This window comes from Semicossyphus pulcher, unplaced genomic scaffold (genome assembly GCF_022749685.1).
Source record: "Semicossyphus pulcher isolate SPU_LCO1_2020_fin unplaced genomic scaffold, fSemPul1.0.p SCAF_19, whole genome shotgun sequence".
Lineage (NCBI taxonomy): Eukaryota > Metazoa > Chordata > Actinopteri > Labriformes > Labridae > Semicossyphus > Semicossyphus pulcher.
The window spans coordinates 11245035-11381298 of record NW_027211692.1 but is presented as its reverse complement, the minus strand read 5'-3'; the positions used below and the strand labels follow the sequence as shown (position 1 = coordinate 11381298).

The 136264-nt window shown below is 43.0% G+C and overlaps 4 protein-coding genes across 4 annotated transcripts; 2 read left to right on the top strand and 2 right to left on the bottom strand.

Annotated features, from left to right (window-relative positions):
* Positions 1 to 7806: 7806 nt before the first annotated feature.
* Positions 7807 to 10409, top strand: LOC138596967 (ras-related protein Rap-2b). Its single transcript, XM_069668459.1, has 2 exons — positions 7807 to 8697; positions 9286 to 10409. The coding sequence occupies exon 1, from the start codon at positions 8093 to 8095 to the stop codon at positions 8642 to 8644; it is 552 nt and encodes a 183-aa protein (XP_069524560.1). The 5' UTR covers positions 7807 to 8092; the 3' UTR covers positions 8645 to 8697; positions 9286 to 10409.
* A 32888-nt stretch (positions 10410 to 43297) lies between these two features.
* LOC138597432 (rho guanine nucleotide exchange factor 26-like) lies at positions 43298 to 70945 on the top strand. Its single transcript, XM_069669031.1, has 15 exons — positions 43298 to 43471; positions 43899 to 45517; positions 46465 to 46516; positions 46646 to 46788; positions 48830 to 48886; positions 49442 to 49602; positions 52285 to 52437; positions 52554 to 52683; positions 53224 to 53298; positions 53468 to 53557; positions 54434 to 54588; positions 60588 to 60797; positions 68649 to 68719; positions 68910 to 69014; positions 69331 to 70945. Exons 2-15 carry the CDS (start codon positions 43973 to 43975, stop codon positions 69471 to 69473), a joined length of 3090 nt encoding a protein of 1029 aa, XP_069525132.1. The 5' UTR covers positions 43298 to 43471; positions 43899 to 43972; the 3' UTR covers positions 69474 to 70945.
* Positions 70946 to 71121: 176 nt separating this feature from the next.
* dhx36 (DEAH (Asp-Glu-Ala-His) box polypeptide 36) lies at positions 71122 to 98426 on the bottom strand. The gene is made up of 26 exons (XM_069668440.1): positions 97906 to 98426; positions 97361 to 97536; positions 97139 to 97252; positions 96773 to 96998; positions 96030 to 96068; positions 95735 to 95905; positions 95040 to 95119; positions 91280 to 91354; positions 89882 to 90048; positions 89704 to 89785; positions 89479 to 89619; positions 86980 to 87085; positions 83236 to 83323; positions 81827 to 81882; positions 81634 to 81698; positions 80971 to 81114; positions 79219 to 79336; positions 78125 to 78223; positions 76462 to 76635; positions 76257 to 76343; positions 76089 to 76172; positions 75839 to 75938; positions 75651 to 75741; positions 73072 to 73192; positions 71710 to 71862; positions 71122 to 71631 (listed from the first exon to the last, which is right to left on the bottom strand). The coding sequence occupies exons 1-26, from the start codon at positions 98173 to 98175 to the stop codon at positions 71398 to 71400; spliced, it is 3261 nt and encodes a 1086-aa protein (XP_069524541.1). The 5' UTR covers positions 98176 to 98426; the 3' UTR covers positions 71122 to 71397.
* Positions 98427 to 102488: 4062 nt separating this feature from the next.
* LOC138597342 (probable G-protein coupled receptor 149) lies at positions 102489 to 113160 on the bottom strand. The gene is made up of 5 exons (XM_069668932.1): positions 112192 to 113160; positions 111047 to 111227; positions 110432 to 110937; positions 105662 to 105805; positions 102489 to 104150 (listed from the first exon to the last, which is right to left on the bottom strand). Exons 1-5 carry the CDS (start codon positions 113158 to 113160, stop codon positions 103632 to 103634), a joined length of 2319 nt encoding a protein of 772 aa, XP_069525033.1. The 3' UTR covers positions 102489 to 103631.
* Between the last annotated feature and the right edge of the window lie 23104 nt (positions 113161 to 136264).

Below are 136264 nucleotides of genomic sequence, written 5' to 3'. Positions count from 1 at the left end.
AAAGAAGACATTAAAGGTAATTGTATTTTGCTGTTACAGATTGAACAGAAAAGAACACTAAGAGTGCTGGTGTGAACAGACCTCCTTCAACACATACATTTCTCTATTAGAGCGGACATGTCTGAAATGTCACCCACGCACTTCCTGCAGTTGCAGACAGTCGTCCAATATGAGGTGAGAAGTCGGCCACTTTCAATGTGTCTATTGGAGTACTTCCTGAAACCCCAGTGGACCTCTGAGCCGGTCCAATTCCAATTCCTATTTAGCACAGAGCGTATGAGCGTGTTTGGAGTGGGCTAGAGGACGCACGCAACTCCTATTTTAATGGATGAATTGCTCCCATTGTGTTAGCAGCAGCGGTAATTACATTTCTGCAGGGATTCTGCTGTTTCTCTTCGGCCACAACACTGAACCGTGGATGTCACGTTCCCCGGAAGGGCGTCTGGTTATGCGGGGAGCGTTCACATCTGCCTGAGGACTTCACAAAAAACTGCTGCAGCCCTTCAGAGGCAAACTCCAAACCACGGAGCACACTCGCTGACAGCATTTCTCTTTATTAGGAACATCCCCCATCACATTCAGAGAGGAAGCGAATGTCAGACTCTCTCTGTGATGATGATGTAACTCTCAACCTCTAAACTTTGACCCCCACAGCAGTCTACTGTACTGAGCTGGATGGAGCTGTATGTATTATTAATGATGGTCAAATTCCACACATGAAAGGCTGGCATTGTGGGCTGGATGAAAGACCCTGTCTCTGTTCTCCCTCTCGTCTTTTTTCTATTTGCTACGTCTTATTTCTACTTCCTGCTTTGTCTTATTTTTACATCATGTATTCTGTCTGTTTTTTGAAACACGCTTTGCTCTGAGTTTGGTTAAAATGTTGCATTTCACAGTGTCCATGACTCTATCATTTTCTCTCCACACTGTTCCAGCTTTGTTGCTGAGTATAATGGCGTTTGACACAAGACAACAGCCTTTTGTCTTCATTCTTTCTGCAGCCTGAACAATACTGAATTCTCATCCAGCAACACGTCAACAGAAAGTCCCCTCCTTCCTGTGTTTGTGCATTTTACTTGCTCTCCTTCAGAATTGTGAAGCTATGTTACATATTTATCCAACGTAACATGATTTAACACCTTCCCATATTAGTGTTTACTTCTTATGCGAGCTTCCACACGTGTAATTCTATACTTTCTGTGTAAAATGACAGGAACACGCTGCACAGATCACAGCACTCTCACTTCAGTGTGGAGTCTCTCTGTCTCTCACCTGAGCTGTAATCAACATCTGAAGAGATCCAGGAAACGCCAGTGCACTTACATGTTGGGATGTAGGTCTGCTGCCCTCCACTGGACCAACAGCCTCACTGCAGAAAAGACAGAATGAACTTGTCCTTTCTTCCAATTGTTAAGCACCTTTTAAGCTAGTTGTGACCCTTTAGCAGTGTTGTGACCAAGTCATTGCTCAAGTCTCGAGGCGTTTGGTCCTAGTCTCAAGCAAGTCTCGAGTCATTTTTTCTTGGGCAAGTCAAGTCGAGTCGAGTCCTTAGTTAAGGCAAGTCAAGTCCCAAGTCAAGTCACTTTTATTCCACCAAAGATACAGCACTCTTACCTGTAGTATCCGGTCTTTATAAAGAGAAAAGACAAGGTGTTAGTAGCTCGTCTAATAATGATATTATTGGCCAATTTATATAACCTGTTCAAAAAGTATGACAAATAATTGTATCTGTATTATCTTGGCACAGATGCAGCCATGATGGTATGGTCTGAGACCGTATTGAGTAGTATCGAGTACGACTGATGAGGCTTCTCTTTCGGGAAGAAACATCAGGTAGCTTGGGGCTTTGCGTGTTGCCATAGCGAGGAGTTGACTGACAGCCAGTCATCCAATCATGACAATCACATACTGGGGAGCTTTTTGAGTCGTCCAATCATTATTCCCAGTTTGCTCTGCACACATACTTGATAGTTAGACAGAAACTTGACAACATTACATTTTATTATTTCATACTGAGCAGCTAAAATTCAAACTTAAGAACACACTAAAGTCATCCGAGTCATCATGCCTCAAGTCGAGTCTCAAGTCATTTATTTTTTGTCAAGTCAAGTTGCAAATCATCAAAACACTGACTCGAGTCGTCTCAAGTCCACATCTCTGCCCTTTAGAGCTGCATTAAGCTTTTTTTCAGTTTAAGCGTTATGTTCCTCTCATATGTTGCTTCATTTGAGCAGTTTGTGTAGTTCAGATGTGAGACAACTCCAGTATTTCACCATAAAATGCAAAGATAAGTCAAAAAAGTCAGGACTGTTTTTTTCAAATTTCCCATCTTGTTAATCCTCTTGATCTTAATCGATCCAGCGTCCTCTTTGACGGTTCTGACCCAAAACGTTATAATGATAGCTGGTTGTGTGTGGTCCATGACAACTGTAACTCATTTCAGTCTGTCCAATTTTTTTCTCTCTTTTGATAATGTGCCCAAAATAATGCCTAAAATTGTTGTTACAAAGTTTAGCCATGGTGCACGGTGGTGCAGTGGTTCGCGCTGTCGCCTCACTGCTAGAGGGTTCCTGGTTCGAATATTCTGATGTAGTGGGGGCCTTTCTGTGCGGAGTGTGCATGTTCTCTCAAAGACATGCTCGTTTGGTTAATTGGTGATTCTAAAATTGGCTGTAAGTGTGAGGATGAAAGTTTGTCTGTCTCTGTGATTGACAGACCTCCGGTCCATGGTGTACCCCGCCTCTCGCCCCATGACACCTGGGATCGGCACAAGCCTCCCTGCGACCCTAAACAGGATAAGCGGTAAATATAATGGATGGAAAGTTCAGTCAATTCAGTTTGCTCAAACTCCATTTAATGTTTTATCATTTTGATGAGGTAAGCATTAACAATCATCTCTTTTAGGCTTGGAGAGTAACAGCAAAACAAAAAAGATAAATGCACAGTGTGTTATACATAAATGTTGAGAGACATAAAGCTTTCCCTGATAGACTATACTGGCAGTAAACTTTTTATTCTGTATTGTTTTGTCCTTTGTATTTTGTCCTTTGTATTTTGTCCTTTGTATTTTGTCTGGCCCAAACAGACGTCACTGTGAGTCTCCAGAACACCAACCAGATAACAAGGCTAAAGATTATTTCGTCAAACTCTGTATTTCTTTCTTTAAAAATATTGCTTCAAACAACAATGGACACACTGGTGGGACCTGTGAGGAAGCCAGGCTAAACAACTCGGGTAACAGTGATCGGGAGGAACCAACCTCTGAAAGAGGAATTGATAAAGAGAGGAAGCAATTAAACAACAATCCTTCATAGGCTTTATTTTAGTCCCTATGTGTAATGAGTAGCATTTGAAAACTTGTATTATATATTGCAGCCACATTCTAGCCACATTTGTGGCTTTAAAGCTGTGAAGTGTAATCACATGCTGGCTTTGCAAAGCACTTTATTTACACTGAGCTTTGATTCTATTGAAAAAAAATGATGAATGTGCATCTCAGACCGTGTGAATAATTCATAAATCAAACACACATACTGCCACAGAGGATGGGGAGAAATACAAACTATGAAAGGAGGGTAATTAATTAAAGGTCAGGAGGTTATAAACATCCAAACTAAATAATACATTTTACCACAGACTTTTCCCTTTGAAATTACAGCCTGAGACGTGTTTTCTGAAAGGCCTTGGAGTCCCTGTGGGATGAAAACATTGGAGGGGACTTATCTCTGTCATTAATTAGCTCAGTGGTCTCAGACATTTTAATTAGTCTACTGTCACTCTCACAGGAGGAGGAGGAAGGGCTAAAGACCTGTCGCTGTACATCTAACTGTGTTGTTGGAGAGTTTCACCTTTTACTGAGTGGATCACACAGGGGCCGTCCTCGGGCTATTTCAGGCTGTTTCAATTAGAGCATGCTGGGGATGATATAAGATGAAAGTGGTATTAAGTGAGGAGCAATGAGCCCAGGCCCCTCGACGGAGGTTATGAGGAGGCATAACAAGGAAAGCTAAGATCTTTGGATTAGGAACATTTAGCAGCTGTGTTATTTAAGCAGCGAAGTTTTCTTTTAATTGGACATCCTGCTTAGATTTTAAGAAAAAGGGTGAAATAAATGTAGTGCAATTTAGTTTCTTACCCACAAAAAACCCTAGAAAATGTCCTCAAACTAACTCACTTCATGCTACAAGCCCTACAGCAAAAACTAAGCAAAGAGAGTTAGCATTTAGTGCACATAGTGTAGCGATTAGCAGCTAAAAACCCAGATATTTCACTCAGGAGGTGGTGGAGACCAAAAACAAAGTTAATAGTAGGGTGAATATTGGTAAGAAATATAACTCCATGTGAATGCTTAGGTTGGCCTTTCTGCTGGGTGTGTAAATAAGCAGCTGTTTGCTAACAAGTTCACCCGATTAGCTTACAAGCCCTGTAGTGTATCATCTCATGCTAACAGCTTGTTTTAACAGCAAAAAAGTAATCTACTGTTCAGCTGAAGTTTATGTAAGTAGTCCTTCATCTGAATTCATCAAATGAGGGGAATACTTCTGCAAATGATAGACTAAAGTTGCATTTTAGTCTTAAAATCCATGCTACCATCTCTACACCAAAAGCCAAGCAATGAGAGTTAGCATTTAGCAGTTGGACATGGTGCAGCAATTAGCAGCTAAAAGCCAGATATTTCCCTCGGGAGGTGGTGGAGACCAAAAACAGTGTTAAAAGAAGAGTGAATATTAGTCCAACTTAAATTCACTAAGTGGCAAGAAATATAACTTCAATGCTAATGTTGCTCCCTATCTGCTGGGTGTGTACTGTAGGCTAAATAAGCTGTTCTTTGCTAACAAGTTCACCAGATTAGTTTACAAGCCCTATAATGTATCATCTCATGTTAACAGCTTGTTTTAACTGCCCCGAATTGGTCAAAAAGTACATCCAGGATATGTTACAGTCTGACAATAACTAGCGTTTTTTATGTTGCTGTAAACATTCCCCTTCCCAAAATGGGCCATTAAGTGTGAGAGATAAAAGGCAAAATCTACAACCCTCACTCCATGGAACAAAGCAATCAACTGTTTAGCTGACGTTTATGTAAGTAGTTCTTCGTCTGAATTAGCCTAATGAGGTGAATATTTTAGAAAATTACTGAAGTTACATTTTAGTCTTAAAATCCATGATAAATACCCGTCAAAAGCAGGGTTTGTCATTAAAAAAGTTCCCAAAATAACCAATTATGTGCTACCAGCCCTACATCAAGTTAAGCTAAGCATTTAGCAGTTTGACATAGTGTCGCAATCAGCGTCTAAAAGCCAGATTTTTGCCTAAGGAGATGGTGGAGATGAGAAAAAGAGTTACAGGAAGAATGAATAGTGGTGCAATTTAAATTCACTAAGTGGCCAGAGATACGACTCTATGAATGCTAATGTTGCTCCCTATCTGCTAGGTGTGTACTGTAGGCTAAATAAGTGGTTGTTTGCTAACAAGTTCACCAGATTAGTTTACAAGCCCTACAATGTATGACCTCTTGTTAACAGCTTGTTAAAACCTCAGTGAATTGGCCAAAGAGTAAATGCAGGATACGTTATGATTAATAAAAACATTAGCAATGACATTAAATAAACTTTTTTAATGTTGCTGTAAACATTCCCCCTCCCAAATCGGGCCATTAAGTATAAGAGATAAAGAACATCTACATTCCTTGCTCCATGTAACAAAGCAATCAGCCAGTATTAATGTAACAAGTCTTCAGTCTGAATTAGCCTAATGAGGTGAATATTTTCAATAAACTGAAGTTATATTTTACTCTTAAAAGCCATGTCAAACTTCAGTGTGGGGATGGTAAGACAAAGTGTATTTCATACAACTTAAAGGAGCTAACACTTTATACATGTGACTTGTGAGTGCTGAGAGACAGAGTAGCTCATTTGTGCACATTGTGACAGACTAGTTAGAGTCAAGCCAGAAGCCCTAAATAGCATGACAACATGCGTGAAAGGTCACACGTCACATTTCTCTTTGTTACTTAGTTGTTGAGAACTCACCTGGGGCTTTGACTTACAATTGACAACGTGAGCACGTCTATCTAATTATCAGCGGTGTGTGAAAATAAACTCTGCTCCTCTCTGACAGTAGGCCCTGGTTTTACATTCAGCATGATCACTCTCACAGATGTGACAATCCACATCACAAGGCTTTAGGTCACATTACCTCCCGCTCCCCATGGGGCCGAGCGCTGATTGTCTTCTCATGGGTTTTTGACTTGTTGTTTCTTAATGGGATTTGGGGAGGGGCTGGCTGCAGGGACCTTTCAAAGCCCACATGAAGGGCCAATCCACATTTTACTTGCTGTCACTTCACACCAAACCTGTGGCAAAGTCTTCACGGTTGTTTTTGCATTTGCATGTGTGTCATCTTATTTGTTTGTGTGAACATTGTGACATATTCTTTGAGCGTCAACAATCACAGTGACGCATTCTGACTCAGATTCACTTCCTTATTCGCAGTGTAACTGCACGGCATGTGTGTGTTGTTTCTCTATCTGTGATTTGTGGGTGAATTAAAATTCTATTGATCAGACAGAGTTTTCCCATCAGTCCCTGGAGGTGATGAGGTCACGACTTTGGTTTAATCATCACCATGCTGTGCTGACAGGCATTGATTGGAAAGACTGTCTTTTCCCCAGAAATTACATAAGGACGTAATGATGAGCATATACATACACGCACATGATATGTTGTAAATAATTGCTTTCATAATCATTTCATCACATGGTTTTCCATTATGATTAAACATTAACCTACGCCCTAAGTGCATAATGACTCACAGATTTACTTAGAAACAAGAACAAACTTCTCATGCTGGTATGTCTGAATGTGGTTTAGATATTGATCTGACTTCAAAAAAGAGGCTTGATGGTGCATTCAGTAAACAATGAAATTACGATTACTGATAGTCGCTTGCATAAAGAAGACAAAATAAGCACAGGAGTGCCGGGACAAGCATGACAGATGCTCTATAATGTGGCATGTGCTTCACAGCATGTCGTGCAGGTTTGCCGAGATTTTTGTAAAGTATTGATCCTAACTCTTTGGTCTCCCCTTAAATTTGAAAATATTTTAGATGAGTTTATATGTTTTATTTATTTATATTATGCTTGCCTTTTTTTTTACTTGGCTATCTCTGTAAATACTAACTCAGTCATAAACCCATTTGATAAATCCAGAGTATAAGGGGTGAGGAAAACTACTTTCCACAATGTGTTTTAAGGTTAAGCAATAAGCTGACATCGCAGTAAATATGCCTTTTCCAGTAAGTTATCAGAAGGTGACTCAAGCAGTAGTAAGCCCATGGATAAGTAATGTCGAAACTAAGGTGTGGCAGGTCTGCGTGGGTACTGAGTGTAGCAGCCGCGCTGACTGTGCGATTATAGCCGCACTGCACCTTTAACTAAACACTGAAGACTTTTTATTGAGTGACGTGGGACGCAGACTGCTGCGTGCTGAGTGTGGGCAGGAAGCACAGAGAGCTCACGGCGTCAAGTTAGCTAGAATTATCAAAGACTCTACCGGAAATTGAATAGCTTGTTTTCTAGAGGGTATACGAATTACAATAAAATAATACATTACCACACAAATACGGAAAGCAAAAACAGTTTTGGATAAATACTTTGACAAATATTTTATCAAAGAAGTAATGAAACCGTATTTCAATTGACTATGGAGGACACATTAGCCCGTTAAACTCTTATTTTGAAAGCCACTACAGGAAGTGGTAGGCTTCCGTAACGGTTGACTTGAGTCTATCAAAGAGAGCAACGGGCGCACGGTAGCTACTTGAACGAAAACGGGGGAAGCTTGCTTAAGAACCGGCTGGACTGTCGTCGGGAGCTCAACATGCCACAATACAAATGCTGAGTGTGGGTCGGAAACAACTGTTTTTACCTTCTCAACGGTGATAATTAACGGCCACGCCCCGTATTCACCGACCGGAGGCTGTACAAAACTGCTGGCGGAGGCGCAACGGTGAACGGTTTGAAACCCAGCAGGGCGGCTAGCGGGCTCACAGCGGAGAGGAAGCAGGAGTGTCGGCTGTTTTGGGAACCATGAGAGAGTACAAAGTAGTGGTTCTCGGGTCCGGAGGGGTCGGTAAATCCGCACTAACCGTCCAGTTCGTGACGGGATCCTTCATAGAGAAATACGACCCTACGATAGAGGATTTCTACAGGAAGGAGATCGAGGTGGACTCCTCTCCGTCCGTCCTGGAGATCCTGGACACGGCGGGGACGGAGCAGTTCGCCTCCATGCGAGACTTATACATCAAAAACGGGCAGGGCTTCATCCTTGTCTACAGCCTGGTCAACCAGCAGAGCTTCCAGGATATCAAACCGATGAGGGATCAGATCATTAGGGTGAAAAGGTACGAGAGAGTGCCGATGATTCTGGTGGGAAACAAAGTGGACCTGGAGGGGGAGAGGGAGGTCTCGTCCGGGGAGGGGAAGGCGCTCGCGGACGAGTGGAACTGCCCGTTCATGGAAACTTCAGCCAAAAATAAAACCTCGGTGGACGAGCTGTTTGCAGAGATAGTCCGACAGATGAACTATGCCTCAACACCGAATGGCGACGACCAGTGCTGTTCGTCTTGTGTCATTCTTTAAGAAAAAGGAAAACCATTACGTTTTATACCTTGCTCGGGTTTAAGTTTGCAATGGTAAGTTGAAACACCATACACTGACAATGTACAGCTGACATTAGTGATAGTTTATTAAGTGACCATTTATAAGCATTATAAACTTGTCATGGAAGTCCTTTGCTAGCACATGTCCATATATAAGTATAGTGTAGGGAGCATAAAAGCACCGGATATATGGTCAACTTAGCTACATTTAAAAGCTTAAACTTGAGGTTCTCTTTCGTAGTGTTGGTATTCACTGGTAACCTACAGTATGGCACTTGCAGTCTATTGTTTTGCTAAGCAGATTGGGGAAGTGTCTGACTCATTTGCAGAACTGGAGGAGCAAGCTATGACTAACTTGAATAGCTTCACAAAGTTAGGGCTTGAATCAGTACACCTACAGTCTTGAGTTATTTAAGCTAACTACTCAAATGGTATTTTCCAGAATGAGGTTAACAGGAGTCGGGAGATTCCAATGTTCTTGCTTGGCCTACATTCAGGGATCAGCAAGTTGTTTTTTCTTGCACTAAGCCCGAAATTAGCATCGGAAGCTCTGTTTTTCTTCTATCTCTTGTCAGAAGTTGTAGTTCATTCATGACCCTTTTTATCTCTTGTTTGTGGCAGTGTGTTGCAGCAAGTGTGTACTGTTGAGCTCTTCTTCGTGTCTCACCCTGGCCTTGGAGAAAAATACAGGGAGGAATGCTGCAGGGGGACGAGTGGAGGAGGAGGAAGAGGAGAAGGAGGAGGGGAGCAACAGAGACAGAGGGAGGGGTCCACTCTTCAGGAATTCTGCTGGGTTGGAGTATCTTTGCTGCACGATCAGTGTCCGCCATTGATGCCAACGCAGTGACGGGGAGTTTCAGCAACACCCTTCTCACCTGTTCCAACTGTACTCACAACTGGAACTAAACTCCAATGGAAAAGAAAGGAGGGCAACACTTAAAAGACACTCATAAATGGATATTTCTGTATAAGAAGAGGACAGAGAGAGTATATTTTGTTAAATAACTGCACAGTCTGGGGCGGGTAAAGATTCGAGTGATATCTCTGCCTGGAGAAATTCTCCGCAACACTCCAAACCCTATGTTTTTTTTTTTGTTCAAAGTCAAAGAGAAATTGACACCACTTTTCTGCTGGTGGAGTAAACGTGACGAGTGCCACTTTTTTCCTTCATCTCCTCCTCAGTGTGCGAGAGGACCTTAACTGAAGTGACACAGGGGACGGTGACCGGATCGCCCTTGTGTCGAGTGCCTTTCCGAAACAAATCAGCTGTTCAGATTTAGTGCCAACCAACATGTCTCACCAAAAGAACCCTTCATCACGGCAATCCAAAATATAGTGAACTGTTCTTCTGCATCATAGTGGTGGAGGCTGGAAAAAAGAAACTACAATAGGCTTTTTGTTAAAGGAATTTCTCTATGTTTTACATCGGCCTTTTTGAAGTCTAAGGTGTTCATTTTGCAATGTCTGCTTAGTCAAAGGCCAAACTTTTATCTTGAAATGCACAGGTACTGGAACACCCTAAAGACGTGACAACAACACCACCAAACGCTTACCTTCCAGTCCACCTTAAATCGAATTCTGTTTGTTATCTTTATTTTGTGGTTTTTAACAGGAAATGTGATGATGTACCGTTGACAAATCTAACCTGATTGTAAGTTGAATTTCAGATCAGCCTTTTAACAGTGGGGCTGTCTGTTTTAAAAGAAAAAAAAAAACAAGACTTTTAATACAAATTGCATTTTTAAAAAAACGAAACCAGGCTGTGTTTTCAATTTGTTGACATCTACTTGTTGCTTCGTATTACCGCGATGGCTGACTGCCAGTTTGCTGAGCCTAAACAAAGTTGTCCTGAGCAGTTTGGACAAGAGTTTATCATTGCTTCAACACCAGCTTAGTATGTTTGGAAACACATAAATAGCTGGATTACTACAAATACCCAATGTGATACAGTAGTTCAAAAAGGAAATGTTCAGTTGTGTGCATAATTTACTCCGACTTCCCCTCAAAACCCAACCTTATATGTGTTTAATAGTTGATGATAGCCCTCAGGCTAACCGTTTGTTTGTTCAGTTCTGTGTCGACAAATTTACAGGGCACCTTCAAGGAAGCTTTATTGAAAGCTCTGTAAGTTGTAGCACAGGACTGCTGCGTAGCCGTGCTCGTTTTATCCCAACTTTCTTTGTGGTATACGCTGGGACCACTTTGATGTGAAAGCTGAAAGAAAACAGACATGGTACGACTAGCTTTACACATAGATGCATAACTCCCCTTTGTCAGCGTGTTGCCGTGTTTAAATGTCGCCGGTAATCGCAGCATGGTTATTTTCAGTGCATTCTGTCTCTGAGCAGCAGGGATTCGTGTATAGATAATTGTAAAATGCCCGATGAGATTTGTCATCCCTGCCTCTCTCATGAACCCCTGTTGTATTCACCACACAGCATGTGATCTAGATAAAAGCACCTCTATCGGCGGATCATCCTCCCATGCATTAATAGACAAGACCGGGCTCTGCAGCTCCTGAGAGATGTCTCTTTTAGCTGTGTGGGTGTAGCACTGTTTGAGCCCAGAGCTTCAGCCTGGGTGCAGCGTGTGTGGGTGTAGTGGTGTGATGTGGAGGGGCCTGTATGACTGAGCAGGGCCCTGCTCCGCTTCTGTTTACCTACAGGGATTACCGAGCCCCGGCTGGCTGGCTGGCTGGCTGGCTGGCTGGCTGGTCGGCCGCTGTATGGCTTCGGGGGGAGAGAGTAAACAAACACAAGACAGGCTTCTCATAGAGCCCGGTGTTTCTGAGAGTGGATGTGTGTCGGTCTTCAAGCTGCACCTTTTTTATATGTGAGTTGTGTTATGGAATGTACTGTATGTGTCTTATGAGTCTCAGCACATGTGTCTGCCTGTCACTGTCCTGCACAGGCTCATACCACTTTGTGTGGCTGTGTAGGCCTGGGTGTCTGTGCCTGCTTGCCAGTGTAAGCAATGATATCATATGTATTCTCTGGCCGTGCCCACACCATGTGACTGTGGGGCATGGGGAGGTCAGGGTATGGGGTTGTGTTAGGGGGCGATTCAGCGGGAATATGTATCCAACAGGTGTGATTGCACGGTGGTGTATGCTAGAGCTGGGCTAAATTGTAGTAGCCATAATATAGTAAATATATGCTAAATCATATATTTAAGAGTCAATATATGGATGTAAAATGTATTCTGCTTTGCATTACATTTGACGAAGCTCATAGGCCCAGTGTCCACGTAACGCCTTTTGCTGGCAGAAGAGTGCAGGTTTTGTTTCTATGACAACAATAATTTTAACTTACTGGAGAGCTAACAACAAGCTTACAACACAAACGGCGATGAAAGCACAACACTTACCAGCAACATTTAGTGTCCGGCCGATCTGCCCCCACAAATGGGCTTTTCCATCTCTGTTGTAATAGTGTTTGTTTGTCACAGCTCCAGGTAGACAGAAACGGCCAGAACAAGTTGCTCCTCCGTAATTGGTGGTAACCAGGGTGACAAGTGGCGCTTGATTAGTTGCTTGAAAAAAAAGTGGCGGTGACGACACCTGCGCCTTTCTGAAATGTTCAGAGATTTTCAACTCGAAGCACTCAGAGCGGCTGCACAAAAAAGGCGGAAGGGTCTGAAAAAAGACGCTTGGAGCAGCGCTTTTTCTCGAGGCGGCCGCACGCAGCCGCATACGCTCTGTCCTCACTGGGAACAATTGAAAAAAGACATTTTTTAGACTGAATGTTGAAAAACAGTAGCTACTATTTCCCAGCTACAGTGCATATATCTATATCTTTACATGCTTGCGCATTGTGTGTGAGTACAAAACTATGTGTAATCCCTCGAGCTGAAAAGGCAGCTTTACTTCTTAATATTTGGTTCCAGTGTTTTGCTCACTGTTTGTCACTGTTGATAGCAGGTCTCAGATCGTCCTTACATCCACTACACGCCGTGGGTAGTTTAGCTATGCTATCTATGTGAAGCCAAGGCTAATAGCATGTTTCCTTGAATGCCTCGATACAGATTGTATGAGTTGAACTCCTCGCGTTTTAATGATATGGTTTAACCGGTAGTGGATGACAGGGAGCAGTTACTACAGCTTTGCCCCAGATACTGTAAATGTACACCCCCATCTTTGACTGCTGCGCAGCTTCAGTCACTTGCTGTGGTGTAAACATCTGATAGCAGAAGAATTTGCCCTTTGGAGAGAAAGGGGCCTGTGGAGTTCCTGTTTCTTTATCTATCTCTTTCTAAGAAGCAAGAAGGTGAAAGTTTCACTTCCTGTTTCTTTCTTTGATTGCCCAACTCAGCACCAGTGTGTGGTCCCCACTTTAATTGGCTTCAGCCTTTTAGTCACTCAGTTCGTTACAGTCACATTTTGACATACTTGAGCTGCAGCCGTGTGAGCTATTTAATTAGGTTATTTTTGAATCTATTGGTTCCAGTCGCAGCCGGCAGGAAATCAGCGGCGTTCAGGTTTACAGATGGCCAGGCTCGTCAGCGGTTGCTGGTCATGGGAGATGGTCATGTGATGTGGTTGCCATGGTTAAGGGGGGTTGGGATGTGGTATGGCTGCTCGGGGTGGCCTCGTGACCTATGGGAGCTCAGTCACTGCTGGAATGGTGACTGTAAGAGAGGAGGGTGTCGGTGTGTTTGATCAGCTTTCTCTCAGTCGTCACAGACATATATCTTCTTCCCTTGCGCTCACGGGAAGCGGGATTATACATCAGCTAATTTCTGTGTTGTAAAGAGAGTTGTCGAAGCAGACTTTACAGCCTCAGATAAATATTTTCCTTCTCTCTGTTGCAGTAAACTAAATATTGATTTCTGACTGATTAAAAGACGGGTGTGTTGTTTGCATGCAAGATCTTTGCTGTGTTTTTTTTTCTTGCTGTTGGGAGCTGCTGCTCTGACAGGAAGTGTTGCGACAGAGCCAGTGAGAGTGGGTGGTGTGTGTTTGCATTTTTTACATGGGACTTAATCACTATATAGACTGCTCTCTGAATTACAGACCTCTCTTTCTCTCCCAGCGTCATCGGGCTATTTTTGAGGCTCTGTTGTGTTCGAGCGTGTGGTTTCTGCCCTTTTTTTCTTGGCAGATGTGCCGTTATGTTCTGTGTCCGTCCAAGGCAGCATGCTCTCTAAAATCCATTAACTCTCTTTTTTTTCTTTCATGACATTTTAAGGTAGCAGGTAGCAGTGCTTGCATTTAGATGTGTGTTTCTTTTAGTACACGGCATTACCATTACAACACAGGAATAACCATTTGCTCCTTGTTTGTCTTCTCAAAGAAGCCTGAATGAGCTTTGTTTTTCTGCTCTTTCACTCGCTCTTAAACACCCACAAACACACACACAATGCAGTTAACCCACGTAGTGCACATTGAAATACACTGCAGTTAAGATTCCTGCAGCATTCCAACACCGGGACTTTGTCCAGACACAAGCAGGAGAGGCATCGCTTACCTCCTCTGTTGTACCAACTTCCCTCTCATAGCTGTGTGCTGTTTGCTCAGTTATCACTTTTTCCATGCAACCTTATCTTATTCTTTGACCACACTGCACCTTGAACTACCAGATGTCGACAAAAGATTGTGTGAGATCTGAAATATGTTGATCTTTCTGGAGAAAGTTACGGTAGATTTGCAGTAGCAGTACCTTTTGGTGGGCTTGATGGTGATATCTCTGTATCATTGTGTTTGTCTACCAGAGTGAGTGAGCACTGATCATCCATTAGTTTCTTCATTCAGCTCTCTCTGTAAATCAGGGAGTGGCCTTCTCACTCTGCGCTGACTGTGCCGAGATGGGAATGCCCCGGAATTCCTCTCATTCCTCCCATTCCTTCAACTGTAATGCCTGGACATGTCTTTAGCCTGAACTGAGAGAGAGCGATTGAACGGTGGCGAAAGTTGTGATAAGAAAAGAAGTGATCTTTCTGTGTCCTTCATTGTTCATTTCAAGGGTTTAGCTTTGCTGTTGCCCTTTATGTCTGAGTGGAACTTACTTTTGTTGTTGTTCCCCGTCTTTTCTTGTTTTCGTATTCCTCATCACGACTCGGATGGAGGCCGAATCGAGATGACTATCGCCAAGAACAAACGCAAAGGTGGAGAGATAGCGAGCAGCTGAGATAAAGGATAAAAGAGAGAGTGCAGAGTTTGTCTAAACAGGCCTCCAGACACCGCCCCACTGTGTCACAAGATGGATCCCACTGGGCACACAGTCAAACTGCTCTTTATTCCATCTTTAGATAATCATAGCACAGTTGCCTCAGTTCGCACCAGAGCTCGAACTGAAGAGGAAAGTAGGCCAAATGAGCCAGTCAGACAGGACTAGTTACTCGCCGCGTCCCCTGTGTGGATTAATAGCTTTTGTTCACTGGTGTCAGTGAGGACGCGGAATGCTTAAGGACCTGATTAGTAATTGAGCTCGGTTACAATCAGTGTTTTAATTATGAAGGGAGGAAATCAGGTCAATGTGTGCGTGGAGGAAAGAGAGACTGCAATTTGATCCTTCTGTAGGTATGATTACATTTCTAATTGAGAGTTTATCAGCTCAAGATACCAAACTTCAAAAACAGCGCTGATATCACTGTGTCACCTTCGGCCCAGAGCGCGTCAGTCACATGGCAGCTTCAGAAGTAGCTCCTGAGGCTTGGGTGTGGTTTCTCACTTGGCTTTCTCTGTCAGAGGACTTACAAGAAGTGAACGGCCTCTTTAATTTCCTTGCAGTTTGTTTGTGTCACAGTTGGATCAAAGGCCTGCATCAGACGTTCAGACGTGATGCATTAGGTCACATTTACAGAAAGAGAAACAACATCATTCGGAGCTGGCCGTGCTATTTGTGTGATTTCAGAGGGTTTGGGTTAAAACCACAAAACAGCAGAGTTAGAAGTTTTAAACTATTGGTTGTGATAATGCGCTGGGAGATTTTTTTATGTGATATAATAATACCCACACACCCTGACCAATGCCACCCTAAACCACAAGCACGTCTCATGCAACAGTTAGCAATAAAAACTGCATCTTTGGCTCTAGATTGGGTTTCACCATCCATCTGTAAATGCAATAAGGAGTATTTTGTTTAGTCTTTGCTAAGTTTCTTAGTGGAAATTAGTTTTTAAATTCAAACAAGTGGTTTACAAAATTTTGTTGCACCATTTAAACTACGCTATTTATAGAATTTAGTGATCTGTAAATCAAAAGTAGTATTTTTATTCAGTCATTGATGCATTAGTTGCTGCGAATAACTTAAAGTATCTTAAACTTCCCCTGTAAACGTTAGCATTCAATAGCATTTTAATCAAGTGTAAAGTCAGGTGTTAGTCTTCAATATAAACATGTCATATATAAGCATGCTAACGTTAGCATCGTCAGTTAGTATGAGTTATCTTTACATCTGTACACATAAAGATGTTTCACTAACGATACCAGTATCTGTATCAACCTCTGATATTGTATTAAATTAGGGTATCGGGTATTGGCGGGTACATCTGTCAATCAATCCGATACCATAATTTATTGGTCCCTGAAAGAGGAACTATTTTAAGGCCAATTATCATGTGATGATAAAAGCAACAACAAATTAAAATGTAGCAAAATCAATCAGTTTATTCCACCAACAATGTACATGTTTTGTTAACACAGGTATCAGACGGGTACTCAATATCGGTTCAAGTCTAGGTGTCAGAAATTTTATCGAGAAGTAAAAGATTCGGAACATCTCAAGTTACACATGCCAGCTAAGGGTGTGTGCACTAACCAATAACTAATCTCTTTGTAGGAACTAGTTTTGTTATTAACTTCCTCCGCCTTACTCTAATAGGCTCAGTCTGAAGAGCTGTTACAGCTGGCTCCTGCTGGGAGTGTGTCAAGCTATGGACACTACAGCAGGACAGGATGCTTGATGTAAGCAGGACGTAAACCTTGACCTCCTGCTGACAGAATCTGTCTTCGCTCTCTACATTACTCTGCTTGCTCAGTCCTCGTGCTGTAAAACAAACTATATGACAGACTCTTCTTCGGTGTTAAACTTTTCCACATATACGTAACTTACAACCAGCTTCATCCTCCTGCCCTCCTTTCCTCTCCATCCCCCCATCTGCTCGATCTGTGGTCAAAGAGGGTTCATGGCATCCTCCTCCGGGGGCCTGACGTGGGGTCACGTGACTTGCCACCCACCACTCTGGCGTTGCCCTCCTCTGTCACCACGGTAACGTCAGCATTCTGACTAACATGCCGTGACATCCGTGACCTTCCTCCCCCCTTCCCGCGCATTTGCAATTCCATTTCTTTTTCTCATTCCATCATCTTTTTCTCCCCCCATCTCTACTGAGTGAGTGACTGTTCTCATCATTACTCTACATCCTGTTTCTGCCACCTCATTCCTCCAATTTAGTTTGTAAGGCCTTTCTAGGAATGTGTCATTTTCTGCTCTCTCAGCTCAGCGTGTGCGTGTTTCCTCGGCGGGGCGAGAAATGCTTGAGAGATACTTTTCAAAATGTTACCATCAAGGGGTGTTTATGTAGTTATTTACTCTTCTTCTGTCTCTATATGTCTGACTCCTTCCCCCGGTTATGAGACAAGATTCATCATCAGACTTTTCTCCTGAGGCGGGGTTATGCAACATCTCTTTTATAACCTGCAGAGCAACCAGGGGCAGCAAAAGAACCTTGTGGGAGAGAAAAGAAAAGCTGAAGTTTTCAAGTACGTGCGTTGTCTCACTGTCTTGTTTTTGAGTTCTGATATGTGGACATGTACGTTTCTATCTTCCTGTGATTTAGTAGGGACTATTAGTAAGGATTTCCCCAGACCATACGCCAAAGTCCATAACTTTCAGAGCCATCACACTACCAAAAGCAACAAACTGGCTTATCCATACAGCTACAGAACCCCACTTATTTCAGGTAGAATTCAAAATGCCGTGAATTTTGTCTGTTTACCAACGAGGACATGAACCAAACTAACATTGTAAAGTGGGAATCTCAAAGATCTCAGTTTCATTCTCTTTGGCGGCACCTTTGCGGGAGCACACTTCCCCGATATCCAAACGGTGTTGCATGTGTGACGTCCACGGTTGGCTCCGGTTGTAACTCTTGATTTTCCTTGCTGACGGTCGCTTTCCTTTTTAGACAGTTTGCCTTCATCTGAGCGTCGAATTTGTTTCTTTTTCTTTGGATTTTCACTTATTTTTGAAGTTGTATCTGTAGTCATCGATCTTTTCTTTGTTTGTTCAGCCATAGTCGATTATTGTTTACTCGCAACACTTGCAGAGACCGGAAAAGCAGCCGCTTAGCTCCGCCTACCCTCTCTGGCAGACCAACTACTGCTGGCTGATGGAAACTGTGTCACTAACTGGGCGCCACTTGTGATTTTGCTCACGAAAGTCGCACCAGAAACCCAGTCTGGAATACTGCAAATGCAAAGGCTTTCATCAGTGGGTCATTGTGTTACCTCATGCGGCTATAGATACTGACTTCATAAGATTCTTTAAGATTATTACTTTAAGCAATTAAAAGACTACCATTTTTTTGTGGGTTTCTAAATGTGATTCTTGCAAACACATTCCCAGCAGACAGTGCGTGTAATAAGATAAACTTTAAGCTAACTAGCTAAAAAACACATTTGTAGGACTGTTTGTAAAGGTTCAAAATCCATAGTTTCAACTTTAACTTTGTAAAAATGTGATTTGCAGAATATGTCGCAACATGTTATTTACCTTTCGGAAGCCTGTTCCTAATATGGTCCTGACAGGAAGTCTTTATGGGCAAATCAGAGTGTCACACAGCTGACTTCTTTTAGTTGACCCTGTGAAATTACACAGGAGCCCCACCCAGAATGTCAGAGTAGCTGTCTCACACACCAGCACACAGCAGCAGGAAGTGAGCTTGACAGCTCAGCAGTCAGAACAAAACATTCTTACCTCTACAGCCAAATCAGCGTTAACACATCACACCAGGTTATTACCACATGAGTCACACTCGTCTCTTTCATTTTCACGGAAACTGCTGTGATATTTTTTTGCTGACAAGGTACTGCGCACCGTACATGTGCAATCATACCTGCGTTACACCATGCAAGAGTACAATACATGAAACTGCCATTATGTGTTATCTTTAAGATGAAGCGATGCCCTAGATGTGACCCTCCATGTATAAGGGATTTCTGGGAATTTTGCAGAGGCTCAGCTCTGAGGAAATTGTTCATATCCTGCGTGGAGCTGTGGAAGAGGAAGTCTCCTGTGACACTGGGAATCTCCAGTCTACTGACCCACATCGCGGGGCTCTGAATCCGGCTGCACTGCTAGCACTGCTGCTGTGCAGTGTTAAAAATACACTATTAGATTTATGTCCATATTTGCAATTATACTTAGTTCCCCTTTGGAGCTTTTATTAGCATTAGTTATGTTCTACAAATAACCTCTTTTGCATGCTTAAGTCTGATAAACACTGTTAATGTGAGGATGCATGTATGTTTTGATACTTGCATTGCTCACACAGGCTTCTGCTTATGCATTTCTACTCTTCTTGGCATTGCCACCATTTTTTGAACACTAAAATAGCTCTTAACTATCCCCAGCACGCTCGTGTACAAACATGCGGGAGCTTGTGTGCATGCTCGCCGAGCCAAACTAACCAAACAACTCGTGTAATCATCACTCCATCATGCCTGTTGTGAAAATACCATCATGATATCTCTAGTTGGTTCTTACTGCAGTCATGCAATGTTGGCACAACTTCCTGTTTGCCACATTAAGGCGCATTAATGAAATAGTCTGAACATTTTCGCACTCGGCTGGATGTAATAACGCTCAATTCAGGTCCCTGCAGTGCCAGAAACTACAGCCAGATATGGTGTAATAGTACAGCAGCGGTAGGGGTTGTGTGCTCTATCACACCCTCCTACCATTGCAATATGAGACCACTAGCTCTTCTGCCATTTTTCCTCCATTACGACAGATCACACTCTTCATGGTGTGATCTAACTTACCCAGTGTCTGCCTGTGAAAATTACATCCAGTCTTTCTTTCAAAGGTGTCAAAATGATATTTGCAGACTGTTTGTTCTCATATGCAAATGTCTAACTGGGCTTCAGGCACAATAAGATAACTGAAAAGCAAGTTAACAGATGGGAGCTGCACATAAATCCAGAACTCAGCTTCTCTCTGCTTTTGGCACCCCGTGCTTGGTTACAAAGTAATTTTCTGATCAATGGGTGTGCTCAAATGTACTGTCTGGCTGCTGAGATTTCAGTGTGTCCTTACTCGTCAGCCTGTGGGCTCTTACCAAAAGAAAACTCCACAAGAGTAGATAAAATACACCCCCCCCTGGAGATCAATTTTTTATCATCACAGGCACTGAAATCAAAAGTAGGAGGTAGTGAAAACCAACTGCTCCCGGAGAAGATTGCACCCTGACTGGGTTCATGTGTACACTCTTAGAATCGATGCAGCGGTTTCACTAAAACAAGTTACTATGAGCAACACATAGCCTTAAGTATAACTCCATTCAAACTGCACTAAGTACAACGCTTGGTACTGTCCTCTGCAATAATTGTCGCATGTCTCATGTGATGTGCGACTGAATGGTGTCCAGTGTTAGTGATCAGGTCGCTGACAGGAAGGAAGGGTGTCTCCATCTAAGACTTCCTGTCCTGCTGTGTGACTCAGTGTCGTTGCTTGTGCTTCTCTTTTCCTTTTCCCTTCACTCCTCTCTTCCTCCCTCCCTCAGGGCATGTCTAAACCTGTCCTCACTTACTTCTCTCAGCTACATTCGTCTTCATTTGCTTTATTAGCTTTCGTTGGACCATCTGTTGGTTTTTATAAGGCATCATGTGATTATCTAGCTGCTTACTGACAGTAATTTTTTATGCCCTGTTTATCTGTTCCTGGAATAGTTCAACATTTTGGAACTATAAAGTGATATTTTTGCCAAGAGTTTTATGAGATGATTGATACCAATCTCATGTCTACACAATTATAAATATAAATCTACTTCCAGCAGCCAATTAGCTTAGCTTAGCTTAGCTTAGCTTAGCACAACGACTTGAAACAGCTAGCTATCTACAACGGGATGTCACATGATAACAAGACTCCAGGAAGTCACTCTGCCCTTCCAGGAAATAGGCTGGCACATAGCCCCCTGTAGAAGCACAAATTAGCATTTGTTTATACTGTTTTTTCTATATACAAAACAAATAAGATATAACCTGTGGATTTGTGAGGTTGAGAGGCCCTGGTAGCCACATTTTGTTAATGTTGGACAGAGCCAGGCAAGCTGTTTATGTCTGTTTCCTGTCTTTATGCTTTAGCTAGCAGTTGGCTAGCTAAAGCCTGTGTAGACCCCTAAAGCGAAACTTAGATGAGACGGTCTTGTCTACGGAGGATTTCCTGTTTGCGTCACCAGCTGCTCTGTCCATTACCTTGCATCACCAAACGCAGCTCCTGTCACCTAGACACAGGCAGCTAGCGGGCTAACTAGCTATCATAACTAACGTCACATAACTTAACTTGTTTCAAGGCCCCCTTCATTTTTTTTATCATTAGTATTGCTAGCAGTTTGATTAAGTTGCAACCAAAGACTTTTTCATTACAAGTGTGCCACTTAAGAGTCCGCCATCTCGTTTGAATTGGCTAACAATGAATCTTGGAATAAAATGAAGGATGCATCTGATGGATCCTTCCTGCCCCGGGAAAAGGAGGCCGCATTTGTCGGACACATCTGAAGGAGCCTTCGACGCACCGCTGTGACGCAGTCGGCCTTCAATGCATCCTCCGAGGATGCAGCCGCTGAATTGGGACACAACTTGTCTAAGCTAGCAAGCTGCTAGCTTAAGCTTGATATTTACCGTACACAGTTTTGTCCCAAATCGAACCTTTGCTTTAATTTGTGCTCTTTCTTAGTTTAATGGGACTCCATGAAACACCAAACAAATCATTAATCTAGTTTTCAAAGATGTTAAAAGAACTTCTGAGGTACTAAGAGACGGACAATTCAAAAACAGCAAAGTCAATCCTCAGGATAATTACTTAAAACCGGCACATCTCATCTTCATTATCTTAATGCGTCCCTTGATCCTCTTTCAATTTGGAACTGTTGACTCCAGTCATTATAATACTGATTGATATCTGGGATGTGCATCACTGAGTGTGTGAATTGTCAGCTGTAATGAGATGTCGTCCAATTAAGAAGGTGGGGAGGCCTAATCATCCCAGCAACAGTCTGTCTCAAACAATCTAAAACAAATCAATAAACAAGAACAAATAAGGAATGAAAGAGAGGGGAAAGTGTTGGAGACGAGCTGGAGATGACAAAGGAGAGGAGGAAGAGAGAGAGGGAGGGGAGAAAACAGGGACATGAGGGACGAGAGGAGGCCACACTGCAGGCCTCTCATTCAAGCTAATGCCATTAGTGTCACCGTGCAGGCGGATCATATGACACACAGTCATTACTGCTCTTTATTTATTTACCCGGACACGCACACACATAAATTCCAGCATGTCACTTAGTTTCCTCGCACACAAAACCCCCTGTAGCCTTGAAACCAGGCAAACGACTATCCAAACACACACACGCACGTTCCATGAAATTATGCCTTTCCTGGAGTGTGTCACACATGAACACACATCTCTGTACGCTGCTAGTCGTCCTTCGCTCCTCCTTGTTCCTGTTTCTTCTTCCCATGTCATCTCAGGGTGGGTAAGCCTCCAGACCATATGGGCTCTGGGAGAGGGGGCTTAGTGGACCTCCAGCCAGCCCCCCCTTGGAGAGCCTGCTGTTTGAGGGGGAGTTCAGGGGCCATATTGTCACCTTTTTTCAGCTGCTTCTGACTTCCTGTCTGGAAGATGACAAAAAAGTCTGTCGTCATTTTGTTATCTCGCTTCTATTCCCCTCTTTTCCACCCACTGCCTGTGATTTTACTGGACCTTTTTGCATAAATGTCAGCAATTATAGTTCATTTCTTGCTTTAGCATAGCGTTAGCCTGTGTAATTATTATTTGGATTGTGATCTCAGCGAATCAGGATGGGCAGTCGGCCCTTCAGTGACTCTCTCTTCCTCTTCTTCACATGTGCTCATGTCTGTGTTCATGTCTCGGCTTACGTTTCTTTGTGTCTGAGTGTGTGTGTTGTTTTAGGAATACTCTGAGGACCATATGGTACAACACTGCCTGCTGGGCAAAGATAAATCCCACATGCAAAGGCAGCAGAGACACCAGTACACACACACACACACACACGCAAACACGCACATGCTCCTCACAATTAGCACAGCCTCAGTCTCATGTACATGTGCATTGTAATTAGTCTGCACCTTCACGGCTGATGTTGTATAACAGCGATACCCGACAGGCCTGTGTTGCGTTCATCTGTCAGTCTCTCTGCACCCCTCACAGTCCTCCTCCTCCTCCTCTTCTCCTGATTTGCTTTTAACCTGCCTGCCTATACTTGTCTACATCTCAAGCTTTCCATCCTTCTCCGAAGCAGCTTGCCCCCAGCCTACCTGAGTCATAAAGCCTTTCTGGAGCCGTAATGCAAGAGTCAACTCATATCTTCTTCCCACACATCCAAATACCCATACGTACGTTTGTCTATCTGCTTTGTCAGATCATAGAGCTGCGTGTTCTCGCTCTGTCGCTCCTTTTTCTCCATCTCCATGCCTGTATATGTTTTGTACATTTCAAGCCTTACATAATCTTGTCAATTTGTAAAACTGTAGCAGGGGTATGTGTAGCGGCCCTTTAAGCTCAACACTGAGGATGCAGGGTAAGAAAACACATGCAAATAGACAGAACAGAGGCAATTTAAGAAAACTACTCAGAACATACACAACATTTTATCAAATACTACAAATTGGGAAACACACCTTCTTACAGAAGCATCGCAAGTACCACAAATGACAACAAAAAAACTGTTTCCAGGGACTTTAAAAAAGGATAAACACAGTCAAAAGATATTTAAACTGATTTTCCAACACTACTTATGGATAGCCAAATTGAATGACTTTCTGAGTCACATGGCAACAACAAGACTGCCCCAGAGGTGATTAAACCATCAGGTTAGCCAAACGTATTTGGTAGAAGGAAAGAAAAAATATTTTATTACCCAAACTATTTGTAACCCTGGTAAATTGTTCGAACATTAGGTTGTCTTCAGTTTTGGGTAATGTTACTTTTGCCCCCTTTGTGACTCGTCATGCATGTGGTTTATATGTATCCTGCTGTACGTCTACCTTTGAATGTATTGTCTCTACTTCCATTTCATAGCCTCGTTTACGGCCCATAATCTGTAACTCTGCAGCCTAATAACAGGAATGACAGACGCAGTATAACCTCTACAGCTCTTTATTACGCTAACAATCTGACATTGAACTGGACAGAGGCATTCAGTATTAGACACAGCTGTTTCAATCAAAACAACACAGGCTCTTAGTCCCACCAATGTTGCGGAGCTGTGTTTAGCTATGTTTGCCATCTCGCTGGTTGAATTAACTAGCTACACATGCACACTGACACAGCTGCAGGTTTACCTTCCGCTGGTACGCAGCTACCTGCCAAGAAGTAGAAAAGAAACAGAATCAATGCTTCGGGTATTTTCCATTTTTGTGGCAACAAATGTGAAATGCGGCAATTTTTTCGAGTGACGGATTAAAAAGTAACTAAATAACGGATTACTCGAATTGCAGAACTAATGTGTTACGTTACTCGTTACAACAAAAAAGTAATCAGAGTACTCTAACGGATTACTTTGTAAGACGTTACCCTCACTGATTGTCTTCACATTATAAACTTCATAGACTGAATTAAATATACCTTCAGGAGGTAAAAGCAAGAGTGTGTCTTGGTACACCTTTAATGTCCGTCTCAACCGTAGGACATCTGAACACTCAAAATTGTGATACATCACTTCAGTGTCTTAAACCAATATCACTCCGCCAATCTTAATGAAAAGTGACATTACAGGCAGAGTGCAATTTAGAAATATATGTCATCATTTAACTGTGCAAAGAAGGCAATCTAAGAAATAAATCTTCACAAAAGTAAGTCTCATCTTACACCAACAACAATCCTATTTACACACCAACTTCCTGGTTCAACGAGGACCCACTGCACTACCTTTTTGTTTACAACAACATAAAGTGGTTTGGATAATCTAACCTGTTGGTTTGTTACCTAGCTGTCTGAACTCTTGTGTTTCCTGCCCTGTCAGACTTTGTTCTTCTCCTTGTGTTTTCAGTTGGCGTCATTTACTTTACTTTAAGATACCATTATCAGTCCCTCTCGGATTTTGCGGGCCTAATAATGCCTGATAATCTGTGTAACACATGACACATCCACTGTGAGCGACTGGGACAAACACTCCAATAAAGCCATGTGAGTGAGCTGTTTGTCTTCTGACATCACTTCCTGTCGCTTCAATGTCAGGACTCCCAAAAAAAAAAAAAAAATACTGAATGACACTAACGTCAGGAGCCATAAAATGAAAATTCAATGCTATCTCGATGTGCAAAGGAGGATGTACAAGTTATTTATCACATTTACGCTACCACTTGAACCAAATTACAAGAAGAACTTAACATTACATTCTACTTATACTTTGGCTGCTGTGGCAGTATAAAAGTGTTGATAAGAGACAAGGGGATTACTGTGTGCAATGACCATTTAACATAAGTGCTGACACAAACACCTGTAACATGTAAGTAATACAATGAAAGATATCCTCAGATGTTCATACAGCATTGTAGACCTAAGGGGATCAATATTTTGAACACCAAAGAAGTTGACTTCCCGCTCGCAGGGAATTAGGAGTATGCGTCAAATGTGCTGGAAAGTTAGGGTTAATCAGTTTGGCAAGAGATGGCCAAAACTGCATGGTGGAGAAAAAGTTGTGGCAATATGTTGCAGAAACGCAACTTTGCAACTTCCTGGAGGGACTGCATTATACTCACCATTATACTGGTGTAAAAACTGCTAGAAACTGTGTCTTAAACTATGGAAATTAAATTAAATTAATACCAAACCATATTTTTTTTAACTGCAATTAATTTTAAAAGTCTGCAGTGCTCTGACAAATGTATGCAGCCTTAATGCTCTCTGTGATCGATTACAAATCTGAAGCAGGTTTTCTGTCCGCTCTTTAATTTCCGCATGGAAATTAGTGGCAAAAAACAATAAATCCAAAACTCTATGATCTACAGCATGACTTTAAAAATAGCAAGAAGAAAAATCTGTGTTGTTAAGAAGCTTAAACTTGCAGAAATATTGCTTTATCCCATAACCTGTTCACTGTTTGTTGTGTGCCTGTCTGTCTGTCTGTGTGTGCTCTCTACCTGCGTAGACTTGCAGCAGAGCCAGACTGCACAAAAAAAAGGGAAGGTCACTGAAATCAAAGCACTCCAAAGCTCCCACGCTTCTCCTCTTTGTCAGCCTCTCTCTCTCAGATTAGACAGATCACATAAAAAGCATTTACCTCTCCGTCAAACACTAAGGTAAACAATGAAACACCGTGTTTTCTTTAAGAGATGCGGGGAGAGACAGATTGTAAAACCCCTGTGGCACAAATCCTTCCCCCCCTCCCCGCTGCATCTTTTTTGCCACAATGTGCACTAACTGTCGAAGGTGGTAACACATGGATGAGGGCACAGCTGGAAGAGAAAGAGGGGGACGTACAAAGAGAGAGAGAGAAGCTGGTTAACTGGGACTGCTTCTGCCAGTCGAACGGGGAAGAAGTAAGAGAGTGACACACGCAGAGGGAGGTTAAGGATAAAGAGAACAAAAGCAAACGACATTTAATATGAAACAGAATTTCAGAGGTAGCCTGCTAGCTTAGTCGCCATGACAACAAGACACTTAAACCAGCATTTAATTGGTGCTGTCTGCACTTGTCTGTTGTATCTCCATCCACTCCCTCTGTGTACAGTATATAATTACACTGTGATTTGTGGGTATCGTGTAGCAGTGCAAGCCTGCCTATGATATGGTATATATTATTGGGTTTGATTTGTAATGTTATACTCTAATATGGTTCGGCTAAGACGCACTACCACTTAATATGAGGCTTGAATTTTTGGATCACTGAGAATTAAGCTCATATGTTTGGAGTCCGGTGTCTCTACTGTGTTTGCTGCAGGGTTTAAGGATTTCGCAGTGCAATGTAAGACACTAATAATAGTCAGATGATGGGTGATTCACTTCAGACAAGGCAGATTAAAAGCAAAGATTTGCAGGTTATGTGTAAGAAAAGGGAGCGTGTATTTACACAGACTTGTTGCTACTTGCGTGTCTGTTTTCTTACCTCATATTTAACCCCTAAAAGCGTTGCTACGATACATAACGTTACTCATTCTGCAGCAAATTAGAATGCAGCTAAAACTGTCTCCTTTAATCCTCGGCCAACGTGCAACCTTTCTGCAGAATTTCCTGTAAATAGCATTTGCATACGGGCGCATCAAGCAATTAAGATCTTAACAATCCAAAAAGGTTTTGTTGTAGCTTTTCACGTCAGGACTCGCTCGTCAAGAAGATGACGCGACGCACGGATTTGGGCCAGGCTTCGTGCACGAAATCCAAGTGTGCTCAGTTTTGACATTTCACTCCAAGCACGTCTACTCTTCGGCCTCTAGTCTAGTCCGCCTCTCTTCAGGTTGCACGGTCAATATCGGCTGCAAAAGCTCTTCATATTTGTGCACGCTCTCTTAAGCGAGAGGGAGAATTAAAAGCAACACGAGGCGACGGTTATGTGGTTGGCAAAATGCAATTTACTGTTTCTCAAGGTGCAGAGCTCTGAGTGTGTGTCTCTGCGGCTCCCCACGGGTTATTTGTCTATTTTCAGAGAACTGTGGGCGGTAAAGAGCAAGTGTTCAAGCTAGGACAGGATGGAGATGTTCTCTTAAGAATGTAGCAGCTGCAGTGACAGAGGAGTGCATGCACGAGGAGAGGACGATAAGCAGATTAGAGCAAATATATATATGTGGAAATATTGGATTAAAGGACAAATGGAGCTCGAGTCGAGCTTAGAGGTAGACATAAGATAAAACTGCAAACCTAGATGGAGAGATGTTTTACACTTGATACTTATTGCCTTAAATATTATTTTTGCTTACGTCCATTAGCTGTAAGCTAGCTGCTAACAGATGCAGGAGCATGTCCGTGGGAGTTTGTCTCCGTGTTTCTGTTAAACTAACAAGAAACCTTTGTTAATATTTCGCAGTCTCTCTCCTTTTTCCTTCCGTCTCCAACACGGATTCTCATTTTTTCCTTCAACTTTTCACACACTTACTCCCACAGGCCCGACTCCCCCAGTCAACGGCAGTTCTTTCTGCAAATATTTGAAGAAAAACGTGGTTGATTTTGCAATTTTAATGATTATTTTGTACGTTTAACCGCTTGATCGGTGGCACCCCAAACAAAAAGGATGTAAGATCAACAAATTATAAGAAAAATAAGGAGAAATTGGCGACCGTTTATCAGAAACATACAGTGTTTTGATGTAAAAACACCCAGACTCAGCTGTGCATTCCTGTGAAGTGAATTCATCCCCCCATGCCTCCTGGGGCACACACACATTCTCTCTCTCTCTCCGACGCACACACACACACACACACACACACACAGCCGAGCATTGTGGCTGTGTCTGAGCCTGCAGTTGATAAGATAGGGTTGGGTTGCACAGCTTGCAGGCAGATACTATTGTGGCCGTTGACAGGAAACTGAAACGGGGTGGGATGGTTGCGGCTCCAAATCTACATGCCTGTTTGCGACCGTGTGTGCGTCTGAACGTTTGCCCTCTCCCCTCCTGTCAAACGCCAGCCAAACGGTTTTTCTCCCCCCAAACGTACTGAATGCGTCTTCTCACTCGTGGACTGAGTGGGCTCTTGTGCTCTGTGTGAATGAGTGTGTCTGCCCCCCCCAAAAAAAGAGTTAAAAAAAAAAAGCGAGCGGAGCCATACTGTAGGTCCGTCTGCATTCTGCCGTGTGGCCACCAGACGGGACAGTGGGGCGACTGTACTGGCTGGCACTATTGTGTCCATGTGAAAGAAGGCCCTGTCGTAGGCGCACAGACACACTGACCCAGCTCTGTTTTCTGCCCACGTCACTGAGTTCAAGTCTTGTGTTGGGGATTATTTGTCTTATAGGCACATTTCAAGTCACAAGAAAAAAAACCCCAACTTCAATTCCTCTCTATATTTTTTTTACTCTTTTTGATGCAGATGCTTTCACGTCATTTTACAGATAAAATATGATATTTCACGACATAAATGTGCCTTTTATGTAAGAAAAAAGCTTCAACATACGTTCAGTCATTGGACGAGAGGCGGGGTACACCCTGGACAGGTCGCCAGTCAATCACAGGCCTGGCCAATAGAGATAGACGACCATTCGCGCTCACAATCACGCCTATGGGCAATTTTAGAGTCACCAGTGAATCTAACGAGCATGTCTTTGGACTGGGGGAGGAAGCCGGAGTATCTGGAGAGAGCCCACATGGGAGAGCATGCAAACTCCACACAGAAAGGCCCACTTTCATCTGAACTGTGATTGGAACCAGGAACCTTCTAGTTCCCCTTTCCCACTGAAATTAGCACATTGATGTGTGTTTTCAGACCCAGGAAGACCCGCTTATAGATGCCGGTTGTCTATTTTCCCATTGCCAGTAAAGTATACTCTTGCCGGTCTCTTTTCTGCTGCGTCACCGTCAAACAATGATACGCACAAAGAACTTACATTATACTCTTTGGTATGCAGCACAGAGGCCAGTGAAGATGTTACGGTGGTTAGGTCTTTATTGTATCTGTTACGCATTCAGTCTGTGTATCAAACTCGGCACAGACAAATATGGAACGATGTTCGAGCGCTGCTTGGATGGAGACGGGCGGAATTTGTAGCTGAGGTGACGAGGAGCAGAAGTTACCGACGGAGCATAGCATCGCGCCAGAAAGGGGGCGGAGATTAGGTTGAGGTTAGGGTTTTGTGTTCCCATCAATGCCAATTGGAGCCGAGGCGATAATTACCCGGGTCAACTGCAGAGTCGTTTGACCCGGGTCAAGCAAAAAAGCCGAGTGTTAGTGGGTTTTTTGACCAGTGTAAAAGTGGCTTAGCTTTTAGTGGCTGCGTTTTTTTTAAGCACAACTACTATTAGTAAGTGTAACAATGGCGACAATGTCGTTGTCGTCATTTTAATTGTCTTCATGACTAATATCAATCAGTGTCACAGCATTATACAGATTTATTTTTCAGCAGTGATTTACTCTACGTGTCGCTCTTAAAGGGGATGGACAAACTACGTATCCTGTGATTAGATTTGGGTGAGTTGTGTGTATTGAATGTGACAGGAGGTTTCTCAGATAACCACTTGTGTAGTTCATAAAGTCCCACAGCGAGTAAAACAATGTGAAGCATCTGAGTGTTGGAAATATTGAGGGGAAGCTTTGGGAATATCTCCGGGATACAAGGTCACATGTTATTCAGAGTATGCCGTGAATGTCTTGCAAAACATCAGACCACAATTATTATGACTCCCAGTTATACAGAGAAATAAGCCCCACCTACGACATGATATTCACATGAACAAACCTTAGAAATATGGAATAACAGTGAGCACTGAGGATTGAATCCATTACCTGCTGCATTCCAGGGGCACCCGCAGGTATAATGAACCCTGCGGCCTGCTTTACATACAGCTTTCTAATTCAGTTTGAGATGTGAAAGGGTGTCACAGTGAAGAGCTCCATTAGTCTGCGGGGGTCACAGTCAAACAGCTCGTCTGGGAGAGGAGAGAGAGAGAGGGAGGGAGAGGGAGAGAAAGCAGAGGTTAGCAGAGTGTGGAGAGATGACTCACAGTGTGTAGGTGCAGGAAAAATAGATTACTCCGGACCCTCCGGCTTTTTACTTTATCTTGTATCGCAAAAGAGTGAAAGAAAGACACACAAATACAGAGGAGAAGGCTGTTGCTCCGAGCAACGTGAATCTAACTGTCTGTGTCTCCCTATCTCTCTATCTATCTCTCTCTCTATCTATCTATCTATCTATCTATCTATCTATCTATCTATCTGTCTCTCTCTGTCTGTCTGTCTGTCTGTCTGTCTATCCATCTATCTATCTATCTATCTATCTGTCTGTGTCTCTCTATCTGTCTATCTATCTATCTATCTATCTATCTATCTATCTGTCTGTCTGTCTGTCTCTCTATATGTCTGTCTGTCTCTCTCTCTCTATCTATCAATCTATCTGTCTGTATCTCTATCTGTCTGTCTCTCTCTCTCTGTCTGTCTCTCTCTCTCTATCTGTCTGTCCGTCTGTCTGTCTGTCTGTTTGTCTCTCTCTCTATCTATCTATCTATCTATCTATCTGTCTATCTATCTATCTATCTGTCTGTCTGTCTGTCTGTCTGTCTGTCTATCTATCTATCTATCTATCTATCTATCTGTCTGTGTCTCTCTATCTGTCTATCTATCTATCTATCTGTCTGTCTGTCTGTCTGTCTGTCTGTCTGTCTCTCTCTCTATATGTCTGTCTGTCTCTCTCTCTCTATCTATCTATCAATCTATCTGTCTGTATCTCTATCTGTCTGTCTCTCTCTCTCTGTCTGTCTCTCTCTCTCTATCTGTCTGTCCGTCTGTCTGTCTGTCTGTTTGTCTCTCTCTCTCTCTCTCTATCTATCTATCTATCTATCTATCTATCTGTCTGTCTGTCTGTCTGTCTCTCTATATGTCTGTCTCTCTCTCTCTATCTATCTATCAATCTATCTGTCTGTATCTCTATCTGTCTGTCTATCTCTATCTGTCTATCTCTATCTGTCTGTCTCTCTGTCTGTCTGTCTGTTTGTCTCTCTATATGTCTATCTATCTATCTGTCTGTCTCTTTATCTGTCTGTCTATCTGTCTGTCTGTCTGTCTGTCTGTCTCTCTATATGTCTATCTGTTTATCTCTATCTGTCTGTCTCTCTGTCTGTCTGTCTCTCTATCTGTCTGTTTGTCTGTCTCTTTATCTGTCTGTCTGTCTCTCTCTCTCCATCTATCAATCTATCTGTCTGTATCTCTATCTGTCTGTCTCTCTATCTGTCTGTCCGTCTGTCTGTCTGTCTGTCGGTTTGTCTCTCTATCTATCTATCTATCTATCTATCTATCTGTCTGTCTGTCTGTCTGTCTGTCTCTCTCTCTATATGTCTGTCTGTCTCTCTCTCTCTATCTATCTATCAATCTATCTGTCTGTATCTCTATCTGTCTGTCTCTCTCTCTCTGTCTGTCTCTCTCTCTCTGTCTGTCTCTCTATCTGTCTGTCCGTCTGTCTGTCTGTCTGTCTGTCTGTCTGTCTGTCTCTCTCTCTCTATCTATCTATCAATCTATCTGTCTGTATCTCTATCTGTCTGTCTCTCTCTCTCTGTCTGTCTCTCTATCTGTCTGTCCGTCTGTCTGTCTGTCTGTTTGTCTCTCTATCTATCTATCTATCTATCTATCTGTCTGTATCTCTATCTGTCTATCTCTATCTGTCTATCTCTATCTGTCTGTCTCTCTGTCTGTCTGTCTGTTTGTCTCTCTATATGTCTATCTATCTATCTGTCTGTCTCTCTGTCTGTCTCTTTATCTGTCTGTCTATCTGTCTGTCTGTCTGTTTGTCTCTCTATATGTCTATCTATCTGTCTGTCTCTCTATCTGTCTATCTCTCTATCTGTCTGTCTCTCTATCTGTCTGTCTCTCTATCTATCTCTCTATCTATCTATCTATCTATCTATCTATCTATCTATCTATCTGTCTGTCTGTATCTCTATCTGTTTATCTCTATCTGTCTGTCTCTCTGTGTGTCTGTCTCTTTATCTGTCTGTCTGTCTCTCTATCTGTCTGTCCATCTGTCTGTCTGTCTGTCTGTCTCTCTCTCTCTATCTATCTATCAATCTATCTGTCCTTATCTCTATCTGTCTGTCTCTCTCTCTCTGTCTGTCTCTCTATCTGTCTGTCCGTCTGTCTGTCTGTCTGTTTGTCTCTCTATCTATCTATCTATCTATCTATCTATCTATCTGTCTGTATCTCTATCTGTCTATCTCTATCTGTCTATCTCTATCTGTCTGTCTCTCTGTCTGTCTGTCTGTCTGTCTGTTTGTCTCTCTATATGTCTATCTATCTATCTGTCTGTCTCTCTGTCTGTCTCTTTATCTGTCTGTCTGTCTGTTTGTCTCTCTATATGTCTATCTATCTATCTGTCTGTCTCTCTGTCTGTCTCTTTATCTGTCTGTCTATCTGTCTGTCTGTCTGTTTGTCTCTCTATCTATCTCTCTATCTATCTATCTATCTATCTATCTATCTATCTATCTGTCTGTCTGTATCTCTATCTGTTTATCTCTATCTGTCTGTCTCTCTGTCTGTCTGTCTCTCTATCTGTCTGTGTGTCTGTCTCTTTATCTGTCTGTCTGTCTCTCTATCTGTCTGTCTCTCTGTCTATATGTCTATCTCTATGTTATATAAGATACAACCCATATTAGAGAGTAAAATTCTGCTTCGTCCATGTTCCTTTTTAAAGTCTCCTAACTGTAATTTGCTGTATTGGAGTATTATTCATTAGAGCTTTACTCCGACATTGTAGCTCTGAAAAGGAAACTCTCACCGAATAATGTACTTCCTGCATGTACCGGACGAACATTGATCAACTGTATGATTTGTATTTTGGAGCTAGCTACTTTAGCCTAGCAGCCCACGGCTGTAACATATGTTTAGTTTCTCTCTCCACTGAAAAACTGTCAATGTTATTCCTGCCTGAGCTGGCTCATTGTCACGTGTAGACTTTCAGGTCAAAGGGAGCATTTGACAATCTTGGGAGTCCTGTAGAGGCATGAAAATCTCGTATTGCAACAGTTCGGGCTTTTATTTTGTCGGAAATAGTGAATCATTGAACAAGAGGGGGTTTTGGGCACAAATAGAATCTAATGGACTAGTGCTTTAACAGTTAAAACATGAGCTCACTTATTTCGCTGATGAGCTCATGCTGCAGTCTTTTCTTCACACATGGCCAAGATTGCTTCTTTGAAAACCCCCTCGACCTGTTCCTCAGCGTGCTGCCTTCCAAATGTTCCCATTCCCCCTCCCTGATATCCCCCTGTAACTTCAGTCACACTGCAGAGAAGGGCAAACATTTATCAGTGATGTCACTCTGTGTGCACTGATGATATCTTTGTTTCTGGGGAGGCAGGCCCCCTTAGATCATTTATGGTGGATGTTTTCAGCAGCCGGCAGACTTTGATTATGTGACAGTGACTTCATACGGCTGCCTCCGTCTCCGAGCGCGCGCTGTGTCAATACATCCCGCAGGGTATTTCCAGAAAATCACATTTAGAGAAGGACGAGGAGAATATTTCCACCACACTGCTCTCATAATGTGTCACAAGTGCTGGGAAGCATTTGCATGGTGGTGAGTGTCATGTCTCTCCTGCAGCTGTTGTTTTTAATCACAAGGTTTAATGTGGCAAAAGATGCATGCACTTTTGCAACAAGGGAACATAGATACAGCAAAGGGGGGGGGAATATGACAGCAATGTTAGAGGTAGAAAAAAACTTGAAGGGATGAAAAACCAGCTGAACAACAGGGACAGGAATTGAGCCCGAGAGGACGACGATTTGAGCAGATGAGAGAGAAAGGAGATGCTGCCAGATTTGACGTGGCATGCTGGGCAGAACTGTCATTCAGCGGTATTCTGGGCCGCTCAGGAACAGCGGATCCACGGCGAGCCGAGAAGTGTGGGAGGGAAGACTGACAAGAGACGGAGCGGAGGGATATGTGCTGTTTTGTAACTGAGTGACAGGACAGTGAGGTGTGTGAGATTGCTGTATATTCAAGTGATTTAGAAGGACAGTTGGTGAGCATGTTGCGCGCCCACATCAAGCAGACGACAAATGTCAAAATGGAGGATTTTTTTTTTCTGCCTCTGTTACAGGAATAAAAGAGCAATTTCACCCGTCCCCTTCGAAATCCACTCACAATGTTGCGCAGCCTTTTCTTCCGCAGCCCGTTTCGTAAGTTCAGATTGGCCCGGTAGCATGTGTCAATTATGATCAGCATCTATTGACTCACAACCTTGTCACGGAGCAGAAAGGGACAGAAAGAGGGGAAAAACATGCTCTGAAGATGGCTGAGGAGGAAACTGGGCTGGAAGAGGACTGAAATAGCCTTTGGCGCAGGATGACTAAGACTTTAATTGCAGAGGGACAGAGATGTGGCCCTCTATTGTGCGTGTGTGTGTGTGTGTGCAATGTGCTTCCTTGTTTATCTGCAATACAAAGATATCGCTTATCATGCAGTTTGGAGAAAATTAGTTTCATGACTGTGTGTTCCCTGGTTTACCTGTCAGCTGCTTTGAGTGTGCGTGTTTGTGTGTGTTTTCGGTCCATTCGCATCCTGTGAGAAAATTAAACAGATTTCTTTTTTTGCTTGCTTTCCTCTGAGGGTGAATAGCTGTCACTGTTTGTCGACCTCTTCCCCCAAACAAACACGCACTTTACAACACACCTGCATCCCTATTCTCTCTCTCTCTTTTCACACTCTCTCCTGCACAAATAAACACTTCCTGATGTCATCAGCACCACAAAAGCATCTTCTTCACCCCCTTAAACTCTCAACATCTGCCCTCTTTGCTTTGCTTCTATTCCTGCACGAGCCCTCCTGCCATAAGATGAGTCAAACTGAAGCTGCAGTGTGTGTTGATGCATTACGTGTGGAAACACACAGAGGTGCGAATCTTGGGACTTATGTCTCGATTGTAGCGAATCCCAAAGGTAAGCAATTAGCCCTAATTGCATCCACCATATTGCTAATGGGTCTCAGTTGTTGCAGCTATTTGCCTAAAATGCGATGATGAATCATTAGCTGCAGGGAGAACTCTACAGAGCAAACACTGCAGAGATTTCAGGATGCATCACTTCTTACATTAAACCAGTGACAGAATATTCAGTCCCTCCAGCAGTGTGAAGAAACTCCGGTGGGAAGTAAACGGGTCGTCACACTCACACCATCACAATGTTTTTCCCATAGTCGCACACTCAGCTGCGGACGCCACTCCATAGTTATCAGGGAGGAAGTGATGCTATCAGCGCTTCCTGTTACAGTTTTAGTTTGTTGGTCCTCCTGGTGTGTGTGTATGCAGAGTGTGTGTGTGTGCTTACATGAGTGTGCGTCAGTGTGACATTTGAATGAAATGCTCTTTATGGTGTGCTGAGATCTTCCTCTTCGTCACCAGAGAGGAAAACATTCAGATACATGCAAGATGATTTATTTTTGCCTATCTTTTATGCCTAACCCCTGAATTATTTAAAGCTGAAGATTAACCAAGATAGAGATGATTGCAAAACATATAACACTGGTTTAAGACAAAATATAAGAATTAAAATTAAGAATTTATAAAGAAGAACACCAGCATTACTTTGTTTTATGACCAAATACCTGCAAAACGGCATCCCCATTGTGTGCTAATTAGAACATATGAGCATGCTAACTTCCTGAGCTAACTAGAAAACTAACCATGCTAAAAAACCTGCTCTGCATTAGCATGTTAGCATTTCCACTTTGTGCACATAGCATGAGCTGCAAGTCCATGACAAACGCTGCTCATCTGCATATAACATTAATTATTTTGACACTTAAAGCTCCTGTGAGGATTTTTTTTTGCGGTTATGAAACAGACTGAAATAAATACTGATGCATCTATATGACCTATAAAAGCAAGCAAGACCAGCAGTGACAATAATTCTTATTTCTTATTTGATTTTTTAATACTTGTAGCTGCTGCCACTACAACAGCCTTTGTTTATATTTTCCATGGCAACGATCTTCAATGAGGGTTATGTTTAAATGTTTAATGAAAGCAGGATGAGATTTTAAAGCAGAAAACACGACTTATTCATGTACATGACAATATCAGCAAAGAGGTATTTCCACAAGGGTCCACAGGGCGCGCCGAAATCAACATAAAGTTCCTCACAGGAGCTTTAAGATAACATCATCCTTTGTTGATCCCCAGAGGGGAAATTCTGGTGTTGCAGCAGAGCAAAGACAAATAGAAAGTCAGTAAATAAATACAGTATAAAAATAAGAATAGATAAAATGAAGTATACTGTTATACAAGTAGGAGTAAGTAACAAGTTAAAGTGACATGTATGGGTTATAGCAGCAACATTTAGCAGTATGGGATAATACAGATAATGTCTGTTTCTTATGAAGTGCTTTCTTGACAGTTTTTCTTACTGAGTTTGATGCAAACCTCCTGAGTTATTGAGATATTTCATATCGATTTTACTCTCAAATGATCACATTAACTGCACTGCCAGTTTGCAACCTAATATAGTCCACAGGTGCTTATAGTGATACCAAGTGTCGATGGTCATCCATTCAATACACTGCAGTCAATGAGCTTAACTTCTGTCTTTTACAGCTGTAGAGCAAAAGCATTCTTTTGTTGATCACAGGAATGGAGCTGATCAGTGAGTACAGTTTATTCAATCTATAAGTAGTTAAATACACAGAATTATTGATAATTGTATGTGATTATTTTATTGTTTGTGTGTATATTTAATAAGTGAAAATGTGTTTAAAATATAATCCTGTGAGAAGAAAACATGCGCTTTAGGAAAACATCTCAATCACAGGGGAAAATGACACTTATGAAACATTATACAGTTCCTACTCTAGTATGTAAATGTATTCTTCTTGTACTTCTCTCTTTCCAAACACGCCCTCTAGTGGTTCCTTCAGGCATTATCACAGCTAGTTGGCTCCAATTTAAAAGCATCTGTTAACATCCTGCACCTTTGGGTCTTACACCGCTCCTGTCAGGAAGCTAACGCTCTGATAAGTTAATCAAACACCTCCAGCTTTGCTTTAATTCTGCTTCCTCCCATCATGCCCTGCAGTGCGCGCCTCAATGCCACATCTACTGCAACATGCCACACATGATGACATCATCATCCCGGGGCAAACAGCCAATGAGAACCCACAGGGGGGGAGTCAATCACGGGTTACCGCAATAACGCCGGCCAATCGGCACGAGCCAAAAGGCCCGTAACCATGGTGATTAGCCTGGGTTCAAACACTTGTATGTGTGGCAGATGCCCCCTGTGTTGGCTCCATATGCACTTGTGTACATGGAAGGGCCCGCTGCATTAATCCCATAGTGTGGGTGTGTGTGCGTGAAGGGGCACAGAGGTGCACTCACACACTTACATGTAGTAAAGAGCTGTTGTCCTACTTTGGTGACATATGGCTAATGCATTCATAATGTGATCCATGCATGCTTTTTTTCTCCGGCTCCTGCATGTACTTCCTGTTTGGTTCGCACTCCCCCCCCCCCACTAGCCCTTGTAACTCATAAGCTATGGTAATTACAGTCGTTAGCTCTCCTCTGTATTGTTCTCCGAGAGGATGGATGAGGAGACGTGTGGGTGGCATTGGAGGGTGAGGGGAGGGGAGGGGAGGCAAGGACAGCGAGCAAACAGCACTGCTGAGTAGGAGAAGTACAATGGGCTGTGAGTCAGAGGAGGAGAGAAAAGATAGGTACGCCGAGAAAAGGTCAGAGTTTGGAGGGCTGTTTTTAAAAATGCCAGAAGAACGCTCAGGAATGTTGCGCTCACACTCTCGGTGTTTCGCCGCTTTAATGTTCTTATTTGGAAAGGTAGGACTGGAGCAGGTGACTCATGATGCACAGAGAGAGAGAAAGGATGCGGATGCAGCTGAGGCTAAATGCAAAAAGTGGATTAAACAACATAAAACATTTCAGCAGCAGCGCTAAGAGAAGTGTTTTTCTGCACGGTTTGACCCCAGCAAAACGCTTTGACCTCATTTCTCTCCCTGATTTTCTCCACCGCACCATCACCATCCTGAAGATTCACTTGACCCCAGCATTCCTGACTCTAAAGGCCGCACACACTGTTGTTTTCCACATTGTCTGCATGCGACTGAATTATCTGAATTATATGCTATGCTACTTTGCACGCCCAGCAACACAACAGACACCACAGTCATCCAAACTATTCATATAAGCAGCACGGACTTCTTTTTTTCAACAACCTTTATTTACAACCTCATCACACGGTCCCGTTTTGCTCTCAGTTTTCATCTCCCATTTGATCAGGCATATTTTTATCTATCAGAGGAGCACATTTGGGACCGGTGGTGTTGCTGAAACAAGGCCTTCAACGCCAGAGCGGACCACAGTCCTGGTCTGAGTCCATCCTGATTAGATACGGTAAGATGCCTGCTTTTAACAAGAGCTTTACTGATGCTCTTGTGGTCCCTGTCACATACTTAGTTGGAAGGAGAAATGGTTTTTCGAGATATTTAACTGACATTTCTTCCTCCAGCCCAATGACTGTATATAAAGATGGATGATGTCTATCTATCTCCTCTTGTACAAAAGTGAAGCCAAAATGTCCCTGCAGCAGCCTTGCACATTTGGAGCCAGAGTCTGCGCAGTAGATCGGCAGGTGGAGCTGCGGTATTGATGTCTCGCCCCTTCCGCTAACCAAAACACACATTTAGCACACTTCAGCTCAGTCTACAGCAGAACAGCTTCTTGGAAAGTAGAGTAGTGATTGTTTTAGTCACCTCTGCTGTTTCTTCTCTACTCTAGCCGTATTTGTCAGTCATGGCATTAGACCCCAGGCTTATAGCATCAAATAACTTCAGAGAAAAATGAACACTTGGACATAAATCAGTATGATAATAACTAACTATAATGACAGAAACCATATTTGATTTTATAGTCTGACTCATGCCCCATCTGTTAACATGGAGGAGGTGGGCTTTATGACCTATACTGCAGTCAGTCTACAGGGGGCAATAGAGATGTTTTGGCTTCACTTTTCAGGAGCTGTCATGTCATCATGGATGGATTACTGCATAGGAGAAGTGGGCACATGTCCAGGGCCCTGAGCCAATGGGAGCCCTTGGCCTTAAGAATGAATATCTTTTTTTTTTATGTGTAAAGTATTTTTGTTTTGAAAATAAATGTTAATTTGATGTTGTTTAAATGAAAATGTTGCAATGTTTTTTTTAATTTAGCAATTCAATTCCACAGACATAACGTAGGTTGCGAGGTTAACTTTCTATTTCACGGTCAAAATAACATTTTGAAAATGGAGAAATGTTTGCTCAGCGGGTCGCCAAAACACAAAATGCAAAAGAAAGAGATGCTAAAGATGCCGCTTTGTTACATTAGATATCCGTGATTTTTTCATTTTTGAACAAAAATCAAGTGGATGGTGATTGTGACACTTTTAGCGGGGGCAGGTGCTACACTGCCGCCTCCAGGGGACCTGGATGCTAATGCAGCCCTGGTTGTGGGTTGCCCCATGCTATTGTACGACCAATATTTTTGTGCTTGGTGAGGGTACATGGGCCTAGGGTTAGTGTTTGTATAGGGCCCATGGTCATGATAATTGGTCCATGCATGTCATCCATCTTTTTATCTGTCTATGCTCCAGCCCAATACAACTGCAATGATAGGATTTAATTTGTGGGCTCTGGACGATGACCTTTAAGAGTTCAACAGCAGCCTGTCTTTTCAGAAACAGTGTCTCTGTTACTTCCTGGAACTACTTTTTTAAATGTTTTCCAATTACGTGTGCGGAGGCAAAAACAGAAATAATGACCATAAACCATCCCTGGATATACAACAGTATGTTTTGGGTGCAAACATCCTTAAACAGCTCTAAAACAAGTGAAACAAATGCACCCGTATATATCCCAGTTAATATATAAATGAAATCAGATGGCAATTACACGACAAATCCTAAAACAAATTGACTGTCTTTAAGACGAACCTTAAGCCTTCCAGACCCGTAATAGATGAGAATAAGATTTAACAGCTTAACACAGCAGAGATGTTGTTCCAGCGAGCTCTGACTGAGTTTAACGCAAATACAGGCACAACAGCAGTGAACACTTTAGGTTAAACCCTGCAGGTTAAGCAGCTTAAATACAAATGCATGGAGGATCAGGCAGTAATCCTCGGCACTTGGTATAATAAGATATTCTTTTCTTGCTGTAATTTAAACTATGTTTAAGTACATTACTAACAATTCAGTGTTTTCTTTGTGTTCTCTTCAGGATGACCTCAATGAACTTAGTGACTATTTACAGACAGCCGGAGTGACTCATTTTAACTTCGATACCTTTTGTGTGCACTTTTGAGTTCGTGGGAGGGACGCAAAATTTCACAATGGTGTTTTCTTCACTCTTTTTCTTCAGAAACAACTCGAAAGACTGGTTCATCTGCTCAAACAACTGAGGTTTCAGAGCAGCTCATCCCGCCAGCCAATGTTTGCTTTGACTTAAAGTGTCGTCTATAAATGTGTAGAAAATGATTTACTTTGTAAGTGCATGCCTGTTTCAAAAAGATATTGAGATTCTTGTGCACATTTTTCCAAACGTACTGACTCTATCTCTTGTTAATGGGCTGCAAACACCAGCGAACACACAAACTCCACTTCATTTCACTGCAATCACAAATTCCCCTCTGTTCTCCTCTTTGTCACATTCATTCATTCATTTTGTGTTCCCGGTCAGGTTGTCCTGTCACTTTCTTTCCTTAGTCTTATTTCCTGCTGTTTCATTTGAAGAAAACTTTGTTCAAACAAGCTAAAGCCCACACAGACAGACAAAGCTAATAGCCTTATCAGTCTTTGATGTGTGGAGGAACTGAGATGGATATCTAAGAGCTTATCCGGCCTGCTCTGTAGTTTGGATGTTTTTCTTGCGTTAATGCTCCACTTGAGATGAAACCAGTGATTGCTCCTTAGAGTTCTACCATGTCTTTCTTTTTAATTGTTCTACTCCTCTGATCCGTGAAAGAAAGTTAGCTTTTTTGATCACCACAAAAAGTCAGGGTCAGTTACAGACAGCGTTCGGCTCTTCATCAGGGCGGATGTTCAGGGGCTCAGGGGGGTGACATTCGGGCCTTCCAGTCGGAGGTGAGTGTCTTGTCTGCTGGAAGAGGAAGTAACGACATGAGGAAACATATAGCTCCTTTAAACAATGCGACAGGATAGGCTGCTGCACTTCCTCTATAGGACATAGGACACACCACACAGTCACATTGAGACACTGTAATGGATACGAGCAATAAAACACTGTTGGAATTAATAATAATAAATATGATAAAGAAGTTAATTTGACTTTTTCTGACAGATGCAATGGTGATGTTTCTGGTGATATTAATTACTGAGGACTTAAAGTATGTGGGACTTAATCGGCAATGTTGTAAACTCAAGAAGAAGGGGAGCCAGGAGGATTATGGGGATTCACTGTTTGTTTTTTTAATCACAATATAAATCAATGATAACCTACAGTAAATAATATGTTCCTGACCTGTCTTTTACTGTATATTCAAGTTGGAAAAAATATATTTCTTGGCCTGTCAATGAGCAGCAACCATAGATAGCAACCTGTCAATCATTTGTATTAAAGATAAACATATAACCTACTTTTTGGGGAGATGTTAGACTTCCAAATGTCTCCTCTGTGCTTTCATGAGTAGAGATGTTTAGCAAACGTGACAAGTGCTCCTCTTAGCGGTCAAATGTGTGATTGCGCACAATAGCCACCCAGTTACGCACAATCCATTCATCACGCAACAGGTCATCCTGATCAATGAGTTGCAGTAAGTACCATGCAGTTAAACCCAGTGTACCTGTATGATAGCCTGTCTTCTTAAGAGTTTTCGTGTGAGCTCATAATCCATGTCTTATATTTGAGCCATTGAAAAAAAAAGGCAATTATATGTGTGGATTTAATGAGAAAATACTTTTGTCACACAACGTTTCGCAATCTCAATTTTCACTGATGCGTGAATGAACCACAACCGCGAGTTGCACAACACAGATTTTTATTGGATCGGGAATTAAAAGCTATAAATCCACCCAGGACCTCTGTTTGCTCAATACTTTTATGGAACATCTGCTAATGTCAGTGCAAAACAACCAGACAACATGGACTAACACTGTTAGTGAGCCTGTGATGAAATATTATAGTACTGCTCTGTACTATACAGCTCTGTCGTTTTTTGTAAAGGTATCCAAAAAATGCTATTATTTCCTGCCATTGCGTTTGTGTCTGTTTACATAAGTTCGTTACTTTGTTTTTTTTTAAATCAAAATATTCACGTGATTTATTTCAAACGCTGAAAAATCCTTTAAAAGTTGAGCAGGTTGCAATTACGCCACAAAACACACGATGGCGCGCAACAGCAACGGCTGAATAGTGAAGCCCAATATTTGAGCTGTTTTTGTGCAGGCGTGAACACAACTTGGATGTTTTGATATGGACTTTTCTGGACACATCTGAATGATTTAAGACCTATAGATTAAATAAGGGAGATAATAACTTTATGTGATGATATAGGCTCATCAAATTGCTACTAACACGATTAGTTTGTTTTCTTACCGTGCAACTACAGTACAAACTAACTGAAAAATAAGTTCGTTCCTCTGTTTTTGCTTCAAGTAGTAGTATTTGGCACTTGTGGAGTGAATTTCTGTGAACCTGTGAGTGCTTTTCTTTCCCCCCTCACTCCTGTTCCCTCCTTCTCCTCCTCCTCCTCCTGCCCTTAGAAACTCCCCTCCACAGTCAGTAGCGCTTCAGACGCGCTCACTCCCGCGAAACCAGTTGATCACCAACTCCACAACAAGTTACTCTGTGGTTCCGACTTTCGTTAACTTTATTTGGTTTCGACACCATGCTGGATTAAACCCACTAACTTTTGTTAATCGACTGAAGAAAGTTTGTTCCACCAAAGGTACCGCAGGTACAATGAGCGCATTCTGCTGCAGATCGACTGATTAGAGGTAAGTTTAGGACAGCAACTCACTGGCACTATTTTTCTCTACAGCTGAGCCTGTTTATGTAGCGAAGTTAGTCCGGATACACACAACCAGAAAGAAACAAATTGTGATTGTAAGTGATAGACAGCAGGAGATACAACTTGGTCCGTCAATCACAGTGTCCCTTTTTACAGTTCTTGCTCACAGCTAACAATATCTCTTCAGTTTTGTGCCTGTATTAGGGGCATTTCACCTCACTGAACATACACAAAAGCATCGTCATCTATTTTCACTGGCTTGGCTTCTGTTTTGTGTAATTCAACATGTGTTTCACAAGTGTAGCAGCTAGTATCTGCTCTGAATCCCTGTTAATGAGTAAACTATGGGAATTTGGACACTGCACTGACCTCTTTGATACTGATAGGTATTCCTGTCTTGTGTTTACCCTCAGGGGTGAGATCAGTTTGCACTGTGACCTGTGGGTCTGGACACTGACACTGAAGAGGACACATTCACTTTGGGAACATGGATATCGGCAATGATGTGGATCTATCCAATGAGAGCATTACCCCGTTGTGGAGACGCCGCACAGACAATTGTAAAAAACCCCAGGACTTAAGCAAACCTAAACCGCGGCCCCTCAGTTACCACATTAATGGGGTCACGACGAAAGACTTCCCTGTGGAGGATAACAAATCTTCTTTCACCTTGAGCCAACCTGCTGAGAGACTAGTGGTGGCGCCTCCGTGTTGGAGCAAGGACACTGCGGTTTTGAAGCATGTTCTGCACAAACCCTCAAAGAAATCCCGAGTTGTTCGAAGCATCAGCATTGGGCATTTCTCCAACGGACTGTTCTCACTGTCAAAATTCCGTTCCGGGGATACTAGATCTGCTTCACTGGATAATAGAGTCAGTAATGGAGACCATGACAAGGGGAAAAGCAGTAATGGATCGACAGTTTGGCCTGAAAAGCGTTCCCAGGACCCCCAGAAACGCATGTCCAGTCCGTTCAGCCTGAGCTCACAGAAAGACCAGATAGCATTCGGGACAAGTTCACCCGATGGTATTCCCCTCAACCGTTCCTCTCCGGTCTTGTCACCACAAACTCTTCACAACAACCACTACAACCACCAAGAACTGTCCTCCCTTTCATCCGCATCCAGCCCTTCTCCTCCAGCTCGGCGAACCCCAACCCCCTCCCACAGCTCCACTTCCAGCATCCCCTCCCTGTGTTCTCTAACTGCGTCAGACCCCCCAACCCCACGCTCCCCGTCTCCAGCAGACCGAGGACAGGCAGTTCTCAGACAGTCCCCATGCACACCTGCCTCCTCACAGGACCCCAGGCATGCCTCTTCCACTTCTTCCCTCTCCTCTACCTCACCCTCTCCTTCACTTTCCCCATCCATCTCTCCCCCTCCTTCCATTGTACTCAGCACCCACAGCCTTGCCGCACAGAAGATGGGCACGCAACAGCTAATTCCCAAGAGTTTAGCATCTGACAGTCGCCAGAACAAGGCGCCTCCCTCTGGGACGCAAGGCCAAGGTTTGGCAGGGCTTCTGGGCTTGGATCATTCCAAACGAGCGTTGAAAGCCCGCAGCATGGTGGAAACAGGAACCTACTTTTCTACAGGAGGGGGCCATGGCGAGGGGATGGATGGGGACAGTGACAGCCCGGGGACACTGAGAAGAGGCTTGAGGAGTACGTCCTACAGGAGGGCTGTTGTGAGTGGAGTAGACTTAGAGGTTCCATCGGTAGATCCAAAGGCTCATCGGTTATCAGAGCCTTTCCTCAAAGGGCTTGATGGGGTTAATCCAGCTTCACCAGTCAGCCCAGCAAGCCCTGAAACTTCAAGCCTCCCTAGCCCTGGAACAGCCAAGCCGTCAAGCCCGGGGACACCCAAACCTGCCAGTCCTGGGACACCCAAACTTTCCAGGCCTGGGACACCAAAACTTGTAAGCCCTGGGACCCCCAAACTTGCTACTCCTTGGACACCAAAAGCTACCAGCCCGGGGATTTCAAAGACGGCTAACCCTGGGACAGTAACACCTACCAGCACTGGGAAGAACAAGGTGGGTAAACAAGTTAGTCCAAAAAACCGATAGTACTGGGTTCAATGGATAAAGTGTTGGCATGTACTGAAGAAACAAATACTAATGCTCTTCTGATACCAATTGCGATCCCTAGACTTCAGGATCAGCCTATACTGAGTACCCCTCTGATACTTAACAACATTACACTCTGCCACACTGTTTGTTATTATCACATGATAATTTACCTGAAGCTAGTTGATTGTGTTGAGGCTAATTAGTTATGATATTGTATTGGTGTATTTATTGGCATACTCGCGAAGGCCTGATATCATATCAAAGGTTGATAACGATACTGGTATCAGTATTGGAACAACTCTATTGTTTGGTCTGACTTTCTGTTCCTTATGTAGACTAAGTATTAACACACCAGATTTGCTCGAGACTACACGTTTTAGAGAAGTAAAGCCAAAAGAAAATAATTAAAGCTTCATCTTGAGCATGGCACTGCACTTTGTTTCTTTGCTGCAGCATATTGAGATTTCTTGACTCAGTTAATCATAATCCATCTGATGGGCTTTTATGTGATTGTGCGCAAAGATTGCTTTGACTTGGGTCTCTGAGTTTTGGGGTCGGGCAAAGTCCAAAGTGTAAAACTGCAACACAAGCTCATTATTGTGGAACAAACTTAGCAGCAGCAACAGCAGCAGGAGCAGCAGCACAATCTCTGACAAGGCCTTACAAGGAAACAATTAATGTGGTTGTTGGGAGACATGACGTAATGTGACACCATGCGCACACGTACAAACTTATACACACAGTGGCTCTGTAATTAGACGGGGGTCAACGAAAGGGGTCACCAGAAAGGGCGCAGACAGGTCATGGACAGGTGGCAGAGGGACATAAAATGGATTCATTAAAAGTTGTGTGCTTGCTTGGTCCCACAGAGTTTTTCCAAGTTAATATTTTCGTGTGGGTTTCTCTTTCAGACTCCAGATAAGAAGAAAGTTTTGACATCTCAGCGGACGTTTGACAGCGAAGGTGAGAAACACCCATCTGGTTTGTTTTCAGCACCCTTTCCCTTTCGTTATCTTCTTTGTGCCTTTCTGTCTCTCTTAAACAAACAACATCCACCTTTTCATATATTGACAAAGAAACGTTGCGTTTCAGAGGAGGAGCTGTACCAGAACTACCAGGAGAAGGCCTTACATAATGACTCAGATGAAGATGCTGATTCCAGAGAGCCCAAACCTGATAACGGCATCGTGGTGCAGTACAGACCTATCCGCACCTCCTGGAGCCAGCTCACCGTGGTCAGACATCTTCTTACATCTTTCTCACCCTTTCCCACCATTGAGTCCTCAAACAAACATTTTACACGCAGCGCTGCAGCTGCGGAGTCTTGGAATGCTAGTGCTGTGAAGAATGCTGTCATATCCAGTTTGGCCACAGTCCATACCCATCCTCCCACTGTTTCTGCCCCCCTCTGCCCCTCGCTCTGTTTATCAGGGAGTACAGAAGCATTTCTTCTAGGAGTCGGGTGGGCAGGGAGGCAGACAGTCAGCCAGACCCACAGGAAGTCTTGGAAGCACTGCTGGGCTCGATGCCAGTGTGTTGGCAAACTCTATGTACTCGTCAGAGTGCAAATATGCTTAAAATGTTGCCCCTACAGAGAAGTGCGGTGGCTCTGCATTGCATAATATAGTTTAGGGACTGAAAAGGAAGGAAAGACGAATACAAGGGAAGAGATTGAGCTAATTTAGTTTTCTACTTAGGCTTCCCCGTCTGTTTGTTTACTCGCTGAGGAGGGAAAGTGTGGGAGCAAAAACAGGCCGAGGGTTTTCATGGATGCAATTAGGATGGGTTGCGGGTAGACAACGATAAGCACACAGACTCTAATAAATGGGAAATTGGATCCAAAGTGGAAAACATTGAGCAAAACACTGAATTGAATTGAGCGTACCAGAACCCTCTGCTTAGTTAACTCTCTCTCATCGCAGCTGCTGTACAGCTGTGGATCTGTTAGTCTGAATGCCCAGACAGAACATGATGTAACACTGAGGGATTATTCCTGAGCTTTCAAATCGCAAAGGAAAATCTGGCATGACGTCTGTGTGATTGGAAATTGAGGATGTTTTGTTCAAGTGAAGCCAAGAACCGGATCTACGAGTTGTCCTCACGTGAGTCTTTGCCTTTGCGACAAGTCTCTTCCCACTCGACTCCTCCCTTGACTTATTGTCCCCGTGGCACCTCTTGACATTTGGGTTCTGATTGAAGGTTACACCCCAGAATCTAAACATTACCAGGAATCAGCGCTTGTGCTTTCAGCAGGTGGAGCTTGCCTGGACAGAATCCTCTCATGTCGCATAAGTGGTTGAAAGTGTTGTTTTTTTGCTGTGCTTTAAACAAGAAAACAAGGATTAAAGCTTCAAAAATTAACTATAGTTGGCAAGTGAGCTAATTGATTCAGTTTCAGTTACGCCCAGCGAAACTGCAAACAGGGTAAAGTTTACTTGGCACGGTAGGGCGCATGTTGTAATGCACTCTATATTGATAGCTGATTTTGCTGATATGTAGTGCTGAAGGTTTGGAACAAGGGGAAAGTAACACCAAGAGGAACAGAGATTTATATGTGAGGGGAACTTAAAGAAGAGCGAGAGATGTTTAATCTGCTGCAGCTTTGTTTGTTCTCAGTGTTTGCTGAAGGCTGCAGGGCAGATACTAGAGAGAAGGAAGCCTCCTGCAGGAGCAGTATCACTTCCTTGTGCCTTTATACCAAAACAGGATGAGAAGCTCGTGGAAGTAAGGAAAGACGACGTTTCAGGATTTCTCCCGGCGTGTGCGATCTGGTGACGTGTGATGTGAAGTTGCCCCGGGTCGGATCGGTTAAATTTGGTGAAACATGACACGAAGGGAAGTTTTTTATTCAACCCTGCCTCCAGTTTGACGAAGCCGCAGGCAGATTAATTCAATAGCACTCCACACCCAGTCCATGCCAAAAGAATGCCTGGTTTCAATCTTATTCAAGTGGAGCGAATCTCACCAACACCCACGTACACTTTAACAGCTTTATTCGGGCAAATGGCGTTTTACCTTAAAAGTGTTTCTTAGAGAGTTCTCTATCTACGCTCTCCCTGTGCCTCTTTATTTTCCCATTTTCTACCACAACTGCCTCCATTAGCTCTCTATTCGCTGTGGTATGCAAAGTGCTCCTTCATTTGTGTGTGAGGAAAATAGTTCAAAATGCAAAGAGCCCCCGACCGAAAACAAGAGCGACTTTGTACATGAAACATTTTCACGCCTTTAGAAACATTTCTAACATTTTTTTGTTCTCACATTTTCTTTCCTCTCCAGGTTAAGAAAAGTGGTCTGTCAGACCGGATGAGTCAGGAGGAACGCAAGAGACAAGAGGTAGGGATTTTACAACCTGATTTTATAGTAAGAATACTACTACTTTTGGCTACATGCACTCTAAGCTAAGATTTACCAAACACAGGGGGAGTACGGCTTTCCATTAATGGTCTAGACCTATAAAAAAGCCATTAGAGGAGCACAACAGGAAAGGTGCATAATGGACTATTGTGTCCTTAAAGGGGAAGCATCATTAAAGGGAGGGGAAGGAGAGGTGTTCCAACACATGTTGACCTGAAATGGTGTCATATTAAGAATGACAAAACTGACGAGTAGAAACTTTGATTAGAACATTGAAAAGAATAGAACATTGATTGACACACTAATGAAAGTGTTGGTATTGTTTAATAGCATACCAAGCATGATTGTGGTGTACAGGTATGTCAGGCACGTTCATGACAGAGCGTGTGTCATAGCGCGGAGAGTGATTCAGGACCTGGGTTTGGTAACCGAAGCACGCAAAGACACAAACTGATGAAACACATAAATTAAAAAGACATAAAAAAAACCCTTTCTAACTATCTCCCTTGTCTTCCTCCCATTCCGCACCATCAGGCCATTTTCGAGGTGATCTCGTCCGAGCACTCCTACCTCCACAGTCTGGAGATCCTGATCCGCATGTTCAAGAACTCCGCGGAGCTCAGCGAGGCCATGACCAAGACCGAACACCACCACCTCTTCTCCAACATCACCGACGTCTGTGAGGCCAGCAAGAAGTACGTGTGATGATTTGAACTATTATCATGTGTCTATTGTTTTGTGTTCTTCCAGGGTTGGTTGTCATGGTAACACAACAGCTGTCGGTCTTTACATGCTGGTCGCTATTTTTAGGCTGCTCATAAATACTCCCCAGCTATGTTTTTGTCTGTGGTTTAGACTAATGAGCTGGATAATTTTCTTATTTAACGGCACTTAACAGTTGGTTGAAAGCTCTCTGTCTGTAAACACTGTTTATTGTATAGTGGGTCGTCCTTTCAGAGTTGTTTTCAGTGTGTAAAGGATTGTGGGTAGTGAGGCTTTAAGTCTGGGAAGAAGAGAGTGGTGAATTAGATCAAACAAAAGAACAATTAAGCTTCATTGTAGCTGCAAAATCAACATTCCTCTCTGGTTGTTTTGCCTGTTTTTCTAGGTAAGTGAAAGAACAATGCGTTAGCTAAACTGTGCTGCTATGACCCCTCTGAGTGTACCCGTCCATCATGATTTACAGTGCATACATGTGCATACGTTTAATGACATTCATGGCTAGGTAACCATGACTTTCCTAGGATCCCATAAACTGATGGAAACACTTATGCACGGGAGGCCATGAAAGTTGAGACGGATGAAAATGGTGCAGCCTCAGCAATTACTGCACTTCGTTGCACCGGGCTCGAAAAATGATTGACATATTACTGAAGCCATGTGTTCTTTGTTAGCTTCACATGTGAGATTACCATTATGATGGCCTCAAGTGCAGCTATGATGTAAATGTTTCTGTGAATCTTCTTCTGTCAGTATTCTTTATGATAACAGCCACCAAAAAACTCCCACCAAGGCAGCGGCCTCGTGTCTTTCTGGGACCAAATACTGCACAATTAACGCATGTTTTACAGTGTTTTCACACTCCCCCTCCATTTGTCCCAACTTTACTGAACCCCGGCTTTGAAACAAGCTTTAACCACGTCTTCCCCGGGCTCCAAATTTAAATTGTGACCCCTCAGCCAGGGGCCTGCTTGGAGCTCTGGGTCAATAAACCTAAGTGTGAACTGAGGTTGGCCTTTCTGTACATTCATTTAGAGAGCTAAAACATGTAAGTGTGAAAAGCCTTTATAAGACCATATGGTGAGTTTTATTTTATAATGGCTGCTCTAGTGAAGATGTGTGCGTGCATGCAGAGCTTCCACTGCTTCCCTTGTGCAACTGTTCCTGACATTTGCTCCGGGATTCCATGTCAGGATTGCAGCCCCCCTGCTCGATTTCACCATTGCATACAGTATACCATCTATATACCTGTAACTGACCTATTAACACAAAGGAAAAACGGCTTCTACAAATATTACGCCTCACTTTACGCAGCACAAAGATTAACATGTGGCCAGTATTAAAACATTTACACCTTATCCCCATTTTGCATGAATGTTGGTATCTGTAAATTCCTCACCAGTTCCTTAGAGTGTTCAGACATGCTGCAGCCCATCTCACTCCCCTCTCCCATTCCTATACACAGGCCACACACACTAATGCAACACGTTATCCTCCGCAAGTAAATAAGTAGACCTGTATAGCTTCAGGGAGGGGGCAGAGAGACGAAGGGACAGCAGCTCTTAAGATAAAAATGTGCCTGAAGCACAGGTTAAACAAGATGTCTTAGCTGGGAGAGACAGTCAGGCTTTGACTTTAACCTCTCGAAAAAACAATTGCAGGAATATCTTTTCATCTGCAGGCTCTTGTGCAGTCTGTGTGTGAGGGGAAAGATGTTAAGTATTTAAAATGCAGGTCTGTGACTTGTCGTATTTCACTTGCAGCCCCGGGATATGACCTGTCATTGCAAAATGTTAGGGAAACTAACAGAAGACTGTTGTACTTGCATTCAGAACGCTTTGATTTTCATTCATGAATCTATGTTAGGAGCCGGAACATGAGCATTGCCTTTATTTCCGTTATCCTGATTTAACTCCCCTCCTTTGACCTCTTCCCTCATGACAACATGCTGTCATCGGGGTCAGTGAGTTTCGCCTCAGGAGGGAGCGCAGCCTGAACTTGTGCAGCCTTGACCTGTGGAAGCCCTGAATGCACCTTAAGGACACAGGCCAGTGGAGGGGGCAAGATGTGTGTTTTTTCTGTCATCCTGTGTGCTCAAGCCCTTATTAGAAAGGGCAGAGTTCAGGGAGTGCAGGGTCAGGCATGGACACAAGGCTACATGGTCACAAGAGGCATTGCATCCCATAGATAGTCATGGTGTGTTTGTGGAGTAGGAATAGGGCTAGAGGTGCTTTTGCAGATGAGCCCAACTAAGTCCAAGCGGTCAAGGTCGGCGTCCTGCCTCTGTGCGACAGCTTCCTGTTTGTCACCTTGGATCCTGCATGTTAAAACACTTCTTCTCTTGTAGCTGGCCATGTGGCGTGCCGTTAAACCGGCCATCTGCTGGTGCTCAGGAAGAGGAAAAGCCTCTGTGTTATGGTTAATGGTAGGCTATGTCTATTTTAAGAGGCGGGGAGTTCCTCTTTTGTGATCTTCCAGCTGGGTTTAGACGAAAGGTGTTGGCGGTTCGTCCTTCCTTCCTGACTTTGTATCTGTCGTTGTATCCTATATTTTTCCCCAGAGCGTGGCGACTCATGATTTCACGCGTCTGACTCAAGCTTTCGACATGTACGGTATGAATCCTTGACACACTAACCCTTATTCATTCCTGTGGTCAGGTTCTTCAAGGAGCTGGAGGAAAGACACCAGCAGAACATAGTGATCGATGACATCAGCGACATTGTTTGCAAGCACGCCCAATCCAACTTTGATCCCTTCGTGACATACTGCTCCAATGAGGTCTACCAGCAGAGAACCCTGCAGAGGCTGGTGTGAGTGACTGGGCAAACACGCACAAACACAAGTTCTTATCTCATGGATTTCATCCAACATCGGCGCCAAGGAAATTCTCTTCTCTTTTTTAACTCCCTCTTTCTTCTCTTACTAGGTCGAAGAATCCTGCTTTCAAGGAGGTGCTGACCAGGATAGAGGGCCACCCAGACTGCAGGAACCTCCCCATGATCTCCTTCCTCATCCTGCCCATGCAGAGGATCACTCGCCTGCCCCTGCTCATGGATGTGAGTGCACAGAAGCATGAGCTTTGGAATTACAAGACTTTGACTCTTACGCAACACTTTGTTTATGCACTCTGCCCTGACTTATACTCCTTGAGATGTTTTCTAACCTCAAAGATGTTTGTGTGAACTTACATCATTCTCTAAACGGATTTACCTTCTCCTCTTTCTTCCTTGGTTTGTTTTTTTTCTTCTTAAGTTTCATGCTTCCTTTGGCACCGCATTATTATATCCCTACTGCGCCTCCTTCTCTTCCTCTCCCTTGCTCTACTTGCTTCCCCTCATTCTCGTCTTCCTTCAGCGTCTCCCAGGGGACTCTGGGGTTTATGCAAGAACACTCAGAGGCTTTTGGATCCTGAGAAAGTTTGGTTTCAATGCTTTACTTCCCACAGCTTTCTTAAGCATCAATATTTTATTAGGCTTTTGATAGACTGCACTGTGTATGGATGCAAATAATAGCTTTTCTGCATGAATGTGTTGAATGAGGTTTTGTACATTTTTAATGTGTCTAACTGATCTGTGCCCTGATTCCTTGTGTTGCAGACAATCTGTCAAAAGACTCCCAAAGACTCGGCACAGTATGAAGAGTGTAAGAAGGCTTTGCAAGCAGTCAGCAAGGTGCGTGACTAATGAGGAGTCGACCAGTAATGTTGAAGTTCACCTTCAAACCCTGCACTTTGGACAAAATAGAGTAGGCTGTAACATGCAGTAATAAATTGATACAAGCAGAAGGAATGTGTACATTATCATTAACAGAAGCTGTGTGGGTTTGTGTGTGACGGCGCAGGTGGTGAGAAAGTGTAATGAAGGAGCTCGCACCATGGAGAGAACAGAGATGATGTACACCATCAACTCTCAGCTGGAGTTCAAGATCAAGGTATGGACAAGCCATGACATTTAACAAATTGTGTAGCATCTTGGACAGCGTTTCTTTTGAAACACCATAATTGTGGGCAACAAAAGCTTAGCTGAGAAAATCAATGCTAAACTCACTTGTCTTTTAAAATATGAAGCTAAAGCCGCCAGCCTGTTAGCTTAGCTTAATGTAACGACTTGAAACAGGGGAAACCAATTGTTAGTTAGCAAAGTCCGCCTACCAGCACATGTAAACAACAGGTGACGTCGTGTGATGAGATAAGCAGCAATGTGCTAGCAAAGCCTTGAAGAAGGCTGCTAGCTAGCACGTTTACAGTGCTTTTAAAAATGGCTATGCTTTTATTGTGAAGATGTTTAAGATTATTTCTTAACCGGGAGTCAAATTGTCAAAAAATATTCTAAAAAAACTTGTACTGCTGCATGAGTTTTGTTACTGTGGACTTTGTGCCCCTGTTTCCTGTTTTAAGCTAAGCTAACTGGCTACTAGCTTACCATATCTGAGCATAAAAAGAAAATAAGTGCATTTTCAAAAAAAGAACTATAATAACTATTTAAATGTGCATTAATGAAATCTATACAGCATGGGACATGTACACATGCAGACAGATTAATACAAAGAGTAGGCCTACACATAACGTCATCCACTGGGTGATTATCTACACACATAATCCACACGATTCTTGGCAGGCTCGAGTGTGTCTAAGTAGAGTGGGAAATAGCTCTTGGCACATTTGGGATTCACAGATGTCTCGCGAACATATTCTCAGTCTGCATAGCCAGCTGTTCTCACATGCACACACAAATTGTGTTCAAGCATCTCCTGACAGCACCAACATTGCAGAGATGTTAATACACATAATTTTTTTTTTTCCTGCAGCCTTTCCCGCTGGTCTCGTCCTCCAGGTGGATGGTGAAGAGAGGGGAGCTGACCGCGTTCGTGGAGGACAACGGCATCTTCCTCAAGCGGAAGTCACGGCAGCAGGTGTATTTCTTCCTCTTCAATGACGTCCTCATCGTCACGAGGAAGAAGAGGTGAGTCTGTCCAAGTTAGCAGAGAAATTATGTAAACGTGGCGACAGTAGCTGGGGTTAGTGTGGCCTCCGCGTGCAGGCTTTGCTCATAACTCACCTGTTCTGACATGTCGAGGGTGAAAGTACCGTTGGTGTGAGAGTATGAATGCATGGAGCCGAGACCCTGAGTGCAGGGCGTGTGATATTGTTTTCTTAAATACTTGTTTTAACTTGTCCTTGGATTTGAGCCTGTTCGGATGAAGAGCGATTAATGTGGTCCAAACTGAACTGAAAGCAAAACAAATGACACTCAGGGAAGACAATAAAAACAACTGCTTCAAAAGATGATGTAATTCTCAGCAGGGTTTGGTTAAAGTTTTTTTTAAAAAGCTTAAAGTGCCACTACACTGATATTCCATGGCCTGCTTAATGGGTGTGTTTACTCAGCCAAACAGGTGCAGTTACCTGAACCTGCTGCGACTTGGCACTATCACCCTCAGCTTGTTTTTCTGAATGTTGTGGCGGTTTCAACATGTCCTGCTGCCGTGAATCATCTGGAGCTCGCAGATCTGCTTATTCTCAGCCTTTCCTGTGTCCCCGCTTTCCCCTCCTCTGTTTCCTCTAGTTTTAGGCAATGCCATGAAGTAAGCCATAAAGAGGACTTCCTCGAAGCGATGTGGTTTTCATTTGCGTGTGTAGTATCGGTGTGCCCGTACAATAGTGTCTGTTTTCGCCAAAAAACGAAAAAATCCCTTCCTGTTCTTCTCCCTCTGTGTCTGGAACTGATTTCACCGCCGCTCGCAGACTGAAGAATTCCTCAGAATCATTTCAAAAAAAGGAAAGAAACATTCCTTATAATATTTTTCTGGGAATCTGATCCGGGACGGCAGACTCCAGCAGTGTGTGGTGTCAGGCCTGTGTTTGGATGAGGGATTTTGGGAAAGGGAGTGCTCCGGAATCAGCGTGTGTGTATTTGTGCGTGTGTGTGTGCGTTTGAACGGGAGAAGCTGTTATAATATTGGTTCGTTCTGCGGGGAGCGCTTGGAGCCCTGCTGTGGCACGCTACTCTACTGCACTCCATCTGTAGTAATGAAAACAAAAACACACCAGGGGTACATGAGGGCCAGCCAGGCACTGTTAGGTCACAAACCCTTCTAGACATAATGCTTTAATAGCTCCGTCCCTGGCCATTATGACTAAGAGCGTGTGTGTTTGTGTGGGTTAGGGGGGGTAGCTTACAAGCGTGCTAAATGCCGCGATCTGCACGGATCCTCTCGGCTTCTTGTCTCATTTATCATCAGCTTACATTTCTAGGAATACCTTACAAGAGAGAAGGGGGGAAAGGTCAAAGCCACAGATCTTACACAGTAGAGAGAAAACATACCTGTGACCTTAGCATGTTTTAAAGCCTATATTTCTTAATATTTAGCAGGAAGAGAGCCCATAATTCTGTTAGCCCATGTGTGTTTATTGGTGTTATGGGTCCTTAAATGTAAGCATGATGTCTGCTGTTTGGGTTCAACAGCATTTCACTGGAAATAAATTTAGTGTAACAGCCGTTTGTAGAATATTACATCTCTTACAAATTTGTATTGGTTCAGCTTTTAACTCTTTAAAGTAAACATTTGAGTTTGAAAAATTAATCTCTTTTTACGTCTGTCTGTAAATCACATATATCGTCTTTGGTTGGACAGAACAAGCCATTAGAAGACTTCTTCTTCGACCCTGGAAATGTTCTGTTATATAAGAACGTCTATATGAGGTACACGGTAGCTCAGTCTGTCGGGGACTTGGCTTAGGAACCGGAGGGTGGCAGGTTCAAGTCCTGGTACAGACCAAGTGTGGAATTGCTCTCCAGCTGCCAGCACCTTTCCTGGGCACTGTCGAGTTGTCCTTGAGCAAGGCACCGTATCCCCCAACTGCTCGGGGCACATGTCCACGTGCAGCCCCCTCATTCTGACATCTCTCCATTAATACATGTCCAGAGGGTTCAGTTTGTGCCTGTGTGTTGTGGAAAAAACAGAGTGAAAAAATTGAATTTCCCCTCAGGGATTAATAAAGTATGATGTCTTCTTCTTCTGCTGCTTAGTCTTCTTCTTCTTCTTCTATACAAAAAAGTCAATATATAATTAGAGAAATTGATTTTGAGATTAATCAGCTATTAGAGTAACTGTTAATTCAGCCCTGTTCGAGTTATTTACCAAGATGATAATCAAAGTCTGACATTCAAAGATCCAGGCAGGTTTTAGTGCTTGTTGAGTATTGTTTTTACCTCTTAATAAAGGAAGATTAGAGTTGCAATAAGAGTATCAATAGACTCTAAAGTTAATATATCTGCTTTATAGCTTTGAGCTTGAATCACATTAGTTTGACTCTTTGAAATCATCCCCATGTCAGAGCGGGCGTTTGTCACGCAGTCCGGAAAGTGTTGATCTGCTGCTCTCTGGCTCGCAGGAACACTTACATAACGCTGAGTCCAAACCAGCTGGCCCCTCTCTCATCTTCACGTCCCGCCTTTTCCTTTGTGATGCTGGGCATCATCTAAACAACGGGTATTGTTGAGGTTTCCATTTCTCTCTGTTTTCTCTCTCCTTCTGTCCTTTCCCTTTTTCTTTTCCATTGTCGTGTGTGTGTGAGCGCAAGTCCCACACTTTCTGTTCAAGTGTTTTCTCTGTGCTTGTGTTTGTTTGAATACACCATAGTCTCAACACTCCTACTTTGCTCGAGAACAGTATGCTCCTACCGTGTGACTGTGTCTACACGCTCTTACTTGGACTCTTATCTGGAGATCTTTCAGGGGATTTAGCTTGTGTGTTGAAGAACTGGTTGTTCACTGGAAGATGGAAGCTGGCACAGCTATGATGACGTGTGGAAGATGTCTGTGTTATCTCTAACGGCAGAGTGATTTTCATTCCAGCCAGCTTATGTTTGTGTTTCTTTGTAAGAAGCTTGTGAGGAGGCCAAACTGTAGATCTGATTTCCTTAAATTCTTTACACCTTTCCACCACATTTCAACATAGGATATTGCAACAATTACCCACCTTCATTCTTCTGTTCCGCAGTAATCCAATACCTTAACCACCCACCTGCACACATGAGAAAACTCACACCACAGTCATGCAGATTCCCCACCCATCCCACTGTGGGTGTCATGTCAATGGAATTACAAGCATTTTACCTGCAGGGCCGTCAGGAGTCAAAATGCTGAAGACCCTAAAAAACAGCTCATGAAAGGATTCTTATTTTACCTCTAAAAGGGGTTTATTTTTTTTATATTTTGCTGACGATCGTCAGGGATTTGATTTTCATGAAGGCCTAAAATTTTACTACAAGGGTAATATATGTATACATATATTATTATATATATATGATTAATGTAATGTAAAGGTGAAAAATGAAAGGATACTGTCCCATAGTGCCACACGGTCGTCAGACAGATGAACCTTCAAGAACTCGTTAGCTGTTAGCTTTTAGCTTTCATACCGTGATAGCCTTCATCTATAGGCTTAAGTTAGTAGAGTAAAAAGAACACAACTACTAATTTTTCACTTTTTAACTGAGAGTTACAGAACTTTCAGTATATAATATAAGCTGTGGCTATAGCTATAGCAAGCGAGATTAGCTAAACTTTGACAGAATGGAGATAAGGGGGAAGCAGCTAGCTTGGCTCAAAGTCCGCCTACCATAACTTCTAAATCACTGACAAACATATTATAACTTGTTTGCTTAATCTGCACTTAACTGATGTGTTAAAATATTATTTTTGGTTTTACAATAAGACACGAGAGCCAGGCTAGCTGCCCCTCTGTCTCTCTGCGAGGCTAAGCTAGCTGTCTCCTGGCTCCGGTACATTTCATAACAGACCAAATGAGAGTGGTATGAATTGTTTCATGAATTGACAAGAAAGTATGCAAGTGTTTTTGAAAATGTTGACCTTTTCTGTTATGTTTCTGGTCAGTCTGGTTAGCATGGAACGGAGAGCAGCTTGTGGTTGCTGTTGGCTTAAGCAGCTCTGGTGGGATCTAGTTATTACTCTGTTTCCTGCCCACACCCTTATCGGATTGTCTCCCTGTACTCTGTGTCTCCACTTCCATGTGGTCTAAGTGGTTGTTGGCAACAGGCTTTAACCTAACAGATTGGTGGACAATAGGGGCCAATGGGTAGCAGTTGAACCTTGTTGAGAGCCTCCCAACCGTGACCGAGGATTCTCCAACAAGTCATGTCCCCTGAGTAAAGAGTAAAGAGTGAGGCGGATACACTGTCACTGCTGTTTGTTGTGCAGTTACCTTTGTCCCTGCACATTTGTGTGTTGAAATTGGACACTAATTGACATGCTGGCTTTTGGGAAGCTGGTTCCTGTCAAGTAGCTTCTTAGCTTGGCTGCTGTTTCAGTCCTGGGTTGATAAAACACATGTTGGCTGGACTTAAGCTCCTGTTCTCCAAGGCACTACGAAAACACACACACACACAAATGTTTTTCTGCAGGTTCAGTACTGCATTAGGGGTACCATGTTACATAATCAGCTCCAGATGTTTCTTACTCACTCTGTGTACTGCTAGACTCAGGGTCATGCTCAGGTAAAGGTACGCATGGGGATAGGTATGCATGAACTTAAGAAACCACAGGGCAGCTGATTTAGTGTAAGTGTATGTGGACTTTTGACTGGCACATAATCTGAGACATAATGTGACAGCTGATTTATTAATCCAGGTGAATTTTATTAGCTACGCAGCCCTCGGCCTCTCAGGGGTGGAAAAAGTGAGGCACCATGAAACTAGATCTTTACTGAAAACAATGAGCTTACATTTGATGTGTGAGCGGGAGTGCATAGATGGTGTAGTGGGTACACAGTAATCAGCATATATTATTTTAAATGACATGTTTTACTGATTTCTGATTATAGAACAAGTTAGATTTTTTTTAATAATTAGATACATGTGCTTTAAACGAACCAGCCAATAAAAATTGGTAATGCCATTCATTCTTCAAAGACTTAAATCTCTAATTAATACATATTTAACAGTTTCATGTAATATAATACTGGAAAAACAAAGCAATAACATATGGTAGTATATTTTTGTTAAAGCTCCAGTAGTGACTGTTGTATGGTGGCCGTATTGGGGTAGAAACAGGAATGCCTTTCCACCAGCTGTGGGTTGGGGCTCTTCCTAGGTAACTTTTTGGAGACAGAAAAGCGCAGTTCAAAATAAGGAATAGTGTCTGTTAAATAAAACTTATGTTTGTCTTGATGCTTGTTAGGGAAGATAAGCAGCTGAAAACACATTTATTGGCAGAAGAGTGCAGACTTTTTGATAACAGTAGGCCTACAATTCACCAAATTCATGAGGCAGCCATTTTCCTCTGGGATAGCTCAATTGCTAATGTTGTACTGCTGTGTAAGAGGTTTGCTAGTTGTACTGTACTGTACAAACATGGACATACTGACATTTTTTTATAATTAATTATAATTGTTATCATTTATAAAGGTCCATATTTTAAGTTGAAACGACAAACTCATTAGCTAGTGTTAGAAAACAGCTAATTTTAGCATTCAACTGCTTCCTAGCTAAATTTGACAGTGTTACACAAGACGATAGGAAAGACTTAATTTCATAGCTAACGGATAGTGGCTAGCTAGTGGATAGCTAGCTAGTGGCAATGTTGGGATACAGCTATGTTAGAAGTCAACGGTCACTTTAGCTAGGAATTAGTTGAATGCTAACATTAGCTGTTTTTGCTGTCTGTAGCTTAGCCTATGGGTTAAATGTGTTCTTTGAACTTGAAATATGGCCCAATGAGTGTGATTTTTGATATCTATTGTGTTTTTATTTGTTGATTAATAAGGAAGGGCTGAAATTAGATAACTATTTATATACTGTACATTTTGTACTACATCTATACAACAGTACTACTGTATTTTAGCTTCCCATTCTGAGCGTGATGTCAAAGAAAAATGGCTGCCGTGCCAATATGGTCAGCAAGTGACATTAAATTATTGTCTCTCTCTCTCTTTCTGTTAGTGACGAGAGTTACACCGTGATCGACTACGCTCTGAGGGACCAGATCTGGGTGGGCTCCTGCCAGCCCGAGGATCTCAACCTGTCGCCCGTCAGAAGCACCGCCAGCATGCTGAGCTCGCGGCAAGCCGGCGCCAACCACCTTTTCCGCCTGTGTTTCCGTAGCAACCACTCGAGTGAAAAGGTGCCCATGATCCTGGGGACGGAGTTGCTGTGAGTGTAACCTTTGTCCCTCTTACTGTTTTTGTTTCACTTGCATTTCAGTTACAGGTTTACTGCTGTGAAGCAACAGGTGAATCATATGATGCATATCATTACCCCCTCATGTTTTGATACGTAGAAGTAGGTCAGGATACTGATAAGGTTTGATATATTGGTTTCCAGCTTTCCTTTATAGCGGAATACTCAGCTTTAAATACATATAATTCAAGTCCTGTAAATCTCCTAGAACCCGATCCCTGCTCTCTTATCTTTTCTTCTTCTGCTCTGATGTGCTTCTGAACTTTTTAAAGTCATTATCTCTCCACTTAGCTCTTATTTCATAGTCTCTTTTTGGACAATGATAGCTCACAGGGATATTTTGTTACGTCTATTCCCAAGACGCTGCCTGAGCCTTACTGCTTTTTGTTTGTTTGACAGAGTAAATGAGGTTCATTAGTCTGTTTCCAGCCTTACTTTCTGCTGCAGTCTTACTGTAACACAGACCGGCTGGACCGGATAATTGTTTTGTTGACTGAGCGTCTTCCAACCAAACCATCTATTCTGGGGAAGTCTGCCTTTGTTTAAAGTCTCCTGGTTGTAGCTGAAATTTATTGCATGTGCGGCTTGAGTGGTTACTCACACATCTGACCTAGAAATAGAGTCAGCTGGTATAAAGTTCCTTGTAACTCGTGCCTTTAGCTGTGTTGGTAAATATCAAACAAACCCCCCTTTTCCTCCCCCTGTCCATCACTCTTTGTACAGCAAACAGAGTGCAAAGCGAGGTTGTTTAGATAGATTATATAACCCGTGCAAACAACGGGGATCTATCATATACTGGGTTTCACACAGGGTATATTTGTTCAAGAACATTTGAGTTTGAAATCGCGGTTCATGCGAACACACGCACACACATTATGTACAAGCGCGCATGCACGTTCGCTCAGATTTCACTGTAATTATTTGCTGTGGTTCAAGGCTTTGTTAAGGAGTGCTTTCATATGCACAGGGCCTGTTCCTCCTCATTCCTGTGCACTCAGAGAGCCTCACTCTGTATTCTCATTATGTAAGGTGTGGTTTTCAGTCTCACTGTACAAAACACGTCCTTAAAATGGTTCTGTTTTCTGCATCAGCCAAAACGTCCACAAGTACAGAGTGTGTTGTGACTACAGGTGTACAGTTAGTTAACATTTTACTACATAACAAGGTACTCCAATAGATTCAGTCAATGATAATTAAACAAAAGTTAATCTCAAACCAAGAAAAGAGTCATTACAAAACCGATACCAGACTCGGTATCAGCCTCCGTCGCTGCCTAAAATGTGGTATGGGGTATCGGCGAGTTTGCCAGTTAAAGTTATAATCTTGAAGATCTCAGTTTCATTCTCTTTGGCGCCACCTTTGCCAATAAACAGAAATTGCAGGAGCACACTTCCCAGTGTCGCATGTGTGACGTCCACCGTCTGCTCTTGATTTTCCTCGCTCCTTTTTAGACTGTTTGTCTTCATCTGATCGTCCAATTTGTTTCTTTTTCTTTGGATTGTCGCTTATTTTTGAAGTTGTATCTGTAGTCATCTTTTCTTTGTTTGTTCAGCCATAGTAGATTACTGTTTACTCGCAACTCTTGCAGAGACCGGAAAAGCAGCCGCTTAGCTCCGCCTACCCTCTCTGGCAGACCAACCACTGCTGGGTGATGGAAGACGAGTCACTAACTGGGCGCTGCTTGTGATTTTTTCCATAATAATACTATATACTGCAAATGCAAAGATCTTGCAGAGAGTGTCAATCAAAGCTAGCCAAATTCCAGCTACCAATAATAGGTATATTTTGGTATCAGTGGGGTACTCATGTGGGCGAATACAGATAAGCTAAGGTAAGCTTTATTGATCCCCCACAGGGGAAATTAACTTCTAACAGCAGTTCACAAAAAAAGAGATAAATAAACAATGAAATAAATACTTTAAGCTAGTTTTGTAATAGGAATCTGGCAGGAAAAAATGGTACTGGTAGACAAATAACATTATTTAAAGGTGTACTTACATATCCACAGGTGGGACCGGTGCATAGAAACAAATCACACACTTTGCTTAGTTTCTCTATGCATCTTGCCACATTGTTACATTCAAATAATTTAGAGGCCTAAATGTGTAAAACTTTCTTATCACAAGAAAATAAATCAAAGATGAAAAAAAAAGTCATAATTTTTATAAATTGGTATGATTCAGAAATTAACTGCGGTAAACCTGAACCTGTGATCCTTGTAGGGGTCTGCTACTCTTGTCAATCCACACTCGTCACAATTTTTCCACTTATCACTACAGAAATTTAAGCTGGTTTTGTGGCTGAATAGCAGTGTGGATATTAGCCCCCATGCTGTCACTAAGTGAAAGACTCAACAAAGCAGCTGCAGTAATACTGTTAAGTGTGACTGCTATGGCTCTGTGTAGGAGGTAATCACAGTGACATGACTTTTCTGTGCTGCCTGCAGAGCTTTATACACTACCATACATGAGGGGGTCTACTCGTCTAACTGCCCCCTCTGTCCCGTGTGTGTCGTTGTGGAAAGCCCCCAGACTCCCTCTTTTTTTGTGGGGTTTGGGGCCCATGGCTTAGCTGTAATATTGTGTGCGTAGGTCGCAGCGATGCACTCACTGTAGCCCTGAATGAGCCGTGGAGAGGACACCCTGGCAGCTTTCCATTGTATAAGCTGTAACCTAGCATCGGGCCATTGTTAAGTGGGCTGTTTCCCACGACTGACCCTCCCCCTCGCCTGTTAATTCTCTCCCCCCGACTTTTCCTCGCGGTCCCGTGTCTCATCTCTCCGACAGCAGCCTGTGTCTGCTCTTTGTTTTTGATGACCGGAGAATAACTTCCTCTTCCTCCGGCCGTTTCATCCCAATTTAGTGATCTAACCCAACATGACACATGGAAGTGCTGTAACATTAGCCAGACTATTTTGGTCTTCTGTCAGAGTTTGATGAATAGCAGGCGCGTCAGAGAGTATTTAGACTTTCTATTTAGATTGAGAGCAGCAACAAGTGATTATTTTATTATCTCTTTAACTTATTAAAATTGTTATGATTATTTGTGAAAAAGATGTTATAAAATTTGAAAAATACTAATCACGCGTCTTGTTTCAATTAAAGCTCCTGTGAGGACTTTTTCACTGGTTATGAAACAGGGTGAAATTAATTCTGATTACTCTATATGAGCTACAAAAGCAAACAGAACAGCAGCGACAAGATTGATTATTTTTATATAGTTATTTTTAATGCCTGAAGCTGCTGGTGGGGGGTAGGTGTCAGACGAAGTGATTAACTGCTCGCTGCCTTTGTTTACATTTTCCAGGGCAAACATTTACAGTGAGTGATACATATGGCTGTTAAAGAAAGCAGGAGGAGATTCTTTGTTAAAAACCACCACGTAAGCATGAACAGGACAAAATCAGCAAAGAGATGAGAGGTACGGCTTTGTCCACAGGGGGCGCTAAAATCAACACAAACCAAAAGTTCCTCACAGGAGCTTTAAGTACCGCTAAGGTACACCGCACCACTTGTGATGTATCATTATATGATTGTCTTGCAATGTATCTATTATCGCAGAATCGTTGTATCGTGATATTATTGTTATCATGGGCCACGTATCGTATCGTATCGTATCGGGGACATATCTACCCAGTTGCATGGCTGTACATGTATTTTAAGCCCTGGAAAAAAACAACTTCCTGTTCATGGCGAACAACGTGTTGCCATGGCAACAGAATGTATGTATGGATATATGAATGTATGTTTCTGAGTTTCAAAATGGAGCATGGCAAAGGTCTCGGGGAAGCTCAACAGTTAGACGCTTCCTCAGCGGAGTCCTCCCAGGGCACCGTCAGTTCTACATCATGAACTATCCGCTGACGCGCAGATCATAACACTGTGTCAGGCCTCGTGAAACCAGGTGATTTATGCGATTCAGTTCCACAAACAACACTTTTAAATTCATTTATTGTACAGCTTCAGTTTATAAACTTTATATGAAGGTACCCAGACGTATTCCAATTTTTACAAAGTGATTTGGAGCATAAACAGGAAGCATTTTTGCATGATTGAGAGCAGATACATGCATGGAAAAAACGCATCTAAAAAGACATCTAAGTGTCTTGCATATGCCTGCCTATATTGTTCACTTTGGCTCTGAATTTAAGTGCAGCTCAAGTCGGGCTCCAATGTGAAATTCCACACATTCTGAGCGAAGGCGGGTCTGTGTGTTTTTCATGTTTTATTTTTGTTGAAACGAAACTGCACAAATGGGCCTTTTCTTAGGTCGGTGAGTGTGGGCGTTTCTGCTTTCACTTCCAATTCTTCTCTACCTGCTGAGCCCTTTAAGCCGACGTCTTTCCTATCGCCGTGTGAGGTCTCACAAGGTGCATACAGTAGACTGATATAACAACAGCGGTGACATAACGCATCAGGAATTCAGCCAGACAGCTGGAATCAGAGACGGCACAAGGACGTCTGTGTGTCTCTCTGGCATCCTTTGCTTCTCTTCTGTCTGTATCCTCTTCCTCTTCACTGTGTCCCTTTTTTGTTTAGAGTGTGCATGCCAGTGCGTCTTCCCCATGACCCTGATGTCGTGTCCTGTCCAGAGCCGGTGAATAGCTCTTCTCTATTAGCGGAACAGAGGAGCTACAGAGTTCAGCAGCAAAACAGTTCTGTTAGGCAGATATGCAGCTATAACACAAAGCAGCACCGGTTACATAACAACTGGAGGAGGGAGTCTGCACTCCTGATGCACACTTTGGCGATGCTTTTTATGATGCTTTTTCCCTCTGTCTGCTTTGGTTTATGTTAGTGTTTTTGATTTTTTACTACGCCTGCTTTCGTTTATACGATAACTTGCTGATGGGATCGGTTCCCTCTTCCTGGGAGTTTCCCTCGCTGGTTGAGGTATCGTGTATTATACCCCAGAACCTCTCTGACCTGTGGTTAGGTGGAAACAAAAGAAGAACTTGGTCGGGAGTAAACAAGCTGATAGGAGTCAGCAGAAATGGTCAGGAGGAGAGGTAGAAATTCAGCATAAAAACAGCGGTCTGGCGATGATTCCGAGCTGGCGGAGGAAGCAAGGTTAGAAAGAGGCTGTCATCGCTCTTTATCTGCTTGTGTGAGAGAGGGTTCGCAGTGCAGCAGCGAGGCCAATCCTCCTTTTCAAATGTGAAACCAGAAACTCCGACAACAGATCTATGATTCTCTTTCACATCGGGGGATGAATGGTTAAAGGCGGGGAGCTTCACTCGCATGATCCTGCACAGACCTGCAGTTATGTAAAGGGTGAAGAGGGCAAGCACCTGCTATTTGTACATATGCATGCATGTAAACACACACGTACACACCCTCTCGCATTCTGACGGCTGTTTCTATTTTACCTGAACCCCTGTCGGTATGCGCCTCGCATTCCTCAGATAACCATTAAGTGCTTCTCAAACACGCAGGGTTGCCTGTTTGCGGTTTAGCAAATGCACGTACGCTCATAGTTTAGATGAATGTATTTCAGCTGTTTCTGCCTGAGAAGGCGACCTGTCATGATGGTGTGCTGTATATGTGCACATGTATCTGACTGTCGGCATGTGTGTCCAGCTGTCAGAAGCGGCGACTAACAGCTGCCTTTCCCACAGGGCAGCTCGGACGTTAGAGGAGCTTACACATGCAGCGCAGAGAAGGGACCAGGCCAAAGTACAGAATTAATATGTGCTTTTTATTAAAGGACTTGAATGTGATTTAAGCAATACTTTAAATATGTGATCTTGAGGACTGTAAGAAATGGAGTTTGAAGCCTGGAGTTCCGCATTTTGGCATTTTGGCATTTTTGCAACCTGAAGTGAAAGTATTTGTACCACAAAAAATCTCGTCTCACTGGTGGTTGGGGGCCTACTCAAGGATGATGTAGCACCTGTTCATACATGCACTCCTTACAGTTTACTGCTGCGTGAAGTAGGGGTGGAAATCACAGGGTAACTCACGATACAATACGCGACATGATACGTGGCCCATGAAAACGATAACATCACAATACAGCGATTCTGCGATAATTTAAATATTGCAAGACAATCACATAATGATGCATCACAATATCTGATAAACTGAAGAACACAAAATGCCCCGAAAAAGGTAAAATGCAGAATAAGTGTATATATTCACTGCTATTTGATGGACGTGTAAATTAAATTTAAAGGACTAAAGAACAATTTAGGACTTTGAATTTGAAAGTGGCTGTAACTTCTTTTCACTGCTGTCCAACGTTATCCTGCTGTGTTCTTCTTCTATCCTGCTGTTAAAGGGCCAGTCGCAGATTTTCAACCTCAGTCCTATCATGCTATTATGGGATGCTAATGCCTTTATGGTAGAAAAAAAATCTGATTTTGCTGTGTGCCTTTGGAGGACGCTATCTGCTTCCCCAATGGGCCCTGGAAAACCTCCGCAAGACTACGTAAAACGCATTTTTTTTAGACAATCCACCGGTATATTCTCGTCGTATTTCAGATTCTGTACCGCTCTAAGCCATTGCCTGCAGTGAAACGTAGTATTTCCTTTCAAAGGGAGGGGTGCAATGCACACTGGGTGTTGTAGGAATGTAGAACAGGCGAAACCGCAAGCTGTTTGTACGACTTTCTCCACAGCTATGGCGCCAATTTCAAATATTATTGCTTCTATTAATTATAGGGAACACCAGCTTTGACTGACAGTGGCTTTTTTTCCAGGGGCAAATTGCTCCTTTAATTTCTTTTCACCGCTGTCCGACATTATCCCGCTGTCTTCTTCTTCTTTTATCCTGCTGCCAGCTTCTTCGGCCGACTCATTTATGTTCACGTTACACTCGTACATATAATAAGCAGTCATGAAGTAGTGACGTTTGCATTCACAAGTGCTGCCAACCCGGACAAAGTCGGGAAATTTTCAGGAGTGCAGTGCCAGTGTATGTGTGGAAGGGGCTTTTGATACGCGGACTGGAGGAGGACTTACTGTACGTCCTGAGCCGCAGGGAGAGCTCAGTCATCATTCGACTCCAAAGGTCACATTTCAGCAGATATAATATTGCCTTATGGGTGAACTTTAATCACGTCTGAGTTTTTATTTTAAGCAATCCTTATAAAAGTTTATGGCGAGTTCACACGGTCCAATTAGCTGTGGAGGGATGACGTGACCGCCCGCTTTACAGCTTATGTGTCCTGAAAGGGATCAAAACAGCATGTGCACAATGGGAACACAGTAATGAGGCCTGACTCATGGGACTTGCCCATTTGAGGTCCATTTCAAGCCAATTTAAAGATTGTCCACACACAAGTGCTGCTCTCAGCCGGATTGTCTGTGCATGCTGTACCCATCTGCATGATGCTGACTCACACAGTGGGGCCTCAAATACCCCCTCTGCTTCATTTCCTGAACCCCCTTTATCTGTTACTCTTTCTAAATCCTCGCCCCCCTCCTGCAGTAGCAGATGAGAGCAGGTGAAATGAGAGATAGGGTTTCTTGGAATCTGACCTGCGCGACACATAAGAGAGAAAGGAAAACCAGGTCTGTGCCCTCCTGAGAATCAGCCTTTGTGCTCGTTCTCCTCACAAATGAAAACACACCTCTGTTCTCTTGATGACGGGGGGCAAAGAGGAGGGAGGGAGGGCAAAGTGATCCATTTTCCTCTTTAGCCTGTTAGCTTGTGTGCTTGTTGCTTTGTTTAGGTTAGCCTGACTGTCCTTTGTAGCTTGGTACGTCCTCAAAAGCAGATGTGACAGCGCTGACATTTCTGAAAATGAAACCCCTTTAACCACGCACAGCTCCGCCACTGTTGGTGCCAAAAGTGCTCATGTTCTGCTGTGTGTGCTTGCAGGAATGAGCGTGCTCGATGGATCAGCGCTCTGGGCCAGAACGTAAACAAGGACAAGAGTCAGGACAGAACCAGTAAGTTCCCACACACACACACACACACACACACACACACACTCCTCCATCTTTCTTAAGCTTACTGCACCACCTTGTGGTCATTTAAAGGAACTGCTTTTTCTCAGATTGATGTGAAAACAATTCAGATAAAAAAAGTCTTACATGTCTGAAGTTATTTAATTTGACTGGTGTGTTTGTGTTGTTTCAGATGCCATGCAGGTGGAGGTGATCAGAACGTACACGGCCAAGCAGCCCGATGAGTTGTCCCTGCAGGTGGCCGATGTGGTGCTGGTCTCGCAGACTGTAGAAGACGGTACGTCGGCTCTAAATGCCTCTCTCGCACTCGTTTTCTCCTCCAGCCTCCCCTCATTTTTCACCTTCCTGTGTAACTGCATCCTTTCATCATTCCCTTTTTATGTATTATGTTCTCTTTGATGTTCACATAATGGAGCTTTATATCCTGTTTGAAGATGTGGTTTTAAACCCAGACAAACACACGCACAGGCCAAAGGTCGCTTCCCTTTTGGTGACCATAGCAACTGGCTTTCATGTTAAAGAACAGACAGCGTTGAGCATCAAAAGACTAAAATAGTTAGAGTTTTCATGTATCGATATGATTCTCCTCTCAGGCTGGTTTGAAGGTGAGCGCCTGCGCGACGGAGAGAGGGGGTGGTTTCTCGCCGAGTGTGCAGAAGCCATCACGTGCCAGGCCACCATCGAGCGCAACATGCAGAGGATGGACCGCCTGCAGGGGCTGGAGACTAATGTGTGAAGTGGCTGTCGAACCACAGAGGGCTCTTCTCAGAATCTCCCGCACCACGAGTGACCTTTTAAGCAGCGGAGGCAGAACAATGAGTTCAATAACGGCATGAGCGACCTGCTGGCGGGGACCGAGCGGGGCCTGGCTTTTTTGGACGCAGGACACGTTACAGCGGGGGGAAAGAGATGACTCCGCTGTCTGAGTTTCAAAGCAAACACTGTTCAGAACAAACACAGTGGAAGAACAGAGACTTCCTTAATTACTGATCGCTCCCCGTGTGGGCGGGCGGGCTCGGCGGTGGGATCTGTCACATTCATTAATCCCCCGGTTGGTTTAAAAAACTTCACACCCACAGCCAGAGTCGCTGCTTTCAGAACCCGGCTGTATAACAAAAGTCGGTGTGAGATGTGTAAATTTTCAAACATATTATCTGAGTGAAAGTGACGTGCAATGTAATAAGTGTGACTACACGACGGCTGTAAGAGTTGAAAATGACAGCGGCCTGATGTGACGGGTAATACGGCTCGGGCCATGTGACTATTAGCTTTGCCTGTAACTATGAAGATGTTAGATGTGAAAGTGATAATAAGGCGGTAGCGTGGGTTTGGCAGCTTCTTTTGTACAGTGTGTGGGATTAGTGTGGAAACGTGTATCAGTGTTTCAGTAGCATCTGTTAGCGAGGGGAACTTTTAAACTGATATTCACAAGAAAACACAATGGGAGTTTTGCAACGGCACTTTGTGTTAGTAGAATAATTAATTGGGTGGTATAATGAGTTACAGTCTGCTGGGAGGTATTAGATAAGGTGTCATCCATGGGCAGCAGGGCCAAGGATCTGTTCTCCACCTGGCTGTTTGTCACCACTTAATGTCAACACCATGAATCAAACTCTACATTTCTGCCATTTTTCTCTCCATCCACTCAATGATTTGGACAGCTTGAAATATCACACTCTCTCCATGCCAGCCAGGATTGTATTTCTAAATATCCCCCTCAGGATTTATATTATCCGCGATGCGACAGAGGCGAGCTGAAACTAATTTGCGCGCCGATGGTGAGACCGGAAGAGACGAGCGAGCGCGGCCCGATTGTCCCCGCGTGAGTCATCTTTTTTTAGCCATGCCCAGCCTAAGGAATATAAATGGCTTGGTCTGAGCGTGGCTGTATGACACCATCATCTGGCCCTTACCCAAGTGTCAAAACCCCACAGCTGCTGAGCTACGTGAAGCGGAGTATGACGGTTAGCCGGCGGGAATAACACCTGACGACGCTTTGCATTCGCACTCAGGGAAAATTAGCGAGGAGCATGAACTGACCTTAATGTCAATCACTTCCTGTATCTTGTAACTATTGTAAATCACCTGTGAACATGTAAATATGTAAAACAGCCTGAATTGTAACATGTATGTTTTTCAAATTACAGATTTATATTGCAGAAACTTTCTTATAGTCGACCTGATATATTTTAATCTGCCATCATAAATAAAAGCGCAATTGCTTTGGGCCTGTCGTGTGTTCCTATTGATCAATGTGACATCCCTTTTCCCTGCAGAGGACCACTGCTACATGCACCAAAGAAAGTGATCCCCTTTATTCCTTCGAGTATGAATTTTTGGAATGTCATCCTAGTAAGGCTGATGAAGCTCTGCAAGGCTTTAGATGGAGCATCCTTTATTTATTGTGCAGTTATTTAATGGAAGTAAACTCTTCTTTTCAAATACGGTCCTTGCAAAATAATGACCAAACAGGCAACTAAAAAAAAACAAACAAAGGAAGTCATTCAAGTGCATAACATTTTCAATAAGTTGTGTCATGGGTTTGGTCTTTAGCAGCACCAGGGGAACGCTCAAATTTAAACCAAGAAGCACCATCGAGGAGGCCGGCTGGTTATCAGAAACATCCCAACTACATGTCTGTGATGTGATCCCGACCACTTCTAATCATCGTCGTCGTCGTCATCGTCATTGAAGTAAGAGTGTTGTCCTCTCGGCGCAGACGCCCACGGCCGGCCGTGCCCTTTGGTGCTGCCTGTCGGCTTCTCCTGCGTGGTGATGAGGTCTATGATGGCTGTGATGACAGCACAGTCTTTGGACTGACGGTTCTCCCAGTCCACAGGAGCAGGGCTGCGGATCTTCTCCTCAAGCAGAGAATCCAGCTCTCTCTTTAAACTCTGTAGTAAAGACAGACATGAGAGATTAGTGAAATGAATCCTATGATTTTGGTGGAGCGATGTTTGTTGGGATCTTACCTTGACGAGGTGGGCGATGCGCGCGGGCGACCTGAAGACGATCCACTGGTCCACGGCGACCGTCTCCTGGCCCTCGTCTTTCTGGATCGTGATGTCGCCTCCGAAGAACAGCAGGGAGAACGGGGACACCTCAGTGCAGTCGTACAGGAAGATCTGAGGACACGGCGGAGGGATTACACACGATGACATGAGTATTACAAATCAAACACATTCGGCGACAGCAAGCAGCATCATTATGACACACAGTGCTCTGACAACTGCTCTGTGGTGTGGGCTGAAAAGTGTCCCATTAGTGGAGAGAGGCTGAAATGCGTTTCAGTGCCTGCAGCGTTAAGAGAAATGTCATCTTGCCCTGTCTGTGCATCTCGCAAATGTGTTACACTCTCACACTCCATCAATTTTGCTCCATGAGTTAAACTGACAGCTGCTGATGAAAGGTGGTCTGACTCGTAAATAAGAAACTCAAATAAGAAAGTAAAGAAATATCTTGAATGAAAAGGTAGCACGCTAATCAGTATGCACACACTCACAAAAACCGCCCGGCTGTAATGTCAAACGGCATAGAGGCTACATTAGCAGCAGACTGAAGTGTTGTAAATTAGCGTCAGAGAGAGGTGGAGAAAGGTGAAGGTGGGAAGAAGACAAGGGGAAAGAAAGAGGCAATGAATCTGCATGTGCCGCATGAATGTGTAATGTAACAGAGCATCAGGGGCGAGTGCGTCAGAGGAGAGAGAGAGAGTTAAACGTCATACCTCGCTTCTTTCTTTCTGCAGCCACTGTTTTCAGCTTCCTGTTCTACCTCAGTAAACAAATGACCTTGAATGCCTCACTATCTCAGAATCCTTATAATACACACACACACACAAATGAACGGCCTCGTCGACAAAATCGCTTCTGTAGAGAAATAAAAAAACTCAAGGTGGAAATAATGATGATGACATCCGGCAAAGATGAAGGCAACAGAATGAGAGACTAACGGCGCAGGCGGTAATCAGGGAGGACATGAAAGGTGTTTTTCCTGCAGAGAGGTAACATTCACAAACACAGACAGAACAAAGACAGACGCATGGGAGAGGAGAGAGGGCGGCAGTCAGGGAGCCGCATTGACCGTCTGCCCCCCTCCCCACCGCCACCGCCACCAGCAGCATCCATCTCTTACACTGTGTTTTAGAAGCTTTGAAGCACAAGAGCCTTTGAGAGAGAGTTGAAAGGCAGCCTTTTATCAAATATTCATTCAGTGTAAAGCTGCTGTGGCACCACTCCCAACCTTTAAACAGCGGTCCTCCTGTCCTCTTCCAGAAATCAGAGGGATACGAAACAAGCACTCAGCGGTAAAAACAGTCATTCCCCTCTGCTACTCACGCTGCTCGTCCTCATCTTCAGGTGGTAGATGAGCCACGTGTAGTTGAATTCAGACTCTTCAGCGTTGACTGATTTGGGGTGGATGCACACCTTTCCATCGGCCTGGGTGTACACCTTAGCCCTGAGTGAGACCACATGTTGGTGTGGAAGAGTGAGTAAGATCAGGAAGACTTGATACAAAATAAAACTTTCTTTATATGGTTAGAAAAGAAAAGAAGTTAATCATAGCTGAAGGTGGAAATAGCAAAACTGCCTAGTGCGAATAGAGTAAAATAAGAGTAGAATAAGTTTATTAAAAGGTGTTAAAAATAAAGCTGAAATTAAATAATTAATTGGTTGACAGTAAATCAAGATTAAACAAAACTCAACAAATATACTTTAATCTGAGCCACACAGAACAAGGGACTTTAAGCTGATGGACATTTTTCGTCTTACATTTTAATGAATAAATAAGTACCGCTAATTGAAGAAAAACAGGACAGATCTATCACTTATGAAAGTTATTATTTGTTGCTTCACTCGTTGAAACCATAAAAAGTAAAGGCAGAATCTCATCAAATTTCAATACCACAGTAATTACACATCTTAAGAAGCACTATTGCACATGTGTAAACTGGATTTAAAGTTGGTAGGGGTTAAAGACTACATGTTAAAGGGGACATATTTCAGCTATGCAATCAATTTACTCTTATTCTAAAGTGTTATTCTAAAAATTGTATACATATTTTTATTTATTTATTTTTCGGAGCCTCTCCTTCCTCCTGAAACGAACAAGCTGTTTTGCCATTCAAAGGTTAGACCGAAGCCACGATTGGCTGACAGTATTTGGAGTGACTGCGTAGCCCCCCCCCCCCGTCACGTGTGTGATCCCACGTGGGGGAGCGGCCGCACTGCACTGTTGCTCCAAAGTTATAGAAAACATGGCTGCTCTAGGATTGGTTATTCTGCCCTGTATGTACGAGCCAGAATCGCCAGGAGGTATCAGAATGGTAAGTTGAAATCTGAGGTGCCGCCTGAGGTGAACGACGATTGGTCGATTTCAGCAAAGGCAAGGTTCTATGTAGAAACCTGCAGCTGTTCGGAACGGTCCATTTCAGAGGCTACATTTTTAAAAATGTAATTCTAGAAAAACACGTGAAAACACGGAATAAACACCCAAAAATGTGAAACCCATGAAAATATGAGAATATCCAAAAGATACGGCCCCTTTCAAAGAAAGAAAAAAAATCCAGGTGCGTGTCCGTTAAAAAGAAGTCACCTCACTAAATTAAGCTAATGGCTCGATGCTACATTAGACACTACTAGCGTTAATTATACAACAGTTGGTTCTGACCAAGTAATCTGATTGGACAAGAGGCATTCCATGAGTGCTGATATAGAAAATCACTGGGACTTTTCACTCTGCGTATCACTCCGCCTCAGCCAGGTGTTCTGAATATTGTTAATTAACATTACAGCAGACCGTGTATGTCTACATTAATCAAGCTGGTACCTCTGAATCACACAGCAGACTCTTATTTCACTGGCTGATGATGACAGGAGAATGTTTGGGTTGCTTGGCAACAAAAGTCCAGTTTTAGTTGAGTTGGTGGAGCAAAAAATAATCTGTTGTTTATTGTTACTTTTAACTTCTATTTGCAGTGTTGTATAAGTCATGTTGCATTGTGGGTAATGTAGGTGCAAAAAAGATGTGTTGCAATATGTGTTGGAAAAGAAGACTTTCTGCTGCATCGATTTTGAGATGGTTTTTAAACTGCAATGCTGAATTAATCAAGTCTTCATTTAGTTTGATTAGTTTGACATGTTCTTTCAGTTATAACAGCAGTGTTGTTTTATGAGATCAAGGGAGTAGTTTTAGAAACAACCAAGCAGGTGCTTTTAGCTTGTTCACATAATACACATTTTGGCACAGAGGATACCAAAGAGAAATCGTGATGCAGTTTGCAAATCTCCAACATGAAAGATACATCATGTTCTAAACCACTGAGTGCCAGCCAAATAGACACAACAGTGAGGCTGCTGGGAAAAAAAGCTGCTTCTATCAGACAGGCGTCTGATGGAAGAGCAAAACAAACAAAAAGTGCTTCATCGAGCAATGAATTACTTAAATACTGCGGAGCTGTGATTCAGACATGTGAAAACTTACAAATGGCTCAGCGTCAGTACTGTTGACTATTACATGAAATGACCCAGAATCTTTACCGTGCGACTGGGTCTAAAAGCTGTCACAGGGACCGACAAAGAGAAGCGACAGCAGCACCGTGAGAGTGTCTGTCTCCCTGCTGCACGCGTCTGGCTTTTGCACACAGGTGCCTGTGACGGCTGCCTGAGGGCAGTTTTATGATGACTGCATTGATCTTTCGGGGCCGTTTCTGACAATTTTCCTAACATTGCCGCCGCACAGCCTCAGGTAATTGTCGCAGCACCCTTACAGAACTGTTAGCTGAGAGGTGTGATGAGATATTCGAGTGTGAAGGCCAATTTCCCTGTCTAAAGATCAATGAGACTGATTCATTCTTTATCTTGTGCTTTGCAGCTCAGTCTTTTTCAATCTCCCCTGTTTGAATTGGCAGACTCACCCGGGCCTCTTCTTGCTGTGTGATGGTCTGATCATGGCCACCTTCGGGTACAGACCGGCTACAATCACCGCCTTGATTAACTTTTCATTATCTGAGGAAGAAACAGAAAGAAAGACAGATAATTTATCTCGGATCTACGATGAAACCAATTTTAAAAGCATGAGTCATAACCAAAAAACTTCTGTTACCTGAGTTGACGTTAGATTTGGGGTCTTTGGGGTCCTTGCTGCTGACGAAGCCTGCATTCACTAGATGCTCAGCAAACTGACCCTTCATGTTCTGCAACATCTGATAAGGGGATAAAACGACTGATGAAAAGGCTGCATGTCCTTATCAGTCCAAAAACCTAAACATGTAATCATGCACCACCTCTGGTGTTGTTTACAAAAGCCTTGAGATGAGAGCCAAGTAGCGCACTTCATAATCAGCCGGGCTCACCTGCAGCGTGTTGGCAGACAGGAAGTTGTCCCAGCAGTACTCCCGCTCATATCTGGCACCGCGCCGTTTGGCTTCCTCCCAGCCCTGGCCAATCAATGCATTATAAATGATCACAGGATGAACTCATACAGCACAGAGATGTCGAAATAAAAGTGACAGATGTGTCACCTGGAAGGCATTGACGATAGTGAGGTGGTCACTCTTGGAGTTCCTGGACAAGACTCTTCTCCTCATGTCTGCCATCTTCTCTTTCCCCTGAGACAAACAGAAGTCTTTAAGACAACGCAATGAAAGAAGTCACGCAGCAATATGTTGAAATGTGCCTGTGTGTCATTGCCCACATAAGCTTTCATGTGTGCACTCTGCGCCCTACCAGGGGTATGAAGAAAGGGTCTTTGAAGCTGAGTGAAGCAGCGATGGTGAGCACGGGGTCGAGGCAGCCCAGCAGAGCTCCGAACAGGATCAGTTTGCCGATGTGAGGCTCCACAGGTAGACGAGCCAGGTGGACGCCCAGCGCGGTCAGATTCTCGGAGCGGTCCAGGGCGTTCTAACACACGACAGACGAAGTGTCGCTTTATGAATATCCACAAGTTTTTTAAAGAAGACCGTTACAGGCTTTTATATTCAGGTAGCTTATATAACAGATTCAAATACAGCTCCCTCCATTTTGATTGTGTTTCATTCGTAAGCATAAAAAAAAGGAAGATTTCTATCATCTTCTAAGTACTAGATTCTCTGCTCGTCCTCACGTTTTGTTTTCATACCTTCCCCACTGCAGGGAGAGACGGCAGCCTTGGAACTAGCAGAGGTGTACATAATACTCCCAGACAGGAGACCTTGAGACTACATGCAACAAGAGACAGAGAGAAGAGTCTCTCTTCTTAAAATGCTACTGTTTGCTGTAATTATAGCTTTTGGTAGTTAAAAATAATACTCAATTTGATTTTAATTTAATCGTTTCAGTCATCTTCCCAGCAATTTCAGTCGTGAGGATTAGCAGTGTGATAATTAACGGTTGTTTTGACAGCAAAAGCTATTTGAAGACACTAAAATAACCGTCTGATTTTTAATATTTGTTAGTTGCAGCCCTACAGATGTTGTTCTTCCTGATTCATTCATTCATTCTTCCTTAATTTAAGCCTCAAAAATCATTGAAGTTTCCCTCATTTGCAATGATGTGGAGATACAGAAAAGTGACACAGTTAAAACACATTCTCTAGGTAAAGTGGTTTGAGATCATCGCCTTCATTTGTCTGAGAGAAATTTGAGTGTCGATCCTGAGAGTGCGTTGTAAGTAATACCACACACAGATTTTCTAAGTTCAGAGTAAACGCGGATGACATGCATAAAGGTCTTTTCAAACAGGGGGGGCGATTGACGCGCCTAGTCATTCGGGCCAGTCAAGCGGGCGCAATCCAGTGATATTGTCGCGGTGGTGCTCGTCTCACACACACGCTCGCCCGCTGCCAGAGTTGAAAGTTCTTGAATTTTTTTATACACGACGTGCAGTAGTAACGGCAAAAATCCCAATGGATGACAGAGTGATCCTTGCTGTATGTGAGCTCCCGGAGATATTTAACCACTTTGTAAACAAATACCGGGACATAAACTGGAGCGCAGTGAGCCCCCGAGATCCAAGCGGGTAAGCAGGCTTAGTGTCGCCCCCCGTCTGAAAGAGCGAGTTTTGTAGGTTTCAGTGTTCCTGTTCAGCATGGATGATATGTAGGGCGGTGAATGTCCAATAAGGGATTTATTGATTAAAGGGTACAAGTGTTTGTCACGCCTCCAACCAACTTAGTTATACAGAATACAGTGATGAGTGTTGTGGGGATCTCTGGGTTATGAAGCTAAGAGCAGAGGGATAAACTGAGTGTAGGGAAGCAGCATCATGTCTGTAGATTATATCACCATAATCTAGGACTCACAAAAAGACTGATTTAATTAGCAAACTTCGACAAAAACTTGGATCCCACTTCCCTATTAACTGTTGAAAAGTTCTGACAAGACAGTCAACATTTGACAGGGATCTTTCTTACCAGGTCTGTGAGGTTCTTGATGGCCAGGTTGACAGCCTTCTCAGTGGGAGGGTCCAGGGCTTTCTCCAGGAATCGAGCTATAGACCCGAGCTTCAATATCTAAATAGCACACATCACATTACATCACATTACATCATGCATTGAGCAGCGTAAGCATTATTTCACCCATCCTTGGTGCTTGTTATTTGTGCCAAACACTGGATGTGCGACATTTTATGTCGACTCATTTGAGCTTTGTGTGTGTGCTCTGCTGGTTTTCTCACATTGCTGTTTAGCAGATGTATGCGTCGAGTTAACCATCTTTCTGTAAGTGCTGGGCTGAGAACAGAGGTAATGTGGCGATAAAAGCTATGAAAATGTACCGTCTCTAAACGTGGATTCACCTCCACATCAAAAAGAGATTTCTAACATCTACCTCTGACACGCTGAAGAGTCGGCCTGACGAACAGCGTGGCGTTGGAGTGTTTGTGCATTAGAGAGCCGGCTCAGGGTTAGCATGTTGTCAGTATTTCTCTCACTTTAAGGACAGGCTGATGCATTAGTCTGCCTCTCACCCACCAGCTCCAAACACCACGTTACACACACTCAAATACATCCAACTGAAGTAGCAGAGCACACACACTCAAATGCATATCCAATAGAGCCACCGGTGAGAACAATCATAGCAAACACTACATCTGAATGAACTTTGGCTTAATGTTCCATTAGCATGGGGTGAAATACGTCTGAGTGGAGTACGAGGATTTAAAAAGTGAAAGCAAAAAGAGGAGAGGAGAAAAAAAAAATTGTAAGCAAAGAAGACAGCGAGCGCTCCCGTAAGAGAACGAGGCCCAGAAGAGGAGCGATTATGTTGTCGGTAATAAAAGAGAGAGAAGGAGCTGGAGAGCAAGGGGCATGAGTCAGCGAGGAACGCTCATCCCTCGCTTTCATTAGGCGGGAGAGGCAAATAAAAAATACAGAACTGTAAAAAAACACTTTTCCTCGTGCCCTCCCCTGCACTCACAAACCTCATTCACAGCAATCATGTCCTCATCTCAACTCCCAAGCTAACAAATATATCTCTCTCTCTCCTTCTGTCTCTGCACAAACACTACCTTGATCTGCAGGCAGAGCTCCTCCAGCGGCGTCCTCATAATTTCAGGTAATTGATAGGCATCCAGCAGGCTCGCCCGGAGACTGTTGTACAGATGATAGCACTTCCCTGGACACACTCTGGACATATGCACAGAAGAGAATAAAAGGTTATGTTAAGTCCTGTAACAAGAGCTTAATTCAAAATCAATGGGATGACACTGCACTCAGTAAGCAGCTTCTGCTAATTGGGCTTCTACTTTGATGTCAGCATTAGCTAACAGGAGAGACGTCTCAAGTCACGGACTGTAAAGGACCAGGGAGTGGCTATGCTTTGCCTCTCTTAGTGTTTACAGATGGTAGGACAGCATAAAGAAAGTAAAATAAGACTCCTGGATTATTCAAGCTCACCCAGAGGTACTAATATAAAGCATGCCGTAAATGACCTAAATAATTTGTTGTTTTTGCCTTTTTTATTTTGAAGTTACCCCTTTCAAGGCTCTGTATACATTTTCTTTTAGTTCCATTAAATACATTGATGCTTTTATTTTGAAAAATATTACCGGTAAGGAGAACGGTAGACACGGCATGCGTGTCTTGCTAGGTAATAAACGACGACGGCACTTTTTATTAACCAGCGCCTGGTTGATAAGGGCACAAGGTACGTTATTATTTCCGTTAATAAGCAGCTCAATAAGTACGCAATTCATAAACTCTCTTTTTAGTTTTCTTAAGTTTAAGGTTCAACGCATGTTAGCAAAGATGCTACATTAGCTACGTGCACTGTGAAACCGCAATAATTCGACACCAAGCACCGTGATCAAGCTGGTACCTCTGAATCACACAGCAGACTCTTAGTGCACTGGGTGATGATAAATTAAAACAAACAGGTAAATGTACATGATAAAAACAGCTGATCTGTGGTCACCTGGAGACACAGAGTGCAGGAGAACGTTTGGGTTGCTTGGCAACAAAAGTCCAGTTTCAGTTCAGTTGTGGAAGTAGTTGAGTCGGAGGAACAGAAAATAATCTGTTGTTGATTGTTACTGTTTGCTACCATTTGCCGCTTCTATAACTACTGTATAAAAGCAATATCACACTCGAGGTCGTGATGTTCTGAATATCATCACGGCTGTGATCATCTGCGGCCGCATCACAGCTGTGATGATATTCAGTACAACATCACGACCTCGAGTGTGATATTGCTTAATTAACGCATGGTTTTAAGACTATAAATGGCTGTTTATGTTATATTTAAGAAATATGAGTCAAAATGTGCTTTAAATAGATGGTTAAATATGCATCTCATGTTAATTTGGGTTAAAATATGGTGACTTATTGTTTCATATTTTATTTGTTGTCGTTTGTTTACATGCAGCCCTCTTTGAGTTTGTCTTCTATTAAAGGAAAATTGAGAATTCATGTTTAAATAAATAGTTAAATTCATGATGATTTAATAAGTAAGGTTAATTAATTTTCAGTGTAAGGTTTAAAATACATACTGTCATGGTTATGATTGAACATAAGTAAACATTTAAAGGGTTAGAGTGACACATTTGTGAGTTTTAAAATGATGTTAATATTTAATTTGTTTTTCTTTAGCTCTTATGATGTGCTCACTCTGTTAATGGACAGAGGAACTACTCTTAATAAAACCCTGTGAACCATCAGTAAAAGAGACAGACCATCATTCAGCCGGGATCGCTATATGTGCCCTCATAATTAAGTATCCACAAAGCCCCGGCGTGTGTGCAGACAAACAAACACAAACACACCTGCCGGCTCGTCCCTTCCTCTGCTTGGCATTTGCCAGGCTAACCCACTCTGCCGTCATGGTGCTGATGTTGTTGTTGGTGTCAAAGTTGGTCTCCTTAATCTTGCCACCATCTATCACATAGACGACGTCATCGATGGTGATGCTGTGAGGAAGAGCGGAGACGGAGAGAGAGAAAAAAATCAGACAAAAACACTTCAAAGCAGTCTGTCAAGAATGCTGAGTTAAGACTCACACACATTACCATTCAGAAGTACAAATTATATTTAGCCCTTTGGTAGGTTTGGAGTCTATATATAGTGGAGTGATGTGATGAGAGTGCAGGCAGCTTCTTAATGTGCTCAGTCTGTGTGTGAGTGTGTGAAACTGTGTGAATGCATATACAAATTGCCTGTCAGTGACTCAGTGAGTTCCATCCGAGCCAATATGACAGTATTCATATCAATCAAAGAAATATATGCTAATTAGCACCCAATCCACTGCTTGTATAAATAACTGGGACGGACTGCATTACAATTGTACGTACACACACACACGCACACACACACACACATATTTCTTTTTCCAAACTTAACAGAAAGTAACAGCCAGGAATATGTTTTCAAAGGGAGTTTGTACAAAGCCTGAAAAACCCAAACAAACACACAAAAACACACACACATACCTGGTCTCAGCTATATTAGTGGCAATCACAATCTTTCTAACTCCAGCAGGAGGTCTTTTGAACACCTGAGAAGAGTGAGAGAGACGGATGAGATTGGACATTTCTGATATTGAAAAGGGAATAAAGCAGGACAAGCGTCAGAGATGGAGACGGTCAGAGAGACGGACAAAGAGAAACACAAAAGAAAGCTGACCTGCGTCTGATTAACGGTCGGCATGAGGGAGTGCAGAGGGATGATAACGAACCGGTCTGAAACACAACGGGACACAAAAGAAAATATCAAACAAAGCACTGTTTGCCAGCATAAGATACTGTTGCTAGTGTCTGAGGCTGCACAGCGATGTCTGTGAATATAACCCTGATTATCCTGGAAAATACTGAGAAAGTAATCATGTATCACCATCATTTATTCATCTTTGGCAGTAACCCCTTTTATATTGTTATCCAGTGTGAACAGAAATATTAAAGAGGGGGTATTATAATTACTAATTAATTAGGGGCTATATAATTTTACAATGTTGGATGCCCACTAAACGATGGTGACGTTTCAAATCTGTAGGTGAAAGTATGTTGGAGTAATCCCCAGGCTTCTCAGCCAGGTTTTACCAAGTTTTTTCTACAGTGATGTCACAAAGTGCAGCCTCAGCAGGCTTCTGAGAGCTGGCCAATCAGAAGGAAGTGGGCTTGTAGGGGCGGGGTTTCTTAAAGGGACAGAGCTGACTTGAGTCGTTTCAGGCAGAGGCCGTATGAGGGCCTGCACAGAGCACCTGTGTGAGAACAATGAGGAGTTTTTTAACTGTTAATTGTGCTAAGCTACTCCGCAGGTATCAAAGAGTGAAATATGAAGCTTGAAATTAGCACAATACCCCCTTTGATAAGGGCCAAAAGGGACCTCTAACTTAACACTTTAATTTTCTTTTATATTCAGTAGATTCACAGATCACCTCCAGTCATGTTTTTTTAATGCCCTTCTTGTAATAATACATATATATATATGTTAATTCTTATGAATTATTTTTCTCTTCAAAGTTTTAACTCATAAATTCACCAATGTCATTTTTATATGTGATATAAATCTATTGCAAGAGTCTCAGTGGAGGTTTTGTAATTATTCACATCGCACTTAGAGGGCTTTAACCTCCACAGATCAAATTATTAATTTGTCAGTTCTTGGTAAAATAAAGGTTACATGTAAATAAATGTTGCAGCAACAACATATGTTGTTGTTGCTGCCACTTTTCGGCCCATCCAGTCGAGGCAGATGGCTGTTCAACATGAGTCTTGTTCTGCTCGAGGTTCCTGCCTGCTACTGCTCATGGTGGATTCATGTTGGGTCTCTCTAAATAATAGAATTAAGAGTACCGTCTGGACCTGCTCTTTTTGTAAAGTGTCTTGAGATAACTTTGGTTATTATTTGCCGCTATATAACCAATTAACATCCAAGTAGTGTAACAATAAACAAAAGACATTTTGGAATAGTTGATGACAATCACAAAACAGCAAAACCCTAAGTGAAAGATGATCTTGTTAACCTAAAAGTCACTGCTATGCACTTCCATGTCATATTATCTGTGTTTTTTTTCTGTGTGTGTGTGTGTGTACCTGATCGGAACATCTGCTGAGCCATGAGCAGGTCATTGAGGCTGCTGATGTTGTCCCAGCCAGGCAGGAAGACCAGGATTGCTCCTTCCTGTCAACACATGGCACAACACTTAGCAGCTGCAACAAACAAAAACCAGCAGGGCAGAAAGTGCCAAAAGAAAAGAAGCGGCCATTAACCAGACGAGTCTCAGCTACAACTGAGCCAAGTGAGCAGGGTGCCCGTGCCCTCTGAGGAGCTGAGGCGAGGCAGACGGAGACGACTTGCCCTGAGCTTCCAACCTCCACCATCAGCCACACAATAAGACCTGACACTGCCTGCCAACATCATTATGACAACACCAGCTTAACACTACAAGACTGACTCTGTGTCCCATTACCACTGGGATAGACCTGATTCTTTAAAAGCAGCAGCAAAAAAAATAGAACCAATTAGTCACCTGGAAAAATACAGAAGCACACAAATGCAAGCTGGGAAAACATCCGCAGGATAACAGATGATGGTGGCTAATACAGTTGGATGTACTCCAGTGTGAGCAAATCAGCTGTATGACAACGCCTGCAAATGGCAGACCCTCTACCATAAAAGCAAAATGACATAAAGCTATAATAAAAAAATAAGATACAGAACTATCTAATAGTTGATGAGGAGCAATTCTGTTATTGGAGCGAATAAGAAGAGGACACAGAGAACAATACGATGAATCTTTTTAGCTGCCAATACACAACCTCCTGCATGGTACCGAGTCTATTTAGAGAGTACTGCTGTTTCGTGCTGCTTTAACAAGAACTCAACAAATACATAATTCGGCAGATATTACTCGGCCAATCACAGATAAAAACCAGTATCAGCGTAGAGCTTTATCAGCTATGCGCTATATGAACAATTCTTTCACAGGAAGTATAACGCAGGACACAATGCTATGCTTGATTTAGAGATGGTGTAATCACACAGATTGTCCAGTAGCTCGAGGATAAGAGCACAGAATCATGAATGAGCATGAATGAGAGCTGAGCAGATGTTGGATGTATAATATGTTACATATTTATTCGTAAAGTTGTATGTTAAAGAAAGCAGCCTTCTGTGTACTATCAGTGCACAATATACATAAAAAAGGTATATCGTCATTCAAGTTCAAAAATTTACTCCATCCACTGCTTTATCTGTAATCTGTACATTTTTCCCTTCTTAAAGGGATAGTTCAGATTTTTTGACGTGGGGGTTGTATGAGATACTTAGTAGTCAGCACGGCCCCAGTTAGGAGTAGCCGTCCAGAGTTCCTACACGGAAGCTAAGCTAAGCTACAGACAGGGTGAGGAGCCCACGTACTTTACCCACTTAAAAGAATCCCACATATACACAAATATTGAGGCTTAATTGTACGCTGTATTGTAGTTTTTTGCCATAGTGCCGAGGGAAAGGGCTGTTTGACGTCAATGTGAAGCTCCGAAAAAAAAAATCCGAACTATCCCTTTAAAACCCCATATGGGTCAGTCTATAGACTTAAACTGATCATCTCAAAGTTCTCAGTTTCGTTCTATTTGGCATCACCTTGTGGCAATAAAAGGTAATTGCAGGCGCATACGTCCAAGATAACCAGACGGCTCCGGTTGTAACTCTTGATTTTCCTCGCTGGCGGTCGCTTTCCTTTTTAGACTGTTTGCCTTCATCTGAGAGTTTTCTTTGGATTTTCACTTATTGTTGAAGTTGTATCTGTAGTCATCGATCTTTTCTTTGTTTGTTCAGCCATAGTAGATTACTGTTTACTCGCAACACTTGCAGAGACCGGAAAAGCAGCCGCTAAGCTCCGCCTACCCTCTCTGGCGAATGTCGCCACAGACACCCAGTCCATAATAATACTACATACTGCAAATGCAAAGCCTTTCATCAGTGGGCTACAGGCTCAATCACCATTGTGTTACCTCGTTCTGCGACAGATAGTGACTTAACACATTTATTTAAAAGAAAATCTTTGAGATTATTACTTTAAAGCAAGCAGCCATTCAATTACTTAACTCAAATAAATACCTGTTTGAAAGGAGCAAACTTTCCTCATTTCCTGCTTAAGGGCAGGAAGTATCTGCTCTACAATTATTCACACCACAGAGTTATTAACAAAAGCAGCAGGATGTAGTGAAAGGTGTGAAGAAATATGTGACTAATCTCAGACACAAATAATGAGGCTGCAAACTGTGACGTACAAATGCGGATCAGATTGCACGAAGCAGTCCCGAGCAGCGTCTTGAGACACTGCTGAATGCACCATGGGGCAAAAAAAGCGAATTATTCAGTGTTATTTTTAGCGAAACAGATATTAGCTAAAGACTAATCATAACTTAAGAAGCTCTAAACTTTGGAAATAGGAGAAAAGTCAACTTAAAATGATATTCCATCACATCAAAGCCCTAAATTTGAACAAAAATGATTCCCTTGATAAAACTAAAATGGGTGTAAAATAACCAGCGCTTTAAAAAGGCTCTGCTAGCTATTCATTTCCTGAGAGAATGAAGCCAAGATGAAGAACACACATTAAAAAGTAGCTTCTGGGCTCTGAGTACCCCTGCCTTTTAATTAAAGCTAATTATTATACCAGTCCTTCAACCAATTCAACCCACATGGGGCCGTGTATGTGTGTGTGTTAATATCTGTGCATATGTGCGTGTGTGAAAGAGAGAGGAGGAGAGACATGCAAAGAAACACGTTCACACACATGCAGTGCGGAAAAAAGGCTCTGATTAATCCCAACTAAAAATCAAGACAGTTCAGTAATAATCTCACACACAGAAGCACACTAACACACCAAACCAGCCATTTAAACACACACACACACACATAAACACACAATTGCATCCAGCAGGCGTTCATTAATGCCTGCCTAGGTGTCTAAGCACAGAGCCCTGCAACATAATTAACCAATCATCACAGCCGAAAGCCTGGCAGACGGCCCGCATCCTCGGTTCTGAATGCCGTCACGCCGAATCAGCCAGCTCCCTCTTGGCCCGTTTGACAATGCCACGCCGAATCAGCTGGTTGACTGGCTCACGGTGGCCGTGACTGAGAGATGCGGCTTCGCAGGGGAAGGAGTAATTATTCTGTCGGTTTGCGTAAGTCACTCACTCCTCATCCCGGGCCTGTCCCCGTCTTCTGCTCATCTCTCGTCAGCGACTTTCAGAAACACGGCAGCAAACTAAAAACTAATAAGTTCAACTAGTTCTGTTTCACTTGGAAAATTAAAGGAAAAGAAAGAACAGTGTGTCTAAATACCCTACGCTGTTCTAACCCTCATTATTCTCCTTGTAATAGTGACATTACCAAAGTCTGAATTGAAGCCTGGAATGATGCAGTCATAAAAACAACATGAACGAGAACTGGAAAGAGAAAAGAGGGATTGGACGTGCATTGGGAGAGCATCTGTTCGATCACTCATTAGCACAGAAGTGCTGCCAGGATCTGTGTTATTTCCTCTGATCTAATGTCGCTTAGAGTTTGGAAGCGAGCCCTCCTGTTCCCTCCATCTGCTCTACCTAGGAATGTACTGTAGTCTCTCCTTTTGTCAGTCCATGTCTGCGTCAAGTACATGATCTGAAAGCATCTTCAGCAGTGACCACTGCCCTGTCGAGTGATCAAAATGACTGTAGTGACTGAAGCACTCCCCTGAATCCCATTTACATCTCTGAGTACAACTCTACTTCATTAAAAATCTCATTGAAGACACCAGAATTTTGTCAACCGAACTCACAACTCACCTCATCATTGATCACAATATGGCGAATCAGCGCCAGGATGAGCTCCAGGTCAATCTTCTCATCATTGTCCAAATTTTCCAGCGCCTCAATGGTGTTGTCAGAGTATCTTTAAAACCAGGAACACGGGGACAAATACGTCAATAAATATGGCGACAAAACTGTGTCAAACTGTCCCCCTTCCTGTTGCTTTGGCTGTCACACCAGGGTTATAACTGCAAGAGATACATTTATTTGCACACAATATTTTCATTCAGATGTTATGTAAAAAGATATGTGGAAAATTCTGTAGGGTGTTTAATATGTGTTTTTTTTACAAAGACAATAAACAGTTTCACTATCTATACCATTTATTCTGTTCAGGGTCACAGGGGCTGGAGCCTGTCCCAGCTGTCATTGGGTGGGAGGCAGGTTACACCCTGGACCGGTCGCCACTCAATCACAGGGCTGACACTAGAGACAACCTTTCACACTCACACCTACGGGCAATTTTAGAGTCGCCAATGAACCTAACGAGCATGTCTTTGAAATGTGGGAAGAAGCCTGAGTACCCGGAGAGAACCCACGCATGCACGGCGAGAACATGCAAACTCCACACAGAAAGACCCACTTCGTCTGAACAGGGATTCAAACTAGGAACCTGCACCACCATGCAGCTAAATTTTAACTTATATTTGTTAAATGCTTTGACTGTCTTAACTGTATTGGATGCTGCTACAATTAAAAGCAATATCTGTTAACTAAATCCTTTGCTTTTTTCCTTAAATGTATCATCTTTTTTTCCTGTCTCAAATTGCGAATTGCACATTGCATTGTTTGGTGTGAGATTGACAGGTCTAAATGAGGTCATCGTAGGTGAGAGAATGACAACTTGTCAACATTTGTGCAGCGTTTAACACAACAAGGACTGTTATGATCCTCCTACTGTTCACCAAAGAAATTCTAGGCAACTCCAAATGATGAAGAAAAAAAGAAGATATTTACATGCTGCAGGAATTTAAGCCAAGATTCAATACAAAATACAGTAAGTGTTTTTCCATCAATCATTTTGGTGCATGTGAACCAAAAAGTGTAATGATGAGTCAAGTCAATGTTCAGCACACACAAACTTATATGCTGGGTTGAATGTATCATGGTTTACTGAAGTCTTATTTTTGGCTGACTGCCGGGGTCAGCCCTACACACGGGTCTGTATGTGACTGACTGGGTAACCGACTGACTGAGTGAATGATTGACGGTACTTTAAGAGCCGTAGAGAGAGAAAGTTGCGACATCGCAATGGCGGATCATGGAGCATATTGGACCTCCACTGACGCGACTCTCTGTCTATACTGTTCTAGATGCTTTTTTTGGGGGGTAGGCGGGGCCGCTCCTCCGCTGCTCCTCCGCTGTCCTCACCTACGTCCGCAGTGCGCACCTGCTTTCAAACACTTCATCGGCCTCATAAGGACAGTCCTTGTAACACATTGCCCACAAAAGCGTACATTGACCTGATGCAGCCACATACTAGGTTTTGACCTAGTCTTGTTTAAATATAATTTGACAGATAGGGGGGCTACACGGTGGTGCAGTGGTTAGCGCTGTAGCCTCACAGGAAGCTGGTCCAAGGACATGAATCCCGGTTCAGATGAAGTGGGTCTTTTCTGAGTTTGCATGTTCTCCCTGTGCATGCGTTGGTTCTCTCCGGGTACTTCGGCTTCTTCCCACAGTCCGAAGACATGCTCGTTAGGTTCGCTGGTGACTCTAAAATGCCCGTGGGTGTGAGTGTGAGCGTGAAAGGTTGTCTGTCTGTGTGTCAGCCCTGTGATTGACTGGCGATCAGCCCAGGGTGTACCCCGCCTCTCGCCCAATGACAGCTGGGACAAGCGGTATAGATAATGGGTGGATGGACAGATACGAAACATGGCAGCATTGTTATCAAAATGCATTAAGCACCCTTGGCCTTTGAAAAGCACCTCAAATGTTAATTAAAGGGAAATAATATGAGGCTAATATGAGGCAGTCCAAGTGAGACAAATGAACTGCGCATATCTTCCTAAGTCTGTTAATTACAATATTCCCTCTTGTCGCTGCTATGCCTCCCTCCACAGCTCAGCAATGAAACAAAAGGAAAAGTTGAAACTAAAATTAGAAACGTAGGAAGACACCCACTTGATTTGTCGAACTTATCGACTGTTGAAACCTCTTCATGAACAGGGCGGATAATCAAAGGGAGACGTTATTTCAGTGCAGATGCATAAATCAGTGTTAACGTGACTAACCTATCAAAGGGCCAGATGTTCCAAAGCACTTACGCTGCTCTGTGTTCAGCTTTTACACCCTCTGGTCTTAACTTGAATTTATAAATCACAAACCAAAGGGGTTTTTTTTTTGTTTGTTTGTTTGTTATGTGAAAGCCACAAAGCACCCTTCTCCCATTTCCCACCCAAAAAACAACAACCCATCTATCAACCTGGCAGCTGTTTGGCCAATTTAACTACACTGCTGTTCTCACTAACTCACCTGCCCTGCAGTGTGCGGGCATAACAAGGCCAGCTCTCTTTGTATTCAGCCTCCTTCTCCTCCTTCTCAGGTCTGGAGTTGCGTCCCTGCCAAAAGCCTCTCTTCCATGCGGGACGGCGGTCCTTATTCTGGGGGCGATACCTGGCAGACACACACCGACAAGTTCACATAGGACCCTGTTTAAACTAATATATTTCTGTACATGTGTATTTGTGCTTCTGTTACCTGGTCATCTCCAAAATGTCCTCAAGTAGGAACTCCTCCACTGGGAACGTCAAACCGGGGATGTGGATCATCGGACAGTTGTCTTAAAGGGAATGGACACAGCAGGACAGGGCAGATGAGATGAAAGAACAGATTTATTCCTAACAAAATATGTTTTGTAATTCTAAGAGCTGCATACCAAAATATCTTGAAAACTTCTCTGCATTGAGAGTGGCACTCATGAGGATGACTTTGAGGTCGTCTCTGGCGCTAAGTAGGTCCTTCACAATAACAAGCAAAACGTCGGATTGCAGGTTTCTCTCGTGAATCTCGTCCAACACCAGGTGGCTGACGCTGGATAACAATCTGACACACAAAGACACAGGGGAATGGTTTAAGTCTGTTGTTGAGTTTAGTTCAAGTGGCTGTATTTTTTTCTCAATAGGGCTGAAAAAAATCATTCCTGTGTCTGTGACATAGGCTGTATAAAAATATGGACGACATGACAGCTCCCTAAAAGTCAAGCAAAAACATCTCTATCACCCCCCGCTGACTGGCTGCAGTATAGGTCATAAAGCCCGCCTCCTCCATGTTAACAGATGGGACATGACTCAAACTACAAAATCAAAATACACACCAAATAAATGTTTCTCAAACATGGTTTCTGTCACATGCTTATTTACGTTCAAGTGTTCACTTTTCTTTCAGTTTAAATTTTTTTTCTGACGCCGTAAAAAAGATGATTGACAGCTCTGTTGACGAATTCAGCTCCTGCAGTCGACATGAGGGATCTTTGCTTGCAGTTAGTTAAATGTGTGTTTTGGTTTGCGGAAGTGGCTACACCCGCCGATCTCTACTGTGCAGCTCTGGCTCCAAAAAACATCAGCGCAAGATGGCAGCGTCCATCAAGGGGGTATTTTGGCTTCAATTTTGGAGCAGATGGAGATGAGTTGTCCTTCTATGTATACATTGGTATCTAAAATAATCTGTGTTCACTGCCTCTCTGTACACCATTAGTCTGTAGCAATTAGTTGAAAGTGTTTGCGGGACTTAAAATGCTAATGTGTCGCTAATGTGGCAGCTGAAGACAACAGCCATACAAGAACTGACAAGTGTAAACATAGCTGCAGTCCATACCGGCTGTCAGCTTGTAAGCCTTGTTAGCTTGTAAGCTGAAGCATTTTGTCAGACAACTGTGGCCCTAAAATGACTCAAAGGAGAGTTGTTGCCAGTTCTCAAAGAGCATGAAGCAAGACAACAAGAGAAGCTGGCACCCTCGCTCGGTCTCTGTGGTTTTTCTGAAGACACTCAGAATGCAGGGATGAGCACGCAGGGATGAGTCAACAGAAGCCGTGTGTCTTCATATCTCCGCCTATGTGAATGGGGACCCATACTAATGCTTCTTCCACAGACAGTAGAGTCAACCATAAATCAATGAGGATTATACAGAGTGACAGAGGGAATAGGACAGTGGAGGAAGGACAGCTGGAGCAGAGACACACAGAGGGAAAGAAGACGAAATGCTGGGGGGAGATGTGATCTGGATAAGGAACAGCGGATGGAGTGTGTGTGTGTGTGTTGGGGGTGGAGGACTCACGGGTCTGAGCGAAGCCACTGAAGAATAATGCCTGTTGTACAATACAGGACCGAACCTTGTCTCCGTGGTAACCGGCTGAGAAATTGGAGGAGAAAAAAGACAGAAAAACACTTAATATTTCCCACATGAGTTTTCAGTTTGTCCTCAAATGTGTGTTAACTTTTATTCCAATTTTATTTACAAGTTGGTGGCTTAAAGATTACTTCATAGCAGGAATATCCCGAGGCTCCGGCTGTGCATATAATTACCCATAAAGCTGATTGATGCTGCTATAAAATGTTGCGGACACAGAAAATGCTGCTGAATAATTAATGTAACTGGATGTAATGGGTACTTGTGTTCACACTTTATTTACATCTATTGTATTTTACATTAGCGTCAGTCAGTGATGAAAAGTTCACAGCAATGATAAAACGACTTTCCATTTATGAATCCCCAACAAAGCAGAAACGTCTGCTGCTGTGACAATATAAAACTGCATTTCTCTGACCACTGAAGCACATTAAAGAAATGGAAAAGGATTTTTTATGAATCATTTTTTGAAACAAACAGACAAATACACAGCTGGCTTCTTAAAGCTCACTGATAATACGTTTATAGATATGTAAGCAATGATAGAACAGCGTAGAAATACTTAAAGCTCCTGTGAGGAGTTTTTCTCTGGTTATGAAACAGACTGAAATTAATTCTGATGACTCTGTATGACTCACAAAAGCAAACCAGACCACCACAGACAAGACTGATTATTTCTATATAGTTATTTTTAATGCCTGAAACTGCTGGCGGGGGTACACACACATTTAAAGTGAGTGATACAGACTGTTAAAGAAAGCAGGATGAGATTTTTTGTTAAAGCATGTACAGGAAAAAATAAGCAAAGAGATAAGAGGTACGGCTTTGTCCACAGGGGGCGCCAAAATCAACACAAACTGAAAGTTCCTCACAGGAGCTTTAATATAGGAAACAGATGATAAATAACAGTATAATAGAGAGATAATAGCAATTAACATCATCATCTAAACTATTAGATTTGTTATACAAATTAAAAGACACTATTGAGAGAGGCACTATAGCTGGATAGCAGGCTGAGGGGCGACAGGTGGGTGTTTATAAACCCCATATTTCTCAGCTTGTTTTGCATGTGTTAAGTTGTTCTATACATGAATCCGTTGAATTCCCAGAAGTTGACAAGCCTTAATTACTTTAGTGGCGTCTCCCTACAACGTCTGCGTGTTGGAATGCAAACTGTCCTCAGAAGTTAACCATTTTCTACTTTAACCATTACTTTCTATGTAACTTCACTTTTGATAACGATGTACTTGGGGAAGAACCTGTAAAGTTCTCAGCTGCTTTAACAGTCGTGACGAACTTTAACTTTGGGGAAAAAAAACACTGATACACCTTTACGTCATGAGGAGGCCCCCTGTATGAGACCGGACACTTTATAGATTCACTGGCCCTGCAGAGGACCAAGATATTCTTTAGAAGGAGATCAAGATTGTTCTAATTTTTATATACTGTTTATATTTTTTATTACAGTAATTTGTCCCTCTCTGAGTGACCTGTAGATGGCACTTAGTTTTTCATCGCCAGGTGATTAATGAAACGATCTTGTCGTTCCTCTACTAGCTAGCTAGCATAATCAAGTAAGAGCTGCATGTAATTACAGCAAATCAAATCAATTGAAAATACACTCTAAATGCATATCTACAAAAAATGCAATGCAACTAGTTTGTGATGATTAAATGCAGCCGTTAGTTGATTAAGCTAACTAGCTCATAGAATAATCTTAATTACCATAGCAATGTAATCAGGCTGTCGTAACTGATGTCTAAAATGTAAATAATGTTAAGATGGCCTGATTAAGATACCTTCATCAGTAGCTGAAGGCAGATGTCTAACATCTTTACTATCTACGCTGCTGTCTCAGTCAGAGTTGCCACCGCAGAAATGGCGACTATAAGACAGGGGACACACACATTGTTGGCTGGATTCCTCTATAATGAAAAGATACCTGATCTATATTCTAACCTTGCACTGTAAAGATCCAGTCACCTTTTATTTTCAAGTGGATAGAGGAATGACATCAATGTTATTCAAGCAGTTTAAAAAACACTGAGGAACTAACTGCCAGCTTTTGCATCCGTACCCACTGAGAGACGCCCACGGTCTCAGGGACACGTGGCAGCGACAAAGACGCCTATCTAGTTCTTTTATGCAAAACGTAATGTTAGTTAGTGTATTTGTGCCTCAAGGAGAGCTATATAAAAAAGCACATCATGAAACTCTTTAGAAAATGTGGAAAAGGGGCTCATATTCAGTCTGGCACCTTGTTTTTTGTCCCGTTCCTTTTACAGTCAGTAATCAATTTTCCGTCCATCTTTTTACTCCTCATCCCCCTGTGTAAGTCACCCTTGATGTCACAAATGGGTTTCTTCTTCTCCTCCCCTCTTATCCTTCATACAGCACTGCGTATGATTATTCACTTTAGATTGCTGCAACCTTGTATACTGGTACACTCTCTTTTTCGCTCAGTCCACGCGCCTTTCTCCCCAGCTGTGTCCATTTATTTCTAAGTGCATGATCTCAAATGATCACTCCCATCTACTGATCCTCATGTCTCCCCTGGTATTCAATCATCCTATTAAATATTTATCTAAATTAAGCCTAATTCACAAGAAAATAACGCAACCATTAATGCAATTTCTTAATAAGAGTGATGTGGTTGATCTCAAATGTGACCTTGTGTGTATGGATACACAAGAAGAACATTTATATGTCAGTCTGCTTTTTTCCATAGGCTACAACATCACAGAACGGCTTTTTCAAGGCTCCTATAGGATCATCAGGGCCCATTAGCCTCTGTATTTACTCAGTGATTACATGCACTTTACCTGTTATATAATGAGTAGTACCTGAGCAGTAATTGAACTGTAGCTATAACTGCATCTTTATAAAGTACCGATCGGTCTGGCTCTCACAAAGGTAGATAACATCACAACCTTCAGTCTAACCCACACAGTATACATTTGAAGTATCTGTGACAGCTCAGGAGTCTGAAACAAGTCTATGGAAAGAAACAGTAAAAACACAAGGCTCTGTGGGAGCTGAAACAACCTTCCTTCACAGTCTGGCAACACAATCTGTGGTGACACTACTCTTCACTATTCACTGTTACTACTTCCTTAATGCTAATGCTAACAATTTCAGGGAGAGACTGTCTAAGTTTGTCTTTGTAGCACCTTAAAGAAAGACAAAGCAATATAAAAAAAAGACACCTTAAAAATACTTAAAATAGGATTTTAGAAAGAGTAAAACAAAACCAAACAATACAAATGAGCTTAAGTACGACAAATCAAACAGAATAACAGCTACTTCTGCAGTGCTAGAAGTGTCACGACATTCAGCAGAAGCTGCCCTCTGAATCAGCTGCAGGTGTCTGGTCTACTGTAAAGGCAGCGCTGAGTCATTTAACTCTTTACATACTCTTAAGGTGATCATAGGTTTACTACTTAACAGGATTTCTGGACTGCATGGTGGTCTTTTCCGTTAGCAATGGGCGGTGGGAGGTAAAATGTTGGCACATCAAATCAATGGTTTGCTGAATGCCCTAACTCAGTGTGCGAGGGAACCATGACCAACATTTATGGCACATTTTATTGTTCTAGAAGCTTGCCTATCTTTTGATGTAATATCATCCAGCTGTTCAACATTGAGTGCTTCTATTTAAAGCAACATATGTTTGAAGAGACCTCCTTACCTCTGCAGGCGGATTTGGTATCCGCAAGAATTTCCATTCCCTACACTTTCTGCCCTTTCTGCTGCTACACGCTCTGCGACCTGAGAGGAAGCACACATACAAAGACAACAGAGAAGAACATCAGCATTGTGACAAATACAATTTAAAGGTATAATGTCGAAGATTTTCATGTAAATAAATGTCTGTTAAGTCACTATCTATCGCTGAATGAGGCAACACAATGGTGATTGAGCCTATGGCCCACTGATGAAAGCCTTTGCATTAGCAGAATTATGGTTTTCCATCAGCCAGCAGTGGTCTGCCAGAGAGGGTAGGCGGAGCTAAGCGGCTGCTTTTCCGGTCTCTGCAAGTGTTGCGAGTAAACAGTAATCTACTATGGTTGAACAAACATAGAAAAGATCGATGACTACAGATACAACTTCAACAATAAGTGAAGATCCAAAGAAAAAGAAACAATGCAGATGCACATGCAGCACTGTCTGGATATCTGGGAAGTGTGCTCCGGCAATTACTGTTTATCGCCATAGGTGCCGCCAAAGCGAAGGAAACTGAAATCTTCAAAATTACAACTTTAAATCTATATCATTGGCATAAGAATTCTATCAAACACATTAGCAACAACATGTATCCTCAGTGTGCACACACAAACACACAATCCAACACAGTCAGACCTGAAACACTAAAAGAGTACTTACCGAGATGGCACTGATACGACGAGGCTGCGTGCAGACCACGCGGCACATTGAGCCCACGCCTCTGTTTATGTGGTCATCAAGGATGAACTGGGTGACCTGAGTTGTCTTTCCACACCCTGTTTCTCCACTCACCACCAGGACGCGGTTGGAGTTGATCAGCTCCACAAGCTCCTGAGGAGGAAGCGGAAGGATCATGAGATGAGGAGGAGGGAAAAAGTGATGATGATAGAGGATGTTTTAACAGACATGGTGTGATACAAGATGAGAAGGAGCATGTATGAAGCCAAAAACGTACCTCTTTTTTCCCATAAGATGGAAGTTTCTCCCGGAATTTCTGACAAAAAAAAAAAACAGACAAAGGTGAACACTAAATGAAATACCAAAAGCACTTATTTAATTCTTATAAACACTGGTTCTGTCCGATAGTTTGGCAATTACTCAGTTATTCCTGTATTGTCTGTCAGTTGAATATGACATAACAATGTTGTGATACTGCAAGACACAACTAATCTGCCCTGTAAATGCATATTTTTTACAAGATTTTTTTGGCCTTTTATGACTTTATTGAGCGAGAGGAGAGGGGGTAGAGTCGGAAACGGGGGAAGAGAGAGTGAGGAAGACAAAAGGCAAAGGGCCGAGTGTGGGCATCGAACACGGGGCTGCCACTTTGAGGACTGTAGCCTCTGTATATGGGACAAGCAATTTAACCGCCAAGCTAAACTATTTGTTCTGGCTTTGCACTAAACTATTAAGATCTGTAAACCAAACATCTGTTGACCTGTAAATAACAGAGTAGCAAACATAGCAGAAAAATTAGCTAACAAATTGGCATGTGTTCTTGATTTTGAGGTAAAGATGCTCTGCACTACATCCAATTATCTTTTTGTTGTGCTGATATTCAACCATCTTTCCCCTCACGAATCCTGATGCTACTTCACTGTACATCTGAAAAATATCAATAATGTTAGACATCAAAGGACACATGATAAAAACGTTTCAAGCTGCATGAATAAGCATGACACTGATCGTTATACTCACCAACATTTCTTTGTACTTTGGATCTGATTTCTTGTTCTGCAGATCTCTCTGAAGGGAGCCGTCTAGTGAATTGTCTCTGATAACATCCTGAAATAAGAACTCCAGATCCTTGTCTTGCCTCCTCAGTTTTTCTTTCTCATCCTCTTGCTGCTCCTGCTGCTGCTGCTGCTCGTCTTCATCCCAGGTATCTGGAGGCTCATCTTTAGTGACTGCCTGAGAGAAGTAACTAAACAAAAACATTTAAGGGTGTAAATATCCACATTATAATGGATCACCTGACAATATTGGTTGATCTTGTGACATGGAGTACTATTAAGTACAGATGAAGCAAGTCTTTTTTTAGCATGCATTTGCTTGATAAGTTACCGTTGTGATTTTTGAGTTGCTTTCTTCTGGCCTGGAGTAACGTCTTCCTCCTCTTCCTCAGATTTAATCTCAATCTTTATTTTACTCTCTTCAGGTTCATCCCCATCAAAGAAACTGCATACAAAGACCAAAAGCATTTTCATTAGAGTCAGACTCGCTGCAGTCACCGACTGACCTCACACTCTTTTTTTTGCAAGGAAAAGCTCTGCAAGTTGTTCTCACCAATGACCACCTCCACTGGCAGAAGTCTGCCAGTTGCCAGACGTCGAGGCTCTTGCATCTCTGCCGGCTCTCTCATCTCTGCCAGCTCTCTCAGGACCCATGTGATCATTCTGGACAGAGTTAAGCAGCTTGGTAATGTGCTGCTCTCTGGCCTCATCCATCTGGACCACTGCCCTCTGCACAAAGACATTTCAAGGGGAACACTTGTAACATCATAGCTTGGTTTAAGCAATCTTTGTAGAGGATAGCTTACCACTAAAAATATATGCAGCATTTTCCCCACAATTCAGCATGCACAATCCTATATATGATTAAGACTTTTTGCTAAGAAGCACTGATCAGCATTTGCTCCAAACCTTGCTGTATATAAACAGCAGTTTATACTTAAGTTAAAGGGGCAGACCTATTTGTTAGCAAAAGTTTATAATTCAGTAAGGTAAAGGCTGCCATAACTTCAGTGTCTCTATCTGTACTGATGTAGTTTCCTATAAACTGACAGCCTGCCCTGCTCAACACCATGTGCAAGAGGATGCAACACTCCATACCGATCTCCGGTCAGCCTGTTTCCTCCTCACGGCTCCGTATCTTGCGTACCACAGACCAATCTCACGGCCCTTCAGATGTGGAGGAGGACGGTCCCGTTGTCCACCTCCTCCTCCTCCTCCTCCTCCTCCTCGGTCCTGGTCAAAGTCGGAACTGTTTCCTCTCGAGCCACCTCCACCTCCTCTGTCCCATCTTTCTCTACTTCCATCTCTGTAACCTCGACCTCCTCTTCTGCCTCTTCTCCCACCTCCACCGCCATATCCATAACTCATAACGTATTCAGCAGAAAAGCGGTGATACCACACAAAACAGTTAGTTCGTTGTCTTCTGAAATAGCTTCTCGCTAACGTTGCTAAGCTACAAGATACGTTACATTGATTCGTGAACGAGAGACTGGAGTAATAAATATGAGGCTACACCCACGTAGTTACTGACAGTTATCTTCATAGCGACATGTCGTATTTAAATGTTGGTACACTAAGAAACTCGTAAAACATTAGAGCCTCTGTCAGTTTGCTGTCTTGCTTCTATCCGGCATGTCGCACAGTAATGACGTCACGATTTTCAGTTGCAAGTATTTGTCGAAGCGCTCTGTGATTGGTTATGGCTCTGCTCCGGTCTTCTCACATGTCTGCAGACAAATACATCTTTTAATCATTAGATGGTGGATGAGTCAAATTTGGAATAGTCTGTAACTGACCACCGTAAAGTCATTTGCTCTAGATGGTGTACTTATATAACCATTTTTGTGTTCATGTTTCTAATTTCCTTCTCTTTTTATAAAGACTTTTTGCTCTAACGGCTCTTAATCAGAGGTTTGCCACTGGCCACTATGAACAGAACAAAGGCCTTTTTTAGGACACTTTTATTCACTTGGTTCTCAGTTAGCTGTTTGTAGTTTTTTGACACCATAACTCCACCTAAAAAGCCAAAAAACATAACAGCACTACCTGCTGTTTATGCAGCACAGAAAGGCTCTGGGCTCGATTCCCCAACTAGAGCCTTTCTTTAAATGATCAGAATTGAATGGAAAATAAATATGCTTATACAGGTACTTGCTTCAGGGCATCAGGGTGGTGTGGTGGTTAGCACCGTTGACTCACACCAAGAATGTTCTGAGTTTCAAAGCTGGCTGCGGTCTTTCTGTGTGCAGCATAAATGTCCTCCAATTCACTTTTTTTCGTTTCAAAACTCCTCAAGAAATGGCAGCAACTTATCTCAATGGAAAGAGCATCCTTCCATTTGCACGCTGGTTCGATTCCAACCTCTGCCAGACCATCAATCATGTTACCCTTACCAATACAGGCATTTATGATTACAATTGTACGTTAAGGAAGGGCAGCTGCTTAGCTCTATGGATAAGATGTTTGCCCCCTGTTAAAAGGTTACATTCACACCCTGGGTTCAATTCCAAACTCTGCCAGAACATCAATGAAATTCCCCATTACAGAATCATTTTACATTACAAATTTTCAAAACCATGTTAATTTCAAAACTCTGAATGAACCTAAGGAAGGGCATCCACTTGACTCTTGGCTCAATGACAGTGGTGAAGTGAATAAATTTGATTATCTCATTATCAGTGGGTGGGATATGTTAGGCAGCAAGTGAACATTTTGTCCTCGAAGTTGATGTGTTGGAAGCAGGAAAAATGGGCAAGTTTAAGGATGTGAACGACTTTGACGAGGGCCAAATTGTGATGGCGAGACGACTGGTCCAGAGCTTCTCCAAAACTGCTCCACTCTCGTGGGTTGTTCCCGGTATGCAGTGGTCAGTACCTACCAAAAGTGGTCCAAGGATGGAAAACTGGGGGCGACAGGGTCATGGGTGGCCAAGGCTCTGATGTGTAGAGAAGGCTGGTCTGTGTGGTCTGATTCAACAGAAGAGCTAGAGTGCCCATGCTGACTGCCGTCCACTGTTAAAAGCCCCATGGAGCAATGGAAGAAGGTGGCCTGGTCTGATCAATCACGTTTTCTTTTACATCATGTGGATGGCCGGATACCTCAGCACACCTTCAGAGGTCTAGTGGAGTCCATGACTCGACGGATCGGGGCTGTTTTTGCTGCAAAAGGGTTGTTCTCCTTCTTTCTGTCCATCTCTGTGAAATGTATTTTTTCTTGCTAACACTGCTTCTCTTTCTCTGCATTGTTTTGTAAAAGCGCTGTAGAGTCAGCAAGACACAATTAGCGGGTAACAGAGTTTTTTCAATCAATAACTGCTCCTGTTTTGTTCTTTTTTTCAAAAGATGCAGTGGTTTGCAATCACACTGTTTTCTCATTACTATTGTTCACCCTTCACTGATTCTGTTTTTTCAGTGTTCACACTTTCAGCAAAATAACTAATTTAATTGTACTCAATATTCTCTTGTTTTTAAATTAGACGGTGTATTACAATGTGTGTTCCTTCTCTCTTTCTCCTTTCCTCTCGTTTCTTCTGCCTTTGTCGCACTAAATGAAAGCAATATCCACCCAATTAGTGCCATGAAGCGCATGGCGGAGAAAAGGGACCAGGAAGATGGATGAAAGGTGAGAGGGAGTCATTCATCGGGTGTATGCAGAAGTCTCATGAGGGTGCGGAGTGGATCCCTCCCTCGGGCTGTGTGTTGCTGTCATACAAAATCATGCATCACCTCTTTTCAATGAACCTCTTCTCCTCACACTCTCCTGTTCTGTCGCCTTCTTGGCAACGACACATCCAGGGATGTGATCGGTTCATTTTTACAAACATAAGGGTCCACGCTCATGTGTCATCAACCCTTTTTTTAGTTGAAGGAAATCCAGATGCCTGACCCACTGAGGAAGCAGAGGAAGACGATCTGCAGAGGGATGAAGGTTCATTATTATTATTGTCACTATGTGTGAAAAGATGGGCCTAGTTAATGTACAATTATGGTTTCACTCTGCGTGTGGAAGAGTTTGCTTTTGTCTGCTTTCTCTAACTAAATCCATTAAAAAATGTTGAATATTCAGCTTTGATAGAAATATATTCCGCCTTGCTTTGAGCCAGGCTCAGTTTTAAAACAGGACATCAACTGTGATCAATGTTTGTTTTAACTCGATGTGCCCCGCATGATTTCGCCTCAGCTGTCGATGCCTCCAACTTTGTAATCATTTTGAAATAAGTAAGCACTATCAATTTCTCAGCCGGTGGCTCTGAAGGGAACAGGGGAGAGATTGAAAATGAGTCAGAGTAAGCGGCGAATAAAAACAGTGAGAAACTAAGAGGGGACAGCGCGTGAAAAACATGCTGAGGATTTAGAGCTGTTTGAGGAGAGGAGGGGAGGGGAGGTCGTACGAGCGAGGAAGCCTCTTTTGAGAAGAGGAGACAACAAAAACATAAGAGGCACGCTCTCTGCCCCCTCCCCCCCGACTCCTCTCGGCACGGTCTCTCCTGCGCACCTTGTTTTTTTGCCCTCAGGACTACCTGATGAATAATGATCTGCGACCTCAATGAATCATTCAAAGACGAGAAAGCTCCAATGATAGCATAATGTTCCAACTTCTGCTTACAGTCTCAATAATGCAGGCTGCACTTGACGGTGCACGTGTTGAGCGAGTGGTTTCAAGCAGCGCCGCTGATGCTACATTTTGATGCAGGCTTACCTGCGCCTTATTGCTTCAGCATGATCAGAGGTTGTGAGTGGGAGGTGAGAGTCCTTGGATCAGAGAGAAAAGATGAAACATTCGGAATAGCTGCTTGCCAAGGCCTTTGATATTCACAGTTTTTTTGTGTTATTTCTCTCTTTGTTTTTGCTGCCCTTTTATGCCCTCTTCTCCGTTTTTCTCCTGCCTACCCGATATTTGCTTTTCACTGGCTCTCTCTGCTCGACTCTCAGAGACTGCATCTACAAATATCTACATGTACAAGAATCTGTGAGATCATCTTTCTGATTACACGCCGGCTCAAACACTGGTAAGAGCACAATAAGCTTTTGAGGATTAGTCAGAATACATTCATCCTTGGGGCACAGCAACCAATGATGGTGACTATCTAGGTCAGTCTCCTTAAGTAGTTAATTTTTGTGCTTTATTTGCTTTTATTCAGTAATGGGGAACCACATTAGAGCCGTTTTTGTGTCACCAAATCAGCCCAGATGGTTGATTTGACTGCGTCAGTGTGCAAACACTTCCCAATGTCTCTCAAACCGAGCAGCAAATAACAGTTTATTGATCACAATGCTTTATGAAAAACGCTCCACCAGAAGCTTCGGTTTAAAAGTGAGAAGGAGCAGAAGATCGGATTACTTCCACTCTGTTCGCCCGCAGAGACGAAGCTCAGCTGAGAACCATTAGAGGCTGAAACGGCTGACATTAGCGTTACATTCACAGTGATTCACACGCATGTATGTTATTTTCTTTTACATTTTTGCCCAGCAGCACTTGAAATAGAAAAAGCATTGCAATCTTGTTGGAGGCAATTTTCCCGGCATGAATCTTTAATGACAACATTCTTCCAGGGGGATGGAGCGCGATGCAGCTGATGAAGTGGGCTCGCTGAAGTACAATTCATAAGGCTGCAAATGAAGTGCAGATGTTGTGTTAAAGATCGAGCAACCAAACAGATGGCACAGAAAAGACACTTGAAACAAGTTTAAATAAATATATTCTGAAGTCACTCTGAAATACTGATTTTACGATGTTACTGCATTTGATACTCACACGTGTACAAGAAAGGAATGGCTCTACTGTGAAAAACGATAAATATTTATATGCTTCTGATTAGTTCCCATTCAAAAGCAGCACTGAAATACACAATACAAGAAGAAGCGGATTAGATTCCACTTCTGAATTTATGCACGTGGATGATAGAAAGTGAGAGGCCCCTGTGGCTCGCTGATTGAATGGGCAGTGAGCTGAGCAGGCAGAGACATCATACCTCAAAGTGGATCTGGAATGTACATTCATAATGCTGCCTATACTGTAGTAAAATATGCACAATGTCACTCTTTTAAATTGCACTGCTCTGCAGAAGCATCCCCTGGAAGTCCTCTTTAATAATCAAGCGCCCTCTCCCTCAAATGCTCGCCTGTCCCTTTGTCAGCACAGATAGTCGCCTTTCACGATAAATTTAGTAAAACGTGACGGATGCAGAATTAACTCAATCAATTTTGGTAGCCGACATCAAAAAAACATTATTCTCATCCGTACACCCTCATCCGTATGGGCAAGGCTTCTACTCACGCACAAATGCACAAAAACACACACTAGGATGAGTCAGACTCATGGGTCAGGTGACCCCTCCCCTCACGGCAGAGTCACTGGTGACGTAGTCCGACAGCAGACATGTGATCAGACCTCTGCCCCTCCTTTTCCACGCCTAAGTGAGTTTCTGTCTTTCGGTGTCTCTTTTATGACGACAGGCTGCCATATGGCCAAAGTCTTGCAAGGAATACAGATGCTCTGCTCGAATACGGCTCCTCTCTCCTGCGATCCTCTTCTTTGGCTCTGTCTCTCTCGTTTTTTCCCAGTTACTTCCTTTACAGCATTATCTATCTCTATGTAATCTACATTCAGATGTGCTATCCAAAAAGGGAAGTAAAAGTAGGCAAACAGACTATTAAAACAGTCTGGAGCTAAGTCTCTATTTGGGTCACCTGTCAGTTCTATTAAAGCGGTGATCAGAAAGAAGTAAATGTGGAATGATTAGGAAATGTGTCTTTTATCCTCTGCTGTCAGGAGCGATCTTTCAGCCCCCTCCTAAGAGAGAGATATCTCCCTAATATCCTGCATCACTCTTCCCTGTCCCCGGCTTGCTTCCTGTAGGCCTCATTGAGCAACTGAATCTCCTCCTGATACCCCGAGCCCTCCTGCGTCTGCCGTCGGCTGTTCTGCCGGTGAGCCTCCACCGTGTCAGGTATAGTGATATTGATGGTCTCTGCCTCTGGGTTGCCGCTGCCCGGGATGAGCAGAGAGTAGGAAGCGGTCTCGCCCAGGTCGCAGGAGACGAAGCGGTTCTCTCTCCGTGAGTAGCGCAGCGATGGGGAGCGGGCGTGGGTTGAGGACTGGCTGATGTTGGAGATGATGGAGACGCTGTCCATGGCCTCCTCGTTGTCGCAGATCTCCAGAACCTCAAGGTGGATTTTGACGTTGGTGTCGCCCACGCCAGCTCCTATCCCCATCCCCAATTCGATCTCCATGCCCATGCCCATCCCCATGCTGTTGATGTTCACGTCTCCAGCCTGGCCTCCTGATCCTGGGTCGTCTGCACTGGGCTCGTGGCCAACGGATTTGGAGCGATACACCTCCACCTTTGAAGCAGAGAGAGATTGTTCAACCTAACTGCCATAAATCTCTAGATTCCTAAGAAAAATTAATAAAAGTGTCTGCGGTGACCTCCAGAGTTGGTCGCAACCACTCTAGTCAATGCTCCAAAGCATGCGCCGCATTCCGTCTCCGACACGCCCCAGAAGCATCTCTCCGCTGTGCTCCACAAAAAATACGCGGCGAGTCTATTTTTGACGGAGGCCGCTTCAAGCACGCATCAAGCTGAACAGAGCAGATCGCTCCAAACAGGAAGTCAGACACGAGAACAGCATAGAGCATCCGGTCATTTCAAAATAAAACAGCATGGTCAGACTCCTGTTTTTATATCCTGTCACCGTATCAACATTGTGTCGTAACCGGTGGCTCGAAGCCAGGAGTCAATCAATCGCTCAGAGGGAGAGGTTATTCTGACGACGAGAAGTTTATCTCGGAGGTGCAAACTGAACTGTTGTCTGTTTTAACGTTGATATTATCGCGTGATTTTGCAATTCCTGCATGATAATGTAGTTCACCATCGATAATGTAGTTCCCTCGTGATTCCGCAAGGTGTAAACGAGCTGTGAGTTTATTGTAGTCTTTGACAGTAACGGCGTTTTTTGCACTAGAAACGCCTATTTTCGATACAAAATCAGTGCAGTTCGCTAAGTGTCCTACGCACAAAAAAAAGGGGTGGGTATTCCGATTTCAACTTTGTCAACAACATTGGAGAAGCTAATCCTTTCGTTTTTTCAAGGGTACAATTTCCAGGTCTAGTGCTAATGCTAATGCTAGGACAAGATTCCTTTACATAGTTTGTATGATTTCTTTGTAAAATATCCTTGAATAAAGGCAAATAATTAGCATGCAGAACATTTTAAAACAGATTTAATGGTTACTACCAAGGGAAGAGGAAGTGCCGCCAGACAAGTTTGTAAGCTAGGAACAGTAAGCTAGCAACGGTAAGCTAGCAACAGTAAGCTAGCAGCAGTAAGCGCGGGTGACAAGCGCTCTGAAATTGAGGTCGTGGGCACTGCCAGCTAAAAACACATCTGACTAGTTATGATAGCTGAATGTTGTAATTTGACATATGAAAAAAAAGTACATGTATTTTATTTTTACCATTGTTAGAGGAGAAGATATATTACTCTCATATATGTGTATGAAGCTAGCCAGGAGGTAATACGCTTAGCATAAAGACTGGAACCTTCTATACCTATCATAACCATGTTGTATCTCATTTCTTTAATCCACAGGTAAACTGTTCTCTACTCAAACTTGTAAGTGTTTGTGCACAGCTGTTCCCTCCTTCCTCCAGTCTGTTTCAGTCTTGCTAGCTGTCTCCCGGCTCTTGATGTTCAAAGGACAAACTTAGAGTCATATTTATCTTCTCATGTAACTCTCAGCAGGAAAGACAAAGCATACTTCCCTAAAAGTCAAACACCTTTGATAAATCGCTCAAAATGAACCATAATTTAAGCAGACATATTTTTCAAGACACTTCCCTGAGGGCTTTTACCTTCTTGGCATTGTTGGGGGAGATTTTGAGTCCGTCGCTGCTGACCTCGTAGGTGGAGAGAGAGAGGGTCTTCCCTGTCGGCGCTTGGAGGGATACGGTGCCTTGAAAAGCGCACAGGGGGATCGACAGACCACCTGATGACCTCTGAATAAGAAAGGGCAAAAAAAAAGTCCTATTACTTGAATACACTCATCGTATTGCTTAATCCCATCTTCGCTGCTCACCATGTTATTGACAAGAAGGACAAAGCCTACAAGGTTCTTTAGCATTCACTCCCTTCGTTCGAACTAATTGAGCTTAGATTGTGTCCATGATGTCACGGGCAGGGAGATAAATGTGTTGACCAACCATTTCTGTCCCAAGAGTTAATGAGGCTTACATGTAGGAGCCCTGTTAACAGCACGCTGCTGCTTAAATGAGATGTTAGAGCTCCATGTATACAGCAGCTATAAACCTTTCAGTTTCACAGCTAAAAGATAAAGCATGATCGATGAACTATTTAGTTATCTGAATTTTTCTATTAACTGATATTTTTAATTTTCCCAGAGATATATTGGCGATACAGCGCAGCCTCTGTTAGCATGATGTGTTTAAGAAAAGGCTGTCAGGGGGGAAAGGAGGAGCATCCCGTGGTGAGGAAACAGCGGCAGGTCGCATTAAGCCCTCTAAATTATTTAGATCCGTTCAGTGTAATGATCTGATTGTGACAATGAGGCACAATAGAGACAAAGAAGATGTCAGTCTCTCGTCCTCCCTGACTCTCTCACTTTCTCTGAATGAAAAGAGACACAGAACGAGTGAAAGAGACGCTGATGAAGCTGGAGACACGTCAAGATATTTAAATAATGATCGGATGTGGGGAGTGATGGGCATTGATGGGTGTGTGTGTGTGTGTGTGTTCTACATTCACATGACTTATTATTTTGAAATTCTTTTCATTATTTCGGCTGCACGGTGGGTGCAGTGGTTAGTGCTGCCGCCTCACAGCTAGAAGGTTCCTGGTTCGAATCCCGGTTCGGATGCAGGAGGCCTTTCTATGTGGGGTTTGCATGCTCTCCCCGTGCATGTGTGGGTTCTCTCCGGGAACTCCCTCTTCCACCCACAGTCCAAACACGTGCTCGTTAGGTTAAATGGTGATTCTAAAATTGTCCGTAAGTGTGAGCGTGAAAGGTTGTCTGTCTCTGTGTGTCAGCGCCGTGATTGACTGCCGATCAGTCCAGTGCTCCAGCCCCCCGCGGCCCTGAACAGGATAAGCGGTAATAGATGACGTAATAATATAATTAATTATAATTATTATTATTATTATTATAATTATAATTATTTTAATGTATAAAATCCTGCTTGTAACTGATGCTACCATGCCAGTTTTGTAGTGCCTTTAACGTATATCCTCAGGGGCATGACGAAAGATGGCTATGTTGACTACCAGGCAACAATATCTAAACAACTTTTACATGGATGCCATGAAACTTTCATGTGGTTGAAATCTCCCCTGACTTTTTCCTCTTCTATCACAGTAGAATGTTTGTTTTATTTTAAAATGTCTTGTTAAAGGATCAATATGTAACACTGACAGCTAGCGTCTAAAAAGGGTACTGCAGTCCAAATTCAAAATATTGGAGAGCGTTGTTTCCCCCCGCCCCCTCCTCCCCAGATTCGAATGCTAGCCTTTCCTGCTTCAGCAGGGGAGACTTATCGGTCCGCCCCAATGACTGTATATGGTCTGCCCGAGGGCCGAAGCTGCCGCTAGCTTCGGGGCTAACTCCCGGCACTTTACACACACAGCAGCGAGCAGGAAGCAAGACACGGGAGCGCGGCTTCAGTCCTGAGGAGTACGTGGCTTTATTACACACACAGCCTTACTGCACAGTCGTTCTGTTATTTTTATAACACTCTGCTCGGATCCCCGTTCACTCTCACAACTCATGCGCACACTCACTTCCTGTCTCTCTCACTCACTTGCTCTACCACCCACACTCACGCACTCAGCTATTCCCAAACAGAGCTACGCTTCCAGTACAACACGAAGCTCACACAGGTTGCCAGGTTGAGGACACTGAACCTACTCGAGCGCAAGACGTGCGCTTTGACAATGACAAGTAACGGGCGGGATCACGAAGGCCAAAACACACACACACACACACACACACAGAGGTTCCGCACCGGAATGGAAATGTCAGGAGGAGAACATACTGGCTGCAGCATCGTGGTCAGAGAAGCCAGGACCTGGTATTTCACCTTAGCATGTTTCCTTAATCTCTGATGACATATCACGGTCATTTTATGGTACACTCCAGTAAATATATTACATATAGCTCCTTTAACTATTGAATGGATTGCCATGAACTTTGGAAATGGGTTTTAATGATGCTCAGAGGATTAGACTTTTTATCCCTGGATTTTTCATTTCTGGAAGCAATTTGAAAGATTTTCACTGACTGTAATTTTTAAATTAGACTGGTAATATTCCGACTCTGCTATGAGGTTGACATCGGCGATTAACATTAAAATGTCTGTGGGTAAATGCAATCCTTTCCCCCCCCTCTGGAATGAGTTGCTATAACTTTGATGACACACTTTTAAGGGATCAAATACCTGCGACACTATTGACATTCCCTTTAGCCTGTCCTTTGTGCCTCTTGCTAATTAGCTAACCTAGCATGCTAACAGTACACGCAAATGTGAGTATGTTAGCGTACTAAAATATGCTGTCTAGTTTATATAAGCTACAGGAATCTTTTATTCATGCCATCATAATCTTTTTATTCATCCATTCAAAATCAATATTATTTCCATTCCCTTCCTTGCAGGCTTATGGACAAAATGTACTCACAGTTTATATAGGGACAAACAGGTTTTTAGTTTCCTACATCTGAATGCACATTAGGGTCTCCATTTCCTCTCTTGGAGGGGGACTTGTGAACGCGCCCCCAGCTCTGTTCTTGCTAATAGAGAGCATAAAGTCACAGAAGGGGTAAAGATGTCTTTAAGCTCTAATTCCACCTCTCCCTGCGGACGCTGAAGGCCAGAGGGGCTGACAGTAAGGAGGACAGGAGCTGGGTAATGACATCTAGCCTGCTAACGAGGAACAAAACACAGCCAGGAAATTCTATCAATCACAAACTCTTTAAGTCTGGCTTTCATCTGTTGTGTCGTGGCTTTGTGTATATTCACAGTATCTGTATGTGTGTGTTTGTGAAGGGGAAAGATGCTGGTCGGGCTGTATTAGTGCTTGTATATATTGACCCCAATCAATGTATAAGATCCAATAGAGCGTAATATACACAGTTTGCTATTAAGAAGCAGAGAAGTAGGACAAACACACACTTGAACACACAAATACACAAGCTAGCAGTGAACATCTGAGACTGATACATGATGCAAAGTGAGTGCCAAAGCTGAGCTGGAGATGCATGCTTCGTGGATTTTCCACCCTCTGGTGATTTTCATACCAAACATTTCAGACTTATGAGTGGAGCTGAGACACAGAGGAAGACAGACAGAGAGGAAGCATTTGTGTTTGGATGCACATGTATTAATGCTTGTTTCCAGGCATGTCCATGTCTGTTAGTTTTGTGTGTTATGTCTCCAAAATGAGCATCTACTATTCTGCCAGTTTCGATGGCTGTGCTGTTTTCCTGGAACAGAATCAGGCTGTTTTTTCATCTATTTTTTTTTTTTTATCTCTAAGATAAAAAATGCATTAATTATTAGGCCTTTTGTCTACCAACTGGGTCCACCAAAACATGCAGCATTAAGCTTCTGGTATTACACGAGAACAGGACGTCAACAAGAAAAGAAAGAAATGGATTACAAACGGATTAGCGGACAGAGGTCGGTGAGCCTGGAGTTAACCGTCTTGAGCTGCATTGTTTACATTCGGTGCTCTTTGACTCATGCACAGGAGAGTGCAACATTCACGAGCTTACCTTCAGTGGACAAAGTCTCCTTAATACAGATCGTGAGACTGTAAACACTTACGCCTTAAAAACCCACCGAACTGCAAGGTAAAATCGATTAAAAGAGCCGAGCCTTGAGAGGCTGCTCTGATTTTACAGGGTTTGATGAGCGGCGATGAATAAATATTTGGTTTTCAAAGACAGCATGGCATTTCTTCCTTAAATGGTATGCTGCTGATAGACTCTTGATCAATTGCTCTATTATTCAGGATCCATTTGAAGCTTAGCACCGATGAAGGCAGTGCAGAAAGAGGAGAGGAGAGGGAAGAAGAAGAAGAGAGGCTAGTGTAGAAGGCAGTTTAACCACTTTATCTAAATCACATGCACAGCTCCGAGTCTGTCAGCTGGATTTTAAAATAAGCACACTCACAGATGCACACACACACACACACACACACACACACACAGAGCAAACAAACAGAAAGCCTGACAGGAAATCAGACAAAATGTGTACACTACTTTCAAACCTGGCTATGTAAAGGAAGCATGTGTCTCCGTGCGCCTGCACAGGTGCACTGCAATAACACAGCATTTCATTTCCTTTTAAGCTAAATGTAAACACAGAAAGGGAGATTAAACAGCCCTCTGTTTTACAGCACTGAGACTGTAATCACTCCTAAACGATCGTCTCCAGAGAACATCGCCATATGTCGCCTGCAAATGCAGCAGTTGTTTGACTAGATTAGGAAAATAATCTGAGTCTGAGTGTGGAAAACTAATTAATCCCAACCATAAACCTCAGTCTGACATATACAAATGGCTTAATTTGATGGTTCAACAGCAGGCTAACTTCTCTGTGTGGACAGTATACCTGTCTGGGTGTTCTCTCTGATTTACTCCTGCACCACTCCCAGTCTGTCAGCTCAATTTTCCGACACTCCTCGTGCGACAGCCTCCTCTCGGCCCCCTCGAACACGGACGACGCGTCTGTGAGATTGTGATCCTGATGAGAAGACAGAGAAGGGACACAGCGGAAGCCTCCGTCGTCATCGTCATCATCTCCGTGGCTCTCATGAGGGAGTGAGGGACAATCAGCCAGAGCCTCTCCTCCGCCGGCGACTGCTTCCAGCAGCAGGTCTGCGTGAGAGGAGCTGTCCACAGGGCAGGGGGTGCTGAAATCGAAATTGGGGCCCAGGCTTGAGAGGCCGCCACCTTCCAGTGCATCAAGGCAGGGATTAGGGAAGTCACAGTTAAAGAGGCTGTGATAGGCAGGCTTCTCAAGGTGGGGACTGTTATTAGACATGGTGGCATGTGACAGTTTGTACACTCCATAGCCTTGTTGGAAGGAGAGGTTGAACTCAAATCTTCTTTTCATCTCTGTGGACAAAGGAAAACTTTCACATCATTGTGTATTGCACAGATCCTCCTATATCACATTGGGAAAAGTGGGTTCATTGTTGGTAAATGTTACCACGCCATGCTTTACCTGAGGGTTCCTGCTTCGGATCCCGGTTGCAGTTAATGAAGCAGCCGCACGGCATGTGGATCCAGCGCTCAGATAGCACGAACAACGGAGTGACCGCGGGGGCAAGCAGAGTGAGGAAGAAGCTGAGGGTCTCCAGGGAGGAGCTGCGTACATTCAGAGTGTGGCGGACCAGCACCAAAGTCTGTGAATGAAGAGGAAGGGGAAATTAATTCACCCTAGGAGTCAGCGATTCAATATGCATGAGGGAGCGCGGGGGGAGGGAGGGAGACGTATGAATGGAGAGAAAATACAAAGAGCGTTCACCTATACTGGGCTTTTGTGATGTTATTCCTTTATACTATATCAATGCAGTTGAGTAAATTGCAACATGATAAGAGATGCAGTGTTCAAAGGTGCACAGGTGTACAATATTGAAAATAAATGTATGTATTTGAGCGCTTATTAGAAAATAATTTTAATGTCCAGCAACAGGTTTAGCATTGTTCACAATATGAGCTCTTCAGTATCTTGATTTAAAATATAAATGTTTATATCTAAAGGGTTTCATATTAAAGCTACCAGATTATAAATTAATAATGAATGCATCCTTTAAACTACTGCAGTGTTTCCCGAAGTTGCCTCAAGGGACATTTTGGCTCTCTTCATGGGTCTCAAAAAAAGGAGGGATATCATCACAGGAGAGAATTTTAAAAGGATTCTTCTATTCAGACATAAGATCCCACATTCTGTTACTTTAGTACACAATCACATGGTGGTTTGAGATATATGGCACTATAATGGCACTCATTTTGGGCTGTCTGACATCTTTGTTGACCCGGTAAGAGGAGGCACTTCCTCTTTCTATTTGAAAATAGGTCCTACACTGTAAACAGGTGAGAGGTTACTCCAGTTTAATGGGACAGGTCCACTTTTTTGGATTGTAGGCTACTTTTATGAACTTTCTAGCAACATCTCTCAGGGCAAATTATTCCAACTACACTACAACTACACTGTACACAACTCCAAAGGTCAGAGAAGGGGTCATCATTTGAAGCCTATTAGTGGAAATATATTTGGCAGGGGTGTTTTTTTTAATGGCAGGGCATTAATGAATTATCTTTTCAGCTTGGCTTCAACTACTACCCAACGTTTATCACGCTGCTCACCATTATTGGCATCCACAAAATAATTCGGACCACCGCCAGGATCATGGAGAAGCGCTTTTGTGCAAACACCACCGGCGTGTCCTCCACGGCAGCTCTCCTCTGCCCGTTGACAGACACCGGGGACAGCCCACTGTCCTCTCTCTCTCTGAGATGTGTCCCGCATGAACTCGGGCTCAGCTCGTTGTACGCACCGAAACTTTTGTTCAGGCTGTCCCTGGAAAACGACTGGAGATCACAGAGGGGAGCGGAGCCGCTCAGACCCCTCGCCATGTCCAGATAGCTGGGGTACAGCAGAGTCCTCTGTGGCTCTCTGGAGCACAGCAGCTGGTAGGTGAGGGGGATGAAGAAGAATAACAAGCCGCAGAAACACAGAGAGTATAAAGAGAAAAGCAGCAGGATGTAGAAACTGTCGTTCTCCGGGAAACACCCGAGAGAGGCCGGCGTAAAGCTGCCCCATCCGCACAAAGGTAACACACTGACGGTCAGGCTGACCGCCCACACACCGCCGATGGCCCACATCACTCTCAGGGGCCGGCGCACAGACTGAAGCACTCCGAATCTCTTTGTGACATAAAAAGTGTAGGCTGCTATCAGGCAAGCCTTCATATTGCTTGAAGCACCTTGAAACACGTACAGAAGTCCCGACAAAGTGCACAGACTGCCCGACCTTCCACTCCCATCTGTCTCCCACTGTAGGAGCGTGAATAAGGAGAGTGGGACCACACTGAGGAGGTCGTCCACGGACATGGAAGCCACGATGAGACACAGGGAGGTTTTCCTCCTCATCCGGAGGAGAGAGAGCAGCGAATACACTCCTCCAATGAAAGTAGCAGCTGCGATGGTTACGCACAAGCCGAAAAGCAGAAGGCGAATTTGCCTCTCCACCCCCGCGGGGTCTGTCTTCTCGTAGGTGGCCGTGGAAGGGTAGCTGTGGTTGGGCGCCGGGGAGCTGAGGTGCGTCGTGGACATCGTCAATGAATTACCTCCGTCTCTTTGGGCACTTTTTTTAATGGTCAAACCTGTGTCATTAGCCTGCAAAGTTTTCCGTGCTGAAAGATGTCAGGAACAAGCGCCACATCGTTAAAATGTACAGATTATTGGAGCCACATCCTTCCCCCGATCCAAAAGAAAACGCACGCGTAACCGAAGCGTCCCAGCTCCTTGGATGTGGTGCCGTGCTGGTCCACTGTTCAAACCGCGCAATCAGGGCACCTCTCGGTTCCAGCTGCCGATTTACGCGCTTTCGTCATCATCGTTTCCTCTCACGGTATAATTTGGGGTTGGGCCAAACGCAGCCTACTACTACCGGTGTGTGCTTGTAGAGCTGGTCTGATGAGCCAGGCTGCGTTTTCATTTGTGGCATTTGTGGTTTGGCTCGACCCTTTCTCGGGTCATGACAGAGCCCAACACCCCCCCACCCCACATCACCTCTCTCCCTGAATGAGAGACCTTTGACTCAATACAAATGAGAAAAAAAAGATGTAGGCTACTAAAGATTTTTTCCCCCCTGACTAATGCAGATGTGACTTCGTGTGTAAGGAGCCTTTTATTTTGTGGTTAATTCCATTTGCAAGCCGAGCTGTGTCTGCAGCAGAGTGGCTCTCATTGTTCCATTTTCAAAACCTTTTCGGCTTAATGGATGCAGGAAACCAGAAGCCAGGGCTAAAATGATAAAGGAAGTATAAATTAGATAAGATTGGAGTGTTATCTCCTGACTGAGCGCGTTGGATGCTCTCAAAGCGTGGCTGAAAACAGAGTGGTTTAATGTGCTTGTACAGGTGTCTGTTTGTATTATTCATGCGCAATGTCACTGTACTCTCATGAGGACACAAAGGATGCATTCAAGGCAGTGAAGTAGTTAAAGAGAAAGTTCTCATCCAGCCTTAGTAGAACATATTCATCTTGTTGTCACCAGAGGCGTGTGCTTTAAAAGATAACATAATGAACGATTAAGTTGTAATTAAAACAGTCGGATAGATACAGCATCAAAGCAGGTAACAGCGACAACGTTGATAGATGTAATTAAACAGTATGTGACCCCATGGGTGGAAAGAGGCAGATTAGTTTGAATGCAACAGTGTGTGTGTGTGTCCATGTCTTTCTGTGTGTCCCATACACTGGCTCGGTGCGAGCTGGCCTTGTCTTGTCCTTCCCTGTAGTGCTCAAGGATGTTCAGGCTGAAGGACTCCTCAGTTTGTTGGTTCATGGCTGTTGATTTATCCTCACGGCGGCCCGCGGGTAGAAATAATGCTCCATGTGTCGTGCTCTGTTTATCACTGGTGGTGGATTTTTGGATTCGTGCCCTTTATGCAAATGCAAACATGGTTCTGCATGACGGCGGCGCATTACAGCCTCCTAAATCATGCCCTCTCTCACTGTATGATTTACGGTATCAGTGGGCGCGCAGGTGCTTTAGCTGTGTGCAACACATGCAAACATGAGTGTAAGTGCGTCTGGCTTCAGGTCGCGTGATTGAATTAGAGTTTGGGGCTAAATGACTTACAGCCAGGCTAATGAGGTGACTCTCTCAGGGGCCACCAGGACGCAGGACACAAGAGGACAGAACACAATCCACAAGGGTGCATAAACACAAGCACACACACACACACACACACATAGAGATGCACCAGCTGAGCTCAGCGCCACACATCAAGGTGACCTACTTTGTGTGTGTTGGTGCGTACTGCGTGCAATAGTTGGTTCGTGTGTGCATGTGAAAAGGCACAAGGTGAGAGTGCAGCTCTGTTTTCATGTGTGAGTGCATTGGTGAGGAGCGCGGGAAGTGGAAGGAAACGGGGCCTGTTAGAAAATATGAAGAGCTGAGATTCTGTCATCCCATCATATATTCATGGAGGAAAGACAGAAAATACATTTTAGATCAGGGTAGATGAAGACATGGAAGGGGAAGGAGGAGGAGAAAAATATGAGATGCTGAAAAACGTTAAAGGTTATTAAAATCTCAATATATGCAGCAAGTGTCAGTCTGAGCTGCACTGTCAAAACAAAACACACTTTATGCAATATTTAAAAATCCAAACAATGATGCAGACTTGGCAAAGCCTATAAAAAATGCATATTTTTACACAAAATATGTACTTTATTTTGTTACACCAATCGCACATTTGCCATGGTTAGCCTAAAGCGTGTGCCTAATGCACGGCAGTCTTAGACTGATCCTATTCCGGTAATTGCGGGAGCACACTTCCCAGATATCCAGACAGTGTTGCATGTGTGACGTCCACGGTTGGCTCCTGTATTAACTCTTGATTTTCCTGGCTGACGGTCGCTTTCCTTTTTAGACTGTTTGCCTTCATCTTAGTGTGAATTTGTTTCTTTTTCTTTGTATTTTCACTTATTTTTGAAGTTGTATCTGTAGTCATCGATCTTTTCTTTGTTTGTTCAGCCATAGTAGATTACTGTTTACTCACAACACTTGCAGAGACCGGAAAAGCAGCCGCTTAGCTCCGCCTACCCTCTCTGGCAGACCAACCACTGCTGGGTGATAGAAAACGCGTCACTAACTGGGTGCCGCTTGTGATTTTTTTACCCTTAAGTCTCGCCAGACACCCAGTTCATAATACTGCCAATGCACAGGCTTTCATCAGCGGGCCACAGGCTCAATCACCATTGTGTTACCTCATTCGGCGATAGACTTAACAGACATTTATTTAAATAAAAATCAGAAAAAGTGCACAGCAGCATGTTTTTCCAGCTGCACACTCACATTCTAAGCAATATATTTCTCCCTCTGCAGACTGACACACATCCAGAGGTTCCTGCCTGCTCATACAGCATGCTGTAACAATAAACAGAATCTAACGTGCAAACCCGTTTGGTAAACACATGATTTCTCATTCGTTTTGCATTCTGAACTCTGTTTAAAGAGAGTTACGGTGCATTAAATCTGTATTATGAGGCCTGTTGTGATGACACATATTGATCTTGAGTTTACACAGAAAAGGTGTTTGCAAAAATCTGACACCTTCATTACCGTGTCACTGCTGTGTCTACTTCAACAAACACTCAATCTACCCCCACAAACTAAATTGTATTAAAGCTAATGAAGCAAGACTGTGATTGTGGCGCAACAGCTTTATTGCAACATTTAATAAATCATTCATCTGAAATATTGGCTTGGAAATGAGAATAACAACCTCGGAAATGCTGTGAAGTTAAACCTGATTGCGCCTCTGTTGCAATTGATCTGGACCATGAAATGGAAACAGGCAATCTACGATACATGACTGAATCATGTCGTATAAATACCCTTCTAGTGTATTAATTATGCCCTGTGTTGTATATCCGCTCACATGGTGCTTACTGGCCTCTGCTGGTGCATCCGACATTCTGCACAGAACAGCTTGTAACTTTAAACTGCAGCGTCCTCCACCTTCCTCTCACCCAGCAAACACACAAACCCACCCACACCAACGCACACAGACACAGCAGGAACACAAAGAGTCTAAGTGCATCATTACCCTAAGTCGCATCAAATATTAATGAAGCAGCACTTGACACGGAGATGCAGACAGAGACAGAATGGAAGATTGTATTTGCATAAAAGAGGGAAGTAAAACTAAACGAGGACAGGAGGATGCATAGTTAGTGACTGAATTCATAACGGCTCAGCACTTAAATCTGTGCAGAGGTGCATGTAAAATAAAGATTACACAACATTTCTTTCAGGGTTTTTATTTTAGGAATTAAATTTACTTTAACAGCAAAGGCATGCTTGATGTGGTGCTAAAAAATGCATTGAAACAAATCCATGAAATCCATCAAGTCCATGCCACAGAGATATCTCAATTTAACACTTGATGGTCGGGTCTCATCAATCCTTTGCTCTCATCAAAAGCTCTAATAAATAAACTGTTTACATCGAGCCAGTGAAGCTAAATCAATAAGATATGTTTTCCGTGAACAGGTGGAGACCAAAATAGAGCTAAAAGCAGAGTTCAGTGGTAGAGTTGTTGGAGTAGATGGGATTTTGGGGTAGACGGTAGCTCAGTCTGTCGGGGGCTTGGCTTAGGAACCAGAGGGTGGCCGGGTCAAGTCCCAGTATGGACCAAGCATGGATTTGGAGAGCTGCCGGTTCCTTTCCTTTCCTGGGGCACTGTCGATATGTCCTTGAGCAAGGCACGGATTCTCCCAACTGCTTGGGGTGCATGTCCATGTGCAGCCCCCCCATCGCGTGTTCATAGGGTCCTGTTCGTGCGAATGAAAGAAATGAATCTCTCCTCGTGGATTAATAAAGTATGCCTTCTTCTCTCACTGGAAGGTTGGCGATTTGATCCCTGACTGCTACAGTCACATGTCAAATTGTCCTCGGGTTAGACACTGAACCCCAAATTGCCCCAGAAGGCCCAATCGGGTATGAATGCCCATAGATCCTGATTAGAGATTGGCTTGGCAGCCTCTGCCATCACTGTGCGAATGTTTGTGTGAAAGGGTGAATGTGACATGTTGTGTAAAACACTTTGAGTAGTGGGAAGATTAGAAAAGCGCTACATAAGTGCAGTCCATTTACCATAAGTGGGGATGTTATAACAACACAATGAATGCTTATGTGCCTCTAGGTCTGCTTGATATGAACGACAGCAGCTGTTTGCAGATGCATCATTCATTATAGTTTGACTCTAAGAGGCTTGGACACGGTGCCTCCGTCTGCCAGGTTGTTTTGATGTTTCCTGCCCCCTAGTGGCCAAACCTGAACTTGTGCAGTTACAAGTTGCTCATGGACAGCGAGTGCACATTGTATTGACAATCTGTTGACTCATTGTGAGGGGACACGAAGTGAGGTGTACTATTGTGGAAAACAGAAACAGGACGCTTAAATTATTCATGGGAAAAAATTGTGAAAAAAGTAAGTTTAGAGCACATTTTTGTGTCAGTCTGAGAGAAAACTTAAGTATTTTCCTGCATGTATAAAAAACTTTATATTTGAAACTTAAAAAATAATCTTGTTTTGTGAAAATGTGGCATGAAATGTCACAGCATATTCAGAGTATGCACAGGTAAGTGAATGGTGTGTCATATTTTTGCATTTTCAGATTTCATCGGATGAATATTTCATTCCACAGATGTTCATGCAGTATTCAATTCAAGGGCATACAATCCTATTTCATGTGGTAACTTGTAAATAAGAGTGTAGATACTGTGTGCACATTTGTAATTAACGATGTCTTGGTAAGTGTGTGTGTGCGTGCATGCAAGAGCAAGCATCTTTGTGCACATTCGGAATTGTCATCTGTCATACATAAGGCAGTGTGTTTGAAGGCCACAGCTCTGGGCGTATTTTCATTATTTACTAATGTATTCAGTATATAAAGATAAATAACAGCGGGGAGAAACAAACACATTGACATAGAGAGTAACAAGTAATAAAGCATGCGTGTTGATGTGTGTGTTCTTCCAAGCAAAGCCAGAAAGTTAACCATCAGGAAGTTGATCACTTATAATTCACAGCACCGGTTTCCACAGAAACACTGACTGAACTTTCTCTCACACACTCAGGAATACACACGCGCACACACACACACACACACACACACACACACACACGAATGTTCACTTTGAATTTTTATTTCATACCTTTTCCAAAAATGCAGTAATGGTGTACTGTGAGAGGGTTAAGATCATCAGTGAACCAAACTGCATGATGCATCCGTCCCTCTTGGTAACAATGCGTGCGCCTTCCTCCCACAAATGCTAAAATACTGTATGCAAATTTAGCAAAGGTGAAGTTAAAACAGGAACTAAGTGACTTACAGTTTTGAAACGTTCCTGCAGAGTTGATGCTGATCTGCATTTACACCAGCCTTTGCCTCGTCAGTCAGCTGGAATATCTGCCGTGCAGCTGTGAGAGATGACAAACATTAAGAGCGCAAACAGTGTAGTTGATGAGGAAGATCTCCAACGCTCATCACCCGCAATTATCAAAACATCAAATGGTACCTGAACAGAAGAGTTTTACAGACTTTAAGAGTATATATCAAGGAGTGATGAAGCTGTTCTGGAGGCTTGCGGTAGATCAACACCTTATCAAGACTCCCTTTGGCCTTCCTTTATATTGTCTCTCATCTCAGGGTGCGTCTATTGGAAGCTGCCCTCGCACAAATCCTCCTTTGGAAAAAATCGATACCTGTTCAGGGGCCTCAAAATGTGGAACTTCTTATTTACAAAGCTCAAAATTCCAGATGGCAATCATTAGAAATTCAGGCTATGCGGGTTTGTAAGGAGACCTTTCAAGTCGTCATGCATGATCTGCTGTATGTCAATGAGTTTTATGCTAATGTTATTGTATCATTGTTGGTGTATGCGCTAATTAGGATGCATTTTTTGTTCGACTTCTGTGTATTTGTTTAGACGTCCATCTAGAGAATGCCATGACTTGTGCAAATTAGCTTAGTGGAAATCCATATTAAACGCGAGACATGAGGAGCACATATAGCATATGCATGGAACGAGGTCATTAAATACTCAACAGTTTTCAGGCCTCTGTCTTGTGCCTTTCATTAATGAGGAACATTTCCAGTCAAATGTCAGAGCTGGTGATCAGATGGGGTGGCAGTGGAGTGGAGGCTGCACAGAAATGGTCAAATTAGTAATTAGGCATAGAAAGCATAGAAAAGCACAGGAAGTAATGAGTGAATAATGTGATGGGTTTTTTTCTTCTTAAATTATATGAATACAATTTAAATGTAATTAAACAATTAGGACTTATTAGTCAACTACAAGCTGTGAGGGATTTTTTAGCAGGTGTTCCCAAGATGGGGTTTTGAACAACCATGATCGCAAATTCAGTCTGTGCGGTCTGTGTTTTTTTTAGGGAAATTAAAAATTTGTTTTTAGGGAAATTTAATTTTAAAAATCATCATAGTAATTGGTTTATTTTAAGAGTTCGTAAGCAAAAAAGCACATATTCGCATAGACTGTATAAAAATATGGGCGACATGACAGCTCCCTAAAAGCGAAGCCAAACCCTCTCTATCGCCCCCTGCTGACTGGCTGCAGGTCATAAAGCCCGCCTCCTCCATGTTAACAGATGGGACATGAGTCAAACTATAAAATCAAAATACACGTCAAATAAATGTTTCTCAAACATAGTTTCTGTAGTTATTATCATGATGATTTATGCCAAAGTGTTTATTTTTCTGACAAGTTTAGTTTGAATTAGTTATTTGATGCTGTAAAAAGGATGATTGACAGCTCTGTTGACAAATACAGCTCCTGCAGCCGATCTGTTCTGAGGAGGATCCGCGAGACGAGACGTAACTAAAACAGTCACTACAGTCACTGAAGTCTCCATATCTGTGAACGTCTGCTTCAGACCAATACAAGGAGCTGTTCTGCTGCGGGATCTTTGCCATTTTTTTCCAGTAAGTTAAGTGTGTGTTTTGGTTAGCGGAAGTGGCTACGGTGGCCGCCGATCTCTACTGCGCAACTCCTGCTCCAAATGACGTCACCAGCGCAAGATGGCAGCGCCCATCACGTGGGGGTATTTTGGCTTCAATTTTGTACAATGAGAGTACACGGAGACGCATCATCAATGTTTAAATACAGTTATTGGTTCATGGCAATACAAATATCCCCTATCTAACATGCGTCTGATCTAAGTGATTAGAATTGTCCACACTTAATCCTCACACTTTCTTCATGCTAGAAAAAAGAGATTTATAGTTTTTTAAGTAAATTTGAGGCAATAGTCTGAATTACACTACACAAGTGTGTATCTTAAAGTTTAAATTGTTATTGTCCAAAATACCCTGTTTGTCTTTATTGGAGGGTGTTTGCTCGCTGAGCTACAGTGGAAAGATGTTAACACAAAGAACACGGACTGTAATTCTGGTGAAGCCTGATATGAGCTTCAGATTAACTTAGTGCCACAAATTTTTTTAAAAGAAAGTGGACTGTGAAGGCATCTCTAAAAATGTGAACCAATGCTTTAATCATGTCTCAAAAGTTTCTGATGTGTCCACCAGGTGGACCCAGTGCACTGTGGAAGAGCTGGACTGTGTGCTGGACCATGCAGGGTCAAAAATAACCCCTGACAAAGGATGACTCAGGAGGAAGCAGGTGTCCAAAATATTCCCTAAAGCCAGAATAAGTCGCACATTACCAGAGCTGGACAACATTACATTTGTCTTCTACAGGCCGTATCTGCTCCCCCTGCTGATGTAATGTGGGGACCTTGCTGTCGTTCTTCAATTCCCGCCTGCAGAGGACAGCTCAGGTGGGTCACTGCTACAGTCCTACAGAGACGCAGATCCTCAACGTGTCTGTCTGTTAAGAAATGTAACAAATTAGCTTTCTGGTTTTTTTTGTTTTTTTTAACCATCTCTCTCCAGGATCTCCGAACCTCCAGCCAAACATCCTGCGCCACACTAATCAGCATAATGAATTCCTCCAGCATGCCGGGCTTAATGGAATCAATTTCTTGTTGAAGAAGAAACGATCTGGCGAGAAAACAACCAGCCCAGACTTATTTACCCTGCTGGTTTACAGAGAGAGCATTAAGTCAAACCTGTGTAGCTTGTTTGGGTATTAAAGCAGAGCAAAACAATCATTTGTTTTCTTCAGAGTGAAAGATAGCACTAGATGATGGAGGAGAGAGGAGATAAGGTGAGTATCATACGGAGGGGATGTGACAAACCCATCTGTTTTCCCCCCGTGTGTGTGTGTGTGTGTGGCTGTGTGTGTGTGTATGCGAGTAGTAAGTCTCGCTTCCCTTCCCTGCCCATGTGCACGATTTGTGTATATTTTTACATTAATGAGCAGACTAGTGACTTTCATTAAGGCGCCATTAGGACCTCTTTTCCCCTTGGGGCCCCATCTCACTACTGCACTCTCATTCATTCCTCTGATGCAACAACATTAGGGAGGCAGACACAGAGTGGCAGCACACATAGCTCAGTAAATGCAGTAAACCTCAATATGTCTGGCACTACTTTTAGCATGAACTGACACCTTTGAACTCGGCCACGAAACGGGGTGTTTAGAAAAATCAGCAGCTTGAAAGAGAATGGAAAGGCAAGCACGAGAAATAACTGTTCATCAAATAAACATTTAAGCGCTCGGAATTTAAAGTGAAGAGCTTTAACGACCAAATTATCCCAAACAAACACATCACATATCTAAAGGTTTTTCTTGACTGACATCTGTGCATGAACTCATCATCCCCACACGGCTGACAAGCGTGGCTGGGCAAAAGCCTTTCAAGCAGGCGTGCTATCAAACTAGAGCGCTCTTCAAAACACTGTGGAAGTGTAGCAGCTCCCCAGAAAGTCAACTGGCAGAAGATTTTATCTTGTTGAAGTTTTTATTTTTTTTATTTTCTAATCTGGTCTTTCCGATCCAGCGCGCAGCTCAGACGGAGATGAGCATTTTGAAAAATGTTTGTAGCGTAAAAAAAAAAATCTTTCATCGGAGCATCACTGAAAATAACAAGCATGTTTCTCCACGGGGGTTAACAACATTGAGTGGGTAACGCTGTGCTTTCATTACAGAACATTAGAGGGCAGTGGCTTTACATAAAGAAATAGAGCGACATCCAGACCAACCAGAAGCCATTAAAATCCATCAGAGGTAGACAACTTTCAGTAGTTTTAACAAGTTTCTCGGTGCATCCTGCTGTGTGTTATACCTCGCTGCTTTGACCTTTTTTGCTGCATGATTACGCATCATCGTGCTCAGTTACAGCTGAAACTTTCTGCAAGATAAACAAACAAACAAGCAGGCCTTTGGAGTGGCAGAAGATAGAGGAAAAGTTGGACAATTTGTCTGTGTCTGTGCCGACTGTTCAAAGTCAAGTAGAGTAAAACATTTCCTGTCAGAGAATTCAAGACAGAGGGGCAGACGAGAGGGAGCGAGGAAACGGAGTGTGTAAACCCAAATAGAGGTGTAGGAATGTCAGCGGTGGTCGACAGATTGTGTTAAGACAAATATTGCTTGAAACAGAATGATGTCCACTTTCAGAAAAAAAACTGAAAAAGGGGACCACACGAGCCAGTGCAGACGTTGTCATGGATGTTCCCGACAAAGTAAAGCATTAACTCACACAGCCTAGATCTGAACACCGCAGCACAAACACAAGATATTCTGGCGGTTGTCTTGGGAATCCGTCTCACATTTTGCTCAGTAGCTGCGTTTGAGTCAAATCCGTCTTCAGTACCAGGATTATCCCACCGTTGCATCTGCATTGTTAAGCACCCACATTATACCAAGCCCAGATTCTTGCTGAAACATGCAGCGTGATGACAAATAGAAAAGGCACGAAAGAACAGAATCTGTGTTGAAATCAGTTCATCGCTACCATAAACAGAACATCCTGTGTGTGAAGGAAAGAGCTGTATTCTCACTGGTGCAACTGATTCATATCACAATCATAAAGTTTTTGCATGTCGGCCGGCTTTTGTCCCCTATGTGATAAACTTCTTTTCAATGTCATGAAACTGAATTAACCTCAGATAAATTACAATTACGGAATTGAAAAGACAAGCCTTGAAATTACACTCAGTATGTCACTTTGGCCCTTTCATGATTATAGTCAGAAATGTTTATTGCAGCAGCAGAACATAGCTTGTGTTTGGCGTCTAGGCTCCGACCTCATCGCTCCTCGCAGTTTTATTTTACATGCAGAAATTTGAGTAGTGATGACATAATATCTTAACCCCCCCCCCCCCCGCGCCGGTGCCTGCATGTGGATGCTGGGGTGGTGGAGGGGCTGAAAGTATGAGCAGAGGGAGAGACCGGACATCTTGCGGTTTAAATAGAGCCCATAGAATTGCAAGAAAGTGTCTGTTAGGTGATTGTGGAAAGTGACACGTCAAGTGTGAAATTGACTGTATAAAAAGATGGAGGACATGACAGCTCCCTAAAAGTGAAGCCAAAACAACTCTATTGCCCCCTGCTGACTGGCTGCAGTAAAGGTCATAAAGCCCGCCTCCTCCATGTTTACAGATGCCAAATACATGCCAAATACATGTTTCTCAAACATGGTTTTTGTCATTGTAGTTAGTAGAGGACTATCGGCGAGAGGAGACGTAACTAAAACAGTCATTGAAGTTTCCATATCTGTGAACATTAACCTCAGACCAACACAAAGAAGCTGTTCTGCTGTTAAACACGCCGGCGAGCGGGATCTTTTTTTCGGTAAGTTAAGTGTGTGTTTTCGTTAGCAGTGGCTACGGCAGCGCCATCCGCCTAACTCTACATCGCACACTCTGGCTCCAAATGATGTCACCATTGCAAGATGGCAGCGCCTATCACGGGGGGTATTTTGGCTTCAATTCTGTACAATGAGAGCAGATGGAGACGCGCTGTCCTTCTATATATACAGTCATTGGTCTGAACTAGCTCCGGTGTTGCCCCATATGGTCAATATATAATTTTTATAAATAAAATCAGTTGTCAAGTTGTTAAATAATTTTTTTTCTGGTGTTTTTTAGTCTTTGTGTTTGTCTTTTCAAAAATGCATCATAAGTTTTTAATTAACAAAGTTATGATACCAACACTTTGCAGCTCTTTTTGATGGAAGGTCAGCGGTCACACCATCCAATAAATCAAAGTTTTTATTTGCCTAAAAAGGTTGTTCTTTTTAATGGCTTGAAAACTACTTTATAACACACTTGTAAATTATTTGTTAACGATCAGATAAGATTAGATTCTTTATTATCCTTTCCAGGAAATGTATTCTTACAGTCTGTACAGTGCCTCTCAGACACATAGACTGCATAGATACCGTGTACAAAAGGAACATAACATAACGACATGACATGTATATACACGTAACAGCACTTTCCCTCCCTTCTGGGTGGTGTTATTTAATGATGCTAAGGCAGAGGGAACAAAGTCCTGTATCTGTGCCCAGATGGAAGCAGTGTGAAGGATCAATGAAAATACAATTTACAATATGTACCATACAAAAAACTTTCTGTAAAAATTTCTGTACTTCCATGCGATTCGGTTTGTCTTTTTGTGTCTTAAGACAAATTGTACAGTAGTATCACACAGTTTAGTGGTTTATCAATCCATAAGAGCCTGGCACAAAGGTGCAAGGAGGTAAAAGCACACACTCGGGAGGAGTGATGACAGATGACAGCTATCAGAGAACATTCTTCTGAGTTTAGTTTAGAACATTCAGAACAGATGATACAATTATACATTTAAAAAAAGAACGCACACAAAATGATAGATGCAGATTGACAAATAAACATTTTTTGACACTTTGTAAAAAGATGGTATGGTACCAATTACACCTAAATGTTACTGGAACTGACACATTCTTCTTAGCAGAGCAGTCTCCTCCCTGGTACACTGTGGACCCCAAAGCACAGAGAACAACACATCGTGTACTTGCCTCTTAAACAGAACAGAACACAGCCCATTACAAATTATCACTCTCAGTCTGAGATCAAAGAAACCAACTTGACCGACTTGACCTTTAACTGTCAGCATGTGAGAGTCTTTAGACCGACAGGCGTGGGTACTTAAGTGTGTGTGCCTGTAAGTGAATGTGGGCGTGTGTATGTGTGCATGGAAGTGGGAAAAAAAGAGTCAACTAGGATGCAGGATCCTTGATGTGAAACACCCGGGCAAAAAATACCATCAAACAACAAAGCGGCAATGTCAGAGCTGCCGTCTTAGGCCTGGAATTTCAGTCCAACTATCTCCCGCTGTGGAAAGTCTGCAGCCCGATAAACATGAATGAGCAAGATGCTGTTTATGTAAAAAATGACGTTTTAACGAAGAACAACATTCAGTCTGCTCTGTTTATGTCTTCACCAACTTCTGAGAAAGATATCTGCGGGTGGACTAAAGTGTATTCATCAGGGTTTTTTTATTTTGTCTGCCGAAGCTGAATGTTCTGTCGAGGGGAGTGTACCAATGATTAATGGCTCTAACTAAGAAAGCCAAGCAACTAAACTGAAAGATGTTGAAGCCACTGTGAGGGACTTTCATTTTTTTGTCAATCTCGGTGACCCCTACAGGAAAAAGCTGTGTCTAATCTCATTGCTGATCTTGTAAGGTTTTCTGCGAATAAAATCTCATTCTGCTTTCTTTTACAGTCAAACATATCACCCACTGTGATCTTTGCCGTTTAGAAAGTGAAAAAAAAGGCTGTTTCGGCAGCCTGCCGTTAGTCGCCTCGTCTGACATCGTCCCTGTGGCAGCGCTGACAGGCATTAAATATAACTATATAGAAGCAGTCAATCTTTTCGCTTATGGTCTGGATTTCTTTCATGGCTTATATAGAGGCATCCGTATTAATTTCAGTCTGTTTTATAACCAGATAAGAACTCCTCACAGGAGCTTTAAAACAGTATGCAGAGTTAAGTGGGTGATAATTTGTTGTACATCTATAACCGCAAGTTACCCTTTTCACACGACTCTTAGTTATTTAATCCATTGTTTGAAATACATTTCTGTTTAAGCAAATTCATATTTTTGATGCAGCTGCAATAGCTGCATTTGTTGGTTGTACACAGGACATGAATACTCAATGCTCATTAAATTGATATATTGTCCTCGGCGTCTAAATAAATTCAACATGTATTATTAATTATTAAGAGTTTTAAGAAAAATGTGTGACAGTACACACAGCACAATGAGGGTATATCACCAACGGACCACTGACATGTTTAGTATTTGTGTCTGCCAGTATTTCTCACTGGGTAGAATTTTTTTTGTGTATAAGATTATTGGATCTAGTTGGAAGGTTCTAGAGGCATGCAATTCAATTCAGCCGTCAGTACTTTACGCCTCAGCAGATTCCTAGATACCAACTCACTATTGCAAAAGAGTGAAGAGGATCATAAGTGTTGAAAGGAAATGTCTCTTCAATTGTGACTTTGTGTTTGACAACTACTAAACTGATTATTATAAAAATACTGGCTCAGGGGAAATCACAGGGAAGCACATTTTAGAAAGACAGAAGAGAGCCATGAGGATCACATCACAACAATGTCAGTGAGTGTGTGGAAATATGATAATCACATTCGCAGTCACAATACGGGGACTCTCCTCCCATGTGAGGACATAAAGCTAGACAGTCACAATATGGGGACTCTACTCTCTTGGGGGGGCATACAGCTATGCAGTCACAATACGGGGACTGACCTCCCATGTGGGGACATATATCTATGCAGTGACAATACAGGGACTCTCCTCCCATGAGGGGACATATAGCTATGCAGTCACAATACAGGGACTGACCTCCCATGTGAGGACATATAGCTTTGCAGTCACAATACGGGGACTGACCTCCCATGTGGGGACATATAGCTCAAGGTTACAATAGAGGGACTCTCCTACCATGTGGGGACATATAGCTATGCAGCCACAGTACGGGGACTGACCTCCCATGTGGGGACATACAGCTATACAGTCACAATATTATACCTCTCTGATATAATGGTTGTTGGTGACATTAATAGTGCTGATATGACTTGTAGTGATTATGGTCAAGGGAGCTTTACTGAGTAGATGCATGTCCCCCCATGTGAAAATATGTGTGTATGTGTTTAAACAAAGGATATTTGAACATCCAGCCTTGCTTCAACATTGCAGCAGCTTCCGCTTTGTACACTCAGCCAATATTTTCTCAGCGATTGTAGTCACACACTCGTATAAATCACTGAAGCAACTGTAAAGAGCAGCAATATCAGTATCATGAAGTTGTGAAGAACAACAGCTGACCTCTGCTATTAGAGAGGAGCTCTGTTTTTGGACACATCCAAAACATTATTTTCCTCCTCCATCGAATGGCTCATAGATAACAAGAGCCAATAAAAGGGACCCGAACTGTCTGTGCCAGTCTGGAAATATTGGGCAAGTTGGCACTTTTAACCATTTTTCTCTTATCTCTGTGACCGTCTCTCTGTTCCTGTTTTTGCTGCCTCATGACCGGCACAAACCTCAGTCTGAAAGCCCCTCTCTCTGAGTGACAGCATCGAGGTTATTAATGTGTGTGTGTATGTGCGTCCTTGCCTGTGTGGGTGTGCTTGTGCGCTAGATTGTGTGTGTATAAGTGTGTTTATGTGCACTGACAGCAGACTTTTAGCAGAACTGGACAGCCCGTCTGTTGCTGATAGGAGAGTTGCTCCCCTGACAGTTCCTGAAGGGGGGATAGAACAACTCATCTGAGTGACCTTGATCCAACTAAAGAACCTTCATGTCCCGCCCGCTCTGAAGACTGCCATCCAACAATTACACATCAGTAGAATTTTTCATCTGATAAAGAATAGCTTCTTGAGAGTGTGACAAATTTGCGGTTGTGTGTGATTCATAAGCATATGTGGAGCAAATGCAGAGCCGCTTATTAGTCATGGTGTTTGCGTCCTTGCAGTATCAGTCCTCTGGAACACATTATTCATGTCTTGGAGGGTGGTGGTGAACAGCTGATGTTATTTGATAGCAAAACCAAAGGGCTGTCAATCAAATGTGGATAATAAATCATATCTAAAGTAGAGGCAGAAATAATCGCTCTGTTGAGAAATAAATTCCAATAAAACCACCTCCTTTCCTGAGAGAACCAATTTCATGTTCCTGAAGCAATAAACATGTTGGTACTTGAAGCATGTGTATGTGTGTGTAACGGTATTTGGCACCGGTTGGTTTCATTGAGAAATACTACAAGACAGTGCAGAATTCATGTGAGAATGTGTGCCTGCGTCTGTGTTTTTACCACGTGCACCCAATTTTCAACAAAAGCCTGTTTAATACCCATGTTACCCCGGGCACAGCGCAATTAAAATCCAATACTCTCCAGGAGTCCATAACATGCTGGTTTACTGACAGCGAACAGAGCTCAAATGGCCAACAGAGAAGGGGCGAGGGGTTTTATTTGAAGAGCACGGCAACAAAACGGTGGAAAATATGATCACAGAGGTTTTACTGCTGGCAAATGTGAACATCTTTTTGATGCATTTAAAGGCAGCTACTGTGAAAACTGCTGTCATTTCAGCTTCACAGAGATTCAAATGATATACACACAGATGGAAATTCCTCGGAGGGGAATCAGGCTGTTCATTATCAAAAGAAATGAAACATGGATGGTATGACAGGGTGGCACAAAAAAAAAGGCTTGCATAATAATTTATCTTTTAACTTTCAAGGAGATAATTGACAATGGAGCTTTTTAATAAGAGCAAATGCAGAGAAGAGAGGAGTTTAAGGGCTGAGAGAAATGTTTAAGGTGTAAGAGACAGAAATTAGTTCCCCAACCGGAGGATATGCAAGACTGAAAAAAACATCAGCTTATTACAAAGAATATTAACCTTTTTTTTTGTTTGGTGTGACCTCTAAAGGCTGTAGTAATTATGGTGAAGAGAAAGTCAGGTAATTCTACTGTTAATCCAAAAGGGAGCTGGACTTGGTTGAAGTTCTTGAAGATGTTTCACCTCTCATCCGAAAAGGCCTCTTCAGTTCTAAACCCGACTGGTGGACGGGGCTAGAAATACAAGCCTGTGTAGGTGACTTACATGACCTTCACAGATGTGCTGCTTCACATTTTGGGACGGATACCCTTCGACTGGTGCGAGAGTTTGAAAGGACGGCCAAGAAGATTTAAGACGCGGACAACAAAAGATCATCCCCAACAGCCTGCGGATGGGTTCAACTTGACCTACAGAGGTTTAGAACTGAAGAAGCCTTTCGGATGAGAGGTGAAACATCTTCAAGAACTTCAATCAAGTCCAGCTGCCGTTTGGATTAGAATTACCATGACCTGGATGACTGAGAACCTTCACAGAAAGTCAGGTGGAAAGTTTGGTAGGGTGCAGGAATGGATGGATGGATGGGTCAAACACTGGACTTAAACCCGAGAGACCAGGCTTCCTGTCCTGCATAATGCACTAACATTAAGTCACGTACATAACTGATGTACTTTTTTAACCCCAATCATTTGCTTCTCCTGAATGCCTAAATTACACTGTGACTGTTTCACAGTGTTAACCACTTGTTACAGATGTTTGTTGGGAACGCCTGGCGCTCATACTTTTGAGTACTTGTCATTTAAAAAAAGTCTCTTTCCTCACTTGACTTCCTCACCTCGCTTACGACATCACCGCATGATTCGTTGGTCTGCTTCTAATAATATCACTGCACAACCACCGCTAAATATAAATCGCATGACCATGATAAGTGAAATGTACAATGCTGATTACAACAAGTTTTCATCTGATAAACTTCCTCGCATCCACTGAAATGAGGTCACTCTTTCTCTGCAGTGATGCGCTCCATTTGCTTTCCTCTCACTTTAATGCTAATTCTCTCTTTCAGACCCGACGTCTTCATGTGTTTGCAGAGCTAATTGCTCTTACAGAAGTGACCCGCTGATGAACTTTGGCGATCAACATTAAAGAGGGCATGAGCAAGAGCCACATGTAACTAAACAGCGAGAATGAGGGGATCAAAGTAAAAGGATCTTTTATTGGGCTGTACCGAGCCTCGTCTCCATACTGTCAAATGCATACAGGCTATAACGAACCCCTGATGGTTTGGAGGAACAAGGATCACAGAGAAGCAGGTTTTTACCAAAGAAGAGTCAAATACATTATACAGCGCTGGTGATGGCCTTTTTTTCTCTCAGTATGTCTTCTCTCAACTCCAGTTAGAGCTGTCTAAATCCAGCAAACTTTGATCTTTTAGATAAAGCTTCCATGACTGGTGGAGTGACACATGATTGACATGCCTTGTTGCGTCAGGACAGTTGTGGGTAACAGTAACAGAGGCATTTACATGTCAAAAGAATTCAGGTTTCTGCAGGTTACTGGAACTTTTGATGGCTTGTTTATGTATAAGTACCCTTTAAACATTTCAATATTCAAGTGAGAAGCAGACTCAGCCTCCCAAATCATTCTTACACTGCATGACGAGCTGCGTGCATTGCTAGCTACTTTGAAGTGATGATCTCGAGGATTTTCATTGTTAAATCTCTATCTTTCGCCGAATGAGGTAACGCGATGGTGATTAAGCCTGTGGCTCGCTGATGAAAGTTATTACGGGCTGGGTGCGACTGTCACGGAAAAAATCACAACTGCCTAGATTGGTGACGCGTTTTCACCCAGCAGTGGTTGGTCTGCCAGAGAGGGTAGGCGGAGCTAAGCGGCTGCTTTTCCAGTCTCTGCAAGCATTGCGAGTAAACAGTAATCTACTATGGCTGAACAAACAAAGTAAAGATCGATGACTACAGATACAACTTCAAAGATAAGTGAATATCCAAAGAAAACAAATTTGTCGTCAGATGAAGACAAACAGTCTTAAAAGGAAAGAGACCGTCAGCGAGGAAAATCAAGAGTTACAACCGGAGCCAACCATGGACGTCACACATGCAACACTGTCTGGATATCTGGGAAGTGTGCTCCCGCAATTACTGTTTCTCAACACAGGTGGCGCCAAAGAGAAGGAAACTGAGATCCTCAAGATTACCACTTTAAACTACAGAATAGGATCAGTCTAAGACTATCATGCATTAGGCATACGCTTTACGCAAACCATGGCAAATTTGCTATTTGTGTAACAAAATAAAGTACATATTTTGTGTAAAAATATGCATTTTTATAGGCTTTGCTAAGTCTGCATCATTGTTTGGATTTTTAAATATTTAATAAAGCGTGTTTTGTTTTGACAGTGCAGCTCAGACTGACACCGGAGCCAACTGTGGACGTCACACAGTGTGCTCCCGCAATTACCGCTTGTCGCCATAGGTGGCACAGAAGAGAACAAAACCCAGATCTACGAGATTACCACTTTAATTTGATGTATTTGCCAGTAAATTCAGACCCTGATCTTGCTTATTATTGTAGAAATGACGATCACTGTTAGACCTGGCAGTCACATATGTGCTTCAATTAGATGTTTAATATTGTTTAAAGTGGTCAAAGAGGGGTGCTGAAACCTTTAAGGGATCCCACCACAAACATTGCGGATAATCCTGCTTTGCATGGACCTTAATTAGTGCAATAGTTAGTTAGTTTTAAAAAATATATTTTGTGTACACGTCTAACATTTTATTCCATGTGTGTGTTACTGTAGCAATAATAGCATTTAAAGGCTATATTTTTTATCTCACAATAGTGTGTCCCTCTGTCAGTCTGATTACAAAACTGTACTTTTGGCAGCCTAATAAGCGACAACAGTGAAATATACAACACATCGCTCCATCACACTGTTAACCTGAACCTGCGCCCTGGAGCCACTTAGACGCCGCTGACAGCAAGTGCCGCTGACAGGGTCACTTCTAAACGCCGCCCTGCCGGAGGAGGCAACGACTCGGTGGACGGGGAACTTCAGAATGCTGCTTCACTGCCTCACTACATGTCAGAGACTCTATAAATATGGGATCTCCCCCCTGTGTGGATCACACACTTGACCAATTGCGCCGCGCAAGAGTCTGATGGCTCATTTGAATTCAGCGATCCTCTGTGGGTAGATGAGGTACAGTATAATAGGTAGTTGTAGTGAAGGGTCTGTGCGTGAGTGTGTGTGTGTTTGTGTGTTTGTGTGAATGTACACTCCTAGAATAGAAAGCCAAAGGAAGAAGAAGAAGGAGAAGAAGAAGAAGAGGAGGAGAGGCGGGATCGGTGTGTGCCTTGTTGAAATCCAGGGTGAAGCAAATAGTCAGGAGCAGATCGATCAGCACTTCGCGCTCCCTTTGTGGAATTGATGGATGTTTGATCAGTGGATGGGATGCCCATATATATCATCGACCGAAAATTTCCCGACACATCTGGTAAGTCGTTCACGCACCCCGAGCGCTTCTTATAACGCCGTGCCATCTGTGTGCGTTTCTCTGTGTGTGTGTGTGTGTGTGTCCGCGCGCGCCAGCGCACTATTTCTGCGTGTGCGCGTGCCGCCTGGGCGACACGGGCCAGGGCAGCGTGCACCAGTTGATCATGCCACCCCCCTTGGAATTCCTGACGTGCAACAGGAGATGAGGAGCTGGCGTGTGTTTAACTGCTCAGTTGCAAATGACCGCGTGTGTGCTGCAGCAGAATATCTTTTATCACTTTGGACACCACTTTGCATGTAGCCCTATAACACTTTAATCAACTGTCATATTATTGCAGCTGGATCTCCTGCAAGCTCACGTGCTTTTAGTTCAATGTATTCCAGCTGTGTGGACACTGGGGATCTTTCAGGTTGCTTTATCCCTTTGAAAGTTTTTTTTTCTGCTCTATTCATGCTGCTATCCAGAGAAAAAGCATTAGGCAAGCAATTTCGGAGAGGGAGAGAGAGAGAGAGAGATCACAACACCTTTGGGCATCAAGCCTCCTCCCTCAAAAATGATCTTAAAGTGATTTCAGTCTTCGGTGTGTGCAGCTATGGGCCCAGTGCTGAGCGTGATGTCCCAGAGAAGGTGTTATTTTAAGTGAAAGTAGGCCACATTCCTGCACTTATTCAAACTCAATTAGGTACATGACATGTTCATGGCTCACATGGAAGCAGGTTGTAAAATAAAAAAAAAGTGACTTTGTGCAAGTGGTCTCCTGTTGACTCGTGTGTGTGTGTGCGTGCTGACACATGGGTGTTTTCAGGTGTCTGGGTGAATGATGGGTTTAATTTTGAAGGCATTTGTGTGGTCTCACACGACACGTGGACACTTTTATGTTTGAGACATATATCACGACGGACGGACAGAGAGAGAGAGGGTTTTGACTTTGTCTTATCTTGAACATGCACGACTTCCAGAAACATATCATTGTTAAAACTGTGCAACAGGAGCGGAGAAAGGAGCTCAGGTTGGGCCTTCTCTCGCAGAGCAAACACCCTCAGTGTCATGCAGGTGATAAGCTAACAGGTTCCTTAATCGAGCCAGAAGCAATGATGACTAATGAATGAGATACAGGATGTTATATGTGTTCAATTCCTCGCTCCTACTGAATAAAACACAGTAGTAAGCAGTATGTGTGAGCGATGGCGCATAAGAGGGGCAGATATTACACCTTTTTTTAAGATTAATTCCTAAAATACCTCAAACCACTTAGAGGGAGGCGCTAACATGATTTAGGACCTCTCAGTGTCCCACTCAGTTTTTACGGCTTACTCCCCCCTCTTTACTCTTTTTACACATTCCTCGACTCCATCTTTATGTCCCTTTCGCTTTTTCATAAATTACGCAGGAGTTTCATATTTTGGGAAAGCGACGTGTCAGTACAATGGCGGAGAAATATAATGTGGAGCCCCCTACAACGCTGACATGCACACATGGTTTTATTAGAGCTGTGGGACGGCTGTCACGGTGATGTGTTTGCTCCCAGAATACAAAAAAAGTTTCTGCCCCCTCCTGCAGCGGAGGAGAGGTTGACAGGAAGTTGTGATTAACACATCAGCTCGTGGATTTCTCCTGTCTCATCAAATCCTCTTTTTATGGCGTGAAGCGTCTTTTTTATTTCACTTTATCGGTTGCAGAATCGCATCATTCAAAGGCTGCACAAACAAAGGTTTCCATTACATGTACAGGGCCACCTCTCTGCTCTAGTACTCTTAATGACCTGTAGTGAAGTCATGCATGCTGTAATGCTGCTGTGGAGTACGCACAGCAGCTTGTTGTGGTTGCTGTATACAGTAATGGCCAATTACCAGGTCGGGTAATGACTGGTACCTGAGGGAGTTTACATTAGACTATTGTTTAGTCATGAAGAGGAATCATTAGGGATTTGACATTCAGCAGGGCTGTGTTTATGTGTGAGAGTGATGTGTGTGTGTGTGTGCGCAGGTGATGTGTGTATGTGGCTCGTTCAAAGGAAGCCAAGAGACTTTGTCCTGTGGTCGTGCGATGCTCTCATCTCAGCCAGCGTGCTGAGAGACCCACCCATCTGCACAGGCGCCTCATGACACCAGCTTGTAAAAGTGTGTGTGAGAGCACGGCTGCGTGCGAGTGACTGCACGAGTGTGTGTAAGGGATTAAGGATTAATTGCCTTCAGAGATAGACTTAACTGCTTGTTACATGAACTTTGTAAAGTTCTCACTTGGCCCCAGAGAGGGAAACAACAGTGTATAGTGAGAAGCAGAGGGAAGGTCTGCCTTTGTTTCCGTCCCTCAGAAGTGTGCGCTTCTTGTTTTGTCTGGAGTGTACTGCCACCAGAGGGTAAGAACTTCCATTGTTCTCACCTTTTGCTCTGAGACTGGTTTAAAAAAAGATTCTGTCTTTTTTTTTCTTTCTGCATTTGTTTTCTTATCACTGCTCTGTGTCTTTCATCTCCTTTTCTCTTTGTATTTTCTTTCTTCAGCTGATGCCCCAAAAAAATCTGGAGCCCAAACAGAATGTTTGCTTTTCTTTAGTCAAAATTAATAAATCTCAGTTGAAGCTGATGTCTGTGAAATATCCTTGCGTTTGAGAAGCTTCAACCAGCGCGTGTTTGACATATTGACTGATGATTTGAAATAATAATGTGTTATCAGAATAGGATTTTTGAATTGTCCTGACATGATGAAAAACTGTGTTGTGGAGGTCAAATCTTTGCTCAAGTCTCAAGCAAGTCTCGAGCCATGTTTTCTTGGGCAAGTCAAGTTAAGTCAAGTCAAGTCACAGGTTATGTCAAGTCAAGTTGAGTCCTTAGTAAAGTCAAGTCAAGTCCTGAGTCAGGTCACTTTTTTTTCCATCCAAGATACAGCACTCTTATTATTATTATTGGCCAATTTATACAACCTGTTCAAAAAGTATGACAATGAATTGTATCTGTATTATCTTGGCACAGGCGCAGCCATGATGATGGTCTGGTCTGTATTGAGTAGTAACGAGTATGACTGATGAGGCTTCTCTTTGATGTTGCGTGTTGCCATAGCGAGGAGTTTGACTGACAGCCAGTCCTCCAATCATGACAATCACATACCGGGGAGCATTGTGAGTCGTCCAATCATGATTCCCAGTTTGCGCTGCATACATACTTGATAGTTAGACTGAAACATTGAATTTTACAACATTCAAACTTATGAACACACGCAAGTCATCCGAGTCATCATGCCTCAAGTCAAGTCAAGTCAAGTCTCAAGTCATCTATTTTTTGTCAAGTCAAGTCGCAAGTCATCAAAACAGTGACTCAATTCGACTCGAGTCCAAGTCTCCAAGTC

Excerpts from the sequence above, each read along its gene's own strand:
- LOC138596967 (XM_069668459.1), top strand. The coding sequence starts at position 8,093 with ATGAGAGAGTACAAAGTAGTGGTTCTCGGGTCCGGAGGGGTCGGTAAA.
- dhx36 (XM_069668440.1), bottom strand. The coding sequence starts at position 98,175 with ATGAGTTATGGATATGGCGGTGGAGGTGGGAGAAGAGGCAGAAGAGGA. Across the intron at positions 81,883-83,235 it reads TCAGCAGATGTTCCGATCAG|ACCGGTTCGTTATCATCCCT; the intron begins GTACACACACAC and ends GTTGTGTTTCAG. Across the intron at positions 75,742-75,838 it reads CAAATCTAACGTCAACTCAG|ATAATGAAAAGTTAATCAAG; the intron begins GTAACAGAAGTT and ends TTTCTTCCTCAG.
- LOC138597432 (XM_069669031.1), top strand. The coding sequence starts at position 43,973 with ATGGATATCGGCAATGATGTGGATCTATCCAATGAGAGCATTACCCCG. Across the intron at positions 52,684-53,223 it reads GCCTGCCCCTGCTCATGGAT|ACAATCTGTCAAAAGACTCC; the intron begins GTGAGTGCACAG and ends CTTGTGTTGCAG. Across the intron at positions 53,558-54,433 it reads AGCTGGAGTTCAAGATCAAG|CCTTTCCCGCTGGTCTCGTC; the intron begins GTATGGACAAGC and ends TTTTTCCTGCAG.
- LOC138597342 (XM_069668932.1), bottom strand. The coding sequence starts at position 113,160 with ATGTCCACGACGCACCTCAGCTCCCCGGCGCCCAACCACAGCTACCCT. Across the intron at positions 111,228-112,191 it reads TTTTGTGGATGCCAATAATG|ACTTTGGTGCTGGTCCGCCA; the intron begins GTGAGCAGCGTG and ends CTTCATTCACAG. Across the intron at positions 105,806-110,431 it reads CAGAGAGAACACCCAGACAG|AGGTCATCAGGTGGTCTGTC; the intron begins GTATACTGTCCA and ends TTTCTTATTCAG.